Source organism: Cornus florida, unplaced genomic scaffold (assembly GCF_030987335.1).
Source record: "Cornus florida cultivar Cherokee Brave unplaced genomic scaffold, ASM3098733v1 CherokeeBrave_3.0.0_Hap2_Chr11, whole genome shotgun sequence".
In the NCBI taxonomy this organism is placed as follows: Eukaryota; Viridiplantae; Streptophyta; class Magnoliopsida; order Cornales; family Cornaceae; genus Cornus; species Cornus florida.
The window spans coordinates 139,617,992-139,762,170 of NW_026775581.1; the positions used below are offsets into that span (position 1 = coordinate 139,617,992).

The 144,179-nt window shown below is 33.6% G+C and overlaps 10 protein-coding genes and 1 pseudogene across 17 annotated transcripts; 5 read left to right on the forward strand and 6 right to left on the reverse strand.

The window, feature by feature from the left end:
- The first annotated feature begins 11,419 nt into the window (after positions 1 to 11,419).
- Positions 11,420 to 23,661, forward strand: LOC132286891 (uncharacterized). Of its 4 annotated transcripts, XM_059789315.1 has the most exons (7): positions 11,423 to 11,696; positions 12,487 to 13,891; positions 14,045 to 14,211; positions 14,368 to 14,619; positions 16,709 to 16,789; positions 21,203 to 21,709; positions 22,934 to 23,661. In XM_059789315.1, exons 2-7 carry the CDS (start codon positions 12,937 to 12,939, stop codon positions 22,988 to 22,990), a joined length of 2,019 nt encoding a protein of 672 aa, XP_059645298.1. In that variant the 5' UTR covers positions 11,423 to 11,696; positions 12,487 to 12,936; the 3' UTR covers positions 22,991 to 23,661. The 4 variants fall into 4 exon arrangements, 3 of the variants coding, with proteins under 3 accessions (XP_059645297.1, XP_059645298.1, XP_059645296.1); XR_009472885.1 differs by lacking the exon at positions 22,934 to 23,661 and adding an exon at positions 14,817 to 14,926 and having other exon boundaries at positions 11,420 to 11,696; positions 12,487 to 14,211; positions 21,203 to 21,221; XM_059789314.1 differs by having other exon boundaries at positions 11,420 to 11,526; positions 12,487 to 14,211.
- A 2,422-nt stretch (positions 23,662 to 26,083) lies between these two features.
- Positions 26,084 to 26,982, forward strand: LOC132286200 (zinc finger protein 4-like). The gene has a single exon (XM_059788478.1). It carries the CDS (start codon positions 26,182 to 26,184, stop codon positions 26,608 to 26,610), a length of 429 nt encoding a protein of 142 aa, XP_059644461.1. The 5' UTR covers positions 26,084 to 26,181; the 3' UTR covers positions 26,611 to 26,982.
- A 2,049-nt stretch (positions 26,983 to 29,031) lies between these two features.
- On the reverse strand, positions 29,032 to 43,005 carry LOC132285869 (phytyl ester synthase 2, chloroplastic-like). The gene is made up of 14 exons (XM_059788104.1): positions 42,555 to 43,005; positions 41,231 to 41,282; positions 41,017 to 41,072; positions 40,182 to 40,340; positions 39,981 to 40,085; positions 37,847 to 37,953; positions 37,403 to 37,524; positions 36,019 to 36,127; positions 35,679 to 35,809; positions 34,797 to 35,166; positions 33,864 to 33,977; positions 32,523 to 32,608; positions 30,684 to 30,793; positions 29,032 to 29,391 (listed from the first exon to the last, which is right to left on the reverse strand). Exons 1-14 carry the CDS (start codon positions 42,958 to 42,960, stop codon positions 29,201 to 29,203), a joined length of 2,118 nt encoding a protein of 705 aa, XP_059644087.1. The 5' UTR covers positions 42,961 to 43,005; the 3' UTR covers positions 29,032 to 29,200.
- Positions 43,006 to 50,079: 7,074 nt separating this feature from the next.
- LOC132282140 (uncharacterized) lies at positions 50,080 to 57,688 on the forward strand. 2 transcript variants are annotated; one of them, XM_059783761.1, is made up of 5 exons: positions 50,080 to 50,364; positions 56,111 to 56,209; positions 56,320 to 56,428; positions 56,572 to 56,658; positions 57,198 to 57,688. In XM_059783761.1, the coding sequence occupies exons 1-5, from the start codon at positions 50,165 to 50,167 to the stop codon at positions 57,306 to 57,308; spliced, it is 606 nt and encodes a 201-aa protein (XP_059639744.1). In that variant the 5' UTR covers positions 50,080 to 50,164; the 3' UTR covers positions 57,309 to 57,688. The 2 variants fall into 2 exon arrangements, 1 of the variants encoding a protein (XP_059639744.1); XR_009471741.1 differs by having other exon boundaries at positions 50,083 to 50,364; positions 56,572 to 56,774.
- Positions 57,689 to 58,365: 677 nt separating this feature from the next.
- Positions 58,366 to 60,555, reverse strand: LOC132282139 (GEM-like protein 5). Its single transcript, XM_059783760.1, has 3 exons — positions 59,233 to 60,555; positions 58,875 to 59,149; positions 58,366 to 58,784 (listed from the first exon to the last, which is right to left on the reverse strand). Exons 1-3 carry the CDS (start codon positions 59,663 to 59,665, stop codon positions 58,566 to 58,568), a joined length of 927 nt encoding a protein of 308 aa, XP_059639743.1. The 5' UTR covers positions 59,666 to 60,555; the 3' UTR covers positions 58,366 to 58,565.
- A 1,331-nt stretch (positions 60,556 to 61,886) lies between these two features.
- Positions 61,887 to 65,887, reverse strand: LOC132282138 (protein AUXIN SIGNALING F-BOX 2). The gene is made up of 3 exons (XM_059783759.1): positions 64,593 to 65,887; positions 63,012 to 63,507; positions 61,887 to 62,917 (listed from the first exon to the last, which is right to left on the reverse strand). Exons 1-3 carry the CDS (start codon positions 65,042 to 65,044, stop codon positions 62,147 to 62,149), a joined length of 1,719 nt encoding a protein of 572 aa, XP_059639742.1. The 5' UTR covers positions 65,045 to 65,887; the 3' UTR covers positions 61,887 to 62,146.
- A 21,331-nt stretch (positions 65,888 to 87,218) lies between these two features.
- LOC132285679 (pentatricopeptide repeat-containing protein At3g26782, mitochondrial-like) lies at positions 87,219 to 92,564 on the reverse strand. 3 transcript variants are annotated; one of them, XM_059787872.1, is made up of 4 exons: positions 91,408 to 92,564; positions 89,432 to 91,269; positions 89,044 to 89,280; positions 87,219 to 87,776 (listed from the first exon to the last, which is right to left on the reverse strand). In XM_059787872.1, exons 1-2 carry the CDS (start codon positions 92,374 to 92,376, stop codon positions 90,226 to 90,228), a joined length of 2,013 nt encoding a protein of 670 aa, XP_059643855.1. In that variant the 5' UTR covers positions 92,377 to 92,564; the 3' UTR covers positions 87,219 to 87,776; positions 89,044 to 89,280; positions 89,432 to 90,225. The 3 variants fall into 3 exon arrangements, with proteins under 3 accessions (XP_059643855.1, XP_059643856.1, XP_059643854.1); XM_059787873.1 differs by having other exon boundaries at positions 89,044 to 89,294; XM_059787871.1 differs by having other exon boundaries at positions 89,044 to 91,269.
- Positions 92,565 to 93,244: 680 nt separating this feature from the next.
- Positions 93,245 to 98,279, reverse strand: LOC132284075 (uncharacterized). The gene is made up of 2 exons (XM_059786139.1): positions 97,500 to 98,279; positions 93,245 to 94,330 (listed from the first exon to the last, which is right to left on the reverse strand). The coding sequence occupies exons 1-2, from the start codon at positions 98,100 to 98,102 to the stop codon at positions 93,623 to 93,625; spliced, it is 1,311 nt and encodes a 436-aa protein (XP_059642122.1). The 5' UTR covers positions 98,103 to 98,279; the 3' UTR covers positions 93,245 to 93,622.
- Positions 98,280 to 100,880: 2,601 nt separating this feature from the next.
- On the reverse strand, positions 100,881 to 102,966 carry LOC132282274 (ATP-dependent Clp protease ATP-binding subunit ClpA homolog CD4B, chloroplastic-like; annotated as a pseudogene).
- Positions 102,967 to 120,032: 17,066 nt separating this feature from the next.
- LOC132282301 (transcription factor ICE1-like) lies at positions 120,033 to 124,883 on the forward strand. Its single transcript, XM_059783919.1, has 4 exons — positions 120,033 to 121,409; positions 122,053 to 122,277; positions 123,694 to 123,864; positions 124,499 to 124,883. The coding sequence occupies exons 1-4, from the start codon at positions 120,273 to 120,275 to the stop codon at positions 124,580 to 124,582; spliced, it is 1,617 nt and encodes a 538-aa protein (XP_059639902.1). The 5' UTR covers positions 120,033 to 120,272; the 3' UTR covers positions 124,583 to 124,883.
- Positions 124,884 to 133,133: 8,250 nt separating this feature from the next.
- LOC132283078 (aspartokinase 2, chloroplastic-like) lies at positions 133,134 to 141,704 on the forward strand. Of its 2 annotated transcripts, none has more exons than XM_059784967.1 (14): positions 133,134 to 133,306; positions 133,886 to 134,338; positions 134,427 to 134,509; positions 134,611 to 134,651; positions 135,344 to 135,498; positions 136,453 to 136,602; positions 136,728 to 136,823; positions 138,088 to 138,204; positions 138,949 to 139,068; positions 139,157 to 139,249; positions 139,351 to 139,473; positions 139,752 to 139,868; positions 140,499 to 140,561; positions 141,125 to 141,704. In XM_059784967.1, the coding sequence occupies exons 2-14, from the start codon at positions 133,931 to 133,933 to the stop codon at positions 141,272 to 141,274; spliced, it is 1,716 nt and encodes a 571-aa protein (XP_059640950.1). In that variant the 5' UTR covers positions 133,134 to 133,306; positions 133,886 to 133,930; the 3' UTR covers positions 141,275 to 141,704. The 2 variants fall into 2 exon arrangements, with proteins under 2 accessions (XP_059640950.1, XP_059640951.1); XM_059784968.1 differs by having other exon boundaries at positions 139,351 to 139,467.
- The last annotated feature ends 2,475 nt before the right edge of the window (positions 141,705 to 144,179 follow it).

A 144,179-nucleotide genomic window follows, 5' to 3' on the forward strand; every position in this document is an offset into this window, starting at 1 on the left:
GAGAAAATAGCGTGAGAGGTAAAAACGAGTTCAAATTGGAGTCTCCTTCTGTAAATAAGAAACTTGTAAGCGGGAATAAAAGTTTGGTTAGAGCATCTTCAACCGTTGTGTATATTTTTTGGGGTAAATATATGTGTTATATTTACACAAAAAAATTTGAATTATTTATTTTTAGCAACGGTTGTTTTATACCTTTTGTATAAAAATATATCCCTCAATAACAATTAACCAATGTCATGTCTAGATCCCACATAATTTTTACAGTTCTACTTAATATAAATATAAGGTTGATTTGTTAATTGAATGAGAAAGATGGAGGAAAAAGGAAATATGTTGATGTGTGTGTAAAAAGGTTGTGTAAAATATACAATAATTTTACACATTGATGGCGTGACAATATATCTTAACAGACTGTTGGAGATAAAAAATAAATAAATTACACATCATACGTGTCATTGTATATTTTACACAAAATAATAGTAGGGTATCTCCAATCGTTGTGTATATATATATTTTTTATGTAAATCTGATGTGTCATAATAGATTTATACAAAAATTTCGAATTATTTATTTTTAGCTCAAACGGCTTTTTTATATAAAAAAATATCCCCAATAACAACCAATCAGTATCATACCTGGACCCCACATAATTTATACTACTTAATATAGAGTTAATTCATTAATGGAATGAGAAACACGGAGAATAAAGGAAATATACTGACGTGACTGTGCAAAAAGGTTGTGTAAAATACATAATAATTTTACAAATTGGTGACGTGGCCTTGTATCTTAACAGATTGCTGGAGAGCAAAAAAAATTACACATCATACATGACAGTGTATATTTTAAAAATAAAAAATAAAAAATATATATATATTTTAACTGGAGATGTTCTAACATACTGCTAGAAATGCTCTTAGAAACAAGAAGAAATAACTCTTTTTGAAATTTTTTTTACTTAGAAATTGGCCTTTAAAGAATATGTTCCTAAATTTAAAAAATAAAAATAACTCTACCAAACATATTTATATTACCTATTTCTGTTTTTTGAACTTTTAAAAACAAAAAATAAGAAGAGTTAAGTGCAAAAAAACCCCTCATCGATATAGTGTAAAACGGTCCATGTTGTTAGGAAACGTGCAAGTTTTAAAAACTTTTCGAGGGATTTTGATTCATAGATCTTGATTCATCACATATAGACAAGTTTTATGCAAAAATAAAACATGATGTATCATTCAATTAACAGATTGAATACTTACATTAAAGGTCTGAGTAAACCATTAAATCTTTCCTCTAAAGTGAATGTTCTCACTTATTGTAGATCCCTTAGCAAGATGCCTTCTCCTTGGATCTCCATTTTCTTGGTAATTATTTTGCCTTTAGGAATCACTCATAAGCCTCTATGAATGACTTTGGAAAACTAGATTTGTGGGAGCTTCCATTAGATGAGAACATAAATCCTAATTTTCTAGAGAGAGAAAATATATTCCTTTTTTCCTTCTACTAAAAATTACACTAAAAATATACATAGACCGTGTATATTTATAAGCAACATAAAGATAAAGAAAAGGAAACAACAAATCCTTCTCAATCTCTAATTCACATGTCTCAAATCTAATATGATACCAATATCAAGTTAGGCTATGAGTGAGAATCCATTGGACCTATTATTTTATTGGCCACAATGAATTAATAATTGGCCCGGTCCATGGACCCAATTCAATTAATTCATAAATTAATTTCTACTCCACTAAAAGAAATTAATTGAACTCCAATTAAATAATAAATAACCTCTAAGTCAATATTGCACTTTGACCCCTCTATGCATAATTAGTTATCGGATAAATAAAGATATCAATCCGACTACTTAATTAATATATTTATTTTGGTACCTTTGATTATTTCTGGCTCGATCACAATAAAACATTTGTTTGACAAAAATAATAATTTAAATAAATAAATATATAATAAATCATTTTGTCTAAAAACACACGAAGGCCTTCGAATTTACTTTGTGATCAATCATAATCAATACAAAATAAATGCAAGTAGCAATGATGCAAATATTGAAAATATAACCCTCTAACTATTAATTACATAACTACCCAAAGTGTCGGTCTAAGGATCCCGAAGAATTCGCCGAACAAATCAAAGTAATTATTAATTAATAAAAGAGTCTATACTTTTCTCATGCTTAAGAGTCAAATGCCATGACGGTGATAGGGAGCAATTGAATACGACGGCTCTCGCAATATATCTCAACCTAACGTAGATCCAGTTCAAGTCTTAATTAATTATGATTCCATCCATAATTACCGCTTATGAACAATTTATGATTACTATTTATATTCATGTATTAATCGCCATTACATACATATATAAATATCTCTTGTAATCAAGAGTATATTATCAATTCTATAATGAATCGAAACATAATACATTGAATTCACCAATTGTACAAAACATAAATATTTCAGAAACGTTAGAAACACATGTCACTTTAATCCAAACAGAAATTTGCTATGTCAGAGCATATAAATCCCAACAGCTCCCACTTGCCCTCATAGCCAATTCAAATTGCACCTAACTCCAATGTTATCCAGATAATGATCAAAATTATTGATCAATGACACCTTTGATAATGGATCAACAAAGTTGTGTTCCAATGCAATGTTCTAGCTACAAGTACATTTTCTTGCCGGACAATATCATGTAGAACATGATACTTCCTCTCAGTGTATCTTGTTCCTCTATAGAACCTTGGGTCATTGGTTTGGACTACTTCTGCATCATTGTCGCAACATAGCTCAATAGGCAAGCTAGTATAGTCCACAACCTCTAAATCAGTGAGATCAAACCAATAGGCTTCCTTTGCCGCCTTTAAGGCTGCAATGTATTCCACCTGCAGGTTTGAGTCAGCAGTTGAAATCTGCTTAACAATCTACCAACTGATTTCCCTTCCATTAAGTGAACATACACTAAGTCATGAACCTCATAGTATCTACTTCTGATTGAAAATTAGAACTAGCATACCTGACTGGAACCATATCATCACATCCATAAATGAGTATGATATCCTTGGTCCTCCTTAGGTACTTAATGATATTTTTCACAACAGACCAGTTATCAAGTCCAGGATTGGATTGATATCTTTTGACTATCCCTACTATGTAGCGGATATCCTATTTGGTATAGACTATGGCATATATGAGACTTCCATATGCCAAAGCATATAGTTCCAGTCTCATTTGCTCAATCTCCTCTGCTAGTCTTGGAAAACTACTTACTAAAGAGAGCAATCCATATTAATAAAATAAGAACTCATTCTTTGAGTTATGCATACCAAACCTGGTCAAAACTTTATCAATGTAGGATTATTAAGATAAGCATATTTTCCTTTTAACCTAATCTTGCAAAAGCTTGATCCTAGGAATATAGCTTACATCTTGAAAATCCTTCATTTAAAAATAATTGAACAACTACATCTTTATTGATGACAAAACTTCCACATCATTCTAAATGAGTAGGATGTCATCAATATATATATAATCAGAAAAATAATGGCATTCCCTTGTACACTCATGATTTATTCACTAAGAAATCTTCTGGTATCTTTTTGTAGATTAACTTGCCTTCCATAGGTATCACCCTACTAGAAAGTTCTACAAGATCCCAAAATTTATTAAAATACATAGATTCCAACTCTGATTTCATAGTAACTCGCCAAAACGATCTGTATCCATATCGATTCACGCTTCCGTGTAGCTTACTAGGTCCAACTCATGTTTAACAGGGATGTCCATAATGGTCTCACCTAAAAACATGATTCTGTCGGATTGGATGATAATCTTTCCACTACCTCAATGTACCGATGCAGGAATCTGTGTACCAGATGATGCTGACGCATCAATAGGGAATTCATATATTATTCTCAATCTCTATAATAAGTGTGTTCACATGTGGTACATCTGGTACTCATACCATATTCTCTAATATTATGCTACTAGGTATGTAATTCATAATATGATCCTCCTATAGATAAATAGTGAGTGTAAATAATCAACTTTTATCATTGAGATCATAAAATAATCTATCCTAGTGCCTTTAGAGTAGCTATCAAACCTATCATGCGTATAATCTGTTTCCAACTTACTTGTCCATATCAAGCGCACATGTGCAAGACTATCCTATAAGTGCATGTGTTTCAAACTAAGATTTAGTCAAAAACGCAGCTTAAAAGATATCCTTGAGACAGAAAAAGATGGAATGCAATTCATAATGTGCATTGATATCGTCAAAGCTAAATTCTAAAATGAAAGAGATAATGTAGCATAACTGATCATAAATCTAACCATGTTAAACGGAATTCTGTTATTCCTAATTGACACCTAAATCAATTTAACGTCAATTGCGGAAAACTGGTATACAATACCCTCATTGACTATATAGTCTTTGCACTATCCCAAGAAATACTCATACACACGATCAGATCGAAGTGTTTTGATAAGTTTACCTAATTTGTGCTCCACGTCGGTCTTGACATTTTCGGAATATACCAAAAATTTAAGATTTGTGTCGCATCAGATAAATTTATCCAAAACGTGAGTAATCTTGCTTGGATGTTCATAAGACCACACGTGTCTGTGTGTACCGACTCCAATTGTCCTTTATGTCTATTTCATCTTGCTGATTAAGCCCTTAGAGTTATTCATCCTTCAAAACAGGATTCACAAGTTGGTTTAGGCTCCTCTGCCTCACTAGGTAATAAACATTCTTTGACCAATCTTTGAATCTCATTTTGACTGATTATAACCCAAAAATAGACACTACAAATACAATGAGTCAAGAATAACAATTTTTCTTTAACATTCAATCTAGAAGATGCAACATTAGTTTCTACATCCTATAAATCTTAAGAGTTTATGATTAGTATATTAACCATCTTTCAATGCACCAGAAGCAATCGCATATCTATTCAATTTTATAAAACCAATTTTACAAAATAACAATCCAATTTTTATAAACCACAAGTGAAACAAGAATTAGATAACGTCTAACTTCTGTGCATAAAGATAGTTCTCTAATACTAATATCCTCATACTCTCTAATTTCAGATGTAATACTCCCACTGACTTAGCTACAACCTTGACATCAGGTCAAGTACAAATATATTTCATATCATCGAGGCTTCTGGATTCCTGAAATCCTTGCAACGAATTACAAACATGTTTAGTGGCTCCAGAATCTATCCATCAGGAATTAATAGATACAATCACATAACATGGCTCAATGATTAAATATATATTTTCCTATACCACGTCATTGCTTAGGCAGTTCGTCCTTGAGTGTCTTAGTTAGCGGCAAAAGAAACAGTTTTCTTCGCCCTTAACATACACTGCTTTATTCCCTTTAACCTTTTGGATACCTATGTTTTGTACTAGCCTAGTCCTATTATCATCATTCTTCTTTGCTTTGCCCTTCCATTTGGCCTAGAAGAAGATGGTATAGACTAGGTTAGATTGATAAGAATGCCTATACATTTGATTATCCCTTCATTTGTTACCAATTCTATAAGAATATCAGCGAGTGTGAACTCAAACTGATTCCTTATTTAGTTCACTCTAAAAGAGTCGAACGAGTTTGGTAACAAGGCAATAATCATGTCAATTTCAAACTTACCACCCAAGTCAGCCCTGTCGACCTCCAGTTCAATTTTTAAATAATAAACAATCATTTTCCAAAATTCGTTCTCATATTGGAGTTCCTTAAGCTATCTTGATGGTATTCAAGTCTGACATAGTACTTTCGCATACTCTCTATCTAATCTCACTAAAACATCTCATTAAGTATCTTAAAGTAAATGAATTAGGTATAGGAGTATTAACTACATTTTGTACCCTTACGTTGTGAATAAAATATCTAAGTTCCTTTTCCAGTCATTATAAATGAGGTCCACATACATTGAATATGTTAACAAGCAGATAAAATGGATTAGACATAATTAATCTGAATATAAATGCATTCATACAATATGCAAGATGAATTATTAATACTGTCATGCATATTTAAAATTAAAATAAGTTTGTTATCCACATAGTATAAGAAATCTCAAATAAAATAAGAAATCATTATCATTATTGGTGAACAATCCTTTTTAATTAATGCGGGTCCCTCAACGTCGTAGCATAATAAATCATACCATCAATATGTCAATAACTTATCCTGATAGAGGAGTTCGTTATTACTATTGTTGGAATTCATTTGCTATTAGGCGAGCACTTCCATTAAAATAATATGTGGGTCCCTTAACCACTGCATGAAAAATCGGATAACCAATATGCCAATAACTTATTCGGTTGGCGAAATTCATTATTGCTATTAGCGGGAAAATCCCATCATTTCCATATCTATTAAGACAATGCCTTGTCTATCTATATGAAATGATTCCCGATTATGTTTAGCTTTTCTAAAATTACCTAGCGTAGACCACTCCGTTGGGGAGCTAACACTATTGATTTTAGATTGAGTGTATAACGCTATTAAAGCTCTAATGAAAAATAAAATATTAAATATCTTGTCATTATAATCTAGACTCTTTAAATCATGCGTAGGGCCTTTTTTTAAAAGATCTAATTATAATGAATATTTAATATTTTTATTTTTATGAGACAACCATTCTTGTAATGATAAGACTCTTCAAATCATGCGTGGGGCCTTATTTTTGAAGATCTAATTACAATGGTTTTAATAACGAAGGTCATGGGGTAATGTATAAAAATTCCCGCTTCCACTCAATTTTTAATCATTCATAATTAGGGTTTTCAATTTAATCATTTATATGATATAATGCATGCAAAACGTCTTGATTTTAATCCAATTAAATTTAGAAAATATTTGGTCTTTAAATGATTCACCAATATTTAATTTGAAGCACACTTTAAAAATAATTTACAAAAAATGATTTTTCGTTTCCCAATAAGTGCCCTCAAATTAATTAATAATCAAATCCAATTAATTTTCATAATTTAATTAATATAAATTAAGTCATTTAATTAAATATCATGGATCCAATGCATGAATAACAATTAATAAATAATTATCTATTTCATGCATCACATACATCAATAAATGACAGATAAAGCAAATAAAAATGGCCAATGGAATCAGCTTTTAACATTTAATTGTTCTATGTATTGCATGAGTGTCTTTCATCGCCTTGGAAAGACCCGCAGGAGGTTAGTACGCGTCTGGAGAAGCAAAACATTGCTTGGAACGCGCCTGGAGGGCCCCATACGCGCCTGCACGCACCTGGGGCATGAGACAGTCCAAGACACGCTCCCCACGCGCTGGCACGCGCCTGGGGCGCGTGGGACGCGCTCCCAAGCGCGTAGGACGCGCAGGACGCGCCTCCATGCGCTGGCACGCGCGTGGAGTTCGATGCTTAGGCTGGCGCGTGTTCCTCACGCGCCAGCAAGGTGTTAATACCCGACGCGTGCTCCTTACGCGCCGAATTCCTTCTTGGGTGCGCCACATGCTTTGGCGCGTGTGGATCACGCGCTTCTTGATTGGCTGACCTCCATGCGCTCCATGGGCTGCGCTACACCGGATCTTCTCTCAGTGCTGATCCAATGATTGTAGATCCTGTTGCACAGAATGTTGGTGCAACTTGGTGCACTGGATCATCCACCCTTGCTCCGGCTTTCCCCTCGCCGGTGGTGACACTGTGGTCGCCGGAAAACCGCCGAAAAATCTAGAATAATTAATAAAAAAATTCTAGAAATTATAATTTGCCCTAAAAAATTTCAGAAAAATTCTAAAAAATTTCAAAAAATTCCTAAAGCCAAATTAAACCCTCTTGGACCTTCTTGAAGCTTCATAGCATCCTTTGATGAATATTACATGGCTTTAAAATAAATTTACAATTTGAAATACAATGGAAAAAATTAAATTACATCATTGAACTTTCAAACGGCTAAATCAAAGCCTTAATTACATTCATCCAAAGATAAAATTACATTCAATAAACCTATAAACTTCATTCATGGCCCAAACACACATCATCATCCATTCACAATTATACGTACATCATTATATATCAATATATTAATTCATACATCAATAAATAAATATATGCATATCAAAATTGGATCCATGAATGATGAATTTTGATAAAAACATGATCTCTAGTCATGAATCAAACCATGCTCTGATACCAATGTTAGAAAACGTGCAAGTTTTAAAAACTTTTCGAAAGATTTTGATTCATAGATCTTGATTCATCACATAGAGACAAGATTTATGCAAAAATAAAACATGATGTATCATTCAATTAACAGATTGAATACTTACATTAAAGATCTGAGTAAACCTTTAAATCTTTCCTCTAAAGTGAATGTTCTCACTTATTGTAGATCCCTTAGCAAGATGCCTTCTCCTTGGATCTCCATCTTCTTGGTAATTGTTTTGCCTTAAAGAATCACTCATAAGCCTCCATGAATGATTTTGGAAAACTAGGTTTGTGGGAGCTTCCATTAGATGAGAACATAAACCCTAATTTTCTAGAGAGAGAAAATATATTCATTTTTTCCTTCTACTAAAAATCACACCAAAAATATACATAGACCGTGTATATTTATAGGCAACATAAAGATAAAGAAAAGGAAACAACAAATCCTTCTCAATCTCTAATTCACATGTCTCAAATCTAATATGATTCCAATATCAAGTTGGGCTATGAGTGAGAATCCATTGGACCTATTATTTTATTGGCTACAATGAATTAATAATTGGCCCGGTCCATGGACCCAATTCAATTAATTCATAAATTAATTTATACTCTACTAAAAGAAATTAATTGAACTCCAATTAAATAATAAATAACCTCTAAGTCAATATTGCACTTTGACCCCTCTATGTATAATTAGTTATCGGATAAATAAAGACATCAATCCGACTACTTAATTAATATATTTATTTTGGTACCTTTGATTATTTCTGGCTCGATCACAATAAAACATTTGTTTGACAAAAATAATAATTTAAATAAATAAATATATAATAAATCATTTTGTCTAAAAACACACGAAGGCCTTCGAATTTACTTTGTGATCAACCATAATCAATACAAAATAAATGCAAGTAGCAATGATGCAAATATTGAAAATATAACCCTCTAACTATTAATTACATAACTACCCAAAGTGTCGGTCTAAGGATCCCGTAGAATCCGCCGAACAAATCAAAGTAATTATTAATTAATAAAAGAGTCTATACTTTTTTCATGCTTAAGAGTCAAATGTCATGATGATGATAGGGAGTAATTGCATACGACGGCTCTCGCAATATATCTCAACCTAACGTGGATCCAGTTTAAGTCTTAATTAATTATGATTCCATCCATAATTACCGACTATGAACAATTTATGATTACTATTTATATTCATGTATTGATCGCTATCACATACATATATAAATATCTCTTGTAATCAAGAGGATACTATTAATTCTATAATGAATCGAAACATAATACATTGAATTAACCAATTGTACAAAATATAAATATTTCAGAAACGTTAGGAACTTATGTCACTTTAATCCAAACAGGAATTTGCTATGTCAGGGCATATAAATCCCAACACATGTATGGTAAAAAAAATTCCTATACTATCAATTTGGTGTAAATAGATCCTTGTGTGGTATAAAATGATGATAATACCCCCACTTTAGTTGAATAAATTAATAACTATAAATACATGCATGTAAAATGACCAATTTTTTCACTTATCAAAAAAAGAAAAAAAAAAAAAAAAAAGTCATTGTAGTTGAATCGATGATGTTGGAATTCATCGCGTCAAAGAAATTCAACGTGGTGGAGTCGGCTAGGGTTTCGGGGATGGTCCATGGAGGAAGATTAGGGTTCATATTAATGCTCAATGTTTGTAGTACAGGAAAACTTGTTCGAGGGATGCGAGGTTGGAAAGAGAGGGTAAAGGGCCTGAGAAACTGGTTTCGTTGGAGAGATAAGGTTTTGATGTGAGACAGCTGGTTGAGATTGGAGGATAATTCACTGGAGAGATATTTGGAGGAGAGGTTGATGTTGGAGACTCGGCCGGAGGAGTTGCAAGAGATTCCTGTCCACTTGCAGTGGTTGGAGCCGGACCAGCTGAACGACGTTGGGGAGATGGATTTGTCAAGCTTGGGCATGACAAATACAGAGCACACCTTTTTTTTTTTTTTTTTTTTTTGTCTCTCTCTCTCTCTTCACTATATTTTCATTCATATCAACCTAAGATATAATCTATATAAAAGCTTCCATTTCGTGTTGAAAACGCGTAAAAGCTATCAAGTTGAATTCCACCGAGCGGTTGCTTCTCTCAGATCTCGTTTGAGGAGATAACGACCTTATCTCATTCCATCTATTGGCCCCCAAGAGAGAGGGTTAATTGAATCAGATTCTTGCCCTAATCTTAGAGCCATCATTGAGACATTACAGAGATGAGAGAGAAAGAGAGCCAGCAACGCAGAAATTAAACGTGATCAAAACCATATTTTGATTGCAGAATAAGGTCCACAAGACCAGGACGAACACGACGCTACAAATAAAAGCCACAGACGACGTTACACGCGCCACTTGAAATTCTGCGCGTAGATCTCATGCGTCCCATGCATCTTCTTCGGCGAAAATCCGATTCTGGCGAATTTTTCGGCAAGAATCCGGTCACATCTCTGGCCAGCCGAGCTATTCAGCCAGTACCAACCGAGCCAAGCCATATAAGGGGTTACATGCACATGTGGGTGAGGGGCAAAATGGGAATCAAAAGGGTAAAATAGGGTTTTCATATTTAATTTTTGTCAAAAAGTGATCAGATGGGCTTATTTGTAACTTTTTTTAATTTTATGAATTAACATGTACATTTAAAAAAAAATAGAAACTAATTTTACATAAATTCTATATATCAAATTTTTATTTTGCACTTACCCTAAATAAGAAATAGAAACATCACCAAAGGATACATCATTGACACTCAAACATCAAATCTTTCAAATCTCTTATTTGAGAAATGGACTACAACCATTTGAGTTATTTTGTTATTATAATGTATTTGGTAAGAATATTGTTCGGAAGGAAATTGTACAAAAAGATTTATAGTTGAAAAAAATTAGTGTCTTAAAGTTGATTTTTGAGATATAAATATCACGAAATGTGTGCCATGAGATATATATTTTTAATTTTCATTAATTAATAATTCATTATAGAAGGAAAATAAGGGAACGAAAAAATAACGTGCGGTGGCGACGTGGCATTATGTTTTTTTAGTACTTCTGGTTGTAAATGGTGATTGTAATTGTATTGCGATTAAAAAAATACTACTCCGTAAATAAAAAGAAATTATAAAAATTACAGTGTGGGGGATGGGGAGATAAAAAGGAGAGGAAGAAAAGAGACACAGAGAGCATGGGCTTCCGAAGAACCGCAAAGAAAACACAACCACCACCATTTCCCAAGAGACGCAAAAGAAGAAAATTGTATTAAAATTCTCTTTTTCTTTAATTGTTTTATTGTTGAAGATTATTCATTCTTAAAACTTTAATCGATCAGTATAACTATATATACGATCTAGAGATTGATAGATTATATGGAAGATCACCTTCGGATATGATTCATCTATCCAATTTCTCTCTCAGAACCATCGTTGGTGCGTCTCATTTCTTCCCTAATTTCAACGATCCAAGCATCATTTTTGTATTCGGGCTTCACTTATTTGTGTATTTTTTCGTTATTTTCATTTGGGGATGATATATATTTATAATACTTGTGTTTTGTAAGTGGATGATGGATGAATCAACAAAAGTTTAGAGTGGTGAATGTGTGCCGTACAAGTAACTCCTTTACTTTTTTCTTTTCTTTTTTTATTTAATTTTTTAATTTTACATTTTGAGTGTTATATGTGTTTCGGCCATTCATGGAAAAAGGAATTGCTTTGGATTGCTGCTGAAACTATTCCTCTACATTTTCAAAATTGTTGGTGGGACATTGATTGTACAGATCGGTGGTTGATTCGAGTTTGTTTTTTGTTTGATGAATGCTAATCTTGCTCTTTGTTTTTAATTTTTCTCTCCAAAAACCCATCACATTACTGCTTTCCATGGACGACCTAAGATGAGGAACATATCTGTCTTGTCTTGAACGATGAATGTGGATTTGTCATTCAATTTCTTGCTCTTTTCAGACTATATTCTCTTATTTTTTAGCTTACTTCAAATTATGAGGACCCACTATTCTCTTTGTTTTAATTTGTGTATCAATGAATTCTATATATTTGTGGCTCTCTGGTTTTACTAAGTGGGAACTGATGAGTCTAGAATGATCAGTCCTGCGTTCCATCAATTTGAACAAAAAATGTGAATACAGTATACATTTTCAAACATTCTGTTTGATTCTTAAAAACTCACAAAAAGCTTATTATTGTTTCAATTTTATTTCAGGCATTTGCATTGATTCTGCTGAAAACCATGAATTGTATTTGCATCATTGCTCGCTGGTGTGGAGATCAGAAGATTTGTCCTGTCAATTATTTTTGGCTTTCTAGTATGTGCCCGAATTTATCAAAGCATTCTTGGAAGGAAATCGTGGTAGCTGAAGTGACGAGGCCATTCTTAGATATATAGAACTGGCTTCTCCTTGAATCTGGAAATTGCTTTTTGATGAAATTTTAGCTGAAATTAGGCAGCATTTCGGTTTCTTCCCCCGTTTTTGTGGTATTTATAGGATTAAACAAGTTTGGTTTCATGTGTATATAACATGGATGTTAGTAGCACCTCTTTTATTTGGATATTTTGATTAGAGATATGCGAATGTGCAATATTAGGAAAGGGCATGGTCAACAGGAACTCGTTTTGGTCCTTTAGAAAACCAGATCCTCTGCAAATTTAGTGATGGGTTTGCCACAAGTTTCATCCAGTGGAACTGCTGAGGAGGTTGCAGGATCTTTGATTACATTTGTGCACAGTCCGCCTCGATTTTCTGGTGTGAGCACATGTGATTTGGACGGAATTCATGTGGAAAGTACGAGTCAAAAGTTTGGGGGTTCCTTATGCTCTTCTTTAGGAGTTTTTCAAAGGAAAACCTCCTTGGAGCTTGCAAGTATTCCAGACAATTCATACAAGGAGGCCGCTGATGCTACAGCCAATGTTCATGAGAAAATTGGTTGTAAGGGTAAAGGTGATATGTTAACTCCCAAAAGTGCCAAGCACATTGAGAGACCTGTTTCCAGGATTGTGGGTTTTGAATCTATTAGGAGAGGTTCTTTCTTTGATGGGCATGATGGAGTTTCAGCTGATCAGCTTTGTTCTTCATCTGTAGTTGGTATCACTGTTAATGAAACAGAATCCAGTGGGTCACTAGTCAGGAAACGGTTGTTGTCACCATTGAATGGTATACTTTCCCTGAACCAATTTAGTGGTGATCCTCTAGATATCAGCTGCAGCAATTTTCGGATTGCTTCTCCTGCTTCAACTGATAGTTATAGTGTTTCAATGGCACAGGAGTATAAGAAAGCAAATATTGGAAGCAATCATTTCACCACACCAGTCTGTTCTGTGGCTAATTGCTCAGAACAGAAGGATGTGTTATGTGATTACAGTAGAATGGCCAGCATTTTTTTTACTGACGGCCCTTTGCTAGAGGACAAGGAATTACTGTCTCATGCTTGTTTATCGTCACCTGGACTTGATCCTTTGAAAGAATCAAGTAAAGTAAGATCCCAAACCAGGGCGATATCCATATCAGCAGAAACTATGATCTCGTCTCCTCTTTCTTTATCACCTCTTGGTCCAAGATTTTCTGAAAGAATGAAAACTGTGGGAGTATGCAGGAACTCAAAGATAGAAGGTGATTATTTAACCTTAAAAAATGTGGAACATCCACTTGATGAAAACTTCTCGGACAATATCTTTGCATCTGAAGAAGAGGACTTTATTATGACAAGAAAATCATTGGAAGATATTGATTTTTTACACAAAGAGTTTCATTTGTCTTTCCCAGAAAGTAACACTGGAAGAGGTTGGCCTTGGTCTCAAGATTTGGTACCCCCACCCCATTGCATGAAGCTGGGTAGAAGGTTAAGGGGTTTTCCGGTTATGAAGTCATTGGTTGGTTCATTTGAGGAATCCCTATTGTCTGGTCGGTTGTCATCTGGAAAATCCGGTCAGGTTAATATTTATGTTATGTAACATAGGTAGCTTTTGTTGTATATTGTTCTTGTCTTTTTTTTTTTTTTTTTTAAACTTTTTGAAATATTGAGAAATTACTCTTTAGTTTGTTTTGAGGTTGTGTCTGATGGCCGTATTTGATTTTTAATTGTGCAGAAAATTGATGGTTTTCTAGCTGTACTAAGTGTTACTGGAGGGAACTTCTCACCAAAATCGCAGAAACTTCCTTTTGCCGTAACCAGTGTTGACGGAGGTAGTTACTTACTGTACTATGCATCCATAGACCTTGCAGGAAAGTTGTCATCAAACAAGTGGAGAGGCCAGGATTTGGAAAGAAGCCTTAGCAATGATGATTCACGAAGTTCCAGGAGCCGTCTGCGCATTCCTGTGAAAGGACGTATACAACTGGTATTGCATTTTTGCATTTTTAAGTTAATTTTCTTTTCCCATTTGGGCCCTTCTGCATGCAGTCCTTAGTGTATAAAATACGTCTGAGTTTTAATATAAAATACGTCTGAGTTTTAATATAATTGTATAGCATGATATGGTTACCATACCTCTAATATGACACCGGTATGGTATGTTGCTATTCGCATTATATGCAGTTGCTGTTTGGGCTTCTGTTACAAGGAAGTTGGTATTGTGGTGGTCCTTTGTTTGGCATCACTTTCTACTTGTTTATCCAGGTCCTTAAAACTTCGATGAGCACAAGTTGGTAAGATTGTCCAGGTCTCCTCCTTTTGCATCCTATTTTGACTACTCTAATTTTTGTACTGTTCCACTACCATTATGACTTCAACTACCATTAGTTTTTTAGTTCAAAAGTTACTGTACTCTTCTTATATTATCGTGATTAGATTACAGTATTGCACATACAACTAATTTAATTTCTAACAATTCTTGAGATTGTTTTTGAAAGAATCCCAACAAATATTTGGCCACTATTATGTGTTATAGAAACTCTATTATGGAATAAAATTTTCATCTACTATTGGTTGGTTTGACTTTCTAGTGGATTTTTGTGCTAGAATGTGTTTCCTCGATTTCTTTTCCCATTGATATTTATTTTTGTTCTGACCTTGTCTATATGGAACAAATCAGTAATCTGTCAATGTTAGAGTGTATTGTCCCCCCCCCCTCTCTACTGTGTGAAATATATATATATGTGTGTGTGTGTGTGTGTGTGGGTGGTTGATAGTCTGTCTAGGGTTTTGATTGAAGACTCTAAGCATCTAGAGAGACTCCCTTTTTAGAGAGAGAAAATCTTCGTTTCTCATTCCTAGGGTTTCCTATAGATCAATCCAGATATGTAATTGAGTGTTCCAAGAACAAGGTAATCAATGGACTGTCTTCAAAGAGCACATTAAGTGTTCAAGATTTGAACAAAAGGATGAACATTCATGGAGAGGCGGATTAGGGTTTGGAGACTCCAGTGGAGAGTTTGACTGCGGTTTGTGTCAAGAGCTAATTAGGGATTCTAGGGTGAGAGAACTATTAACCATTTGTAAAGTTTTTTCTCATAGTGGATTGTTCATGATTGGACGAGATCCCTTGGTTTTCTTCTGTTTCTAGGATTTTTATCACATAAAAAATATTGTCTCAGCTTTATTTTATTTATTGTTTTACTTGTTTATGTGATTGCAATTGTGACACGTAATCAACTAATTAATTGAATTTTATATAAGAATTGACGGTAATTCAAAAAGCTAGTTGTAAATTAATATCCATAAAACCTATTCACTTTAAGTCTAATATACTGCTTGCATTCAGATCCTTGAGCAATCCCTTAATGTAACTGTTTTGACACGGTTTTTCCCCCCCTGAAAGTTCAAGCAAGCGCGCACACCCCCACAATATTGCCCCTAATAGGGCTTGAACTCTCAACCTCCTCTTTGGGGAGGAGAGACTAGGAGAGATCATACCATCTGGGCTAGTGCCCATTGGTAGTTCCTACAGAGTTGATGTTAGAAAAAATTTCTTTTAATCTAAAAATTTCCTTATCTTCTGTATCTACTGTTTCAGGCATATATTTTTGTTTTCAAGTGTTGGGCATGTTTATCTGTGTACAGGTGTCTTTGCATGCAAAAAACCAGAGAGACCCGAAATGGGATAAAAAAAATAATCTGTTATAAGTTCCTCGACAAAAGAGGCAAAACATTTATATACTTCTGCATGTTTTTCCCAGTAAACTGTAGTAGACATTTATGAGTGTCAGACATTGTTGTCATGTTGATAGGTGTCATATATAATGACTGTCAGTCAGGGGAAACACCGTAAGGTTGTATAGTTTTACTTCATATTGTATGACATAACTTATTGAAGATATCAGATATGTTGAAAGAAATGGCTTACACTTGGTATCTGTTGAAGGATTTATATATTTAAGTTACACCCTCTCTAACAGCTTAAGCTTTTGGAGTAGATGGTTGTTAACAATCTCAAACTGGATTTATTTTTGCAGATTGTTAACAGTATCAAACTGGATTTATTTTTGCAGGTTCTGAGCAACCCGGAGAGGACACCACTTCACACATTCTTTTGTAACTATGACTTAAGTGACATGCCTGCTGGTACCAAGGTAAGGTGGAACTAAATCGCATTGTCTTTGATAATTATATTGATTTCAGATATTAGATTAATTCCATTCACTTTTGTCAATGTTTTTGGAAAGTTTTGCTGTTAGTGGATAGAAGATACAAGTTTGGGAAATATGACAAACCTCCCTGAGTTTTCTTATCATGTCATTAACCTTTTGTGTCCACTGTGTTAGAGAGATGAATTCATCAGTACAATTAAAAGGCCTGTCTACTTTTTAAGTATAGTAATCATGGGTAAGTTTATGAGAGCAACATTGTGATCTTTCACTATTAGCCTAATGGGAGAGAGAAGTGATTGTTCAGAATTTCAGAGACCTCAGAGGTTGCATGGTTCTTGTTGTAAAGCATAAATCGGAAGTGAAGAAATAAATAAAACAAGTAGAACACACATATATTATGTGGTTCAACCACTAGGGCCTACATCCACGACACAAAGGCCTAATGGGCTACATCACTTTTATAATACTCTCTCAATTCATATACAATACAATGGTGGAGGCTCCTTTATATAGGAGAAGAAATTATGACAATGGAAAGAATTAGAGAATAGGAAACAAGAAGGATTTTTCTCTACTGTTTCCTCTAGTAACACCAAATCTTCAATAATAAGAAACAACATCAATTACTAAAAGATTTTCCTCTACTGATTCCTCCATTAAATCTTCAATACTCCCCCTCAAGTTGGAGCATCAATGCCCAACTTGCCATTGAGATGACGAGTACAACAAGTGTGAATGATGAAGAGAGAAGAGGGAAGACGAAGAACAATGCTACCGAACACACTGATAGCCCAAACAAGTCAACAAAAAACTGCCAAAGACACGGCAAAGGCAAGGACAATGCTACTGAACACACCGGCAGCCCAAACAAGTTGATAAAAACTGCTGAAGATACGGCAAAGACGAAGACAATGCTACCGAACACACCGGTAGCCTAAACAAGTCAACAAAAAACTGTCGGAGATATAGCAAAGGCGAAGACAATGCTTCCGAACACACCGGCAGCCCAAACAAATCGATAAAAACTGTCGGAGACATGGCAAAGGCGAAGATAATGCTACTGAACACACCGGCAACCCAAATAAGTCAATAAAATTGTCGGAGACACGACAAAGGCGAAGAACATTAGTGCCGAACAAACCGGCAGCCCAAACAAGTCACAAATAGCACCGAAAAAATCCCTTAGCAACATTTCAGATGCTAAGGGAATACTCTAAAATAGGGGTCCGAACATAGGAAGAGAAATTAGGCTCTGATACCATGTTGTAAAGCATAAATCGGAAGTGAAGAGATAAATAAAACAAGTAGACCACACAGATATTATGTGGTTCAACTACTAGGGCCTACGACACAAAGAGCCCAAAGGGCTACATCACTTTTATAATACTCTCTCAATTTATATACAATACAATGGTGGAGGCTCCTTTATATAGGAGAAGAAATTATGAGAATAGAAAGAATCAGAAAATAGGAAATAAGGAGGATTTTTCTCCACTGATTCCTCTAGTAACACCTACCCTGTAAACGGATCGGATTCGGACAGGATCAGGACTGATCCGATCCGAACCCGATAAGCATTTTAGTCGATCTGATAATCCGACGAATATTTTGTAAGCCAATCCGAATCCAATTTGTTAATAAACGAATATCCGATCCGATAAAAATGTGGTTTTTTTTATAAAAAAAGAAAAAATATATAAATTAATGTCAAAAAAGAATTAAAAAAAAACAATGATTATAAGAAAAAGATATAAAACAAAAGATAAGTAAAATATGAAAGGAAAAGAAAAAAAAAAATTTACTCTTTGTTAATGAATAAAGAGTATGATATTATTGGTATGTATATTAGGAGATTTATTAGTATGTGAATGAGAACACCACACTATTATACATAAAAAATTATGATTTTTTTTTTTTTTTTTTTTGGTTTTTTAGGTTACCTCTAATACAAATTTGATAGGAGTATGTATATATGTGTGTGTGTGTGTGTAAAATTATTGAAAAATAATATAATTATTTATATATATATACATTTATTCGGATCGGATCAGCATAATTCATATCCGATTTGTTAGGCTAACGGATTATCAGATTCAGATCGTAATTGGGTTATCGGATTTTTGTTCGATCCATATCCGACTAATCGGATTGGATCAGGATCTGCTCCATTGACAGGTCTAGTAACACCAAATCTTCAATAATAGGAAACAACATCAATTACTAAAAGATGTCCTCCACTGATTCCTTCATTAAATCTTCAATACTCCCCCTCTAGTTGGAGCATGAATGCCCAACTTGCCATTGAGATGACGAGTAACAACAAGTGTGAATGATGAAAAGAGAAGATGAAGAACAATGCTACCGAACACACCGATAGCCCAAACAAGTCAACAAAAAACTGCCGGAGACACGGCAAAGGCAAGGACAATGCTACAGAACACACCGGCAGCCCAAACAAGTTGATAAAAACTGCCGGAGACACTGTAAAGACAAAGACAATGTTACCGAACACACCGGCAGCCCAAACTAGTCAACAAAAAATTGCCGGAGATACGACAAAGGCGAGGACAATGCTATCGAACACACCGGCGGCCCAAATAAGTCGATAAAAACTGCCAGAGACACGACAAAGGCGAAGACATTGCTACCGAACACACCGGCAACCCAAACTAGTTAATAAAAATTGCCGGAGACATGGCAAAGTCGAAGAACATTACTGCCAAACAAACCGGCAGTCCAAACAAGTCACAAATAGTACCGAGAAACCCTTAGCAACATTCCAAATGCTAAGGGAATACCCCAAAATAGGGGTCCGAACTTAGAAAGAGAAATTAGGCTCTGATACCATGTTATAAAGTATAAATCGGAAGCAAAGAGATAAATAAAACAAGTAAAACTCACAGATATTATGTGGTTCAACCACTATGACCTACATTCACGACACAAAGAGGCCAAAGGGTTCATCACTTTTATAATACTCTCTTAATTCATATACAATACAATGGTGGAGGCTCCTTTATATAGGAGAAGAAATTATGAGAATGGAAAGAATTAGAAAATAAGAAATAAGAAGGATTTTCTCCACTGATTCCTCTAGTAACACCAAATCTTCAATAATAGGAAACAATATCAATTACTCATCAATTACTGAAAGATTTTTCTCCACTGATTCCTCTATTAAATTTTCAATAGTTCTCAATAAGCATACGGATGTGCTTCCTAATACGCAATCTAACATGACTTTTGACAACAATATTAGTTACAAATTTACAATCTAACCTACGTCTCCATTGTTCTTTACACCCAACCGGATGTGCGCATGCAATTGTTTATTTTCTTTCTTTTGCAGAAGGTGGCACATGCAAGTGCTAAAATACATGAATGTATGGACTCAAATAAAATGAAAAAATAACTTATCAAAAAAAAATAAAATGAAAAAAAAAATAAATATTTTTTTTGCAAGCTTGCCTTAGATTGTGTGTTTATGAGAATGGACTCTGTTATTCCCGAGTCCCAAATTTGAAGATGAAAATGATTTGCATGGTATCTTTATCCTGCCGAAGTCTTTGCATAGTGAAAGTTCACTTGAAGCAATCTAATATTTGGATTTCTTTCAGCTTAACTAGAATATATTTGTATATAGGCAGTGGACCCTCATGTGGAAGTTACTTTCCAATTCTTAGCAATTTCTATAATGATAATGCTGATGAATAAAAAACTCTCAATTAGTATTTTTTCTTATCATCATTTATGCCTACTATAACTAGTTATACCACTTTTCTAGACATCTCTCATGTGGAAATTGATGGGAACGTAAGGACATAAATTGGGCGGGAAAATAATAAAAATCAATGATCATGAAGCTGCATAGTACTAAAAGCTTTTGACACATTCTCGTTTCTCAAATGTGCTTGTAGGGAGTTGAACCTTGACATTAACCTATTAAGTAAAGTTCAACTGAAATTTTGTACAATGAGAAAAACGAACTATTCTCTTGTTATATTTCATCAGGAACTTTTATTTTTTAACCTTTTAGGAATTTTAAGATTGAGGATTCTCTTCAGCGTGTGAGGTCCACATAACTTGCAAAAAGGAGAAAGAATATGACAGAGAACAAATTCGAGGAAAAGTAATTGGGCTCAATATTGACAAAATTACAAAACAAACAAATCAAGGTTCCATGTGTTTTAGGATTTGGTGTCTGCTTCACACGTGAAAGAGATTCTTAATCTTTATTTGGCTCATTATAAAGATTGCTTTTTTATTTTTATTTTTGGTTTGTTTCTATAATACACCTTTAAAAAAAAAAAAATTATATCGTACTCTTGCAATAAGATCGTGGACCTGGATTTAGCTAATGATTATTTTTATTTCTTTTTCCCCGAATTGAAGTAGACATTCTTGCGTCAAAAGGTCACCCTAGCTTCTTCTGGCCCAACTTCTACATGGGTGAGTGGAGAGCAGAGAAACTTTGACATAAAATATGAAGATAAGGTGACTTCAGTCTCAGAGATAAGTCATCCTGATCAAAATGTTAAAGGACGTGTTTCAACGGCTTTGATGGATAATATGGATGGGAGCAACAGGAATGCTTGTGCAAGGACTGATGACAAGCATTTCAGCTTGTTTGATATTGGCCATGGAAATGAGAGGAAATTGGAACAAGCTTTTTCGAAGGTCAATGAGAATGCTACTGGTGCTGGTGCTCTACGTTATGCTCTTCATCTCCGTTTTCTATGCCCACCCTGTAAGAAATGTTCGCGATCAGAAAGAAGTTGCAAATCCAATCATCAATCTGTACAAGGAACTAGCTTAGATGTTGAAGGAGAGCAGAGATTTTATTTATACAACGATTTGAGGGTTGTGTTTCCTCAACGCCATTCAGATGCTGACGAGGGGAAGGTATGTTATATTAATTCCACATATTATTATATGGGTTTAGGCTGTTTTGAACATGATTAATGCACACTATTTCAATGTAGGTTGCTTATTCTGTAGATTTTCATATCTTTGTTACAATATCTGATTTGACTTTCTAAGCTATCTTTTAGTATATAATTACTCCATTATCTGGACACAGGTCCTTTTGCTACTGATTATATGTATATAATTCGAAATTTTCTGATTACGTAAATTGGTAGATGAAGCTTTGCTCTCTTGGAACCATGTATCTTTTATGGTTTTTGGGTGTTCACATTTGGAGTAATTTAGAAAGTGTTTGCTGCATTTAGATTTTTGATTGTTGTCTTGATCACCATTTCCCTTTCTTCCTGGATTTTATGGAGTTTCGGACCAAACTCCATCGTATTGTAATCAATTCAGTGAATAACAGTCATATTTTCATGTTCTTACATTTTTTGTCTGAATTACTGCCATGCTTGGTAGGCTTGTAAATTTCTAATGGCTTCATTTGGCTCAAGGGATGGAAAATTGGAAGGAAAGGAAGAGGTAGCCGTAGGGAAAGGGAAGGGTATTTTCCTCATTTTGTTCATTTTAGTAGGAAGAAAAGGAGGGAAGAAGGGAAGGAGTTTTTTGTGGTTTTCATTTTTTCTTCCATATTAGGAAAAAGGTCTTTTTTGAAGGGCGAAAGTGTCAAAAAGGTAACCCTTTCATACTTTCCAGTTTCCTCCCACTTTTGAGTGGAGGGAATGCGGTAGACTTGGAGGAAAAAGGTCCTCCCTCCTTTCCCTTCCCTCCTTGCATCTCTCAAAATAAGGAGAGGTCCTACATCCCACCCCTTTATAAATTCCCCTCTTCCTTCCATTATTCATCTCAACCAAGTGGCTGTATTATATATACTGTACATGGAGTCAATCTTGTATCCCTACGAGAACTGTAGTTTGCAGGAACTAAAGCAGAGCTGCTGACTTATTAGTCTTTATTCATGTCTACCGAGTGGCTGTATATATTGTACCTGGAGTCAAATCTTGTATCACTACAAGAACAGTAGTTTGCAGGAACTAAAGCAGAGCTGCTGATGTATTAGCGTGTTATCTATTTTCTTTTTGTCTTTGTATTTTTATTTTTCTTATGGTGAGTTAAATTTATAGGGAAAGAAAATAATCTCTTATTGAATACCTTAGCTTGAATATATGGCTAATGGGATTTGTTGCTGTGTGGTGGCAGTTGAACATGGAGTACCACTCTCCGGCAGATCCAAAATATTTTGATATCAGCAGCTGAAATGCGTACATCATTTCCCTCCTAAGCGAATGGTTCCATTCTATATGTGTACATACTTGTAAACATTTCCAGGGTCATTTCATCTCGAAACGGCATAACATAGTGAAGACTGTAGATCACCAATAATGTTCTTAAAATGTCTCTTGCGTAATGGGAATTGTTTTAGGAGCAGGACTGATGAGTTGGACCAGAAGGACTGTAAATTGATTCGAGTGCGGTGGTGGTTGTGCACCGATAGGTTTGTTGCTGCTGCATTACTTGTTTGTTTGTTTAAAGGCAATGATGCCCCTGTTATAGTAGGAGATTGGGTAAATTAATTTGTCACTCAAAAGGTTATTCTAGGAAGCATGCGTTTTTACACACCCCTTCCTCATTGGGAGTAATTAATATCTAAACCTGATGATGGCGATAATTAACTCAAGTGAGCCATTTGTGTCTTGGACTGGCCTAATAATGACGAAGGGGCTGAACTTGCATGGTTGGCATTAAAACAATTGGCAACGAGAAATGGACTTGAGCTGGGCCGTGACCTGTATTGTGGGCCAATATCTAGTTCTGGTTGATCCAAGGATTCTAAACTCAATTCTGTAATGTCTTTGGAATACTCCTAACCATATATTATGTGTATATGTTAATATTCTACCGCAATAATTCTTCTCAAGGAAAACAAACTGTACGTGGTTTAATTATTTCCGGAAATCATTAATTTGTAACTAATGGATGGATTATATATTTTCTAATTTGCTAATTAAAATCTGGATGTTTTTATTTTAATTATTATTATCTTTGCCGCTATAGATGCTTAACACCTAATTGCTGAAATTCATGGGCCAAACAAGATGGCCAAGGGTGGTGTTTAAAATTTTGGTGTATAAATTGAATGTGGAAACTGAATACGGAGGATAAACCCAATCAGTGTTTTAAAGTTTCTGCAATATGTAGCTAGCTAGCTAGCTAGCTAGCTGTGTGGTGTTCACACGGTGATGTGATTTTGTTTGTAAGCCGGATATATATATATATATATATCGAGAGAGAGAGAGAGAGAGAGAGAGAGAGGATCCATGGTGCCATTTATTATTATTTTATATTATCATTTTAGGATGAGGTTAGCTGCATGGTGTGATTTGGTTGAGTTGTAACCAAAGAGTGTCCAATCTTTGTAAGTAACACAAGTGCATATCAAATAAATTAATTGAACTTGACTTTTTACACACCAAGATATCATCATCATCAAACATGCAGTGGTCCAATTTTTTTAATCCATGGTGGCATTTATTATTTTATATTATATGCTTAGAGAGAGAGAGAGAGAGAGAAATAGGTAGAGTGAGAATAATGTTTGTGATATATGGTTGGGAGAAGACTAGTGGTGGTGGAACAACACAGCCATCCTAGTACTAACCATTAGAGGAAAGAATTAAAACCCTAGTGAGTCGCAAGCCATGACCACACATGCCAAACTTATCATGCATTTAGTAACATATACCAATCCCATCCATATCAGGTGTGTCCACCCAGCCCCAAGGGAGGAACACCCAGCCAACTTAACCCCTCTCATTCGTTTTAGGGCTCTAGCCACCCACCCCTCCCAACTGATGAGTGTCTTAGGCTCATCAATTGCCAGCTTTCTCTCTCTCTATACGACGTACACACACACACACACATATATAAACCGTCTTGTCTACGTGGCTTTCTATGATTTTGTCATTTTTACAATACTAGTAGTGGGACTTGAGGGTTGATTGTGTGACCTCTGATGAGGAATATGTAGCAGTTTTAGTAACTCGTTGGATGATTGGCTCATTGAGTTTACGTGTCAGCTTTGTTGCTGTGCTGTGCTGGCTCCGCCTATATAGAGAGAGAAAGTAAGGTCAATAAGGTAGAGAGAGAGAGAGAGAGACAAATTGCCGGTTTGGGTCTGTACGACATAACAGCTGCTGCACCCAAGTGTTACCACTTCCTGTCCTTATCGCCTGATCACGTCCTCTGATTCCTAACCCCCTCAACTTTGTTCAATTACCATTCTATCCTTTCTTTTCTTCCTCCTTTTAAACCTTTCACTTTGCCTTTTCTTTTATTTTCTACAGTGAAATTACTGTATTATCCTGCACTGTGTTTTATTTCCCCGCTGGATTAATTCTTCAATTTCGTGATATATATATATATATATATTATGGACTGATTGCAACCTTCATCGCCATACATGAGCCATACCTGAAGTCGTACCATAACAGTGCCTCTCTAATAATTGAAAAAAATATTTAGTGGACAAGATATTTATATAATGGGTAAAGGTAGTACAAGAAACATTTCTTAAATTGTGCTATAAAAGTAGAGGCCTTTATTTGTTGATTGTAAGGGAGAGGTTCAGTAATATTGAATTTTAACTTAAAATATTAGTCTATGTACAATTATGTGTTTGAACTTTGAAGCCATGCCTCTACTCTACTGTCCAAGTTTTAATTATAAAATTACAATATGGCATTGAATTTATGAGAGAAGTTGGATGATTATTCATATGTTGTACCTCATAATCAGAAATATATTGTACCTGCTTTCTAACAAGTACCTTTTATATGACATATGCTGCCATGACTCTCCTTTGTATCCACTGTAACAATCACAAAATCAAAATTATATATATATATATATATGTCCAACCCATCATTAAATCAAATTCATTTTACTTTTTCTCTCTCTCTCTCTCTCTCTCTCATAATTGCTATATTTATAGTCTAGAGGATTGCTCCTGCAGCTCCAACAACCATGCTTTCCATTGTTAAAAAAGAACAATTTAATATTGGATCTAATAATTTTTTATTTCCTTTTTTTTTTTTTAAACAAGCGGTTTCAATCTTCCACGTTAAAGTGGCATTAGGAGTTAATGTGATATATATATATATATATATATATATATGTATGTACTCTTTTGGAATTTGCTTGTTTATTAATTAGTAAGACGAAAACGTGTCATGTGGTGGAATGTGAGGGCAATCCTGTCATTTTGATCGTAAGCCCATCTTGTATTGTAGTGCAGATACAGACAAAGAAACAAAGCCTAAAACCCCGTATAAACCCACAGCAGTCACTCTCCACTGCTCTCCACTCTCTAAAAGGTTAAGAAGAAGTTAGACTTGGCTTTATCAGCTCAGAGAGATAGAAGAAGAAGAAGAAGAAGAAGAAGATCATTAATGGCGGACCCAAGCCTCTACGATTTCCTGAAGCAGCCGACCGACCACTCCACCGGAAAACCAACAGCGACGTCCCGAATGTTCTCGTGCCTCTACTGTCCTCGCAAGTTCTACACTTCTCAAGCTCTGGGTGGCCACCAAAATGCTCACAAGAGAGAAAGAGCCGCTGCTCGGAGAAGCTTCGCCGAAGATCGCTTGGGTCGCCTCCAACTCCAGACCACCAACCCCTCTGCCGTCGACGACCCGGCAAACCTACCTGCTTCTGCTTACTGGCTCGAACCAGTACTCCAACCCTTGCATGCCGCCTCCAGCTCAGCCCCTCTCGCCGGCGTTCATGGCGGCGCTGTTTCATCGACTACTCCTGAACCTCTCTCTCCACCATCTCACTCTGCCGACCACGTAAACCTTGACCTCACCCTCCGTCTATAGATAATCTACATCTATCCATCTATCTATCTATCTTCTTCTTTAACTTTAACTTATACCACCATGGAGTAGTAGTAGTATTTATCAATGGGTCCATTTCTTACACAACTATGTGTGTGTGTGTTTTCATTTCCTGCCTTTGGGATTTAGTTTTGTGGGTACGGTTTTGAACAGTGCCCAATTTAATTATCAGCTACCCTTAATATATGCTATATATGAGAACTATTGAAAAGGATCGATATATATATATATATGGTTCTAACTAAGCAGTTTCTAGGATATGGATATGGATATGGATATGGATGTGGATGAGTTATAGCTTAATTTTTAGAGAGAGAAAGTTGCTTTTCATATATAGCTAGCTAGGGAGTTGATATATATGCTTTTAATTAAGTTGGAAGTTCATTGACATGTTTATAATGATGATTCTTTATGCCAGCTAGCTGTTACAGATGTGTGATGGTTATTCTCTCTCTATATATACATACAAAATGGGTTTGTGTGCTTTTTGATGTGTAAAGTTGCAGAGATGGGAAAGTAAGAGGTTTGGGTACATACATGATATTCATTCATTAGTTTGTGTGTGTGTGTGTGTGTGTGTAGTACCATTATTTTCACTGAACCCAAATTCCGTAGCAACTTTTGTTTATGACTTCATCATCGATTCTGACTAAACTCTATATAATTATAAGGCCCTACATCAAATCTCGTTAATTAGATCAATCAGTTTGGTAATTAAATACAATACAATGGGCGGGATATATCTTTATTTGTTTATTTACTTGAATTACCAGCCAATTAATGTGTGTGTGTGTATAAAAGAAATCTCATGTTTTTGGATAGGAATGGACTGTTAATGGATTGTACGTAGTTCCTGATCACCTTAATTGCCAGCTGCCACTTACTGTGTGTGTTTTATCTTTAGTTTTGGTGAAAAAAAAACCCTAAAACTGAAACTGAAAGTGCAATGGGGTTTGGTTCCACAAAGGGCCCAATTCCTTTCTAATTATAGATGGTTCAAACAAGTAGAATAATGAAGCATTTACTCTCCTATTGCCAGTGACTGCTCAGCCCATCACTTACTAACACTAATTTTTTATAGCCTACCTTGTCCTTTTCTCTTGGCTAATTAATTACTTGCATGTTTTTATTCAAGCGGCTTAATGCTCCAATTGATTTTATTTTATCAATAAGTGGAGTAACAATACAAATTAATTTCCTCGTCCAAATTCAGACAACATATTGATACAAGGGTACATAATTATGTATTGAAATTACAGGCCGGCACTTGCAATATTGGCTCCACTGCTGTGCTCTAGAAAGTAGAAAGTAACGTAGGTTTGGATTTAATATAGTTCATGGTATGCATTATTTATGATTGACAAGAAAAGGTGATAAGGAACAACACATCATTCTATCACATTTTGAAGGTTCACAACAAATGTACGTGTGTACATTTCTGTCAATTTCAATTGGTATCAAACATCAATTCTGAGTAGCCCACATTGGACGGCTATATCTGATTACCAGCTGCTCATCATCTATTATATATCGACCCATCATAGTAATACCCTTTCCCTTCCTTCCCTCCAATCACTTCCAACTAAAACAACATATATATCATCAATCAATATGTCTTGTAACTTGAAAAATAGCACTATCACGTCATTTTTTGTAACGTCCTTGTAGCATTTTTTTTTTTAATTCTTCTGCTATTTAATTACCATCATATAAATTATCATGCACGAGCTGTTCCTTAAAATCAATCACATTTTTTTAATTCTTCTGCTATTTAATCACATCATATAAATTATTCATTCTTTTTGAAATCCAACTAGACAACAAGAAGTCATGTACTTTGGAAAGGGGATATGTTGGTGTATATTATGTTCCAAGCCAAGCCACATCTACACCCTTGTCAACGCCCACATAACACACACACACAGCATAGCTAGCATAGGGGACCTGGCAATGGCAAGCAAGTCCCATCTAAGTGTAGATACAGGAATTAGAAGTGGGGCTTAATTTGGACATTGCATGCCTCCTTAATTGCAACCAGACAAGCGTTAAGTGACATTTTATGAGATAGCATTTCAAAGACAGACCTGTGAAGATCGAATACTCTCTCACAATTAATGGAAGGAATGAAGTTCTATCAATATCAAGTTCTGCTCACCTATTTGCCACTTCTCTGTATGTATCACAATTAATGTACATATCTACATTTGTTTTACTTGCAATTCTTCTTATAGTCTCAGAGATCAAATTGCCTCATCTATTTTCGATCACCACTTTTCATTCTTTCTGAATCAAGGCAAAGCTATACACGCTCAGTCAGATCGATGTTGCCAAGAGAAATTCACCTACTTGAGTTGCTTGCTATTTATTTCACGGATTCTGTGATAACAGGGTGCATCAAATTAATTCGACGGGCAAAACAACAATCCATTCAAAACCCTGCCAAATCATAACACGTACGTCACATATTACAGATTAGCCATATCAGCTTTTTAACTAACAATTTATAACAAAATTTTAGTACACCCAGTTCCTTGTGAATAAAGATGGCGATCCACCATAGGTGGCCAAATAATCAAAGTTCAAATGTTGGGACTTCAGAGTCAAAGCCATTTGCAGATTGGTAGATTAACCGAGGGATTATATTCCTATATGGATCACTTTCTCTCTTCTCCTTCAAATAAGCAAGGCATTTCTCAACCTCAGACTGCACTTCCAAATACAATTTATGTGCTCCCTCCCTATTCCTTAATTCCTGCTTCCTCCCTTCACAGCAAAATCAAAGCTTGGATAATAAGAATGCACACATGGAAAAGAGAGAGTTGAAGAAATATATGTATATGAATAATGATGCAAACGTCAAATTGAATGTATTATTCAAGCAGCCCAACAATTATCATTAAATCGTTCAAAGTCTAAACCCAAAAACTCTCAATCATACTAACAATGTGAAAGCAAAATCCAACCAAAGTGTCCCAACTGCAACCTATTGTCTTTATCCAATGCTGTTTACAAACCCTTATCAAAAGTCATATCAAACAGACTGAAACCAAATGTTAAAATCCTAGCAGCACATGAACTTCTTCACTTTCTGAAAAACAAAAGAGTACATGGCCATTATGTTGGACATGAGAAACACCTACTATAAGGTGGAGTGGCAGTTCTTAATGCTATGATGGAGAAACTACGTTTCACCTCACTGGATTTAATTGATTATGACCCGCAAACCAAATGTTGAAATCCTTGTATCCAATGTTGTTTCCTATTCTGTTGTGTTAATGGTTCCCCAACGGGCCTCATAAAACCATCAAGAATACTAAATTAAAGGGGATTCTCTATCACCTTCACTATTTTTATTGTGTGCCGGTCAATAACCATCACTAGTGCCTCACATTGGGACGGAGCCAGAAAATTGTGTGAGAGGGGGCGATAGTGTAATTTTTTAATAATTTTACTGGGGGCGGTAGTATAATTTTGTAGGTATATATATCAAAAAATGTAAATTAACAAGATGTATTACTATTAAAAAAAAAAAAAAAAATCAGTGGGGGCAATTGGCTCCGTCCCGGCACAAAGAAAACTTATTACAGATTTACATAGGTTAATGACTTAAAGTTTGCGGGATGGATCCAGAGATTAATCAGTTAATTTCTGATAATTCACTGCTACTCTGTTAAGATAATGTTACAGTGGCTGCAAGGTTAAGGGGCTGTTGAAGGACTATGAACTTGCTTCAGGACAGTAAGTGAATAATGATAAATCATCTGTATTCTTCAGCAGGAATGGAGTAATTGATATGGCTCACTGCACGCATCCACCAAACAAAGTTAGATTTTGGTGCTGGGTAATTCTGAAGGGGTCACAACATTAGGGTGGTTCACAATCTAAACCACTGATTATTTAATTTAACCTTAATGAAATACAAAAATCTTGAAAGTTTTAAGACCAGTTTAAGGATATGGTGCAACTATTATTTCAACTGAGAAATATATTTGAGGCAGCAAAGAATTTGTGATGCCAAATAAACATTCAGTCACGGGGTCATTCAGTAAACATACCTGCTGTTTCAATAGGCTTCCCGAATAAGTAATAGAAACGGCCTGGTAGTTTTGGTAGTAAATATGGAAGGTGTTGAGCTTGGTTTGCTACCTCTCCATCAATGTCAGTCCTATATCACAAGATTTACAAAAGCATGCATAAAATAAATAAAAACGCAGCAACAAAAGGTGGGGAAAAAAAAGACAGAAATGAAAAAACCCTCAAGGAACATAGAAAAACAACGATATTAAATCAATACTTGTGCAGTTTGCATATCTATAATTTTTAATCTTTTATTTTTTCGGAAAGTTTCATATCTCTAAATTTTAAGCAAAACAGAATATGATGTATTTGTCAGGGGTTGGCTGGAACTCACTCCTTTTGGGTAACTAGGAGGGGAAAGAAAAGAAAGGATAGCAGTTATGGAAGAAAAAGAAAATAAATGGAGATTAGTGTTAATTTCTCCTCATTTTTGGATAATTAACGAAGGTGTTTGGTCAATAGGACTTAAGTTGTCAAATTTCTTAGAACAAAACTAGACTCTATAACTTTGATTTTAGTTCTAGCTTACATTAGAAATATCAAAAGTTAGTTAGTGTTAGTTGTTACCTTTACAATTGGTTGAAGAAGGAAATTGAAGCTACATTCAAGTGTAACTGCATAATCTTATTCTACAAGGATAAAAGGTAATTTAACATATCGATGCACTCACCAAACTAGGGGTCATGCATTCATAATATGGATTCTCGTTTCTACATGTTGTGATCTTATTTGATTCCCTACATCTTTCAAAACATGCATTAAAGAGTTTTTGAAAACTTCTTTTCTAATAGTTAGAGTAGGTACAAAACGACTTCATTTGAATGTGGTTTTCTCATTACTCCATCTTTCTACTAGAAGGGGTAAAGAAGAAGAATATTTGGATTGAATGAACATGAATCCAACTTGGATATATGATTCAGAATTTTGCACTCTCCTCCATCTACTTTGCAATTAGAAATGAGGCTAGATATTTGGATAGAACAAACATGAAATCCAACATGGCCATATGATTCTGAATTTTGCACTCTCCATCTACTTTGCAATTAGAAATGAGGCCAGAATTCGAGACTTATAACATACACTTTCTCTTCCCACTTTAGTTTATACTTTTGTGCACATTTCTGGTATCAATGCGGCCATTTGACTTGAAGTAACTGCTGTATGTGCCACTTGTGAACTTGCAACTAAATTTATTTAAAAAACCAAGTAAATTGTGACAGCCTGCATTAATAAAGTTTGAGTGTGCTGAAGCAGATAGGGTGTTTTTAGTAAGATATGGAGTTATATCACTTGAGGGTGTTCTGCCCAAATATAAATTAAATTCAATTTCAGCACCTTAATTATCATTTCCATTTCAGTGCCATTTTACAATCACAGAATTTTCCCCAGTTATTAGTCAATTTCAAAAAAGCATTCAGTACAGATTTTCAGCACCTCATGCTGTACGGCTGACAATGTAAAGCTTGCTAAAATATTGGAAATCCATTTTCTAATATTACGTTTGTAATTGTTCTTTATGTTACAATCTTTTAACCACTTCTTTTTACAATCCAATCCAGTAATCTTACTAAGTACTACAGTATATTTTTATGACACTCATGGTTTAGTAAGAGATCATCACTCCTTCCCAGATGAGGTTTCAAGTGTATATGAACACAAAAATCTGTCAATTTTAAATCAAATATGTGAAAGACAAGTTGAAACTAAAAAATCCTGAACTAGAATATACTGAAGTTAAATAAAGGGAAGCAAAAGGATAAAGTGTTAAAGACAAAGACAATAATCTTACACAGGTCAAAGAAAACAATAATAAATACCTCAACCTCACAAACTGATTAGTCCGTTCTTCTATTTCAGCTCTAAGATGAGGAATCTTCATTTGATCATCATAATCAAAGACTACCTAAATACAACAAAACATATCGGTCACTTATTACAAAATCACTTCCAGTTACAGAGAGCAAATATAAAAACAGGTAAGCCACATAGAGAGCCAAGCTGCAGATGTTGTATTCTTCACGATCTTAAATAGCCACAATAAATTGAGAAAAATACAATGGAGTTAAAAAATGAAAAAAACTCCACCAAGGAATTCTTCAAGAATTGAACAAAAGCTCATGACCAGAGAACCACGGCAAAGATGTACCCAGCACTTCAAAAATCCCTTTTTCATTTAGTAGGAAATTAGAGTGAATCCAGTGAAAAAGAAACATATTCTATAGTGTTTCATAACAAGTATTTTGCTCAGTAACACAAATCTTGTCCTTTCGCTTAACTTGACCAGAGCCATTAATTAGTTTAAGCATAATTCTTCACATGTCGCCTTCCTATCCGTTTCTCATTACCTTCGAGGCTTCAATTCACACCAATTCACTCTTGTGAATGCTGCAACATTGTCTTTGATTCAGATTTCCAATTTACATGTTCTTGCTATTCCTATTCCGCACAGGATTCATGCCGGGAAGATCAACAATGGAAGCTATATACCTACTTAAGTATTTAGTTGAAAGATGAAATTCTGAGATTGACGAGGGAGGTGAAAAAGCAAGAGTCCTAGGGCGAGCCGGGGCAAGTGTAGAGCTACGGGGGTCGAGTCAAAGGAAAGACAGTCGAAGGACAGGGGTCGCTAGGTCAGAACTAGAAATCTTCGACAGGTTACAAATATCGAAATGAAAAAAGCTATCTGTCAAGAGCAATATTGGCATCTCATTTTTTTTGCTTAGTTTTCATAGTACGGACTGGTGGCCTAGATTTCGAGTGCACTGGGTGATGCCAAGAAACATTAACACATCATGACTAAAAGAATAAGAGAAGAGATACTCTAAAATTGCCCCTCTCCCAACAATTTGTTGTGTATTAAGAGCAGAGAGAAATAGAATTGGAGTGACAGAAAACTGGTATCATTAAATCAATTTTTTCTTTTTTTTTGCTTCTCGTCAATCTTCTCCGTAAAACAAATGGAAATAGTTGGCTTTTCTGTTCCTTTCACTTCTACTATGAGACAAACTATTCAGTTTAGAATAGTTTGATGTTACTGGTAAATTGGTAACAGCATCATGACAGATAAATAGCAAAAAGACATTTAACTGTTGTATGCTACAAATCTAATAATCGAAAACAAAAGCAGCAGTAAAGAAAATTGAAAATTTCAAGCCTACTTGACAAACATCATCTTCACCGACAGCACCAAAGGGTATAATTTTGGCTCCAAATCTAGCAGCCATCCTTACAAACTCGGATTGTTCTGGCCAGAATAACTTGTATTCTTCACCCTGGAAAGTTTTAGGAGTTGAGTATTAATGCAAAATCAGTACAAACTTTATGCTCAACATACATCTAGCTTATAGGGTCGTGCATACAAATTCATACGAGAAAATACACTAAGGCAAAGAATAAGACATACATATTACATTCCTGGCATCAGAAAAGGTAAAAGTTCTTTACATAACGTTAAAGTTGAAGAAATATAAAAGAATAATAATAGTAACAACAACAACAACAACAATAATAATAATAAAGTGATATAAGGGGTAACTTTTATCATAAATATATATTTTTTTTACCAATAGTTGGTCCAAAGATATTTCTGTTAATTTTTCAGAACGAAAATATGCTGTTGTGTTATCTACTTTATTATTTTTTTTCCGTTTTCAAATAATTTATCCTATGAAGCAAGAAGGAAAGACGCGGTGGCAGTAGGCACTAGCAGGATGGTATCCCATACAAAGGTAAATCTACAATTATTAATATAGAGTAATTTAAATTGTAAAGAAAATAAATATTTAACAGGTAGCCACAAGATGCAACCACTAAGGGACTGTTTTGGATGTTCCTTTGAGTTTGAATGGCTCCGTTAGGATTTACATATCATTTTAATGTAGAAGTTCTATTGAATGGGGCCATTAAATAAGATGGTAGCCATCTCAAAATTGATGTTTAAAGTCAATTATTTGTCATTTTATGTAAATAAAAAAATGACTACGTGGAAAGAAGAAATATGTTGAGTTTCTCTATTTTTTGAAAATAAAATTGAAAAAGTTAATCGTGCCACTCAATTTAAGGGGACATTCAAACAGGCCTTAGAAAGTTACCTTTCTATGAAGAGCCTCACGCATGCCTCCTGGATACAGTAGCACATGGGACTTTGAAGAAAGTAGCCTATAAAAGTTAGTTCCCGAAACAGGAACTGCACCCATAATTCTGAGTATATCAAATGTTGATATATCAAGTGGACTTCCATCTCCCATCTTCACAAACATCATTGGATGTGCTAGTCCTCGCAGAAGAATATTTCTTTCAGCCCAGAGTCGGGATACCAAAGGAATCAATTCTATCCCTAGTAACATGTGATAGCCAACAAACAAGATTGGTCCCTCAGAAGGAATACCCGCAAGGCCCTTCACAATCTTCCCATTCTCTAAAGTTGAGAGCATCACAGGATGAGTAGCTGCCTCCATCCATCTACAATTTATCATAATCATGAAGCAGTTTAACCGGAATTATTGTACCACTGCAATACAATGATTCGTAGAATTCCTTTTGGAAAAGAAAATGGTCTGCTGAACTGTGAAGTAGGCTACGAGCCTTTTCACTAATGACATGATGATAAATGTCGAGCACGCACCAGGAACAGAATCAAGCTACCAGTGGGATTCTCCTAGTTGATCTCTCAAGATAGAGTAAAAAATTTAACCTTAGAAATCAGCATAAGCATTCCTAGCATCATCTTACTTCATCTCCGGTACTTCTACCTTTTTCGTTTCATGAAGCATGTATATATATGTATATGCATATACTTGAAAGAGAGGATCACATAATGAGATTTCCTTGACCACCAAATACTATGTTGTACATCAATACCCATGCATATATAGTGATGTACCATTGATTACAAGCAACATAGACAGAATTCTGTCACTGTTATTATTACATAAGATTGTTTTATTTCTAATTTTTTTGCAAATATCAATTACCTGATTGATTCATATATCTTTTTGAATTCAGAAGGGCTTGGTGGTATGTAATCCGAGGCATAGTCAAGACATCTTGCACGGCGATAATAACTAGCACCTTTTATGATGGTCACCAAGTCAACACCATCTTCCTGTTACATTATTGGAGCATCAGTTGATAGTCAATGCTGGGGTCATTAGACAAGGTAAACACTATTTTGTTGTTCATTGACATGTGCTGCTTTGCAAGATCAAGATAAGTACATCATAACTGAGAATCCATTCATTCTTTTGTTAATTTTCAGAAACAGCCCCCGAAAGTGCGTCATCTTTACTAGGGTTGAGACAGAGAGAGATTTACCAAGAGAAGTGCATGGCCCTGGTCACTAAACTTACGAATCTGACATTTTGGCAGTATTCGACAAAGTCTTTCACCTTCCTCTTCACTTGGTAGCAGCTGATCCTTCCCACTATAATGACATTAACAAAGGCGCCAACAACAAATGGAACAAATGTTAGCTATAAAGTTGAAGTAAAATGCAACCAGTAAACAAGCTTGTGTTTTATTATTACTTGGGGCAGCTCAAATTCTTAAGAGAACAAGCAGAGGCCTCAATACCACTGCTACCCATGTAATGCTTCCTCAATTGAAAAAAATAAAATAAAATAAAATAATGGCACCATCATAGAAACATTTGTAGCACCATAAAGTATATATCAATAGCAACAAAGTCCATTTACAACAATTACTAACCTAGGTACTTATTGTGTGACAGCTTCAAAAGTACTAGTAGATGAAGCAATGGGTATGATAAAAGGTGAATCAATAAAGTTCTTTCAAAACTTCATTGTAAATTTAATGTTGGGGTGAAATGTTATAAATCAATGCTGAGTACATCTGGCTAATACAATTCTATATTTTTCGAATTTAAACAGTAGAATCAATGATTTGATAAAAGTTGAAGTGTTTTTTATGTCTTGACTATTCAATTGTAGTGTCAATTCTGAAGTCAAATGTACAGATCAATTCTGTAGTACTTATGGCAAAGGAAGGATTTTAATTTTCTTGTAAGATGTTTTATACTTTTGGCAGATTTATGTAGTTTGTTTATTATAGGAAAAATACGTATAAGCCTTAATTAGACAAGCAGTTAAGATTGTGTGTAGAAATGGAATGACTTGTTTTCATATTAGAATATACAAGTATTTTGCCAGGAAGATTTAGGAGGGTGAGGTCCTTTGGCTGACGATTCTTGCTGTTGCAAGGAAATCTCATCTCGAACTTAAAAGTAAAAACAGGGAGAACTTACATTATTTAAAATATAAAACTTGATCCAAAATGCATGTTAAAAATTTACTGGAGAGAAAAAAACGAAGTAATAACAGTTGACGAGAATGCATTCTGAAAATACCATCCCAAACACACCCAAGCGTTGCCTTTTTTTATTTGAAGTATGAATTTCTATATCAAAATTCGAAAGAAAAAAAAAGGTGCCCCATATGATAGTAATAATAACATTGACAATAATTATATCAACAGTTTAAGTTTTATGATAAGAAATATATAACGTAGAAATTTCTATTAATAAGTTCTAATAAGAGTACTTGTTGCCTTTATGTGTCTTGGACAGTTCCACCAAACCAGCTAGTTGTTTATTCACAACATTTCAAGAATAAGTTCTCATAATATTTATTTTCCCACTATAATTTGATTAGGATGGCAACAAATGCTGAACAGTAAGGACCTTGAAAGTATCAGTGTCTGTGCTTTAACAGCATGGAGACGTGAATTGGTGTATGCAGAAGCGGATTTGAGCATCTGCAGCTTCCAGAGAAGTGTTTCTCCAGCTAAAACATCAGCAAGGACCTGTGACCTTAATCATCAATTCTTTTTCACATAATTGACAGTGCATGATAAGAAATTTAGAATTTAAGCATCAAGGTGAAGGAACATTAACACAAAGTAGTAAAGACATAGGCAGTCATCTCTATGCAAAATCCTATATTAGTCAACACACCATATACAGAGAGACATAGAACTATAGAAGGGTGTGCCATATTGATGTTTAAAACAAGTACAATAAATTTTGACAAATGTGAGATGGGACACTTATGTTGCATATATAACACATCCTGCAGGATATATCACAGTTCACTTATCTATTCATGTTCATAATGTTGAATCTTACAGAAAGGAAAGATGACAATGCTATAACACCCTGCGATAGTTCTCCAACTGTTTGTTCCGGAGGAAGTCCTTTCTCCCAAGTAGCCATCGCCATTCTCAAAGGAAGACCTAAATATTACAATTGCTTTTGTCATTGGGTAAAATATGACATTTGAATCTAATATGCAACAAAACATACCCTTTCTGATTTCATTACATATGACTCGAACAATGAAGAAGTGCCTGTTAGAATTAGTTCCGAAAAGTCTATTCCCCTTGGAAGACAATGTCATGCTTGTTCATAACTAATCTTGATCAGAGGCCAATTTTGCAAAGTGCTTTTATATGCCTTTTAAGAGCGCTAGTTAAAATAAGGCCAAACTGTTTAAAATTATGTTCTGTTATGCTGCAAAATACAGGGCCATTAAACTATGAAGACCGGATATGGATGCAGTGACTTGGACATAACAGGGGCACAAGCAATAAAATAACAATATATATTATTATATTTATAAAATAATTTTACTCAAATTATCCATAATACCAAGAATGTAATCACCTATTTTTTCATAAATTAAGGTATTGGGTTTTTCTATTAAACATGCTCCCTCTGCCCCATAATACTTGTCCATTTTGGGAACTGTGACTCACAATGGACAAGTATTATGGGACAGAGGGAGTAATATTTTTTAAAATTGCAATGGAACCTCAATTTTGAAATAAAAATAAAAATTGTAAAACTGCCCCCATCGTCTCTTAAGATTGTCCCTGCTGTATCCCTAACGTGTCCCCTCCTTGTCCAACCAAAACTAAATAAAAATAACTAAGTGATGCGAACTCCACCAGACATGTGGCGGGCATTGCCATGACACCCCCTAGAGTAGTGTCCGTGCTTTCTAGCCATTAAACAAGTTAAGCAGCTCATGAGTGACTTGGGCTTGGCTTGTTGAAAAGTTCGTCTAGGCTTGTTCACCATTCAAGCCAACCAAGCTCAACCTTTGGTTTCTACTGAACTGTTTTAAAGTCCAAGTCAATGAAACAAAAGGTTATGCTAAATTAGGCTCGTGGATTTCGAGGTAGGCTTTGTGTCATTGTCCAAACATAACCTTTAAAGGAAAAAATTATATATATATATGACCAGTGAATGTGGTGAAAAATAGTACACTTTTAGGAGTATGTTATAGTCACTAACCAAGAAGCACGAACACTTCTACGAAGATGCCGGTGTCAGACACCATGTTGGATACAGCACTCCGTGGGCACTTCATGGACACATGTCCAATACTTCATGGTCGTGTTCAAAATTTAAAAGTAATTGTCATTAATTTGGACACTTGGCCGACACATTTTGGACACTTGACTGACACATCCCGGACAATTGACTAACACATGCTACACTCTCAAATACAAGTCTTATAAAATACAAATATATAATAATCTTGAATACAAAATAGTTCAAAATGTCCAATCTATTTTTCTTTTAAAAGAAAATTGGCACTATATACATGTCACAAGACTCACAACATGTAATGACACTTCTTAATATGACAAAATTTTAATTATAACAAGAAGGCGGAAGACGGGAAGAGTAAAAACATATATAATATTAGGATATTCACATAGCTCTCTCCTCCAAATTATGTAACACGTTCAGAATTGTTTAATAGACTTATAAATGATAATTTATATTTATATTAGCCATGCCACACTATATCCGTGTCCTACATTTCTGGATATGATGTGTCGCCATATCCGTGTCGTATCGTATCCGTGTCCGTGCTACATAGGTCACTAATTTACAATAGTAAGGGTAGAAATCTCAGCAGCTTGAAGGGTTAACACTTCTAGAAAATGCAAGCTAACAAAAAATAAATAAATAAATAAAGAGAACTAAAACGGTGAGAAGTGCAACCACCTTTACTAACATTAAATAATTAGCCACACTCTATCATCACCTTGACTATATCCAAATATCTACAGTATCTTTGACAAAATAAATACTCTAGATGTGATTCAACATATGTATTTGATGCAAATAGCAACTTGGCCAGTTTTGGACTACCTGAACCGATGTTGTCAGCTCTAATTGGTGATACCAATGCAATGAAGCAATTAGAAAAACTAGAATATAAATCATGAGAAAAAGAAATGGTAACCTGTCAGTAAACTCAGCATATAAGGCACCCCATGATGGAGCTGCACAGGCATGAATTCCAAGAAAGGTAAAAAAGGTTGAAGCTGTGACTTGCTGAAACATGTAGCTGCGAAGAAAACATTATGCAAAAGGAAAATGATAGTTAAGAACACACTGATTATTCAAGCTCCCATCCACATGTTGCAATAAACAAATTTCTCACCTGGGTTAGACAAAATCAGTACAAGATCAATTCCAGGGTTACGGGCAGCCACAGTCAGTGCAAGGCATCCTCCAACAGATTCTCCAACAAGATATATAGGCCTGTTTGGTGATAGGTAATATTCTGATCTAACTGTTTTTTCAACCAGATTCACCAGGTCTGAACCGTAACAAGTTGGAAAACACTAGATTAGCATTTTATTCACTTAAAATATTTTCATATTGAAAGTAAAAGCAGTGAGAATAGTTCTTATGTTTAAAGATATCAATATAATGTCTTTGGATATCCACATGAATTTGAATGGCCACCATTGCATTAACCAAAGCATTTGAAATGAAAAACTCATCATCCAGAATGAATGGGGCCGTTACAGAAAATGGGAGACTTTCACGATGTTCAATGACATGAGATCATTTTCAGAATTTCTGAAATGGTAATTGTTCAAATTTGTTCATATTCATTTAATGTGGTAAATTATTCCCTGATGAGAGAATGGATTCATAAATTAGAATGCTATGAATTAGGCCAAATTTCCATGGAAGGTCCAAATGCACCAGAAGTTCACGAGCTCTTGATCATGAGATACAAGTTAAAAGAAGTTATGGGCACTGTGAGCACAAATTCATAATGACAGCTTTATTGACATGCTTACTCTAGTGTGGTCAAGACAACACAAAGTATCACTTCAAGCTCAAAATGTAAATTATGAACCTAAGGCCAAAGAGTAGGGCAGCATTGAAGTGCAATCCTTCACAAAACCACCAATGCTCTAACACTCTGTGCAGTCCATTCTAGCGTATGTTAATTGAATTAAGTAGCTGAGAGAGAGAGACACCTGCAAATGGTGTTCGATCCATAATTGGAATATGCAAGCACCATATATCAAAAAGCCTTCAATTAAGAGAAAACCACAAAAATTAGTAACATAAACAATCATACTAAATAGATTATGACATAGACTAAACAAAGATAACGACCCATATTCATGACACATTTCGATATTGCAAAGAAACTAAAGACAATCTAAATGCATGAGTGCCAAAATTTACTTTCCAAGTCTTTGATGGTGCAAAACAAGTCCTAGTCCAAGACCATCAACCCCTGCAAAATTCAAGTTTAACAAAAATAAGTATTTGAAACGAGCAAAGAAATACAAAAACAAGAAGAGAGTAAATAAAATAAGATTTCCCACACCCCCAGGAATTTTTTTTTTTTTTTGTTTTTAATCCCACAAATCTGAGAAAACTACAATGCGTCTATTGTGTTGAAGATGGATATAAGATCAGTTACTTATATGGAACATATCTATATACAAATAAATTTTATCTGTTGGATTGTGTACATACTCAGATAGTTTCTCTTCATTTTATAGACATTCCTTGACAATTAAACTTCTCAGTGTATGGTGCCAAATCTCTCAAATTCAACTCCCAAAGAAGTGACTGAGTCAGGAATTCACTGGAAGGGAACAATGTTGAAGAATATTAAGATAAAAAAAAATTGAGCAATATAATAAATATAATAACTTTATATGTCAGAAGATGAATTTTTTATATTAAGCAAAAAAATTATACAAATTGAAGAGAAAACCTATTTATTTTTAAGTAACACAGGTATACAAAACAAATTCAAATTTGTGCGTGTGTTCTAATGTATCCCTCATCCAGTAAAAACTATTGAGAATTTTTAATTAGTCAAATTAGTTAGGACTATACAAAACTAGACTCAATAAAAATAAATAAATGAAAGTTCTCGTATTATTGGAAACTTTAACTATGCGCTTTGCAAAAAAATAAAAATAAAAATAAAAATAAAAATAAATAAAAAAAAATAGAGGCTTTCATGATTTGGAGTAAAGATCTTTTACTCCAAATCAATAAAAAGAAAAGTCAAGCACTAATGATTTGAAGAAAGAAAAAAAAAATGTAATTGGCACTAGTCAAATCATAATCGTTCAAAAAGTTTTGACTAATCCGATTAGACTGATCATTTGGATTTCAATTCTTTTACAAAAAAACCGTCTTAATTAGTATGGAGAAGGCATGTGATATATAGCATGACTGTATGTCCTTTTGGTAAAGTAGAAAAAATTTATGTCTTCATTTTAAACTTTAATAGGCTCACCGAGTCTCTTCTTCTCGTAATCATGGCATTACTGTACGTACCTTGCTAAAAGGTATGGTATTGCCGCTAATACTAATTTGATTAGTAAGAAACAAAATATACTACTGTAGTACTATAATTATATCATATACTCTATATATATATATATATATATATATTGTTCACTTCTCTCACAGTTAGTAGAAAGGAAAAAGAAAAAAATAAGAAATGCGGTAATGATTCAATGAATGAAATGAGTGGGTGAGTGACCTGGTAAAAAGAGCAGCAGAGGGGACTTGTCTAAACGAGAGCCGCACTCTAAGGGCGAAAACCAGCGAGGCGGCCCACCGTCCGATTTCATCAGATCCGTCGACTGCTCAAAATAATCCTTCAAGCTCAAACCATGTCCTACCTCCGCCTCAACCTCCTTCCACCTCGACTCCGACTCCGACTCCGACTCCGACTCCTCATCAAGTTTCCGTGCGGTCTCTGCTTCGGACCCCAACCTTCTTTCCCGCCGTTGTTGTTCGGATAACTCAACGGATCGCCTAGTCGTCGCCGACGACTTCACCACCAAATGTGTTTTCAGTTTCAATGTTCCGCTATCCCGAGATATTTCACGGCCAAATATCGCCGATGAACCGCCGCCCACGACAAATGCCGAGCTGGCCGCCATCAAGGTATATCTGCCGGACCACAAACTCCCTGTCCAAAATTTAAAGCCTTATTACACTTTGTGTTGAGAATGACTGAAAGAGATTCACCAATATAATTATCATTTTAATACTCTACTAAATCTGTAATTACTCTTCAAATCAATAATTACTTGTCGTATTTAATAACAATTATGGAGATTTGGACCCATTGAAACAAAATAATCTTATTGAAACAAAATAATCTTCAAATCAAGACAAGACCCAATCGATCATGCAAGTTTAAAAGAAGCTCAACTTTCTTGACTATTATAGGTCGTTGGTCTCTTGAGTCTTGTCTGCCGCCGAATCAAGATCCTCTTCGCTACAAATTCATCATTTATTTACATCCAAATACAATAGCATTTAATATACATCAACATCTTATATCAATGCAACATATTATATTAGTAAAGTCAATCACTTTCATATATATATATATATATATATATGTGTATGTATTTAAAACTTTCATAAATATATAGTAATTAATGATTTTTTATATATGAGTTTAAAATTTCATCCCTCTTTTAAATATAATAAAAGTGAAATTCATCTAATATTTTATAATAACATAACTAAAATATTATCAATTAAATTGCTAAAGAGTACACCGTTCTTTTGTCATCCGCATTACCTTGGTCCTAATCAAACTAGGTGCCTTACACCAATTTTCTTCTTTTCTTTTTTCTTTCTTCCCAAATTATCTTCTATTGAATTTTCGAAGGTTACTTAGAATAACCTTTTCTTTCTAGACAATTTTCTTTACAAATGACTTTCATGATATTTTAGTTTGAGATATTTTAATAGATAAAATAAGAGAGTAGATTTAGATAGAAGAAACATACATACCAAAAATTTGTATCTTAAAAAATGAATACCATTTGTCAAACAAGAAAGAGACACTAAAGACAATCCAAATTAGATGAGGCTGTTAAAAATGATTTTAAATTTTAATTATAATAGGTGAGACCCATTTAAAACAAATATAGAGAAAAAAAAAATTATAAAGCCAATCTTATTTGCATGAGATTAAGACAAATATGATGATGACAACAATCTTCTTGTATATATTAAAATTAGTTATTTAGTTTATTGCATTTTATAGCATAGGACTAACTTTCTAAACCGATTTGATCATAACCATTTGATGTGAAATCAAAAATATTAAAAGCATTTATTTGATGTACTAATTATTTTCATAAAGTTAAGCCTTTAAAGGGTTATTGTTTAAGGACAATGTTTAGCTACTCAAATTATTTCCATAGAGTTAAGTCTTTTAAAGGGTTATTGTTTAAGGATAATGTTTAGGTATTCACCGGTAAGTAGTTTTATCTTACTCACTCCTTTGAAGCATTTGATGTGAAATCAAAATTATTAAAATCATTTATTTGATGTACTAATTATTTTCATAGAGTTAAGCCCTTTAAGGGGTTATTGTGTCCATTGCTTAATGTACTCGTAAAAGTTTGATTATCAAATACGATAATGTAAAGTTCTATGGTAATAATTACTTTGCGAGAACAATGTCAAAAATTAACTGTCATGCTCAATCTATTTTCTTCTCGATGAGGATAATTTTTTTTTTTATTTACATGTTTTTTATTCTTTTATTTTAAAGAGGTCAATGTAACAGTTTTACCTGAAGAGATAAATTTTTTATTTAAAATTTGTGATTTACATATCACAAATGAGTACTTTCATCGTTAAAAAATATAATACCATGCAGCATAATAAAATAAAAAATGTTATATTATTTAATCGAAGATGCAACAATAATAAAAATAATTTAATAGTGTTGCAATCTACATATATATATTTTTTTACATCACTGCGGATGATTCATAGGTGCTGCATACTAAAAGTAAATGTGTTGTAACGATTTCTTGATATAGTGGCATTATCCATTTAAAAATTTAGTTCCGGTCCAACTAGCGAAGGGTGAGGTGGACAAGAAAATAAAAAACAGGAAGCGAGGCTTCACATAATTGTAGTAAAGCGAGGGCCCCGCAAAGTGTCCCTACATTTTCGCATGTGATTTGTTAGTGTATAACCAAATAAAAGATAAATGGGTAAATTATACTCGCCCCCTCTAGTTACTTAAAACTCAAACGGCTTCCCTCAATTAATTGAAATGTCATTTACCTCCCCTAAAACAAATTTTCGTCATTATTATACACAATTAAAGTTGTTAGACTATGTAATATGAAGTCACAAAGGGTTGATTTGGTTAGCACAAATTAAATAAAAAGGAATTTTTTTTTTTAATTTTTTAAGAATTTGGTTGGGATGAAATGAAATTATTTTGTGAAAGTTGAATCTTTTTAGTTTTCTTTTATGCTCTTGTCAAATTTTTTTTTTTTATTTTTCCTCTCCTTTTAAGATTCATAAAAGAAGTGAGTTTTCTTGATTCATAATTAGACTATGTTATTAAGTTACTAACTATTTTTACTCTTTAGATTAGGACTTTCTCCATACATATATTGGGATCAACAATGGAGCAATCACAATCACTTCAAGACTAACGTTTTTTAAATGGGTAGTCACTAGTCATTGTTGGTGTGCATTTTTACACACTACTTTGTACTACGTATAAATCAATATTCCCATGATCATGGATTTAAAGTTTTACTCATTGCAAGAATAAATAAAAATAAAAATAAAAATCACTCCAATTGTTTGATTTGTTTTTTAAGCCCATCAAAAAACCACTAGCAAACATACCATGAGATTCTCCATTTCATCATTTTGCCCTTTTTAAATAATTAAAATCATTATTTTAAACATCAAGGGTAAAACCATCCCATCAGGATTATTATTTTGTACCATTAAAATTTTGTACGAAATTCAAATATTCAATCATAAACCTATTTGTATATATTATTTTATTTTATTATTTTTTAATGCCTATTGCATATTATTATATATATATTTTATTTTTTATGCATATTGCATGATGTATATTACTTATTATTGAACTCATAAAGATAATTTTGGTATGTAATTTTTTTTTTTTTTTTTTTTCATTCTCATGCTATCCAAATTAATAAAGTAATATTTTTTTAATTACAAATTTTTTTAAAAATAAAAAATCATTCTAACCAAATGACAAATACACAATAAAAGATTAATTTAATTTTTCTTTATTTCACTAGTCCTCCTACCACCAGTAACACTTGCCATTTCACCATTGTACCTTCATGCCATCCCACCCAAATTAACAATTGAACCGTGCAACGCCCCTCATCGCCAACTCTAATACCGTGAATGCACATCATCATGTCATTTGTGTTTACCACATCATCTTTGTTTTTGTGAGTCCTGGGTCTTTTGTTATTAGGTATTTTGTAGTTTATGTTTTGTTGTTCTGTTTCATGTGCCAAAAAAAATAAAATAAAATGCACATCATCATCAAAAAAATAACTGCTGGGAAGCGGGACTCAAGGAAAAAAACCTAAAGGAAAGTACGTGGATAAAAAAAAAAAATTGTTGGGAAGCGGAAATTGTTGGGAAGCGGGACTCAAGTGAGGTCTTTTATGGTAAATTGGAATGATTAGAGCATCTCGAATACACTCTCTAAAATTAGGTTCTCCGATTTTGCCACATTAGTATTTTTCAATAGTCACATAAACATTTTTCATAACTACCTTAGCATTTTAGAGTTTCTAAATTTTGGGTATTGCATGTATTCCAATGGTGCACTTTCGGTCTCCAAAAATATTAATATTTTAATATTTTTAAAATTTAAAATAAAATTTATTTTTTAACTTTTTCCTAACAGCTATAATGTCAATAGAAATATTAAAAAATTTAAAAACACCAATTTTTTAAAACTTTTTTTTGCCTAAAAAAGCCTTTAAGACACTGTTTGTGTCAGCCAAACAGTGTCTTAACGGCTCTTTAGTTCAATTATTTTAAGGGAAAAAAAAGAGAGACCAAAGTAAGCAAAAAATCTGAATTTTAGCTTTTATTTCAGCCAAACATGCCCTTAGGAATAGTGTTCTGACCTGAACTTAAAAAATAAAAGAAAACAAAAATGAGTCCACAAAAAGTGAGCCCAATCCCCAACCCACTCTTGCTTTCTAGCTACTTTCATCAAGAGTCATTATTTGGGGCCCACTTTTTCCATAGTCCATTGGAACATCTAATCTTCAAAAATTGGCCCAGTTTAGTCAAAAAGAGTACTAATGGAGTTGTACTTATGAGTTTTTAACGGTCGTTTTTTTTTTTGGAGAGGATGAAAATTGAAGGGAAAGCTGTATAAGTAGTTTTATTTTTTATTTTTTTTTCCTAACTAAAAATATAAGGTAAGTGCACGAGGGTAATTTATGTCTTTTTTTTTTTCTCAATGGATAAAACAGACCCATTTTTGTGGGGGTGTAATATTAACAAATTCAATAACTATTTTAAGCAGACATTAGATGTGAAATAATGCCTAAAGTCATCTATGGGAACTCTCTCTGTCCTTACTAGATGGGCCCTAGGTAGCAGGCTCTTGTTGTCTCAAGTCCAAAGCTCTCTCCAGCAATAGTATGATGGATCTACTCACATGTAATAGTGGTGTTTTCTGTATTTTTAGTGGGAATAATTTTAAATTTTAAGAGTATATTAACAAAAAAACAGTAGGTATATAATACCAAATAAAATAAAAAAATAAATCAGTGGGACAATTGCCCCACTTATATGTGCTGAATTTTTTTTTTTTTTTATTCATTTAGGCTTCGTTTGGATACATAGGAGATAAAAAAAAAGGAATGATTATAAGAGAAAAGAAAAGAAAAGAAAGGAAAGGAAAGAAAATGATAGTTATAATTTATATTTATGTTTTGATGAATTGGAGAGAAAGGAAAGGAATTGTAACGTAAAGGAGAAAAAAGAAAGGAAAAAATAATAATAAAATTAACAACTTCCCCTTTTTGATACGCTAGTAGGGCAAAATCATTTCAGCCTCTCATCACCTCCATCTCTGATCCTCCCTCCCTCCCTCTCTCTCTCTCTCTCTCCAACTACATATCGGCATATCATTTCACATATGTATATATTATCGTAAAACTCATTGGACTCTCTCCTTTATGTGTTACTACGCTCTGAAACCCTAGATCTCCATCATCTGAAATCGGATGACAGCTCACAGAGATCGCTACGACCAAACAGAATCGAAAGCAAGTTGTTGAATTCAAAGTCTTTGACTTTTCTATATTTACCATATAGTGAATTCAAAGTCAACAGAACTGCGCAACTCTCTCTCTCTCTCTCTGCAACTACATATATATATATATATATATATATATTAGCCTCCCCAATAGCCTCCATCTTCTTCTCAGCCTCCCCCTCTCTCTCTCTGCAAATGTATGTCAAAACCCATATCCGCATATGATTTCAGATTGTTAAAAAAATCAAAACCCATATCAATCAGTTTCTATCACCTGCTATTGCAGTCCGGTAGCCGTTCACAAAGCTTCAGCCGGTTGTCTCTTAACTCTTTTGCCCCTACTGTAATTTGCTCAAGTTCTTTCCAAATCCATCCAAATCTTCTCAAAAGTGGGAGGATTTGATTTCACTGGTAGGAGGGATTTGGAGGGATAGGCTCCCTCCGAATCCTTGCCAATCATTTCTCTTCTTTTTAATTATCTCCATCCAAACACATTACATACTATCCTTTCCTTTATTTTCTCTCCAAATCCCTCTAAATCCTCAATCCAAACGAGGCCTTAATGAAATATTTTAATTTTTTTAACAAAAGTATAACACATTAATTAAGAAATAAATCAACTTGATTCTTTTAAAAAAAGAAAGAGAATTTAAGTTTTCTTATATGTGATGTGAGTGTAAATTTATTGTAAAAAGAAAAAGAAATCAACTTAATATTAACTACTATTCTAAAAATTATTAAATAATTCAGGAAAACAATTTCCAATAGGAACTTTCCAAATAAGAAGAAACACTCCACACTAATAAGATATGACGAAAGTAGCCTAGGTTTTATAAAAAAAAAAAAATTGTGCTCTAACCCATGAATATTTATAATGTTGTACATAAGAATTATCAAAACATGAGGATTAATATTTTTGTATAAAAATTGCACATGAATTACTCACCACATCCATTGGCCATCTAATATGTAACAAGTTTGTATAAGTAGTTAAGGAAATTATTTATAGATCTCATGTTAGAAATAACAGGATATTATAGAATTTAGTAGAACAAAGACAAGAAAAATATAAATGGTTAGAAGAAAAATTACTAAATTATAGAATACTCAGTTATTTCAAACATGAGATCTATAAAAATTAAGGACGAAGTGAGTAGTATTTCTCAAAGAAAAAAAAAAAAAAAAAAAAAAGCACAAGTACCAGACGAAACCGGAAAAAAAAAAATGAAAAAATGAAAAAGAAAAAGAAGAGAGATGGTAAACACAAAGATGGGCTCCTACATCTTGTGATATTGAGTGAAGTGTTGGGCTTGCTCGGCTCACTCGATTCCTCAATTTTGTCTGTTCCTTTGTTTAAGACAAGACATGCAAGCAAACTGTGCATGCTAAGATGGGGAAAAATACTTAGCATTTTTGTAGTCCAAAACTCCAATTTTAATCTTTGTATTAAAATGACTCTATTTTCTAAAGTTTTTTATAAGCTTTAATTTGTAGGAAAGTCCCACAACTAATTGATAACATTTCTGGATAATTCTTTTATTAGTTAAATAAATTACGCACTCATTATCAACTATACACTAAAAGAGGTTCAAACAACGTAAGGCATAAAAGGTGACTTTGAATTATTTGAAACTAGTGGACAAAATAATAATAATAATAATAAATCATAGAAAAATAATCTAATTTTCAAACCATCAAAACTTTCAATTTAAGTGACGGTGTTCACAAAAATATGCACAGAGAAATTATGTTATTTATTATTAACGATTAACTAAAATTCTTATAAAGGTGTCGTTCTAGCGTTATGCCCATACTCTCATTTTCATTTTCACCATGTAACTTAATTTTGTGACTTAAATTATACCCATAGAAAAAGAAAAAGAAAAAAAAAAAAAAAAATCCCTTGACCGAAAGAAACCGTCTAGTAACTATGTATGGGTCGACACTAGACGTAATTTACGGTACGAGCCCTACTTGCTATCTTTCGCCTTAGTAGTAAAATAATCATTTTGTTCCCTAGCTGAAGCTCAACTGCGATGAACCATTCAACAATGGCGATTCAGATCGAGAAATTCCTCATCTTTCTAGTGATATCTGTGTTCTTCGTCTCGTCGTCGACGCTTGCGAACTCCGACGTTCCGTTCATCGTCGCTCACAAGAAGGCCACTCTCACAAGGCTCAAGGCCGGTGTCGAACAGGTCTCCGTCTCCATCGACATCTACAACCAAGGATCTGCGTAAGTACCCTTCAATCCCACCCGTTTCTATCACTTTTACGAGATCTGTGGCTGATGTTCATAGTCCATACATCCAATTCGCTTGCTGCATGCGTTCTCTTACATATATTAAATACACATATACGCCTATATAATCGCGATTGATTGCCATTTTTTTGTTGCACAATCCTTATGAGTGCAGGTTATAAACCTCTACGCATCCTTTGTTTTTCAAGTGATGGATGTTTTATGTTCGTGGCTGTTGGATTAAACATATCATGTGGTTTGTTGGAAAAAATCATGTTTTCCCGACTATTGAGGATCTTATACTTCCATAGCTTTGCAACAAAATTTGACTTTTTGCTCAAGAATGCTAAGTACTTCTAAATTTAAATAAAAATGTACCTAATTTTTACAAATTTTATTTTTACTTGATCTATTACATGCAATATTGTTGTTTTGATTAATAATTTGAGTTCGTTGGGAGTGGTAATATTGTCTTGTTTAATTTGTGTAAAAGTTAGTGGGTCCTATCATTATGTGACTGTATTTAATTAGTTGGTGATACAATTTCATTAATACACCGTGACCAATAAAGTATTTCTGAGGAACAAATGTGCAACGGTTAACTAAGCTTGGGAATTAAATCTTAGTTGGATATCCTGAAATTTTATTTCACTGCTTGCTTCGAACAGCCATAGCTAGGGAACGTGCAGGAATTAGGGAATTTGCTTGGCAATCTTCTGTTTTTGACCTATAAATGTTCCTGTTTTCATATTGGATCCATATATCTTAATTCGACATTGTGATATCTGAGATTTGAGGGTTGGATCAAATAAAGAATTGAGTCTAGGCCGTTACGTTTTTATTTCAAATTGAAACTTCACCTTCTTAATGCTTAGATTGGTCTCAAAAAAGTGACTTATATTTTCTGTAGTTAGTTATTATCTTTTTAGTCAATGCTAGATTAATGCCGTAATTTCAGTGAACTGTAAATTGGATATTTAGATTTGCAACATTAACCATCTCATTCTAGGCCACCCAACTTGGTTTTTGTCTTCCCCGAAGCTAAAACCTTTTGTTGAGTTCTCCCCATAATTTTATGAAGCCCCACTGTATATGCACTTCATTTTTTTTTTGATAAGTAATAATAAATTAAAAAAAGGCGTTCAATAGGGGAACGCATGCCATAGACATAAAAGAAACCGGGAACTAAGGCCCCAAAGAATCCAAAAAAGAAATTAAATCAACAGAAGAGAACAGGAACTTCTGTTCACATAATTGAAGAGAGAACGAATAATAAAAAGTTTCAGTGTCGCTGTAGACGACTCCTTTCCTTCAAACATTCTACTATTTCTCTCTCTCCAAATGCAATATATGCACTTCATTATAAAGTGATGCTGGTGATCCATCAGGATAAAAATTGCTAGAATACCATCGGCATGGAATGGGATTGATTTTGTCGATGTCATCTCATCCTTGCCTTTGTCCCATATGAATGGGGACCATATGAATTCTTTTTTTCCATTTTTGTGATTTTGATGATGTAAATCCTTCTAATATGATGCTTAGAAAATACTCTAAATCCTTTGTTGTACCATCATCTGCTCTTCAAAGGGGTTCCTTTGCAATGCTTTACTTTTAGAATGCGATTAATATGTGACGATGAATAAAGTAGCTGGCCTTTTTTCTCCAGAAGCTTGGTGGTAAAAACTTGTGTGAAGTTGATTTGGTTGAAATTTGAAAGTGGTTGAAAAGGTATGTAGAAGTTGTTTATGGCAACGGGTAATTTTCAGGATTGATAGAATGCATTATTTTGACGGTCGATAGCGGGTTGATTAAATTTTCAGCCGTTCAGCTTTCATTGGGACACCTTTGACTTCACACTACTTGTTTGTAGCCTCTATTCAAGCATAAATCATTTAAAATTTAATAAATCATTAATTTGTAGCATGCAAGGGAAGTCATTGATTGTACCAACAGTCTGCTTGTATCTACATCCCGAGCAGTTGAGACATGTGATGCTTTTACGCCTGAGGTTTTGTCAGGGATAATAGTTAATATGGGTAATAACAAGCTGATTCGGGGTTGACTTAGGTGGCTGCTTCAAAGGCTATTTTGGGCCGTAGAGATGGTCTCTTCTTCCTTCCTACTTATAGCTTTCGTTGGGTTCAAATTTTAAATCGAATCTTAGTTGGGACTCAGGAGTGAAGTTTGAGTCAAAAGGAGGTAGGCTCGCCCTAAGTTATAGTATTATTTCTAGTCTCTTGACGTGATTTATATTTCTTTTTCCTATTACAACCTCATTTGAAACGGGGCTGGAAAAATTGTAGAAGGGTTTCCAATGGGATGACACTACAGATGAACAAGTAACACTTGATAGATCATGGAATAGTTTGCTCCATATCCAAAGAGGGGACTGAAACCTAGAAAGTTGAGGTTGGTAGTGTCAAATTAATTTTCCGTTGCCTATGTAATGACTAATTCTGGATGGACGGAGCTTGGTGATTGACCCCGCCCAGTTTTTTTCTCTCTAAATTATTTTTTCCAATGATCTTTTTCTTTGCTCTAAAAGACAAAATATATTATCAATCAATATTTATCTTATTAGCATCGAAAATTGACCACACTAGAATAAATTATGGGCTCCATCACAGATATGATAGGTTTTATTAGTCTTCTAGAATGCGTCAAGGAGGAGGCAGGCTCACCCTCACTAAGTGTACTATTCTTCAAGGTTGTTAAAATCGGGATTTTACGTTGAATCGTTTTGGGCTCCGTAGAATCGGAATCGTAGAATCGGATCGAGAATTGTAAGATTCTACCAACTAGTAAAAAAAGTAATTCAAACTAACTTCTTGAACACTATAATGTGTAAAATATAGCAAGAATAAGGCCAATAATAATAATAATAATAATTAAAAAAAAAAAAATGTATAAAGGTACCATTCCAAAGTTCAAATATAATATAAAAGAGAATGTAGCTCAAAAGGTAGAGCTCTCATGACAACTATGCAATTTGTAGGTTGTGAAGTTGTGTGTGTGAAGATGAATGTTTGAATTCCAAATCCACAACATAAGTTCACAAATCCCAAATCCTAATCCAAACATCCAACAGCTCCCTTAAAAGAACAGAACACAAATAAAATAGAAAAGGAACTAAACTTACAAAACATAATGTAAAGAAGTAAAGAACAGAACAGAATTTTTTTTTTTGATAAGTGGTAAAGAACAGAACAGAATTAAAGGGTCCATTCTTCATGTTAAAAAAAATAAAAAATTGATCAGAAACAGGAAAAAAATAAAAAATTTGAACAGCAACAGAAAGAAAGAAAGAAAGAAAGAAAGAAAGAAAGAAAGAAAAAAAAAAAAAAGAAGAAGAAGAAGAAGAAGAAGAAGAAAAAAAGGGGATTAGGACTAAATAAGTAAATAGTGTTTTTTTCTTATTTATATGGACTTTTTTTGGGCCCCAAAACTGTGGACCTTTCTTATTTAGAGAACCCAATGCTTTAGAAAGTGAACCAGGCCAAAAAAAAAAATGGCCCAAACAAAAAATATGTCAGAATCTTGTAGAATCTTACGAGTTTACTACGATTCTGCACAGGGAATGATTTCTATACGAATTGACTCATTTTGGGTTGGTAGGATCGTAGAATCGTGCGATTCTACGATCCTGGATCGCGATTTTGACAACCATGCTATTCTTGTCTCTTGATATGATTTATATTTTTTTCCTCCAATATCGACCTCAGTTGAGAAAAGGTGCAGAGGTGTGAGGCTCTGGAGGCTCTTTTGGTTTGTTATTTGCTTCCACTATGGAAGATGGATCAAGTGAATCCATGATGTTAATTGCTTCCTTAGTGGCGAATTCAAGTTATGGTCTCCATATATGGTTTTGAGGGGAAAGGATTCTTCTGGCCATTTGGTGAACCAATGCCCCTCTAGTGCATGTGTGTGTGTAGTCTTCTTTCATTATTATACAGTGGAGTGTTGTAGTCTTCTTTCATTCTCTGGCACTTTTGGCCAACATATTTTTGTCACGAAGAGTGGAATTAGCAGGGTTAGAAATACTTGGCAAGTCACGTTGTTGTGTTGATGCTGAACTATATAAAAGGAACACAATGGGTGGTGCTCTGAAGAGGTAGAAATGTATTTTTGTATGTGTGTCTATTTGTGTGATATGAGTTTAAACTTCTCTTTTGTTTTTGCTCTCTTTTCATACACTGTGATTTGTGCGTACATGGTTTGTGCCTCCCTGCAGCTCTTTAGTAATATGGTTTTTAGGGAAAAATAACATGCTTTTAATAGTATGGTGCATGGTTATCAAAATCGCGATTCTGGATCGTAGAATTGCACGATTCTACTATCCTACCAACCCAAAACGAGTCAAATCGTATAAAAATCGTTCCCTACGTAGAATCACAGTACACGATTCTACAAGATTCTGACATATTCTTTGTTTGGGCTTTTTTTTGGGGCCTGATTCACTTTCGTAATGTTGGGCTCTCTAAATAAGAAAGGCCCACAGTCTTGTGGCCCAAAAAAAAGGTCCATAGAAATAAGATAAAAAAACTATTGACTCAACTCAAAGATGCATTTTTTTTTTTTTGGTATTTGATTAATTTGTTGATTAGTTGAAACTTGATATTATGATTTATGTGAGATTGTTTTTTTTCACTTTCAAGATTCAGATTTTTTTCTTTTTGTATTTGATTAATTCATTAATTGATTTGATGATTTCTTAGATTAGTTGAAAGCTTGAAACTTGATATTATGTCATTATCAGATTGTGTTTTTTTTTTTTTTTTGCCCCCTTTCAAGAGAAAGTTCTGGCAGATTGTTTTGTAACTTTTGTTTTGGTTTTTTGGGTATTTGATTAATTGCTTTGTTATTTGAATTTTGGAAAACTACTGATTTCTCAAGAGAACACTGCATTCTGCAACTGTTTTTCAAAAATGTTTTCTTGAAACAGAAACAGTAGCTCCAAGCCTCCAACCGCTTGAATCTGTACTATGTTTGATTAAATGGCATCTTATTTGTGTTTCATTTTTATTATTATGTAAGTTTCTTTTAGAAATTTAGGTAATAATTAAGAAATGTGAGAGAATGCAAGGATTTGAACCTTGACCTCCTCTCGTCACACACAACTTCACAACTTGTAAATTGCATAGTTGGCATGAAAAAGAATGCAAGGATTCAAACCTTCATCTTCTCACACACAAATTACAAATTGCATAGTTGTCATGAGAGTTCTACCTTTTGAGATACGTTCTCTTTTATAATACATTTGGACTTTGGAGTGGTGCTTTTATACATTTTGTTTGTGTTTTGGACTTATTCTTACCATATTTTTCATGTATTATTGTTTAAGAAGTTAGTTTGAATTGTTTTTCTTACTAGTTGGTAGAATTTTACGATTCTTGATCTGATTCTACCATTCTGATTCTACATAGAATCCCGATTTTAACAACCTTGGTATGGTGATGCTTACTCCATTGATTATCTATCTGATGAAGGTTTTAGTGAATATATTTTTTCTCCATTTGACATTTGCTCGACAAACAATTATTTCTTAACCGTTTTAACTTGTGGATTATTGGAAAAACGTGTACATGTATTACAATTGATGGTTGTTGATATTTGCTCTTGTTATTGTTAGGTTCTCAGTTCTTTTTGGCTACAATGATGATTTTCTGGTATAATTTTTCATATTCTTTATTGAATTATGTGTTTGACCAAGTTTATATTTTCTATAACTTGTTTTCAGAACTGCGTATGATGTTAGTCTCACTGACAATAGCTGGTCTGAAGATATCTTTGATATAGTCACTGGTAACACTTCAATGTCATGGGAAAGGCTTGACGCGTGAGTTCCGCTTTCCATTGACGTCAATCAACAATGATTTCTTTAAATCGAAGTCTTCTTCCTCTTTATTGAACTAATATCTTTACCATGTAAACTTTTATAATCGGCAGTGATTCTCTTCTATCACACTCTTTTGTACTGGAGGCCAAAGTAAAAGAGGTGTTTTATGGTGCACCAGCAGTTATCACATTCCGTGTCCCTACAAAAGCTGCTCTACAGGTTTGGTGTTCTCGGCAGCTTCGTGTGTGGTTTTCACACACACGCACAAGTTTATGGACCCTGATTAGATATAAGTTTGTTTTTACATAAATGTATTTGTTTAGCATGAAAATAATACGATCCAAATCTCGTGCCATTTGTAGGAGGCATACTCGACTCCGATTCTACCTTTAGATATCCTTGCAGATAGGCCTCCGGAGAAGAAGTTTGACTGGGTAAGTCTTTCACAAGTAATAATGTAAATCAATTTCATGCAGGACTTGTTAGCCACTGCTGTTCACTAAGAAGCTTTCTTGTGTTTTTTCATGGAATCACTTTGGTGGCCTCCAAAATTTATCAGGCTAAGGTACAAGTTATTCTTTATGGCTTCACACGTTATTAAATTATTTGGTTTCGGGAATGCATGATTATTATTATTTTTAAATGGAAAGTGGCAAACATGACAATTATTAGTGGACTTGGATGTGAGTGACAGGTTCACTAAGAATGCCGTACCAATGATTCTCTGCCTTCAACTTCTGGCAGGGCTTTGGTCTTTTTTCTTCAAGGGCAATAAGATTGGTTGTGAAATTATAATAATTTGGAAATTTTATATTTGCTTATTGGTGTTGTAAGTGGCAACAGTTAAATGTTTCCTGATGAACTTCCTTCTCAGTTTGTTTGTCCTGCAAGTGATGGTAGTGCTTTAATTTTTTTAATGGATTAGATGACTTTTTTTTTTCTGGTAAATAATGGCCAAACCACTGACTCAATGTTTCTCTTTTGGCAGAGGTTGTTGGCCAAGTACGGGTCGTTGATTTCTGTGATCTCCATTGTGGTTTTGTTTGTGTATTTGGTTGCAACCCCATCAAAATCTAGTGGGAGCAAAAAGAAGCGCTAATCATCATAGAACGAAACAAATGCAGCACCTTCCGATATCTGGTTTGCAACTGAATTCCCTGAGGCAATGGTTCTCTCAGTCCCCTCCCTGTGATGCTAGTCAAAATGATCTTCTGCATCTCCATTCAATTTGGGAAGTCTCATAGTTGTTGTGAATTTCTAATTAGATGTTGGTTAGAGATGTAATTTGGGCAGACTCGTTAGTCTGCCTGATTCATCTTTGAACAGGAGTTTTGTCTTAATTGTTTTCCTTGTTTTGTGTAATAGAAATGAGGGCTTATGGACTCGGGAATTATGGGAGTGGTAACTCTGGTGCAAGATTATAGGAGTGATACTGGTTAACAATGAATAAGTTGGGTATAGGAGTACTACCTTCATGTTCTTGCTGTTTTTTATGGGTAATTCAATTCAACCCTCAAGAGTCCTGGTAGACTTTTGTGTTTTTTTTTGAAACATAGAAAAAAAGAAAAAGAAAAAGAAAAAAGGCACTTATATCTTCATAGTGTGTTCTTTGGATGTGCTATTCTTAGATGTACAGCCCTTGTTTTGAGGTCACGTGTTCAAAACAAGAAACAACATCTGTGCATGCCCCCAGACCCTTGGGAGTTGGGTTTGCCCTCTTTCTTGGAGTTTTGACATTTTAGATGTGAGATACTGAGACCTGATCACTGAAGTTGGGATTCCGTATGAGCATCGAGTTGAAACAGCCCAAGAATCCATGCTTCAAAATACATGCATTTATTTGTTAAGATGGAAGGTGTTGAGGTAGTAATGAAAGAAATCCTAGTTGGACAGAGATAGAGTGACCTATTTAGCCATATATGTATATAACTATATATTATAAGTAGCTTTCGTGTATCCTGTGGTGGTCATATATTATATTGTTGCCATTTTTGGTGGGAGGATGTTAAAAAACTAAAATTCACATCAATTTCCCCATTTTTAACAAGTCCTCTTGACTTTTGATCGTTGCTATTGGCATAAGATTATTGTTTCATTGAAATTTTTAACTATAGTGCTTCATTCTGAGAAATTTAATTAATAGGATGAAATAGAAATTATAGAACAAATTTAAATATTATTTTGTAAGGTAAGAAATATCGGCATAAATAAGGAAACATGAGAAACAGCCTTGTTCAAAACAAGTTACAGATACAGACCAATAAAGTAATAACAACTGCATAAATAAGGAAAAAATAAGAAACAAACAATCAACTAGTCTCAGGCCAAAGAAAGTTTGAAATGGGGAACAAAAAAATCAAGATGATTGATTGGGTGGTACTGGTACTGCTATTCCATAAGCCACAAAATTGGAGATACTGTCGGTGAGATGGCGAGAAGCTTTCTCGTAATTGACAAAACCCATGAACCAGAAATCGTGTCCGTCAATAGTGACAATCTGGATATATCTTTCCGACTGGTTATCTCTAATAACTATAGGATTGATGGTGCCAATCTTGGCCAAAGGTACCATAATCTGTTCCAGGTAACAAAATATATGTCAAGTGTTTGAATCTCTCTCTCTTTATATATATATATATTGATGAATATAGTTTAATGGTAGTACCTTGTAATAGCTCCAACTATGCTGGCCAGAGGGTGCGGTGAATGATAAAGGGCGGTCGCTGCAGAAAGCAACATGGGCATTTGACAAAAAGAGAGTTCCGGCAACTGGTCCGGTGGATGTGGATAGATAACAGGCAAACGTCTTCTTAAGCTTCTCGTCGGGAAAAGTTGCGAATGTTTGTTTGTATAACGACTCAAACCCACCACCTGTTATTGCTTTGGCAGTCAAGTTCACCTTAGCCCACGCAGCTCCCGATACAGATGACCCCGTTTTCACTGATATACATACATACATACATATATTTATTATAGGGGGCGGCGGCCAGGATGTTAATTAAAAATTAAAATTATATACTTACGGTTGTGCCAGATATTATTGGCTGTGGACTCGGCCTTGGTGCTCCATGAGTTGAACTTATGAAGAACAGATTCCATTGGGGTGGTGGCTGGCTTCTCAATGGGGGTATAGTGGAGGTACTGTTGGTGATAATCAGGTGCCCCCCATAACGCAGCCTTCTGGTTGTTTGGGTGACATGTGGGCACGGCAGGTGCACCCATTATGTGAGTCCCCCATTTTTCATCATCACCACCACCACTACCACCAGCTGGTTGAAATTGTTGAGGTGGAGGAGGAGGTTGGATGATTTCTACTTGGTTCACGTTATTGGGATACAACACCGACACGGACGACGACGATGATGATGGTTGATCTGCTGGGATTATTGTTTCTTTAGCAGTGGGAGTGGGTGAGGTGGGGTGATGAGGTTGTGATTCTTGGTGGTTGCCGTTCATGATGGTATGAATATTGGAGGGGGCTGGGATTCAAGATTGAAATCAAACTGTTGCTTTTGGTAATCGCGAGCTGTGGAGATCCAGTTGTTTGATACAATATAAATAGAGAGAGAGAGAGAGAGAGTAATATTGCAGCTCAGGTTTTACATGAGAGGTTATATATATATAAATATATTATATACTAAATAGATTGGAGTTGAATGGACCAAGCTTCGTGTGTAGTGGAGTCTTTCTAGATGATGGGATTTCAATATTGTTCATTATTGTGGGGGAAGACTATGGAAGCCATATGAGAACCATTTTTTTGACTTTTGAATCCGATGGGGCCACAAAAACGCTTGCTTAACCGTGTTTTTCAAAAGCCTCATTTTCTAAATTATGCTTTTATTAATTATTGGCTTGCCTTACCCTCTTCCTCCACACCCATGTAATGATGTAAACATGTGTTTTAACATTACTCGACGGTACGGACTGGTTATATTAGTTTTTCATAATTCTCTGGGCTCTTTTGATCCATTTAAATATTTAACTTATAAAAAGTTCGTTCACTGGAGGCACAAAAGCTAAGCCAAAGTAACAATACAGAGGCATAAATTAAGCCAGATAAAAGCATACAAATCTTAAAGCAAAACAAGAAAAATAAAGAACATGTTCCAAATTTGTTGAGAAAAAGTTATCGTTTTAGAACGAAAATCACCAAGGGAGAAGAGCAACAACTGGAGTGACTAAAAGTCAAGCCTTCATCAAGGCAACATTTCCAAAGCTGCATCCACAAGGCGCCTCCACACACCCAACCCCACACAAGATCAAATCAAGCCGGAGGAAACAAAAATCAATCTAGATCATAGATCTAGTCGAAGGGAAAACAACAGATCCACCCTGTCGAGCCGGAAACAAACCAAATAAGAGCAGATCAAGCCACACAAAAACAAAAAAACGACATGAAAATTACCCACATGACGAACTTATTGAGACACGCCAATGTTATTAACCTGTGAGAGGCAAGCAAGGACACCTCCCCACTCCCATGGAAGGGAGAAGGGAGCAGGGAGCAAAATGGAACGTGACGAGCGGCTGAGAGAGAGAGAGAAAGGGTAGAGAGAGAACAGAGGACAAGTAGAGGCGGGTGGCTAGGTATCTCGTCTGTATTGAACGAAGGAAGTTTATTCACATTTTTATTTATAAATTATTTTATTTTATGGAGGTGAAAATGAGGATATAATTGTAACTTCGCATCACTTTCTCAAGAGGCTTTCTTGTGTATTTTTGTAAAACAAATTTATAGGTTAATTATATTGTCATGAAAAGTTTAAACTTGCTTGGTTTGTAACTCTAAAAACAGTTCTTAAAAATCCAAATAACAGAAAATTGTTCTCAGAGAACAGTCTTTTATAGTTTTCTTAAAATAGACATTTTTATAACCAAGTTTTTATAAAATAATTTTCTAAAAACTGAACCAAACAAAAATTTTTATACAATTTTTTATATTACTTTCCCACCAATTTTTCCTTTTCTTGCTATTCAAACAGTTAAAACACCAATTTTTCCTTTTCCTGCTATTCAAACAGTTAAAAGTAAATCTATGTTTTTACTGTATTTCTTTTCCTTTCTTGTCATTTCCATCTCACCAAACTATTACTGAAAAGTATCGGACTGGATTCTCTTGTTTTTTTTTGTTTTTTTTTATCGTCTCTTGGGTTTGCTATGTCTTATCTTATTATTTGAGGGATATTCATAGGATTATAGAGTGGGCTAGTTGAGTTATGTTTAACTGGACCTGAGTGTCATATTGGGCCTCAAATTCTTTTTGCTGGTTTGTTCCCAGTCCATTTCTTATCTGACAAAGTCCAATCAATTATTTAGACCGTTACAAGTTCACTGGGTTCTGATAATTTTTGGTTTGTTGAGCTCCAACTGGTCTCTCTTGCTTTCCTCGAGCTCCATTGAATTTTCCCCTCGTTTTTAAAGTCAGACTAGTAGAGCTACTTCTACTCTACACTAATATTATTGATAATTACTAGCATCTTCCCCGGATGCTCTCTAGTCTTGTGATATCATGGTAATTTCTCTATGATTTTCTCTAGTCTCGTGATATCATGGTAATTTCTCTATGATTTTCTTAGCAACCAAACTCTGCCTTGGACTATTATTACTCGTGAGCCTTCAGACTTTAAAATGAAAATTTATCTATATAGTTCAATCTCTTATGGAGCCACCAGCAAACCAATCAACAAATTCCAAATCTACAACTTTATGCATAGGGTTTGCCAATGCTAATATTGTTAATACAAACCTCGATATTAATACTAGAAAGGATTACAGAGTAGAAAATACCTCATAGATAAATCAATAATAATATAACCCTGATTCCTCATCAAACTAAAAATATTAATCCATACATTGATTCATCTGGAACTACTTGATAACAAGAAATAGCTGGTAGAGTCACAACACACGTACCGTAGCGCAGCCAGGATGCTTCTACAACGTCCACACAAAATCCGGTGCATCTCTTCTGGGCCCAACCAACGTTCGATATAGGAACATCTTCTCTACCTTCTCTCTCTCATCAGCGCTAGCCACTGTCTGCTCAATTTCGTTTATTATCTCCACATTGAGCCTGGGCATCTTCTTTGCCAGCGTCTTGCAGCCTCCAAGGGTAACTTCACAGGACGACATCCAAAGGGATCGCATTGTCTCATACTTTCCCACGTCCGTTAGAAGTGCTACATTACCAAATGGGCTGTCCCTGATCTCTAGCTTTTTAAGCTTCTTGCACCCATTCAACACGTAAAGCATTCCCTTGTCGCTATTACCAGCAAATGCAATTGAAAGCATTTCAAGTTGTTCAGCATACATTCCGATGTAAAGGAAAACCTGGTCAGTTAAAAGACCAGAGAGTGACAACCGCCTCAGACCCTTGCATGACTGAACAATTGCCCCAAAACCTTCATCAAGTGGCTGCATTGTCACAGGGTCTGGTTTAATGGGGTCAAGGATGCATAATCTGAAGCGGGTAAAATTGGGACAATTCTTGGCTACAGCTATGAGGGCAGCATTAGTCATCTGCTGGCAGAAGTACAGCAACGAATGAAGCTTGGGGCAACCAGCAGATATAGCAACCAAGCCATCTTCGGTTACAGCAGCATGCCCAACCCCATGTAGATCAGACGGAAAAACCCTCAATTCCTGCAGTTCTTTACAAGCTGAAGCCACAACATGGAGACCTTTATCCCCGATACAATCCAATATCTGTAGAAATAATGTCATGCGGTCATTCACCTCTACATAATGAAAATAAAAAGTCAGACAGAATTTAGTAATAGAGTGGGTTAAAAAATCAAACCCATAAGCGCTGAAGTTTCCTGCAGTGACGAATTAGCTTTATAAGCTCGGTTCCATGAATCCCTGGAGCATAGCTCAAGTTCATTGAAGTCAGATTCAAGCAAATCGAATAAATAGCAGGCAAGCAGCGAGGAGCCACATCCAGAAATCCAGATAAGCTCCTAATTGAAGTACACTTCTGGATGGCATTCTTCAATTTTTGGTATGTCTCTGAATCTGGATCATGGACATAAGACCCTGTACCCAAGTCTACCAATTGAGGTGCTTGCACCAGAATCTTTTGAAGAGTGTCAAGTGGCACTGCATGGTTTAACCTTAGACTTTTAAGGTTACGACATCTTGTCACTAGCCTCTCAAGGGCTGTCAAATTGACTTCTCCTTTGAGGCATGCAAAATTCAAGGAGACGAGAGATGTACAATTATCAGGAAAGCAGCTGAGCCACTGGCCTCTATGGTCGTCAACTTCATTTTCTTGCAAATCTAGCTCCCTAAGAAACCTAGACAAGATGGGGAGAAAGAACAGTGCAAAGTTAAATCACATATGACTTCAGCTAAAGCAAATTGCATCCAACTAGCATGATACAAATAGTTTCTGCCCCTCTATCATCATTATTATCATTAACAGCTGTTATCATTAATTTTCATCTTCCTTTTTCTTTATTGGTTCCCAACCATAATCCATCTGCTTGCAGGAGAAAAATGTATTTAACGAGTAGTGAACCAGTCATCTTGACATTCCAAACCCCCAAAATCAAAACAACCATCCAGGTAGTTAACCATTGTTAATAGTGTGCTCAGCAAAAGTTCAAATCTAGAGAGACAAGAAGTCGATGCAGTTTATGCAGCAAACTGTGCAGGCAACGCCAAATGCTTTGGAGAAAAATTACAGTATCTACAGCATTCAATTAGCCGTTTAAATATGCAATGACAGTTTATAATACAAATAGATAGCTCAAAGAGAGAGGTATAGGAAAATAATTTGCCAGTCATGGGAAATATATAAAAACTAAGCAGCTTTAGTCCACAAGAGAAAATAGCAAATAGAAACTACAGAAAATAAAGCTAGAGAACATACACACACATATTTACTGTAAAATAATATTCCATCAGTTTGCAAGCAAAAAAAACAAAAAAAAACATACATAGTCAAAAGATCAGGCAAAACAGATAGTGAAATTAATTCAACTATCTGCTAGCAGGTGATATCAGCTATTATCTGTCAAAAAAGTTCCCAAAATCATTTAAAGATTTGCATCAATAATCACGTTTCTTAGTTGAGTTCAGCCAACCTTTCTAAGGAGAATTGGAAGGAAAATAATAAGCTAAACAAACCAAATTGAATTAATGAAACCATTAGATAAGTATAAGCTTGCCGAAAAAAGATGCTATTATCACTACCACGAACAAACAAAGAGTCCAACAACCCATCAGTAACTATCCGACCAACATGGAGCTCATAAGTACCACAATCACAGATGACGCAAAACTTACATGTCCAGATTTGTCAGTCAAATCCAAAATAAATAAAGAATTGTGTGTATATATATATAAACGTATCCCCATGAAAAGAAGCGATGTATACCTGCAGTTGGAGGCTATGGCAGCAAGGCCCTGGGTGGTGAAGCCTTCACAGCTAACCAAAACCAGAGACTTGAAATTTAGGAAGGATCGAGAAAGCAGCTCAAGGCTTTCATCGGAGACCACCATCCTCTTCAACCTAAGCTCCTCCAAATTGATACCCCTCTTTGCCATGGCCTCAATCCAAGGGCAAACAAACCCACCCCAATCATGAGGTACCAAATTGAAATCAGCAAAATGGGGCTTTCCTTTGAGCGTAAGGGACCTAACCCTAGGAAACCTGGCAATGAACCTCTCCGGACTGATTGCGTAACAATTCCCTATGAATACCTTTTCCCTGCTAAACCTCTCCACCATATACCAGGATCTGCATACTAAAGACACCGCATTCCGGTCTCGGTGAGACGTTAAGAAATCGAATACATGCTCTAAAACCTCCTCAGGAAAGTAATTCATCCTTCTTCAGAAACAAATAAGAATGAATAGTGCATACACATGCAATACCAGAGAGAGGACAATCGAACCTAAAAATCTCAGCTTTTAGAGATGAAAGAAGATGGAGTAACTACTACTAGTCTCTACTCAACAAGTCCACACCAAACAAATCCAAAAACTGCTTACATATATAACCCAACCCTCGAAACTCCCACAAGTCAACGATGATCAACTACGATTGACAAGCTATACTTGCTGGAGAAGACTTTAAATCTCGAGAGAGAGAGGGAAAAAAAATTAATGATACAAGTAGATCTCGTAACCGAACCTGATAGACAGACTTGAAGCTCCGTGAAAGAGATTGGATCTCAAGATCTGCAGAAAATGAGCTTAAAATACAGAGGAAAAAAAAAAATCTCACGTCTCTTGGTGTGTTTCAGATTAGATCTGAAAGAGGAAAGAGAGAAAAAAAAAAAAAAAATTAGAAATTTGAATTTATTTTAAATAAGAAAAAACGAAAGATGTTATTGTAAGAAAATGAGTTTGAATGGGTTATATAACATCTTGGAATCAAAAAGTGATGATTACAGAAAGGAAAAAAATAAACAGATTGAAATTCGTGGATCTGAGTATCCAAATTTCCATTTATAGAGTAAGTAGTAGTAGTAAATAGAAAAGGGAAACGAACTCTGGACTGAAGTGATGATGAAAATAGATAAGATAGATAGAGAAGAAGAAGCAATCCCTCCCGCCTCTCTCTCTCTCTTTCTTTTCTCTTCTGTATAGTAACCAAGGAAGGAAGGAGGAGGAGGGAGTATAGTATTTCTATTTTCACACTAGCAAATCTCTCTCTCAGATTAACCTAGGATGATAGGAACACAGGAGAAATATGGTTAACTATGGTTGAAATATCAATTTCGGGTTGCTTAACCGTGGTTAGTTCCAATCCGACGGTTATTATGGTGTTGATGGAAAAAGATAAGGGAATCTTGACCGTTGAGTAGTGCAACATGCATGTGTCTTTATCTCTGATTTCGATGAGTAAGAGCCTCCTGCCAAAGTCTTACACTCCTCTCTTTTGTATCTAGAGAGAGAAAGAGATTGACATTGGGTTTGGATTGAATTACGGAAAATGCCAATAATGTTGATAAGATCGTTATAATTTGTACTCGATGGTGCAGTGCGTACTCGCGGCCTGAGCTCAGACCATCCCATGTGGGGGCACCTTAGTGCCTCAGTCAAACAGATAAGCAATATAAAACGCGAGTACAAGCCTTTTTAGTCTTCTCAATTTATTTTTAACAAACTTTTCTTTTTTAATAAAAAAAAAGATAATTATTTTATGGTGTCAGCAAAATTTTCTCTTTTCTTTTAAGTAATAGTCCGTAGTATTTTTATCACTGCCCTTAATCATGATGGCATTTTTTTAATGATTAGGAAATTTCCGTCGTGAGAAAGAAAGAAGACGATTTTGACAAAATCTAAGACTGTTTAAATGGCGCCATGGAATGGAATCAAAAGTTTTTAATAAGTTGGAGAAGAAGTCGGAGCAGTAGTAATTGTTATTTCCTTATGCAAATGTTAGTTTAATTAGGGTTGCAAAACAGTCGAACTGAGCTGTTTGCAAATAGTTCGGGTTCGATTCGTTAATTATTCGATTTGTTAATAAGTAAATCGAGTTCGAGTCGAATTATGAAGCTCGATTTATAAACAAGTCGAGTCTAAACATCAGTATACTCGACTCGTTTGTTCACGAACTAGGTTCGATAATGCGTTCACGAACATACTCGATTACAATATATATATATATATATATATATATATATATATATATATACATACCCAATTATAATATATATACAAAAGTTGGGGTTAGATTGTAATTGTATGTAACACGTTTATATGTAGATATATATTTATGTTGGGGTCATTTTGTAATTGTATATAGAGTTTGTGGTTATTATGCAAATACACATTTTTTGTCTTCGTATATAAACCCTTTTTTGTTTAGGGTTAACAGAATTTTCGCCTGCAGCGCCTCCATCTCAATCTGTTCTATCTCTCTCGTCATTGACCACCTACTATCTATGTCTACAGCAGATCATCACACAAGGAGAAGGAGTCCATCTATTAGATCAAAGAACTTTGAAGGTGAAAAGCTAAACCTGACCTAATCCCCAAACATCAATGAAGAATGGTCGCCGGGATCTCACTCTCTCATCTACCCTCTCTTCTACCTCCGGCATCCCTTCCATCTACCACCGGTGGCTTCACCGCCTTCATCTATCACCACTCAACCCTCCTCTCTCATCTTCTCTCTTTCCTTATATATATATATATATATATATATATATATATATATAGCAACCTCCACCGGTGCTACCATCGGCCCTCTCTTTTCCAGCCGTTCTATCTCTCGCCGTCTGCTCCCTCTCTCGCAGTCTCTGTCTTTTTCTGTGACCAAGGCGATTTCTAGCCGGTCATCATCTTTGTGCCGATTTCTGGCACTGAGAGTTCTTGCCCACGAGTTATCGAGCTCCGGCTCAAAACTCATCAAACATACCTCGAGCCGAGCTCGAACAGCCTATTATCTGACCGAGCCGAGCTCGAGCACACCATTACTCGGCTCGACTAGGCTCGTTTACAGCCCTAAGTATAACTGATACCATGGTGGAAGTTACCTAACCTTCTCCTGTTGGAGTTATGTATTTTAAATTAATTAGTTATTAATTTACTAAAACTCCAACAAATGTCTTAATGAAGTTTTAGTAAATTATAAATAAAGTTTTCTTCATCTGTTGGTGGTTATCGTGGGTACCAACGTTTAAAGATGCACTAAGAGTGTGAGTGTGCAATGTGGCCAAGTTTTAAATTTATAAAAGCCACTACTACCTCTAACTAAAAATATAGCTAGGTTGAGTAAGGATCGTCCCAATGGATGGTGGGCGTGTTTGCAATGGAAACAATACATATGGTTAGTATGTCGAATGATCAAAAGGTGGGTTGTTTAGTTAATTAAACTATAATGCAATTGAAATTAAAGCCAGTAAAAGGTAACAATTTAGAATATAGGGAAAAAGATATAGAGGAGAGGACTTGGGGTACTAGAACTCACCACTTAGTTTGACTTCACTTGACACGAGCAATTGTATATCAATTGGGGAAATTGAATTGTAACTTTTGTGTGTATGTGTGTGTGTGACATTAATTGAAACTAGGCATGGATGGCAAATAAACATAGATTATCTAGCCAATTCAAATAGAAAGCACAACCTATCAAATGAGACCAAAATCCATTCAATGAAATCACAATTTATGCACACACAACTATCTAGAAACATACACCATTTGCATTCATAAGTATGGAACACCAAGGAACAAGAATAGATTATCCACCTATCTATGAATCTAAAATAACTATACTACAACTACACTAAAGACATGGAAATTAAACTAAGTGAGCTAAAGGTGTAGCACAATCCATCAAGAAACAAGTGTGAACCATCAAATAAATTACAAGAGTATTCAATTAAGCATTATGTTTTGACTATCTCTAGATTAACTTCATCCATGCACATAGACATGCATAAACTCCACTAAATCTAGAGAAAAACACATGAATCATCCATTCTAGCATACATAGACATATGGTTAGAAGTAGATAATCAATTGAAAGCATTAATCCATACACATCAAGTAAAAATTACAAGATATATATATAAATCCAAGATCAAAACATTTATTACAAGCAAATCCCCAAAAATATACAAAGCACTAAGTCGAGGAAGCAAACTTATGGGCTACTCTAGCCCCAACTAGATGTCTAGCCACTCATTGAAGTAGTCATCTAACCCTCAAGGGCTATCTCCATGGTATGAATAACCTCCTTTTTGATGAAAACCCTAAAAGAATGGAAGAACTCCCAAAGATGTGTAAAAGCTCTCTAGTCTCTAGCCTCTAGCCTCCTCTCCAAGATATGAGATATGATATGTGTATTGAAGTTATGAAGATCCTTTGATATGAATGGCTCAAAATCTTTATATAGGAGGCTCAAGTGTCACACCCAATGGTCTAGATTCATGCACTAGGGTCCTTGCAACGATTACACCATGAGCCAACTTTTAATGAGCTGGAATTTATTTTATTTCGGACTTGAAGAGGTTCGATCGATCGAACTGTGTTGAGATCGATCAAACTGAGGTGAGATCCTTGGCGGCGCCTTTTTGAATAAAGACAAATCTCTGAGATATTTTGGGATATTTTAGGAAAGAGACAAGAGTGGTAGGTGTGGATAAAATCAAATAATTTCGATCGATCTGAGAAATGTTGGATCGATCGAAGATGGTAAGATCTTTTGGATAAGGACAATTGCTTGGATCCATCTTGATATGTCTAGATCGATATTGCTCTGATCGATCGAAGGAATGTTGAGATTGACCGAACTTGCTGCTTTTCCACACTTTGCTTCCACTTTGCTCCTTCTTCCATTCAGCTTGAGACTGCTTCTTTTAAGCTCTTATTTGGCCGAATTAACTTATTTTTGGGATAAGCACCTGAAAAAGGCAATAATATGAAATTAGTCTAAAACGGAAAAGTAAGATAGATAAGGGTCCTATAATACTCGAGTTTAAGGGGTTTAAATGCGCACTTTTCAGCGCTCATCATCTGTATTAACTTATATGTTATTTATGAAAAATTAAATATTTTCATTAATATTAAGTTAATTACATCCCCACTTCTACTAGTATAAATAGTAGGTTTATGAATCCTATAATGTACACACTCTCAATACAAGTAAAAGAGAGAAAGAGATTTGAAAAAGTATTTTCAAATTATTGAGTTTGAGTGCGTGAGTTTTATATTTTCTGTTGATCGGGCGGAGATAAATAAACAGGTTTATGGAAAAAAAAAGTGCAACCTTCATGAACATACAGATTTGAATATCTGGGCTTAGTTGAATCCCGGAGATAATGCTGCCATTTGTCTTCCGTTGCACGTGGACAATGGGAGGGGCTTCAACTATCTTCAAGAAGTGATTACGCGCTTCTAAGCCTCGATACTCACTGTTTTTAAATATATCGGTTCCAACAATTTGAAGATATTTTTCTCTCCAATGGACTCATTTTCATTGTTGTCCAACATTTATTAATTATTCGGTATCTCAACCGAATATCGGGGCTTTCCAACGGTGGAAAGAAAAATTTTATTTTTCCTTTGACAATTGAAAATCATTTTTGTCATGACTAAGCCATGTCCAGCTGCTCTGAGTGACAAAACATCATCTGATCAAGTTTAATTTTATCAATAAGAAGATCATAAGGTGGATTGAATTGGCATCTCATCCTACTAAAGGTGACCAGAATTATTCCATGCCTAGTGGGGGAATCGTGTAACCCAATATCCTATGTTGGTGGGCACAAGGGCAATTGAATGAAATTGCACTTCTGATGTGGCTTCAAGGTTATATTTGAATCTGGTTTGTTCCTTGAAATAATCTTTTCATTAAAGGCATGTCTAAATTGCTGAATCTTTTTATCAAATGATTGATCGAAAGGATATGGTAAAACATATATAGATCAATGCATTATAAGTAGCATATGAAATTTAGTGGTCAGTACCTTAGAATGATCTCCATCAATCACATTATTGATGCTCATTTTGAATATACTTATGTTTATTACTTGAAAGCTGGAAGATCTAGTAGGTCACTTTCCGCCTGATTAGATCATATTCTATGATGAATGAGAAAATCACAAAAGAAGTTTATTATCTTTCGGGACGCGTGCCATCGGTTGATTGAAACTAGATCATCTCTCTACATTTCAGCCAGTCAAAATCATGTAAGATCATGACTAATGGAGGGATCAAATGACATTATAAAAGGAGAAATCTTCAAATTATAAAGTGGTATGCACAAGCATATTTTCTAGTAAGTGTTACATCTAAATGAGGTCTTTAGATTTGCAAATAATTAATGGCTTCAAGGTAAGTTCTAAATTCATCAAATTTTCATCCAAAATTGGTATGATTGTCGAAATGAGCCACTCTATTAACGATATGCTTTCCAGTTATAAAACTGATTTTTGGTTACTGATAAATTTCTTAATTTATGGCATGTCATATACTTGATTACATGAGTTTAAATTCATTAATCAACCAATGGTAAAGTTCATGTGGATCAAAGCATTATATGTAGTATGTAAACTTTTATTAATATGTTGAAAAGACACTAATACTGGAAATTTGATCCATATTGACATGTTTGAAATGAATTAATTATATTAATGAAGGAAAGTGATATGTTATCATTTTATTGATGCTACTTATTTTTATCATTGAAAGCTCATTTTTGAAAGTTCCTAAATAAATGAATTAATGTTTAAGAAAGCAATGATTGCAGCTAAATTTCAGATTGGTAAAAAGATATTCCAAGGAAATTTTAGCAATTATTATTTTGCGTATTAAGGTCTTAATTTGAACTTTTGACATGATGGATCTTAGCGAGGCCGGTATGATTGTGTAAATCAAAGTGTAGGGCCTTAACATGGATTTGCTTTCACGCAATCCAATTTTATCAATTAATCTTGAAAGGTTCAAAATCTTATCAGATGCTGCAGTCTTTGTTCTTATTAATCCCACATCGGAGCCAGTTTGCAATCAAGGCCGTGCAGATAATCAACTTGAATTCTCAAAGTATTGGTGGTCTTTATTACGCGATAAACTACACCAGGGCAAACACAACTTGTTATCAAGTACATTAATAATCTAGGAAAAGATCATTGAAATTTTCTTGTAAGAATATAAAGGTACTTGCAAAGTACTATGGATCATGGGTCGCATTGTTGCAAATACCTAGCTGTTCTTTGCTATGGATGCTCAATATTCGTAGCAGCTTAGATCTTCACCTTCGGTGGTGTTGTGATTTCTTAGAAATTAAAAGGGTGGACTTATATAACTCATTCCTCGATGGAATCTGAGTTGTATTGCACTTTCTCTGCTGGAGAAGAAATTGACTGGTTAAAGATCCTACTGGAGGGTATTTCAATACAAAGTAAGCATATAACGCCCTTGAAATATTTTCGTGACAATAAGGTTGCAATGCTTCAAGCTCACAACAAGTGTTACAATGAAAAATCCATACATGTGCAGTTGAAGCACAATCATCTAGAAGAGATCCTGAAAAATGGATTATGGTTTACTGTGTGAAGGCCAAATCTAATTTGGGAGATCCACTGTCGAAAGACATATGAAGGGACTTACTGTTTAAGGCCAAATCTCATTTGGTAGATCCACTGTCGAAAGACGTATGAAGGGACTTAGTGTCCGCTGAATCTAATTTGGCATATCCACTGTCGAAAGACATGTGAATAGACCTAATGTTTAAGGCCAAATCTCATTTGGCATATCCACTGTTGAACGACATGTGCAGGGACCTTGTGTTCAAGACATCTAAAGGGATTGAAAAGAGTCTGTAATCGACGTTGTGATGTTATGGAAACCCAACTCAGTGATATTTCTCCAGGGTTCAATGGGAAAAACAAGAAACATAACAACTTGTGTGAGCACATCAATGCTCCTTTTCCTATAATGTGATGTAGGTGCTCAATCATGTAACTGAGGAGGTTAAGATTTTAGATCTCTTAATGAATCTATAGATTGATTTTCGATTGGAGTATACATGATCACTCTTGATAGATTCACCGTATAATCAATAAGGAGGTTGAGACATGAGTCTCTTAATGAATTCTATAGATTGGATTTTCGATTGGGGTGTACATAATCACTCTTGATAGATTCACTGATTTATTGTGCAATAAGGAGGATGGGATTAAATTCTCTTAATGAGTCCATAACCGGTATTTGGTTGGAGTGTGCAAGGTCACTCTTGATGGACACACCGATCTGAGTGTGGAAATAGGGCCGCTTCTATAGGATTTTGACAGGCTTGATCCTTAACGACGCTCAGAAGTATGGATTCCAAACACATGGCCGAAACGTGTCAAGCTTTAGTACTTTATCTCCGAACAGAAGTGTGTGTGTAGTATTTCTTATCCATCAACGTGATTTTTGGTTCAAGACATCGTTCATTAGGTTCCTAGATGAAATCAATGGTACTTACACCAGGTAATGGTTCAAGTCTAAAAGACACCATTATTGATGCACATGACTGTACCGATCAACAAAAAGAATTTGAAACAAGTGGGGATTGTTGGAGTTATGTGTTTCAAATTAATTAGTTATTAATTTACTAAAACTCCAACAGATGTCTTAATGAAGTTTTAATAAATTATAAATAAAGTTTTCTTCATCTGATGTATTAACTTACTTTAACTTATATGTTATTTATGAAAATTGAATGATTTCATTAATATTAAGTTAATTACATCCCCACTTCTACTAGTATAAATAGTAGGTTTACAAATCCTACAATATACACACTCTCAATACAAGTAAGAGAGAAAAAGAGATTTGAAAAAGTATTTTCAAACTATTAAGTTTGAGTGTGTGAGTTTCATATTTTCTATTAATCAGACGGAGATAAATATACAAGTTCATGAAAAAGAAGTGCAACATTCATGAACATACGGATTTGATATATGTGTTTAGTTGAATCCCTGAGATAGTGTTGCCATTTGTTTTCCGTTGCACGTGGGAGAAGCTTCAACTATTTTCAATAAGCGATTACACGCCTCTAAGCCTCGATACTCACCGTTTTTAAATATATTGGTTCCAACATCTCCTTGTAAATATCCAATAGTCGAATGTAATGTGGGTCACTTATCAAATCACCTTATTTAATTTTTTTTTTATTTTTCAACACCATTATAAATATAATGAGAATGTACACCATGGGACTACAAAACAATGCAATGTACCCCAAAAAAAAAAAAAAAAAAAAAAAAAAAAAAAACTAATAATATATATATATATATATATATAAGTCCTTCTATTTTCACTTTAGAGGAAATATGCATAGCAAGTTGGGAGCAAAATTATGAAATTAGGAGTGCCAGACTATATAACTAGAAGAAAGAGGTTGAAGATTTAATTCCATAATTATTCAAATTTAACTAAAGAAATTAAATATTAATCATATCCAATAATAATCCTATCCAATATAATATAATAATATTATGCTTTACTAGACAAATATTATCTAATATTATAATATATAATACTTAGGTGTTATCAAAGGAATGAAATTATATTTTATTAAAGGACAAATTTCTCAAAACCCCCAAAACTATCAATAAGTGATCATAAAACCCCAACCCGTTTCTAAAAACCCCAACACTATTATAAAATTATCGCATTGCCTCAATATCCGAGTCCGACTCGTTAACCGGGCTGTGAAATGACAAATTTAACCTTATCATTTAATGTTAAATTAAAAATAGAAAATTATTATTTTTTAAATTACAAAAATACCCTCTCCTATTCTTTTTCTTTTTCTTTTTCTTTTTTCTTCTTTGTTTCTTCTCATCATCATCTCCGGCAGCAAGAATACTGCCGGCGATGAAGCAAATTGCCGCTGGCAGCGACCAAACTAGGTATCAATGAAGAAATCAAAGCAAAGACAGCTCCAGTATTGTGTATAATAAACCAAACTGCGTGTCATACATTTGCACCAACACAAAATATAGAGAGAGAAAAAGTAAAGAGAGAGAGAGAGATGGAGAAGAAGCCGTGGTTCAGCTTCAAGAGACTGGGGAAGAAGAGTTCGTGGACATGGAGGTTCAGGAGTTCTGGGTTTCGGTGGAAGAGGCTGACTTTTCAGATTGGGTTCATCAACGACTCTCTCTTCATGATCGTGTCTGTGTTTGAAGCCATTGTTCTGGTCTCAACACTCTGTTTCTTCTACCTATGTTGCAGTTGTACCTTCTGAGCCTTTAATTGGAAGAATTGGGTTCCCTGATATTCTAGAGAGAGAACGGGTACGTTGGAGTGAGAAACAGAGGAGGAAGATTGGGCTTGAGATGGAGGAATGGTCAAATCTTGCGTGTGATTGAATGTTTTGAAATTCAAGTCTAATGGGCCTTTTTTTTTTTTTTTTTTTTACGAAGAGCATAAAGTTTCTCTCTCATTTAAATTAGGTTCCCTGAGAAGAAAGATGAAGACGATGAGGTAGTGGAAGAAGAGAAAGGCGGGTGAGTCGTCGTGTAGCATTTTCACTCGCTCTTCTCCATATCTCTCGATGGTTCCTTAATATCTGTGACTTCGAGATTCGGCGCTTCAATGGCGTCATCGTCAAATCTTCATGACGTTGATGCATACACTTTTCATTGGTGACTCATTCTTCTCTCAATTTTAAAAAGCTTCTGGTCGTCATCCATGGTGCTCACCGGGTCGCGCTCTAGCAACCTAGTTAATCGGTAGAAGAAGGGCACAACCTTGGGCCGCCGATGAGGAATAAGCAATGGTAAGCAGCGACCAGTCCAGCGACCTCGCTAGAATGAGAGGAAGCCGGCAGCAACCTGGTTTGGTCGCTGCCGACGGCGATTAGCTTCATCGCCGGCAATATTCTTGCTGCCGGAGATGATGATGAGAAGAAACAAAAAAGAAAAAGAAAAAGAAAAAAGGAGAGGGTATTTTTGTAATTTAAAAAATAATAATTTTTTATTTTTAATTTAACATTAAATAATAAGGTTAAATTTATCATTTCACAGCCCGGTTAATGGGTCGGACTCAAATATTGAGGCAATGTGATAACTTTATAATAGTGTTGGGGTTTTTAAAAACAGGTTGGAGTTTTATGATCACTTATTGATAGTTTTGGGGGTTTTGAGAAATTTGTCCTTTATTAAATATAAAAAAGGATAAATTATCAAAGATAAAATAAGTTTTTACAAATTAGAAATTTTAACTTCATTCAAATTAAATTTTAACTCTATGCAAAAGTTGTACAGATTTAAAATTGATAAATATTATTAGTGTTTTTAATGATTAAAATTTTAAAATAACAATGTTTATAAGCAGTTAAAGAATTCAACTCAGAGAAGGAGATGTCCTTCCTCCCAAAATAAATATCATCTTAATCAATTTTGAAAATATTTACTTTCCTTAATAAAATTTTTAAATTATAGTTTTCTTAAATTTTTATTAAGTTTTGAAAACTTTAATCAAATTAATAAATTAAATCTTGTACGAGGTTGAATTAGTTTGTAAATTTGAAAAGGGGCAATGCATTAAATGCATGTTCTAAATAAGTTAAAGTCCAAAAATGTGTTATTTGATAAAAATGAAAATTAAGTATTTTGAATAACTGAATTTTAAATATTGAAAATTTTAAATGTCAAAAAAATAATATTATTAAATAGTAATAAATTTTAAAAATATCATTTTAAATTTTAAGTGTTCAACATTAGATAATAAGTGAAGTTTACCTCTTTTACTTTTTCAAGTGACATTCAACCCTTAAACATTTACTTTGGGACGGAAGCAAGGGTGATAAGAGAAAAGTTATACCTCATTATAGCACTCATAATTCTCGTATTGTTTTCTTTTACCATTTCTCTCAAACTTTTACGTAAAATAAATAATAATAAAAAAAAATTCAATTGTAATTAGTGTAATTTTGTTTTATGGTATGTTTCAAAATATTGAATTGGTGACTTGAATTTGAGATCGGAAAGAATTTAATTTAAAGTTTGTACTTTCAGTTCAAAATTCAAGGGTCATGCTGGCAAACAAAACATTAGGGTATTCTGGTTTTAGTCTAACTTTAATCCGTTAGGACTGTAAAGATGGATCCCTATTTGGTTCAGTTATTATTGATGAATCGATGCGCACAAATGAAATGAAATGAAATGCACCATGTACTCTGATGGTTGTTAATATGGATCTGTCAAACCAATGAAATACACGGGCACAAGATGGTGCATGCATTTATTTATTATTATTTCTAATATAAAACAATGATCATTGATCTCATGAAAACTCAAAATTTGATGAAGGGCACTGTGGGTGTGGGCCTGGAGCTGATCCTGATCCTATATAATTATCACACTATTTGATGAAATTGTACGTTTTAAAAGCAAGCGCGCACATATATATAATATATATATATATATATTTACCACATTATATGATTGGACGTTGATTCAGAAAATACATCCAACTAATGGATTCATCTCCATTGATGCATGTCTTCTTTTCTCTGTGCATCCATCAAACATGTTACCAATTTCCATACATTATAACCTTTCGGGAAAAGAAAAATACATTTGATTTTCAAAATTTTGAGTTTTCATGAGTTCAGTACAATGATCATTGTTTTATATTGGCTTATACTTAATTTTGATGTAATTCAGTATTTTCTATATTATTATTATTATTTATAATCAATGGGGTGCGTTACCGCTGTGGCACTCCTAAAACTCCACCTAATTTAATGTCCTTTCTGGAATGTAGAAAAAGTAAAAATGACTACTTTCCCTAGTTTTTTGTATAGGTGGAAGAGGATGAAAATAGTATGTTAATATATTAATGCAGAAATAATAGGAGTAGTGTAAGTTCCAAGGAAGGGTTATATGTCACTTCACATTTCATACCATCATTATTTTACATTTTCTTTCTCATCCGCTTTCATAGAAAAATGTATGTGGGTGTGGGTCCAGAGGAACGTCTCGCTTACTCCACCTTTCCTTCCCCCTCTCAATATATCCTGTGCCCAAACAGTAAACACTTGTTTCCATCACTCCGCTCTTTCCTTTCACCTCTCTTCCTTCTCTCCTCTCCAACAAACAAAACCTAAATTCTACACCTTTTAAGAAATACTCCCCGTACTAATGATAGCTTAACCAAGCCACAAATTTATTGCAACTATTCATTCATGTTTTTTTAGTAAGTAATTATTCATTAATGTTATCATGTAAGTTTATAGAAAATTGACCAAGTGTCATAGTGTATTTGTTTTTTTATTTTTTAAATTTAGACGGATCAAGTACACGAATAAAATGAGTGAGTGTCTTATTTGTCATAATATATATATATATAGTGGCTAGACATGAATGGATGATTGTGATTGACTACAAGTAAAATATATCCATTTTATCCCTCGTCACAAAGTAGCCAAATCTCTATCACTTACTTTGTTAAGTAAGCTTCTGAACCCTAAGGAATTAAGCAGTATCGTGATAGCTATTTCTATCACTTACTTTGTTAAGTAAGCTTCTGAACCCAAAGGAATTAAGCAGTATCGTGAGAGCTATTTCAAGTGATTTTATAGATCCACGTACAATATTGCAGACATGTCAATATCTTCACCCGGAATAATATATATATATATATATATATATATATATATATATGGGTTAAGTGTAAAAAACACTCATCTATTATTAATATAGTGCATATAAGTTCCTGTATGGTAAAAAAAACCCCATATACAATCAATTCGGTGCGAATAGGTCCCCGAGTGGTGTAAAACGACGATAATACTCTCACTAGTTGAATAAATTAATGATTATAAATACAGGCCATGTAAAATGACCTTTTTGTTCAAATTTGTATAAAATGAAGTTTGTCTGACAGAAGGATAAAATAAACCTCAAATTGTATAAAATAAGGATAACCTAAACCTGAATATAACTAAATCTAAAACCAAATATGTCCTTTCATATTTTAAAATATAAATAAATTTGTCATATATATATATATATATGATGCCGGACGACTCGCACTCACCTCAACGAAACCCAATTCAATCATCCGGTTCATGTAAGCTTCATTGCTCTACCTTCTCGGTGACCCATCATCGAAGATTCAACAGTTTTGACAAGCTGAATTTAGAGACCCATCTCGTTTGGAGTTGCATTAAAGGCCGGTGAGCTTTAAGCAACAAGAACAATACTGGTGACAGAACTGTGACCTCCACAAATTGCATTTTCCACCATTGAGCTTCAACTACCAAACCAAGAAGCACACAGCGAACAACAACCCGAATTCTAGCGAACCCAGTTCAGTCCGACAAGCTTCACATTCACCCAGTTCAGTCCGGCAAGCTTCACATTCACTCAGTTCAGCGTACTCCAACTTAGTTTCATCTACATTAACAACAGAGAGAATGAAATCAATAACGTCCACGCAAGCTCTACCATCTACATGCACTATCACTGGTAACCAAACTAGTGAGCCTCAAAGATGAACCAACAGTGTTATTCATTGAAGAATCATTCTGGCCGGAGTTACATATGAGACCCATTTCTGACGTACTCCACTTCAGATCAGCGAGCTACACTCAAAGACTCAACAATTTCGATGATCTTCAGTTAGAACCAAAAGCTGCTTCAACACCATTAGCTCCGGCGAGCTTCGTTCAACAATTCGGCGAACTTCAGTCGTGAATTGTAGTGACCCAAAAGCTTCAATCTGGTGACAATCAGTTCGGTGAGCTTCAATCTTAACATTCAATCATTTCTTCTTCACGAAATCTCGACAATAATCGAAGCCTTTATCAGCAATGAAATTTTTATTAGCCTTGTACTCTTGATTAGGCCAGTAGTTTCCCCAGACTCACGGTTGTCTTCATCATTTATCGATGATAAAATTTGATCGTCAAGTTTTACTCCTTGATTTGAATAAGGAAATTGGACATTTTAAGCTATAATTTCATTTTTTTTATGCCAAATGGGTCAAAGACAAGGCTTCCCATTATATAATAATGCAGTCTGGGACTATTGTTTTGTTTGACTGGGTCAGCCCAGCTTTGTCTAAAGGAGAAGACGAAACACTGTAGGAAGAAGCTTAAGTACTGGGGTAAATCCAAGTTAACTAATTCCACTAAGAAGATTAAAGAAATTCAAGAGAAATTGGCTACTATGGATCCTCATATGTCTTTTGATAGAGTTTTCTTCAATCTTAACCATCACCACCTTGTTAGATTCTTTCACAGACAAAGCTCAAAGTCGATATAGAGAGAGAAAATGGGTTGTAGAGAGAAAATGGGTCACCGACAAATTTTCTGATAATCAAAGATGGGTATATGTAATTTCATGATTTTATTGCTTATCTATATATATATATATATAGAAGTGCCATTTGTGATGTATTAATTCAATGTGTGGTGTTTGGGTGTACAAGCTCTGCATTGCATAAAAGATTGTTTCGTCTACATGGTCACTTACACATCTTTTTGCATTACGAGGGAGGTCAGCATGGAGAGAGAGAGAGAGAGGGAGAGAGAGCAGACATGCATGGAGAGAGAGAGAGAGAGATGAATTGGGATTAGGGGTGGGGGGCCTTTTATTCACAAATGCCGAGGGTCTTTTATGAACAAATGGTAAGGGACAAAATGGAAAACAAAAGGGTAAAATAGGGTTTTCAGTTTTACTTTTTGTAAAAAGTTGTCAGAGGGACCGGTTATGCACATCTTTTGAATTTTGTGGACTTACATGCATATTTTCAAAAAGTATGGACCAGTTTTGCACAAAGTCTATATATTCGGAATTTTTTTTTTGCACTTAACCATATATATATATATATACTCCTATAAAAGTAAGCATTGGATTTACTAATAATGAAGGCAATGATGTTGAGATGTGTTTTTATTTTTTATATATTCCTTTATTTGGATGAAACTAGCATATATATATCAGGATAATTTGGGTATCATATACATAATCAACAAACAAGTAGTATGAACTTTGCTTTAGCTGAAGCTACTTATAGACAAAGGATAATTTGGTACCATCAGTCCAGTACTCCTGATCCAACCCATTGTAATACTCCTAATTCTCAAAAGGATATAACTGAAATTTATTTATTTATTTTATATGCATTTTAATTGATTAATTGATTATTTGATTTGTGTGCATTTAAATATGTTTATCTGGCTATGTGTTTAATAATTTTATTTACTTAATTGGTAATGGTGTTGTTTAAATTAATTGTAATTGTTTTTTTTTTTTATTATTTGATTATTCGTGACTTAAATTGATGTGTAACTTTTGGCAGAGTATATAATTTATGTGCGTTGTATGTAAATTTAGGGTTTAATTTATGTATAATAGGGTAGCCGACGTATTAATGGGTTGGGATTAGGATTAGGGTTTAGAAGGAACCTATATATATATAAGACAGTATGGTCTGCTAGGTTACAAATCCTATTCACGACATAGTATCTTGAGAAGAAAAATAGAGGAAAACTAGGGAAGAGAGAAATAGAGAGGTTTGAGGGGAAAAACTGAGAGCTTTCAGCTATAGACTGAAGGTATGTCACAGAGGAAGGAAGAGGTTGATGGTGGAATAGAATTGGAGCAGTAAGAAGGTTACCGGTAGTCGTCCATTCGTCGGATACTCCATAGACGGCGGTGAAGATTTCAAACCGGAATCTTAAGGTAAGTTTCATTCTATCTCCTTCCTGTAAACTTGTGTTCTGTGCATCCTTTATAGTCTTCAGGAATTAAATTCAACTTTTAAAACTGACGGTTGATGCATGTTTTTAACGGACTGTAATTTGTTTTACAATTAATAACTGGAATTGGTTTCTTGCATGCACTGTGTTAAGTATGTTTTTAAAATTTTTGTACGTTAATTCATATTGGGATGGGAAGAGTTTGTAGGATTAATTGGATGTCAATTGGACCCTAAGAAGTTTAAAAACAATTGGGACAGAAATATGGAACTTCGCCGGAAGCGAAGAAGACAAACGGAGAAAACATAAACTGTTGCGATCATGGTTTAAGCTTTTGATAAGTAATTCATACTAGAATTGGAGACGTTTCTAGGCTTGTTAGTTTTTAAATTGAACCTTAAAAATCTTTAACAAAGGTGGGACAGAGGATTGAGACTTTGCCGGACGTAAAGAAGGCAACACGGAGGAAGCAGAGAAGGAAAAACGGAGGCTGGCGAAGTGGAGGCGGCTTCACCCTTCAATGGAGGCGGCTCCACAAAGTGTTGAGGCGGCTCCAATGTGGGTGGAGCCGCCTCAACCTAAAATTGGAGCCGGCTCCTCTTTTGCAATTACACTGTAAGCGTATTTCTTTGGCCTTTTTGAGATTTCAGGGCTCCAGTGTTTGTTTAAACTTGGTTGGATGGATTTAAATGTTGTAATTAAGTAGGATTATACCCAAGAATGATTAATTATACCCAAGAATGATTAATTCATGTTAGGAACTTGATCAACATGGGATTTAAAATTAAATTCACATGCAGTTTACGGCTTGGAAAAAATTAAATTGCTTGTCGTGATGTTTAAGCAAATTTAATGGAGAGATTTTAAAATGACGTATTTAATTTATTAAAGACCTAGAATTGTTGATTTAGGCTATGGGAGTGGGTGTCATGACTTTTAAATATTAATTAAGCATGCAGTCAAGGAGGGTGGAAGGGTTAATTTCTAGTATTGTACTAGTAAATTAAACGGACTAAAATAAAAGTTGTTTTTGTGATGTTATATAAATGAAATATATAACATATGGAAATCCCAGGGATGTTGTCTTCTGCTATAGTCATAGATATCATGAAACATGGATACTAAAGTGAATGCCGTCAAGGAGTATGGAAGTGGTAACTGCTAATTATTATGTTAGCAAACTAAATGCTTTTGGGATTTCATTTATTATGCGTAGCTTATACTTCTGAGTATTCATTATACAAAGCTCTGGATTTATAATGGAGGATTAGAGGGACATCATGAAATTTACATAATAGATTGCATGTTGTCAAGGATGGTGAAAGCTTAAATTGCTAAATATGTTTGAGCAGATTAAATGGAAGAGGATGAAAGAAGTTTGGGGATTTGGTATGATGTGTTCAAGTTATATATTCTGATTTTCATTATATTATTGGATGGATTTTAATTGATAAACGATTATAATTTCTGATTTGTCAATTATATGGATACGGATGGTTTAAATTGTTCATTATTACTTTAACAATTTAAAAGAAGGACTTATGATTATACTGGATGTGTAATATAACCTTACATATATCAGATTTCTATTATATTTATTTCTGGATGGATTTGATATCCAAATGTGTATTCATCATTTATTGGAGCATTTGCATTATATGTACCGGTATGGGACGGTGACATATCAGGGATGGATTAGATCAAAAAGTTAAATCATACCCCTTCATACATACGGAATGGATTAACTAAAACAGTTAACTCCTACATGGATGCATGTCCTGTCAACTAAAACAGTTGAACGATATAACGGATGGTTGCTTTACTTTTCTGTATTAAGAAGGATTTAAATATATACTTCTGATGCCGTAATACGAGCTTGAGTTTCCTAATCACGGTTAGGGTGCGTATATCGCCTAGGATGGATAACTAGGCCTAATGATGTTTCCCTGGTTGTTCTACTCGGGTTGAGACAGATTATGTGGGCTGGTGAACGTTATATAGTGTGTACTTATATCTATATGGACTACTTTAGCTATTGTTGAGCTATCTAGGATGTATCTGCGTATCGGGTTTATGTACGGATTATAGTAGATTGGAACTTACATGTGGGCCTGACCCACTCTTATTTTTCAAGTATTCGTCAATACCAGGCTTAGAGCTTGATCGTGTTGATACATATATAGACTCTCACTCTTCCGACTACATAGAATTTTCTTTCTTACTTTAGTTTTGGATTTTAATTTTGTAAACGTTTTATCAGTTGGAATTATTAGGGGTCCACTAGATGGATTCCCGAGTTGTACGGATTTGAAGGATTTAAATGATATTAATTTATTATTTAAAGTTTGAGGATTTTTATTTTAGATTTTTTTCAGCGTATTATTAATTTATTCTTAATTCAGTTTTTATTCCTACTTGTTTACATATTAATTGTTTGGTATCCCTCGGATCTGTACTCGGACTTGATCACCCGTGGCTCTAGAATCGAGGGGTATCACACTCATGATCATTAATCATTCCTTATTATTCATTTCTCATTTTATGTTATTACACAAACTATTATATATATTAAAGCAAATTTGCTTCCAATATTTCCATTTTGGTAATTTTAATTAAGATAGTATATTAAGTTAGAATTAAGTTACAAGTGTATGGTTTTAGGTCCTTTTGTTGCCCACATACATGAGGTCCAAATAATTAGTATTGTTGATGATGAATTTTGAGAGTCATAAGTAGTCCATTATGATCAAGATTTAATTAGTATAGTACGTATTTGATAACTACATCTTGTATTTCAAGGTAATATGAATTAGTTGGAATATATAACATTTTGCACTTGATTATACATTCATGTACGTAGCATTAATAAAATTTCCTTTTGAAGGTGTATCAATATTATAGGTAGGGAATAATTTGATTATGGTGTTGTGATGGATTGATGAGAAATGATTAGGGTTTTGTGGTATTCCCAAGGCCTATTAAGTTTGGGGATAGAGAGGGAAGGGTTGTTAATCGATATCAAGTCTCTCTCTCTCTCTCTCATCAATAAAAGACTTGTATACTTATTCAAGTAGTCTGCTTGTTGAGCTAGCTAGCAGTTGCCTACACATATATTAGTGGCTAAGTCACCGGCCTGCCTTGATTATTAGTGGTCACTACTGAACAATGTTTGTTGGTTTTTATATTCTCATGGCCCATGGCGTGAGTGACATGGTAGTAACTTATGTGTGTGTGTGTGTGTTATGCATGCAGTAGTTCAATGAAATAATAGTGTACGTACATTAATTCTCTGGGCTGCTTAATTAACCTGTATATATGCGGACAAGTTCTGAGCTAGCTAGCTGTAGTACTCCTCTTGGTTTTGCCACGTATATAAAAGATGGATATGAGCCGTGGACCTCCATTATCAAAATTTGGTTGGGCTGGGTTAATTAGGTGACTGAAGACTAATATATAATAGGGCTGCAAGTTAGGCTGGCCCAACTCAGCTCAGTCCTAATCTAGCTTCAACCTGTATCGGGTTAGGTTGGGCCAACCCGAATTGTACCTAACATGGGTTATGGTCATAATTCAGTCTGAATATTTTCGGGCGGGTTGGGTTAGTTTGGTGGGTTGATTTTTTTTTTTGAATATATATATATATATATAATTTGTTTTTTAATAATAATATATATATATTATATATAATATATATATATATATATATATATATATATTATATATTTTATTTTTGGGGCAAATCATTTTAGCCTCCCCAATCGCCTCCATGTCTATTCTCTCTAAACTTGCCCACTCTCTCTCTCTCTCTTTCTCTCTCTACGCAATTGCAAACTACAAAATCTACAAGAATCAGAACTTCAGAACCCATATATTTTAGTTTTATCTATCTGTCAGCGAGAATCAAAAGTTTAAAACCCATATCGGCATATCATTTTAGACTGTTCAAAAAATCAAAACCCAGATCTTTCGGTTTCCATCGCCCATCGCCCGCTGTTCCAGTTCAGGTTCATAAGCTTCAACCGCTGTCTCTCAACTCTCAAGCTTGCCCCCCTCTCTCTGCAACTGCTAACTTGAATGTATAGGGACGGCGAAAGAGAGAGAAAGAGAAAGAGAAAGGAGAGAAAAAAAATGAATTTTTATTTTTTTATTTTGGGTTCGGATTGAGTCCGAGCCCAACCCGAATATGTCTCAGTTTTGACAAAACACAACCTGAACATGAGCCTGATTTGTAAACTTAAAGTCCAAATTTTAAAATTTCAGGTTGGGCTTGGGCTGGGCTGATTTAGCTTGCCCAAGTTGTAGCCCTATTATATAATTATATATACAGCCAAATTGTATAATACTACATGTATGTACCTAGCTACCATTCTAACCCTACCAGCTGGTTCAATTGTTTAATGTCATCTTTCATGGAAAGTAGTATCATCCATAATAATTAAGGAACGAAGTATATATATCAGTGGGGATGTGGTGGTGGGGTAGTTACTTCTTCCCTTCAATATTTGCCCACGCTTTTGACACAATTTGATAATTTTTAGTTTAAACTTTTCTTTTAAAAGTTCATTTTTAGGCAAATATGGGGTTTGATAGGTCATATTTTGTATCAGGCATATTTGGAGGTCACGAACCATTCTTGCGCACTTAAAATCACTAATTACGTTTGCGTGCACAATTGTTTTGGCACAAAACACCTCCTTGCATGAAATGAATACTTGAAGCAACTTACATTTTAGGTTTTATGTAAAATCTTGTGCAAGGGTATTTTGGAGATTTTTCTGTGAAAAATAAATTCCGACCTTGACGTGGTCACATAGAAAACGTGATTTTAAGGGAGGATTTCTTCTTTGTGTGTTTCCAAAAAATGTCGTTGCAGTTTCAAAAACCCCGCGTCAAAATTGATCTTCTAGTGTATGCATTTTCAGAAATAAAAGTCTGATCTAAGGACATTCTGGGCATTTTACATTGTCAATTAAAATTTTCTTTTGACATGGTTATCTAGAAAACTTAATTTTAAGGGGGGTTTCTTCTTTGTGTTTTTTCAAAAAAAATCATTTAAGGGTCTAAAAAACCTTCTGTTTCAGCAAATTTAGCAAAAAAGGGTTGCTGTCAGCAGCCAATGTCATGGCCGTGTACATGGGCGCGTGTGCGCAATGGGCTTGGTTTTTTTGCCGCGTCGACGTCCGATTTTGTTTTTGATCGTTTGCCTTCGTCTGGACTTCAAATTAGGCGATTTTTAAGTTTAAATTTATTATTTTTTTGTTCTCCATCCAATGGTGTGCTCAGTAGAAGCCGAATCAATTTGCAAAATTACCAGTTTGCCCCTAGGGTTAAACTTGTCCGTTTTTATTAAAACTTTGCTTCCGCTTTGTATTCTTTTGTATACCGTGGCTTCATGGGAAGTCAAACTTGTGTCTTAGAGATATTGTAGATCTCCATAGACTTTGTTTTAGTATGAAATGACCATTTTACCCTTGGGGCCATATTTAGTCTATTTTTACTTTTTTTCTTCCGCATTCATTCTCGTTGAGTTCCGTAACCTTACGGAAGGTCACTTAGGTATCTTAAGGACCATATACAATTGTACATCCCTAGAAACCTGGATTATGCTTTCATTTTCGCATTTCGGATCCGTTATCGGGTCAAACTTCGGGTCTTCACAGGATGCACTGATTTGAAAAACAGGGTCATCACACAATATCCTTCACCATTCATTGATCCAAGTTAAACTAAATGTGATACCCTTCGGATCCGAGACATGGTTTACCTAGACCTAGACCTAGTTGGATACCTATACTAATTTGCTCTGCCATATCCATCCATCATTGTATTTAAAAGGGAGTTGTTAGGGCAGGCCAGCCCAAAACCCTCATTAATTTATTCCATTCTACTTCCACTTGTATATAATTATAACTAGTCCTACCTACATCAACTCAACAACAACCAGACACATGCACATACATTCTTCCCTCATCATTATTCCCATCTTAATATACTATATTTACAGGCACATGTACTAGACATATTATATTTTGGATTTGGAATGAAATTGGCAGCCCTGAAGCTTTGCACGTAAGCATGTGATTGATGAATGTCGAAAAGTATTTGTACCAAAACTCCCAAGTGTCTTCCCAGCAATTTGAAAGACATATTTGTCATATAGAGTTGAAAAACCAATTAGTGAAACTGATGACATAAGACAACTGTAATGATCGAAAACACATGAGAGGTAAAGTGTATTAAACTCTAACTACAGGGAGGTAAGTGTAATTTACCGTAATATTTATCCTGTAAGTTACCCTTAAGCAGATCTTTGTCTCTGCTTTCAAATACTTGTGGCAATTGAAAACTGGATACTCCAAAGTTTACCCATCCCTCCATGCCTCATACCTGGACGTGTACCTGAGAATCCATGAAACGAATCAGAAGCCACATCTCAACCTTTTTTTATTTGAAAGGTAAAGCACATCTCATCTTCAATCAAGCTATATATTCTATTAGTTAAACAAATAAATAACATGTGCAGCCGTGATGGTCAAATTATTGATAACATTAATTCAGTTAGAATAGATATATCGGTGAATCCATTCATAATAAACAAAGCACACATCTTCACACATACAAACATATATATTTGATGATAGCTATAAACTTGATAATTCAGTTATTTCTAATCTATACCTTCCTGCACCCTTTGATTAATTGGAGACCGCCTCGAATAATTTCTTTAATAAAACAATTGTGAGATCGCTCAGATTTAAAAAATGTACAGGAAACCATTCTTGTTTACCATTGGACTCTGAAATTATGGCATGTGGAATACATCCACACAAAATAAATACCGTTTTCTTTTTCTTTTATTTTTTTTGAAAAAACCTGCTGGTAGAATCAATTCTGATTCTTTCTATTCAACCAAGATGGATCCATGAATCCTAGTTTTTCTATTTATGTTTAGTGTAATAGTAAGACATTCCATTACTTAGTAAAATGAATCAATGGTAAATAACAGGTCCAAGTAAAGCAGTAATGGTATCGATTTCCATTTAAGGGAATTCCACCAAATCAGAAAATGATTTGACATACAAAAGTCAAAACCCAAAACCTCCACATTAAAACAGTTGCAATTTCTTCAAGGGCATAGTACTGTTACTCCATTAGCCATCAACAGAGATGTTGCTTGCATTCAAAATGGAGAGTAAGTCCAACTTCAGGTACTTCTGTAATTGTTTCGCCAGAGAGTATCACTTACACTACACATTCACATTTAATCGAGAATCCCAGTCGACTACAGTGTATTGCTCAACAGTTGACATGTTCAGTTGACATGTTCCGGAAAGGGATCCAGATTCCCTTATGGATACCAATACTTGCCAGAGCATTCTGGTACAACTGGGATCAATCCAACCGTCTATCCAAATCCATTGGAAAGATAAATATATTTATATATATAGACACATATATGGTTCTCTAGCTTTATATGAACACTCTACTTAGTGCATTCCATAAAAATTCACTAAACCAGATTGTATATGAATACTCTAATTCATTAAATAGTGAATTAACTTTATATGAACACTCTAATTCATTTTAATGATAAATTATCAGCGCGGGCGCGCACACAAAAGAAAGGGCCATACTGGAACTCACAGAAGAAGAAGGTGATTCTTACCTGAATTTGGCAGGTCTTGCTGTTCCTAAGCTAAAAGTATGACTGGCGAAATTTTGAATCAACTCATGTTCCAGCTTCAGGCTCCACATCTTCTACTTCGAGCTTTAGAGAAATCCAACTCAAGCAAAGAATTCCAGAACGTTGAAGTTTCAATTTCCCATCCTCATTTCATTACTGCAGATCTTGTTGAAGAATGAGTTGATGCTAGATTTGAATCTCTAAAATAATGTTACTGAACTGTACAAAATGGGCTTCATTATGAAAACAGAAATTAGAAACACTAGAAAAGGATGGAAAGGCCACAGATTTTCCTGAAAAAAAATGATATATTACTAGAATGGAAAATGGTTGGAGATCTGGCAGTAGGAGGTTTTGAGTGGAAGAATACCTGGTCTGAACTGAACTTTCAAATTACAAAGCTCGTGCAGGAGAATTTATGGCAGCAGGAAGAATTAATTATCTGATGATTTAGAAAGAGAAATTATTAGAGCTCCGGCTATGGCTGCACAGAGTAATGAGTGAGAACAGGGTGCTCCAGAGTTATCTCATATGTTCAAAAATTTATAGCCTCAATAACATCATCACAAGAAGCCTTTCAACGAGATTTTCGATGCTTGTGACACATCGTTGGCAATGAGTATGGTACTGCATGTTCTGTCTCCTCTTCCAAGTAAACATCTAGTTTGAATCGACTGTGGTGGCTTCAGCCTTCACGAGTGGTATAAAATACCAAGCAATCTGTTATTTATAAAATTCTCAAATCCAAAGAATTATCTGAGCACTTGCAAGACAGTGGGTGTGCAAACAAAAATCCTTTATTTTATTATTGCTTGCATCAGCTTCACCCAAGCAAATAGCCAATGTAATCAACTTAAAGAGCTTCTATTGGAAAACAGTTCAAGATATGGCAATCTTTATCTTATTGCCCTATCAAATTGAGAAGCTGAAGTATTGCTTCTTTTCTTGTCTACTTACTTTTTCCTTTTTCCTCTTTTCCATTCTTCCTTAATTTACAACAAAAAATAAATATTGGTGTTGCTTTCTCGAACAGTGAATATACTTCACCATCCCAACAAGATAACAGGGCCATTAGCAACATTCTCCCGCTCAAGAACTTTGATTATGAAAGTCGACAATGATCATCAGCATACAACATTTGCTTAAATTTTTCTTTTTCTTCTATCACCAATAATCCCCACATGAGCAAAACCCATCCTTAAAATGATGAAACCGTTTTGAATCTCTGACCACAATTTCTCGATCAACAATCTTAGCAATCAACTTAATTGAAGTATGACAGTCAGCGCAAACCCTAAGATTCTTAATCACATGGATTGTTGTACCAGGAACTGCATTCATAACTCCAAAGACAACAGCCAACTTCTCACTATGGACTCTTATTATCATTTCCTTCTCTTCCTCATTGACATCATGAAGAACTGACATCATATTGGGTACATATCCAACTTCCTGCAGCTTCACATATAATTCTTCCAAATACCTGTATATCTTCTCATGTTCAGGATGCTCCCTATCTCCAACCAAAAATACATGAACCCTACCTTTTACTTCAACTAAACTGAATCCAGGTGTTTTAACCAGTCCATGATTCTTCATAAGTACTCTCATTTTTTCAACATCTTTCCACCTTCCAGCATCGGCATATATGTTAGACAGCAAGACATAGTACCCACAATTATTCGGGTCTAACTCGAATAATTTCCTTGCAGAAATCTCCCCAAGCTCCACATTCTTGTGGATCCTACAGGCAGCAAGAAGAGAACCCCAAACCACAAAATCAGGCCTCACCTTCATTTCCTTAATCAAGTCGTAAGCCTTATTCAGAAAACCAGCACGGGCAAGAAGATCGACCATACACCCATAATGCTCCACCCCAGGTTGTATATGAAATTTGTGTTCCATGGCTTTGAACCAATGCCATCCTTCATCCAACAGACCAGCATGGCTACAAGCTGCTAGCACTGACACGAAAGAAATGTAATTTGGTCTCACATTAGCCCGATTCATGTGGTAGAAGACCTCCAGAGCTTCTTTGGCACGGCCATGCATTCCATAACCTGCAATCATGGCAGTCCACGACTTGACATTCTTTTCCTTCATGCGATCAAATGCCCTCCTTGCCATGTCTACTCTCCCACATTTGCAATACATGTCGATAATTGAAGTACCCACAAAAACATTATTCTCCAAACCCATCCTTACAACCTGTAAGAAAGAAAAAGGCAAAAAAAAAAAAAAAGTATTATATTCAACAGTATAATTAAAACATACATATAGTTGAAAGGACACAATATGATTATTAATTTGGGGGTAGAATCAAGGGGATTAGACAGTTGGAAGTACCTGATCATGTATACACTTGCCAGGTCGCAGAGCCCCTGAATGCGCACATGCTAATAATACGGCAGACAGAGTGACAGCATTATACTCCACATCTGTATATCTCACCATGGAATAGAACACTTGCAATGCCTCCTCAGACAATCCACTTTGCGCATACACTGCAATCAAGGAATTCCAAGAAACTACATCCTTGTCAGTCATTTCATCGAACACTCTCCTAGATACACCCAGTTCACCGCACTTGGCATAAGCATCCATCAAAGTATTTCCAACACCCAAATCCCCCTCAAATCCCCTTTTAATTGCAAACCCGTGAACCCCTTCCGTAATGGTCTTCTCAGAAAGACGAGAACAAGCGGACAGAACTGAAACCATAGCAATGGAATCTATACACACTTGCTCTTCACCATCACCATCACCATCGCTCTGGCTCTCACTCTCTTCAATCTGGAAGTCTTTGAACAGTAATAAGGCTTGGTGGGGATTGCCGTTTTGAACATAGCCAGTGATCATTGAGGTCCAAGAAACAACGTTTCTGTGAGGAACTTGGTCGAACAGTTTCCTTGCGTCCTTCAATTGTCCACACTTAGAGTACATGTCAATTAATGCAGAGGAGACGAAAATGTCAGATTCGAAGCCGAAGACGAATGCTTGTTGGTGCGCTTGCTTGCCGGAATGAAGATCGAAGATGGCGGAGCAGGATTTAATGGTGCAAGGGAAGGTGGAACGGTTTGGGTTGAGAGAGAGCTTTCGCATGGAGGAGAAGGCTCTGAGGGATTCGAGGGAGTCGCCAGAACGAGACAACTCGGCGATGATTGAGTTCCAGGAGTAGACACTCGTCTTGTCAACATATTTGTTGAACAAGGCGGTGGTTGTGATGTTGGGGATAGTTGTTGTTGTTGAATAGTAGTGGTACAGTTTAGAACAAACTTTGGGTAAATAAATTGAATTGGAGTTTGAAATCTTCATTCATTCATTCAATCTCTCTCTTTCTTTCTTTATTTCTTTCTTTATAACTTAATTCCTCAGATCTGAGCATATATAATGTTATATATACCACGCCATGCCATGTTCAGATCTCAAGCGCCAGAGCGTTGGTTAAAAAAGCTTTGTACACTTTTTATATATATGTCATCCCGTTGCACGCAATTTAGTGTTAAAACGGACTCGTATAACTCATTCGCTGAGGTTTAATTTCAATTACGTATGAAAAATTCAATTCGTCTTCAAGAAACAAAGAAATGGAAAGAAAAATCATAAATTATCAAATCATCTTCATGCTTTTATAATTTTCATGTGATGATATGGTTTTGCTCTGCCCACACACACAAAAATAAATCTAATCATCTAAAGTTTTTTTCTCTCTTTCTATTTTTTTTTTAAAATTTATTTATTTATAAGAAAAATGTTAAAGGGTAGTGGTCGGAAGATAGTGCAAAGTTTAAACACAAACCCCATAACATGGAATACAACATTACACTTGCTAATCGCCTGTGATTTAATTTAATTCCAAGATGCTTGTCTCTTTTTGAAATAGAGGAAGTAAATAGTAATAACAATAACAAATGGTAAAAAAATTTAAAACAAAAATTAAAAGGCTTGTCTGCCAAATTATTACTAGTATAATCCACAAAAAAGAGTAATAGGGAACTCGTAGTCTAGTTTCACCCTAATGTTTCCAAGGACATGGTTGGTTCCCTCCCGATTGCATTACACAAAAACTAAGTTATACACTGAAAACAACTTTTTCTCCTCTTAAACAGGAATATGCATCTTACTCTACAATAACAACACTAGTTAATGCTACAAATCAAAAGAATCAGCCCACACCAACATCACAACTAAAAAAAAATTGCATAACTCAGTTCTTGTCTCAGAATGGCAGGATCCTGGAGAGTGATTACTTGAGATAATCCTAACCTTACTGAGGCTCGAACTCGCTAGTGGTACCTATGCTCAAGCGTTTTACACTGAACCAGACACCAAACCTCAGACCAATATCACATCTCCATTATCAAATTCTTACTTTTTCGGAGTTCATTAGCTGGAAATAAATATTGCAAGGTTACAAGAAGCAAACGTATCAACAAATCGTGTGACCTAAGTTACAGAGGATAATTTCAATCTGTATGTTGTATAACTGCCAGTTTTCAGCCAACAGTCAACCACTCATTTTTCCCATGGATGATTCCAAATTATAATTCTCATATCGTGACTAGAGAAGTCTTAAATGAGCAGTATCATTCATTTTCTTTATCTGCCACCCCATTTTCAATGAATGTTGTAAAACTGTCACTGAAGAATCGTCTATGCAGATCTTATGTGACATGATGGGGCTGCATCCGAGGAGGCCTGTGAGAAGACACTTAATTGGCACCGAGTGAGTGAAAACACCAACAGCGGATACAAAGGAGGGGGAGTTCCTGACATTTATTTCAGGAAGGGAGTTATGATTTTTGGAGTCTCGAGAGGAAATCTCATCATCAGCCTCATGATCTTCAGTTGTAGTCACAAATTGTAGTCTGCTCTTACCAGATTTCTTCCTTGTAAACCCTTGCCGATGTCTCTGAAGAAAATCCCAATGGTGAGGTGGAGGAGAAGGCCCATCTCGGTCATGAATTGAGTTCGAAAGAGCGTCAGAATTGTGGTGAGTAAATCCTTGGCTCTCATTTGGAGACAAGAAATCTGATCTCAACCTCTCAGGCAGTCCCAGAACTGTTCCATTGAGGAACTGGACCATTCGGAATTCCACCTGCCTAAGTGATTCTCCAGATGGTGCAGAGAAATCAGGCTGTATTCTTTCCATTAAGCTCAACATTTCAGGTGTGTATATTTCTGACCGATGACAGCCCTCCCAATGTCCCATACTCATCTCTGAAAGTGCATCTGAGGATTGTATCTGATCTTCCGCAAAACTTATCTCCTGCATGGTTTGATGCATGCACATTTTGCTTAATTGAAGTTAAGAAGCAAATTTAAAGACTAAATCAATAATAATCTATTCCATGCAGAATATGAAACACCAGATTATTACTCAGTTACTATTATTTAAACCGCCCCTTCAAGAAGTAAAATAGATGCAGTGAATCAAAATCATGAACAAATCTGCAGGATTAATAATAATGGCCTTCTGACAAGTACAAACATGGTATCACCCAACTGTTATGTAACCTTTAGTACTCTGATCCTGCATAATACCAATAACCGTAAGACTGTGAATTCTAAGAAGAGTGACTGTGACTTCTAAGAAGAGTGGACACCATGTACGTGATGGATATTAACACTTTTCGCAACATTCTGTATTCTGGTCATGTGCCAGGCATACTTTAAATATACCATTCATTAAACATAACATCTTAAAATTCAGCTATTGCCAGCACTCCTGGATATACTTTGGCACAAATTCAATACAGCTTGGATGTTGAGATACTTCTTTTTATTATAGGAAAGGGTAATTGTATAGAATAGACATTACAACGGCTTCAGTAATATTTTAAGAACATCTTATGACGAGAAAGATAGGATATTTAGTTAGTTTTTTCACTCATTATTGATGAAATTTTATTGTTTTCTGAGCAACTAGAACTCTAACTCCACTATTGATCTGTAGTTATCAATTAGTCTTGTTTTCCATTTTTTATTTAATAAAAAATAAAAAATGACAATAATGAACGTCAGCTTGCCAATGTCCCATCTATTTTTATTTTTTACCATGTTCCAAAAGTTTGGTTCTAGATCAAAAAGTTTAATGTGCATCAAATAACAGCTAATAAAGAGAGAGATAAAAAAAAAAAAAGAATACATTAATTTTAGAAAAACAATCTTAGAGACTATCTGCAGCTACAAATGTATTCTCTCTGTAAAAAATTCAAAGTTGTTTTGCTCAAGTACTGAAAGTAGAAACAATTTTGTAAAATTATTTGAGCTTATTATTCAAAAAGAGACTGAAAATACTTTGTTACTTTTTATGTTGTTCCAATGCAAGCTGTTTAAAGTAAACATCAAGAAACAGAAATTCAATTCACCTGATACTGAGAAGGAAAAATTAAACTATGGCCTCAAAGAAGCTGCCGTATAACGACGGGCTGATAAGGTGGAATAGTCTTAAATTCTACAATCCAAATTTGCATTTGCGACAGCATTCATAGAAAGGTAGGGCAGAGGAAACCTTGAAGATGGTCTCAGTAAACATTTTCTAGATGGTTCAGGGCTTTTCCAAGCGGATTCCATCATTTCGACTGATCTATATAGGCCAAATTAGATGAATGCCAAAGGTAGTGATACTGATTCAAGCCACTTACAAATCTTGTAGAACACAATTTGAATAATATGACCGCCACAACCTATTTCTTAGCTGATATGCAAGGGATTTGTAGTCGCAAAATTGAGGAAATGCGGTCCAGTGAGTTATAGTGAGGTTGACGCTAAGGGGAAAATCCTTCCTAGACATGGTTGGAAGATGCCTGTTATGACCTATCTGCAGTATTTAAACAGAATAAAATCGGAAGATAATTGAGAATGATTACTGTGAAAGATATCTTTGATGCAAACAATAGAGAGGGTGTGCTGGGCAGATTATGTGGGTATAGATATGTTAAAGGGTTAGTGAAAAAAGCAGCCCTCGATTTTTCATGTAGTGCATATAACAACCCTGTATAACAGAATGAGTCCATAACTACCTTCTACTTTGGAAAAATGTTGCACTTAACTACCCTCTGTCCAACGACTGTTAGAATTTAGCCATTAAAGTGAACATGTGCAGCTCACGTGACCGAGAGTTGGCCTTTAATTTCCAAAACACCCTTCAATGTACACATACAGGGTATGGTGCAAAAAAGAAACTTTGATGTTTCATGTAGCACATATTACCCCCCTCGATTTTTATGACTTCATTCAAAGGCTAAACCGTGTTCGATGTCTAACTTTGAATAGTAAATATAACTAAACTAGTAAGCATCCAAAAAGTATCCATTATAAAATATATAAATAAATAAATGGTATTCCATTACATAAAAGTGTCCATTACAAAAAATAAAAAACAAGTATAAGCAAAGTCAGAGGGTTATGTGCACTATTCTATGTGTACCATATGTACAATCGAGGGATATTTTTTCCTTGTATTACATAAAGGCATTTGTGTCAATTTACTCCTCTGTTAATGGCAAAGTAACTACATGCTCTCATTTACTCCTCCGTTAATGTACCACATTGAATATCAACGGGTGTTTTTTTGCACTTTACCATATGATAAAGATACCCCTGCAAACTTGTGAATGATGCCAGAATTTGAAATTTTCAGTATTTACTAGAAGCTGGCTGCTCATGGAATAGATGGTGACAGGTTAGTTGCTTCTTTAGTATGATAAAGCTTTGATTCTTATTTGGATGTATTTGATGTAATAGATGTTTCTTTGAGGCGATTTGTAGATGCCAAGGTGTATAGTGAATTTCATTTCTTTCTTGTGAAGACTGATTGGAGGCGTGCCCCGAGGTCGCTTATGATAAGGTGTGTCGCTCCTATTGTATATCACTATTAACTCTGATAAAAGAAAATTCTGACACAGAAGAAAAAAGAAAAAGAAAGACATTAAACTGTGGTAACACAAAAAAGTTGTGAGCTTATTATGATCTTACAAGACCTCCTGAATTCCGTGTACTCCTTTAATCATGGAGACATTGTAGTGGGTCTTTGTGCTTAACAAAGACTTGTAATGCGAATTATTTTGGGTGTGTTAAGATTTGCTAGCATAAATTTGTAAAATATGGGCCAAAATAGAGTTGAACAGCATGATTGAACTACAATTTCTTTTTTCAATTTCTATTGATAAGTAAATGGTTCTAGAGGAAGATATATATTATTTGAGGTACATCCGCTAGACGTAAAAGGGCAAATCCAGTGCACTGAGGCTCCGGCGGTCTAAATGTAAGCAGCCTTACCTCCAAGGCATGTGGAAAGAGCAATATGTCTATTTCCTTTTGTGATAAACATGTGTTTAGTAAAACTCAAAATGATAATCATAATAATACTTGCAAATATTCAACAAGGAATGCAATTAATTAAAGAGGAGGAAAATGAAGAAAATGGAAAATACCTGACAGACTGAAACAGCGGTTGATTTGGCCCGATCCAATGGCGAAGTATAAACGGCATTAAAGCGAATCCCCTGAGATTTGAGGAAGACCGCCAAAGCTCTGGCTTGGCGCTTCCCATTCAGGGTGAGGGCAGCCTCAGGGCAGCGTCCAGAAACCAAATCTGGCCTTAAATTGATGTGAGAATCACCGTGACTGATGAAGAACACCTCCGCAGTAACTCTCCGGTACCGGTCGTCATCATCATCATCGCCAATGGCAATCACATCGGAAGAGAAGCTCCGAAGCTGCGTTAGCGGTGGCGGTGGCGGTGGCGGAGGCGGAGCCAGAACATTATAAGGGTCCCAGACCTTGATGGACGGCCCCAGCCCCAATCTGGGAGTGCCAATAGTGGAGGGCTGAGGAGATAGTGGGGATGCTGAGGCGTGGTATGGTAGCATTTCCGGCTCTTGTTCCAGAATCTTCTTCACCAAATGGTTGTCACCCACTTCTCTCGTCTCATTTTCCTCGTTATCATCTTCTTCCTCCTCCTCCTTATCTTCTTCTTCCTCGTCCACGTCCTCGTCGTCTTCCAGTACTTGTACGGAGGATTGAGAAGCACCCATTACAGTTAATTCTATGTAGATCTCTTCGATCTAATCAAACTCCAACCCCCATTGTTCAGATTACAACAATGATTTGTGATGTGTGCGCGCGCGTGAGAGAGATTGCAAAAACAATAAGGAATGACTTTTGCGCTCCACTCTCTCCAGTTCTCAATGTGAAATGTCCAGAAAGCCCCGTTTAAATTACACTAATATATATAATCTATATTTTTTTATTATTAGTATTATTATTATTTTTTTCTTCATGGATTTTTTTTTCTATCCAAACTATTGAAATTATTTTTGCAAATTTAACAGGAGCTGGTGATGGTTGTTCGAGAATTGGTAAATTGTAAAAAGGTGAATATCAATGTTTAGTTTAGAATAATTTATTTTTGGTCACGATTATTCACGATATTAAGGTTATTTTTTATGGTAGCTCTTGAAATATGTATATGGTCTCTTCTTTCCGATTTTTTGAGCCTCCTGTTTCTGTTGGAGAAGCTTTGCTAGAGGAAATCTCTTCATGTTCCTCTTTTTGCCCTGATAATATATATATATATATTATTTTTGGTCATTTAACCTATTTTGTGTTCTGAAATTCTCTTTAGCCTCAAGTGTAGTTATGAATGAAATAATTAAGGAAAATATTATACTTTATGAATTTAAATTTGTGATTTTATCTTAAATTAAGTGGCTGCTTATTTGGCTGTTTTGTGTATTTTAAAAGTATTTTTTTTTAAATAGGAAAAGATCTTAATATAAGAAAGAGAGAAAAATAGCAAAACTTATGATTATGGAATCCAAATCCTCAATCAATAAATTCATGGTAAAATCCCTCATGTAACTTAATAAACTTCAATTCGTTTGGGAGTTCAATTTTCAAATAATTAAAACTAGAAGTTATAATTTTTTACCATGAATGATTGACATTTTTCTCATGCATAAGAACTCTCTTCTATTAAAGTATCAAATAATTAAAACTAAAAGTTATAATTTTTTTTATCATGAATGAATGACTTTTTTCTCATGAATAAGAACCTTAATTTACATAATTCACTTAGAACTTTTATAATTGTATTTTGATTTGCTATTTTCTGATTAAGGTTAAATTTAAAGACATTTCAACAATAATTGAAATATATAAAGAGCTCAAAAGAGGATATATATATATATATATATATATATATATATATATATATATGATAAAAAAAAAATATTAGTAGAAAAAAATAAATTAGAAATAGAGAGAGAAACCTAGTAATTGTTCTTTCTTTCCTTTTGCTAAAATAGAAAATATAAATGCATAAAAAGAATAAAGTGATTAAAATAGAGGATTCTAATGTCTTTTTAATTATTGCCACATCATATTCAAGATCGAATCTGGGATTCTAATTGGAGATTTGTAGTATTGCTCATTAATTAATTGTTAAAGTTAAAATAAGTATGTCTAGCAAAAAATCGGTGCAAGAATTATTTTTCAATAGAAAATGATATCATTGAGTACTTTAATACCTTAACTTAAAATCGATATACATAAAAATATGACGTGATTATCTAAAATTTTAACTTAAATAAGCATCATTACTACTTATATTTATTTTCATAAAATACGTCCATTTCCCTTTCCATTTCCTTATCTTTCAGTTTTTCATATCCACTTTCCTTATCTTTTTAGTTCTTCATAGCTGTATCATCTTCTTCTTTTTCGTTTTCACGGCAAGTTTCATGGTGCTCAAATTTAATAATTTGATTTGAACAAAATATGCAATGTTTTTATAATTTTTCCACGCTTTGCAATTTTTTTTAAAAAAATTCTCTTCTTGTTTTTGTTTCGGACAGTTAGATAGATCACTAGCTTTGATCATTATAACAATTAACAAAGGTTTATCAAAGTAATAAATGGATATTAATGATCAAAGACACAACGTGAAGTATCTCAATAGTCCTTACAGAGATGTACTTTAAAATATAAAATAAATATACATATATATAGTGGTTGAAACTTTAATTGCCAACAAAGATACTATATCAAAATAAACTTAGAAAAATGATTACAGCTTTTCAAAGAGTCAATTACCTTATATTTTAAAATAAATCTCAGTATATTTGACATATAAGTAGCTACATAGACTTGATAAAATGGTAGGTCTTTATTTATCGGACCAAATGGTAGGACTCTTTTTCAATTGTTCAAAGATATAAAGTTTGATTAGAATGATTTGGTCTTCGTCTATCACTCATATTTTTGTGTATTCCCACTCTTTATATAAAAGGGAAAAAATTAATTTAATCCCCCAAACTTCCTAACTATTGTTACTGGTGAGCATAAAACACAGAAGCCACGTGCACCAATCATCAATTTATCCTTTTCAATTAATAGAACGGATTCGTAATACATTGGGCAAGCGTTATTTCAATCGGTATACTTTCTCCTATAAATATGATTATTTTCATGAGATATATCCATTGATTAATGAACGTACACTTTAAGATTAAGATCAATTTCTACACCAGGTTAGATGGCTTCTAAAATCTCACTGAGATTCCATGAAACAAGTAGTAAATTTAATAGAGCTAGCCACGTACAAGCAAAACTCATCATGTATAGATTATCTCAAAATTAATTAATTAAGAGCAAATTAACCACCAAGCTAGCTAGACAAAAGCTTATGATAACATGATTTAAATAAATTTGGTAATCTCATCATCAATATGATCAGTAAATTATTACTTGAGTAGCCATATGATCAACATCCATTGTAACTGAACGAGAGTCTTTGACATCTCCATTGATGATCAGTAACTTATGACTTGAGTACCCATATGATCAACATCCATTGAAACCGAACGAGCGTCTTTGACATCTCCATTGATGATCCCCTCAGCCAACCTGTCCTCCAAGAGCCTTGTGATGGCCCTACTCAATGGCCTTACTCCATAGGCTGGGCTATATCCCTCTTCAACCAACTTGTCCTTTAGTTTTTCAGTGACTACCAGCTTCAAATTCTTTTCAGCCTTCACCCTTTTGTACAAACCTTCCAGTATTCTATTCAAGATCTCCTTCGCTTGTGAGTATTCAATTCGCTTAAATATAATCACTTCATCCAACCTGTTCAAGAATTCTGTCTTGAAATTCTTCTGCTACTTCTTTTCTCATCACCTTGTCGTTAATCTCATTAGTCTCCCCTTCTACTACTGCACTAGTACTACTCATCAAGTTACCGCCAATATTTGATGTCATTATGATTATAGTGTTGGTAAAATCCACGGTACGTCCTTTGCTCTGTTAACCTACCATCATCCAGGACCTGAAGCATTACATTATATATATCGTTATGAGCCTTCTCAATCTCGTCAAACAGAATCACACAGTGTGATCTGCGACGAACAGCCTCCCTTAGGTGGCCACCACTGTCATGTCCAATATAGCCAGGTGGAGATCCCAAAAGCTTTGACACACTATGCTTCTCCATGTACTCACTCATGTCAAGTCTAATGATGGAGTCGTTTTTCCCACACCCGTAGGCCCCGTGAACATAAAGCTAGCAATGGGGCGGTCGGGGTCCCTTATGCCAACTGCGGCTCTGCGAATGGCACGACTCACTGCTTTAACAGCTGCTTCCTGACCTACAATTCTTTGACGGAGTGTTTCTTCCATTTTAAGAAAGCGCTTTGATTCTTCTTCACTGTACACAACTTTGGTTCCAATCCACTCGGAGACTATCTGTTGTATGTCCAATTCTGTCACCAGAGCAGTTTGATTATGATGAAGCTTTATAAAGGAACCAGCTTCATCGATCAAGTCTATTGCCTTGTCTGGCAGGAATCCATCACTGAAACAAAGTAGTATTTAAATACTATATAATAATTATAATTAATGAGCTTATCCAAGTATTGTCCATTAAAATGGAAGAAATTATAACCTTATGCATGTATTGTTTTGACAAACGAGCAGCTGCAGTTAAAGCCTTATCTGTGTATTGTCTCATCAACCGATGGTTCGGGCACTTGTACAAGCTGAAAACGCCTTTTCAATGCACCATCTTTCTCAATGTGCTTCTTGTATTCATCTATTGTTGTGGCACCAATGCACTGAGTGCATCAAATTAATTATTAATATTTAATTTGAGAAGATTAGGGAAAAACTAATAGAAGTCATAATTATTAATTAATTATGAAGCAAATACATACATTTTTATATATATATATATATATATATATGTAAGTGTACCCTGAGTTCCCCTCTTGCAAGGGCTGGTTTCAAGATGTTAGCGGCATCCAATGCTTGACCTCCTCCTGCCCCGGCTCCAATAAGAGTATGAAGTTCGTCAATGAAGAGAATTATGACTCCATTACTCTGTTTCACTTCATCAACTACCTTAATTAACCTTTCTTCAAATTCCCCACGATTTGATGCACCACCAATAAGACGCCCCATGTCTATGGAAAATATCTGATCATGGATTTTTACCCCATATATATATATATATGGGATTTAATTCAAAGTCAAATTTGTGATTTCCATTGCTGTGTGTGTGTATATATATATATGTCGTGTGTAAGTAAGTAGTGGAACAGAGGCATTTGCAATGGATTGGGCAAGGGCTTCTGCAATGACAGTTTTGCCAACACCAGGATCACCAACCAGACATGCATTATTCTTTGTGTGACGCTCTATCTGTTTCTGTCTCCCTATTACAGGGTCCAATTTATCCTGAACAATGCTAAAACTAGCGGTTGTTAGAACATGCAGTAACAGTTCACATACTGGGCGGGATTGATTAATTAATTAAATTACCTGGAGACCCATTTGGGTTAGGTCTGTACCATACTTGTATAGCACCTCCAGCTTCAAACACGTGTGTTCATCAAGCTTCTCCATATATTTAATAGACCTAAGGACAATAATAAGTAGTAGTACTGTATATTTTTATTGATATATATATATGCCCTCTCTGCTTGTTCTATTTATAGTAGAATCAGTACGTGGATTATATATCACAACCTACAATAAATAACGTACGTATTGAGTGTAGTAGTAGTACTCCTATATGTTATCAAATCCAATGCGGCATTAATTATTCCACCCCACATTCCAACACCAATGTTTCAGATTCTCTAATCAAATCACCACTCAACCTACAACTTCCAAAGAGTCACTCAACATATATGTGCATGAGTTTCACACACACACACACACACACATATATATATATATTCGAAGAGTTTTTTTTGTTACAAGACAAAAACAAATTACAGTATGATCGATCACTTCAACTTCTACTTGCATCTAGTGTATTTTTTGTTTGTTTTCTTAATTTTCTTTTCTAGGTATGATACACTCACCCCCTCGCCCCAACCCAGCAACACAAATGACTCACTCCCTCGCCCTACCCCAGCAACACAAACACCCAATTGGAAATCCAAACCCTAACTTTCCAACACATGCGTCAACTCCCGTACTTGCATAGAGAGTTTTGATAAGACAAAATTAGAAAAACATACAAGAAAAAAATTATAAAAAAGAAAAAGGAAAATTTGCATTTCTTCAAACATCTTCAAATATGGAGTAATAATTTATGTAACTAATTTCATTATTTTAGAACAAAGACAAGAATAATAATTATTTTTTTATATATATATATTTCGAGTCACCACAAAAGCACTTCAAGTAAAAATTAAGAAGTGAGAGCATGAGTATCCATTATTGTTTAAACTGTGATACTTGGATTTGTGATGGTATGCCCTGGCATAGCAAATTCCTATCTGGATTGTAGTGACATATGTTCCTGACATATCTGAAATATTTATAATTTATATAATTGGTGAATTCAATGTATATTTCGATTCACTATGAAATTGATAGTGTCCATTTAATTACAAGAAATATTTATATATATGTATGTGATGACAATCAATGCATGATATATAAATAGTAATTATAAATTGTTCATAGTCGGTAATTATGGATGGACTCATAATTAATTAAGACTTGAACTGGATCCGCGTTAGGTTGAGATATATTGCGAGAGCCGTCGTATGCAATTACTCCCTATCACCGTCATGACATTTGACTCTTAAGCATGAGAAAAGTATAGACTCTTTTATTAATTAATAATTACTTTGATTTGTTCGGCGGATTCTTCGGGATCCTTAGACTGACATTTCGGGTAGTTATGTAATTAATAGTTAGAGGGTTATATTTTCAATATTTGCATCATTGCTACTTGTATTTATTTTGTATTGATTATGGTTGATCACAAAATAAATTCGAAGGCCTTCGTGTGTTTTTAGACAAAATGATTTATTATATATTTATTTATTTAAATTATTATTTTTGTTAAACAAATGTTTTATTGTGATCGAGCCAGAAATAATCAAAGGTACCAAAATAAATATATTAATTAAGTAGTCGGATTGATGGCTATATTTATCCGATAACTAATTATACATAGAGGGGTCAAAGTGTAATATTGACTTAGAGGTTATTTATTATTTAATTGGAGTTCAATTAATTTCTTTTAGTGGAGTAAAAATTAATTTATGAATTAATTGAATTGGGTCCATGGACCGGGCCAATTATTAATTCATTGTAGCCAATAAAATAATAGGCCCAATGGATTCTCACTCATAGCCCAACTTGATATTGGAATCATATTAGATTTGAGACATGTAAATTAGAGATTGAGAAGGATTCGTTGTTTCCTTTTCTTTACCTTTATGTTGCCTATAAATATACATGGTTTATGTATATTTTGGGGGTGAATTTTATGAGAAGGAAAAAGGAATATATTTTCTCTCTCTAGAAAATTAGGGTTTATGTTCTCATCTAATGGAGGTTCCCACAAGCCTAATTTTCCAAGGTCATTCATGGAGGCTTTCCTAAAGGCAAAACAATTAACAAGAAGATGGAGATCCATGGAAAAGGTGTCTAGCAAAAGGGATCTACAATAAGTGAGAACATTCACTTTAGAGGAGAGATCTAAGGTTTACTCAAACCTTGATGTAAGTATTCTATCTTTTAATTGAATGATACATCATGTTTTATTTTTGCATAAAACTTGTCTCTATGTGATGAATCAAGATTTATGAATTTAAATTCTTCGAAAAGTTTTTAAAATTAGCACGTTTCCCACAAATAGGTGGCTAGGAAACAAGATGGGCTCTAAGACCTGCCAATTTTTCCAACTATGTATGTTGAACCCGAGTGGGGTTATTGCAGGAGCAGACATTTGTATCCAGTTAGTTAGTTTTGTTGCCAAAAACATGGGCCCAATTTGTCCATAGTAAGCAGAGTGTGCGATCCCATATTCTTTAGTATATATATATATATATATATATATATATATATGTGCAGATGGGTCTAAGAACCGCCGGATAAAGCACGCAGTCTGATTCATAATAGTGATTGGCCTTTAAGAATGGCTGAAGTCAGGGTCCAGGATAAATTATTATATGGTGTCCACACCCAAATACTAATTAACATGCCATACTGTATTAAAGAATATGGATGTTGACCAAGCCCACTAATAAGTCCCAGCCCACTTAATTATATATGGCAGTAATGCTATGGAACAAAAACTCTGTTCATAAAATGAATCACATTTTGTTAGACTATTTTTTATCAAATTTTGTTTTATAATCTGATTTGATCTTGTAGTCCAAATAATCTCATACCATGACGTATCTAGAATGGTAGTAATCAGTGCCCCATTTTTAGTATTTTAATTTTATTAACGTTAAAAGTATTGTATCTATATGCTCAAAATATTTGACAAAACTATAATATATGTGTGTGTATATATATATATATAGAAAAATGATTCTTGCACCTTGTAGTGAATTGTCGGATCTATTTAATTTAATTAGTTCATATTTATATAACAAATAAGGGAGTGGAACCCTCTACTCACTTGTGTTGTGAATAAATAATCAATCATATTAGAAAATGATATTATTGACAACTTTAATATTCTGATTTAAAATCGACAGAGATGAAAATAGGATGTGGTTATTGGTTATTCTAAAATTTCAACTGAAATAGACATCATTGCTACTCTTGTTTGTTTTTATAAAATAAGTCCATTTATTTATTTTTATTTTTTTTATTATTTTTTTTTTTTTTACTTTCATAGCAAGTTTCATGATACTCAAATATAATAATTTGATTTGTACAAAATTTAGAACAAAAACTACAATATTTTTATAATTTTGCAGTGTTTTGCAATTTTTTATTATTTTTTAAACTCCTATCATTGTTTTTGTTTCTAGAAGTTATATAAATTATTAATTTTAATCATTATAGCAATTAACAAGTGCATATCAAAGTAATGGATGTGTTAATGATCAAAGACACAATCTTTTATATATAATGAGGGACACATGCACAATCTAATTATATATAGGACATGCAATCTGAAATATCTCAAGAGTCACATCGATGTAACGTGATGTATAATTTGATATACATGGTGATTGAAACTTTAATCTTTAACAAAGATACTAGATTGAGATGAAATCTAAAAAAGGACTACAACTTTCCAAATAGTTAATTGCCTTGCATTTTAAAATGGGTCCATTATTTATGACACATAAGTAGGCACATAGACTCGGTGAAGTATTAAGTTTTGATTTGTCGGGGTAAATAGACTCATAATCAATCATAAACTTTCGATTAGATAATTTACTGCAACAATTCGGTGCAAGTATCACTATTTCATATGTGTGTGTGTGTGTGACATTATACATATGCAAGTCATGTCATGCGTTATTTTTTTTTTTCATAGTTGGCACTCACACACATGTGCCTTTATTGAGACTCGAACCATTCACCTCTCTTTGGAAAGTAAAGGTCTAATATCGCTAGCTCGTTGGTAATGTATAATTATTTACCCTTAACATTTTTTTACATGTTCTAGTAGGGTGGCAATTGGTATTCGCATATCATAATCGTGTTGTATCGACATATGAGTATTTTACTAAATAACCCAATCTAAACACGACCCCGTCTAATAATCGTGTCAAAAACTCTCAACACTTGCCCAACATATTTATTAAACGAGTTACACGTGTAACCTATTTAATGACCTATTACCTAAAACAAAACATTATATTATTTAAATTATTAATAATACTCAATCAAACAATAAATACTATAAAAAAATAAATTTTAATTCAACCAAATTACTTAAATAATCTCTAGTATAAAAAATAAAAAATAAAAAATAAAAAAAATCTAAAACATAAGTTTAGATGGTTATTTTGGAATTTAAATAGAAATTTATTTATGATGTGTATAGTTAATCGGGTATAAACGGATTACACTGGTTGAGTCACACAATCTCAATCCAAATGCGGGACGATTAATTAAACGGATTAATTGTGTCGACCCGTTTACAACCCGAACTTATTTAAAATCGACTCAAATTCGCTTACCTCGTATTGTATATAATGATAAGTCGTGTCTTGTTAATGGATCATAACAAACTTTGCCACTCTTATGTTCTAGTCAATCCTATTGAAATTGGATTCGCTCTATTTTAATCGAAATTGGGATGAGGTTGGCAAAAAAATAATAATATTCAATACCGTTTCACTAATTACAAAAAAATATATATTAATAATTGCATGATCACATTTTGTTATTTTTCATCATTTTTGTGTGTTTATGAATAACTAGCCAAATTACTTGACTATATCTTGAAGTACCCGGTACTAATTGCAGTCAATACATACACATAGGGTTAAAAAATCCACTTTGAAATAATGCTTGACACGGCTCAACTTTACAATTTTTTTACCTTTAATTATCAGATTATGTTTATTTCTATGTTCACTTTACTTGTTCAAATTATTGTTTTTTAATTGTATTTTTGAAGACGTTCAAGTTTATGATAGAAGTGGGGCTACAAGTTGGGCTAGCCCAATCCAATTCAGCCCTAACCCGAATCGGGTTGGATTGAGCCAATCCGAATTATACTCAATATGAGTTGTGGTCATAATTTGAACCGAATATTTTTTAACGGGTTGACGGGTTGAGGTTTATATATATATTATATATGTATATTATATATATTTGGTTATATTATTATTAAAAATATATATATATTTTTAGGGCAAATCGTTTCAGCCTCCCCAATCGCCCCCATCTCTATTCTCGTTCTCAACTCTGAAATTGCCTCTCTCTCTCTCTCTCTGCAACTGCAAACTACAAAATCAATAAAGAATCAGAAGTTCAAAACCCATATATTTCAGTTTATCTATCTGCAAGAATCAAAAGTTCAAAACCTATTTACCTATATCAAAACCCATATCGGCATATCATTTCAGATTGTTCAAAAAATCAAAACCCATTTCTTTATTGTGATGAAATTGATTCGAAGAATTGCTCTGAAATAACACGACTCTGTTTTACTCTGAGAACAGGATGGGGAGAGAGTGACTTTGATTTTTACTCTGAGAATACTCTGAGCCCGAGAAAAGCCAGCCTTCTGACCGATCGATTCAGCGCAAAAAGCATCAAACAAACTGAAAATCGACATCAACATGGTTGGAACGGTTAAATCTCATCAACAATAAAAAACAATTAAGGGTTGTGATGAAATTGATTCGAAGAATTGCTCTGAAATAACACGACTCTGTTTTACTCTCAAGCATGTCCCCCTCTCAACTCTCAAGCTTCGCTGTTCGTTTTAGGATTGCAGAAAGAAAAGTGCATGGACGGCGGCATAGAAAGAAAGAAGAGAGGGGAGTAAAAAAAAATTTTGGGTTTCGGGTTGAGCCCAACCCAACCCAAGTCCAACTTATAAATTTTGAAATTGAGACTTATATTCACAAATCGAGTTTATGTTCGGGTTGAATTTTGTCAAAGCCCAGACATATTCGAGTTAGGCCCGATTTCTAAGTTGGACTTGGGTTGGGCTGGGTTAACCCGTCCAAGTTGCAGTCCTAGATAAAAATAATGTATGTACTAATATTAATCCATTTAATAATTGTATAAAAATATTATATTCTTGTTATATATGTGTATTTTTTAGATTCAAGTTCATTTTGTAAACCTAGTGAAAAAAAACGATGAAAAAATAGCAAAATTAATTAAGTAATAATTTTTATATATCTATATTGTGTGAAATCATAAAAATATATGCAAATTTCTCAACATGCCTAAGCACCTAAACTTTGAGAAACAAGAGTTTTATTTATACTTTGACAAGTAACACGAAAACCAAATTCCTATTTGAGGAGATTATTCTCGCGTGGAGGTTAGAGATTTCCTTTTAATTATAGATATTGAAGATATGTACTTTATACGTATGGAATACACACAAAATTTGAACTTAATAATACCCGAATTTTTGAATCGTATAATATACATAGGTATTCTATAGTGAAAACATCTCTCTCTATGCTTGATGTATATAATATACAGTAGCTAGCTAGATGGAGACATATCACATATGCTTGAATATTACGAATTGATTCTTCATTTAATGTGAGAAGACAGAAGTTAACATAAAGTTCTCTTTCTATTTATTTATATACTGTAGTATTTATGTTTTCCCAGAGAGAGAGAGAGAGAGAGAGAGAGGGTGAGTGTGTGTATATATAATCACGAGAGGTAGCGCCCAAATATTAATGTGAGGCTTACCCCACCTCCTACACCTCGCGACACACGTACTTGAGTATCGTATCGGGAATCCCAAGTTACACAACTTGCATGAAAAAAGAGTTGGTAGCTGGCTAGATTGCCAACCTGTCATCCAAGGGTTTATGCCATATCAATATGGGTATGTAATTTGTAACACACAAACACACCGAGCCAAAACTGACTTTCACTTTTCCTTTTATATTTTTAACTCCCTCTTTTCATTCTAGCTTTTTCAAAATTGAAGAAATTAATATATATATATATATATATATATATATATATATATATGTACATAGGAGTTAAGTGCAGAAAATATTCCTATATATATATATATTACATTTCTCACGTGTAAAAAAAATATTTATAAAATTTTAATTTAGTACAACTAATTCTCTCTAATAAATTTAAATTTTAAGTTGACTAAATTATCTTTACTTAACCATTTTATAAAATACATACAAATAAATAATTTTATAAAATGACCGAAAAAAATACTATTGGAAGATTCCCGCAATAAACAAGTAAAAATAAAAATAGAAAATAAAAAAACGAAAATAAAGTGCAAACTAAAAAAAGCAAATCTGTTCCAAACTCTAAAAACCAGGGCACACTGATATTGGAATTTTTTTCTTTTTTTTTTTTTGTTTAACAATGTTGGTATGAATTATTTTTGTAGAAAACAGTAAACTGAAATCTCAAAAAAATTCAAATTCTTATTTTACAAATTCTCAAAGTTTTTTTAAAAAAAAAGTTTAGAGATATATATAAAGAAAAAAGTTTCAAAAAAAAAAATAATGTGTACATAACACCCCTATTCTATGAGATTAGCTATACTTATACTCTGTGGGGGTATTTTCGGAAGAATAAAAAGACAAAACGGGTATTACAATACTAATTTATGTCAATTTTCTGATTGAGTAATATTTTTGGACAATATGAAAAATTTAGGAGTGTTTTTTACACATTTTTTCAAATAAGGAATAAAAATCATACGCCAAATTATATGTAGACGTGTTTTCTGCACTTGTCCCATAAATATATACACACACATGTTGTATGTTTCAGATTATTAGTTTAAGTTGATAATGAACATCCCATCCACTCACCTTAATTAAGGAAAATTAGGTACTTCTTTAAATTCTTTTTAACTACTTCATTAATTCATTGTTCTACCCTGATAATGTTAATTGAATTTCAAAGCGTGTAATTATATATATATAAGTCAATATGACGTTCCATTTTTAATACGTCCAAATTCCAATGTTTACAATAATTATAAATTATAGTATATGGCATTATATATATATATGTACATATACACACACTAATTTTAATTCGTACTAGTTAAAATGGCTCTAAACAATGCCATATTTGTGTTGTGGCACGACATCTCTTTTATTTTTAGCCACTACATCTATATTAGATATCTTGCTAGTTAGCTATTTGCAGGGGCGGAGACAGGAATTTGTTTCCGAGAGAGGGGGAATAATTATTAAAAAAAATGAAAACATAAAATACGGACCTTGAGAGTTCTTTTAGCAACAAATTTAATTACCAAATTTTGAAGAGAAAAAAAAAATACCATGAATAAAGGAATGCAACTTTTTTTTTAAGAGGAGAAGAAGAAGAAGAGGAGTAGTAAGAATGAAAAGAAAGAAAAAATTAAAGATATTTTTAAAAAATAATTATTTTAGTGGTCATTTTTATAAAATTTTATAAATTATAAACCTATTTGCAAAAAAAATTAATTGGCCCAAGGGTAAATAATTATTTCAGGAGCATTTTTTTACTTTTATTATAAATTATCGGCCTATGTGTAATAAAAATTAATGGCCATTTTAAAAAAAAAAAATTATTTTAAGAGGAGAATTTTGAAAACTTAATTTTATAAATTATAAATCAAATTGTAATTAAAACTAATGAGCGGGGCTTGTGCTGGCTCCGCCCCTTGCTATTTGTATGCATCATCGTAATATTGTGTACCACTACTTCTACAACAATTAATTAGTTTGTGCCTTTGATCCAGAAAGCATTTCCTGAATTCATTTAGATATTGATTTTATGTATTAATTAGTTCAAAATACATCCATCCAGCTGGGGTAAAATATTTTTTGAATTGACGAGAGTTTTTTAGTGGTCCATATATATATATATATGCGTGTGTGTGTGTGTGTGTGGTCCCAACCATAATTATTTATGGTGTCATGGCTTGTCAAACAGCTTGCTTGAGGGTTGAGGTGCCCACTCTCTCTATCTCTTCATGTATATATATACTATATAAATACTTATTTACTATATGAATATTGGAATTTGGATGTATGGCTAGTTAGCTACCTTATGATGTATGATGTATCTGTTTACTTGCTTTGTTATGTATTTGTTGGTGGACAAAGGATTTGAGGGTGCATGCATGGATGGCCACGAATACAATACATACATAATGATAACACGGACACATAGCCATCCATCTCACTCCAAATGTCGGATGTCTCGCCAATTTTTATTATATCAACAAGCAGCAGGAGTCGACGGCGGGTACAACCATGATTCTGCAATTTTCCATGGAAGGGTAGGCCCCACTTTTAGCTGGTACGTGGCCTGAGAATGACTTGCATGCATGCCACGTGTGTTATCTCATTTATCATTTTATATATATATATATATATATCTATCAACATACTACACCATATTATATATATATATATACATGTAAATTTAATGTAATGGTAATCGAAGTATCACGTGAAGTGAGAGGTCTTAATTGCTTGCTGTAAACAAATTCAAACTGTGCACATACATAAAGGTTGAATGTAGAGAGAGAGAGACATTGGATTGGACCTGAAATTGAGATTGGACACCGACACGTAACCGATGGATGGAGGCGCAGTCAGTTTTGAAGTCTTAACGATGTAGTAGAATCATTATCTTCGGTTTATAAAGGAGTCTTCTCTCCCAATTTTCCTTATACTAATTAGTACATCCCAAAAAGAAGTTTGGGAAGAAAGAATCTGTTTGAATATATATATATATATAGAGAGAGAGAGAGAGAGAAAGAAGGAGATCGTAACCGTTGAACGACGTATTGTATTTGTTGAAGATGAGAGAGAGGGTGGTCAGTCAGTCGCAAGAGTTTGATTGGGTAGTAGGTGCGGTGATTGGGAAAGGAGTCACGAGAAACCTGGGTTTCTACTTATCATTTTTATTCCAATTAAAGCCCCCCATCTCTCTCCTCCTGCATGCTGCAAATGCCAATTACTCGCTACTATTTTGAGTACCCCCACACACTTCCACGCTCAACAACCCAATTACCATGTTGCCACTCTAGGTATGGCAATTTTCCCTGCATCGTATTGTTTATAGTGATTTTAAAAGGTCGTTTAGTTTACTTGGGTAAAAATAATTTTTATTAATAAAAATCCATACAGGTTCGAGGCTGGGATGAAGAGATCACCTCACTCGAACCACTCGTTTAGACAAGTAAATTACTTCTATTTTATTAATATATAGTTAGTATCTCTCTTATTTGAACCACTCGTTTAGGTAGGTAAATTATTTAATTACTTTTATTTTATTAATATATAGTTAGTATTAAAAACCTTAAATGACATTCATTCACTTCCTCAACCGTTTTAGAGAGCGGCAGAGCCCTACGAACTAAGAATACTTCTACTCTTGAATTTTTTTATAATTTTTTTTAATAGTTATATAATTATATTTAAGAAAAAAAAAATCTGCAACTAAACAGGCGCCCGCGGGTATATATACATAATCAATCCAGCCCCATACTTAACTACTCGGTATTATGAACAAATTAATTACTAGTAATAAATATCATAATGATGGTGTCTAATGTTATTGTGTTCCAAACCAATTTTGTAGATAGAAATTTGAAGACACATGATGTGATACCCCCGAATTTCTGAATGCGGATTGGCCAGGCCCACGCCCGAATACCCGAGGATATCAAAACAAATTGATAATAAACGAACACAGAGTACAAAAGAATAAAGAAGAATAAATAAAATGCTAACAAGAAACTAAAATGATAATCTAATAATAAACCTCATAATATATTTCCATTAATTAATAAACTCTTCTGATACAACTGATCCTCCAAAATACAACTCGGGAATCCATACTGTGTGGACCCCTAGAAAATCCAAACTAAACAAATGACAGTAATCTAAAACAGGAAACTGAATCATAAAGGAACTCCTATGTAGCATCGGAAGAATGAAGTAGACTGATCCCCGCTCAGCACGAACAACCTCTACTCATGACGAACACCTGAAAAATAATGGTGGGTCAGGCCCACAAACAAGTTCTACTCTACTACAGTCCAAGCAGAGATCCGATACACATATACATCCTAGTCAATCCAACAGTAACTAGTAGTCCGTATATATATATACACACACTAAAAGAACCTCACTAGACTATAGGGTTGTCTCAATCTGAATAGTAGGCAACATGCAAAACGCACATATAGTGGGCATGAGTACCTAGACCTACCAGGGTACACAACTACTCTATATCTAGCTACACATCCCTGGCGATATACGCGCCCTAACCATTGATCCTGAGACTCAAGCTCATATCATGGCACCATACTTATATATATAAAATCTAGCAACCATCCTATCCAGTATAAATTAATCCTCCATAAGTCATTCAACTTGTTCAGTTGACCTGACTTGAATATAAGTAGGACTTAACATTTTAGTTAATCCATTCCCTTATATAATAAATTAATCCTCCATAAGTCATTCAACTTGTTCAGCTGACCTGACTTAAATATGAGTAGGACTTAACATTTTAGTTAATCCATTCCCTTATATAAAATAAGTAGGACTTAACTAATAAGTTAATCCATCCCTAGAATGCCACCGTCCCATACCGGTGCATTAAACCACACAATCCAACAATTGATGTAACAATTAAGGAAATACATCAAACATTCCATAAATAACTATGATAAATATGATATCAAGTTATCACATAATAGGAATGACTTATTATTTCTTTAAACTTCTTATATCATATGTCCTACACAAACTGAATCTTATACATGATGATATTTTATTATACCGTTAAATAAGGATTCTCCATATCCAATTCATCCTACACATTTAATCTAAATTGCTAAAATATTTTAAAAGATTAAATCCATTCGTTTGTTTAAAACATTCAAATAGTAAGTATCATTATGATTGAGTCTATTTAAATTTACTAAAACCCAAACCTAGTCCCTATTTAATGTTCAGGAATCTTAGGCATGTTTCTACGTTCCATCATTCCACAGATATGAAAAATACATAATTTAAACATGTAAAAATTCATATAAGAAATCAAATCAAAATAATGCATTTTATCAATTCATAACACAAGAACAGTGAACCAATTTCATAAAACCTATGTTCTAACCCAATTAAACATGCATAATTATTTAATTTTATGTGTTTAATAAATCCTGGAATTTCCTAGGCATGTACAGAAATACGAATCAAAGGGAAAGAGATAGAAGAAGAACTTGCTTTAAACTTTCGGATTGAAAGTTAAATTTCTTCTTCCTTGATCTTCCCTCTATAGGGTTTTCTCCTCCTTCCTTCCTCTTTCTCCTTCTCTCTCTAACTCTTTCTCTCATTAAATAAATAAAATATATACATCAGATTATTTATTTATACTAAAGTTACCATAATATTAAAAAGTAACTTAAAACATGTTACGTATATAATCTATCTGTATCCTTATTAAATAAATAAAATATATACATCAGATTATTTATTTATACTAAAGTTACCATAATATTAAAAAGGTAACTTAAAACATGTTACGTATAAAATATATGTATATCCTTATTATATAAATATATAAAATATATACATCAGATTATTTATTAATACTAAAGTTACTATAATATTAATAAATTACTTTCCTTTTTATATATATGTATATACATATATATCTATATATATACATATACAACTATCAATGGGTAATTATCCATACCCATCCAACCTCCTATTCAAGTAGTCCGTGGGACCCAATTAGTTAGTCCATTACCACTAATCATAACCATAAAATAAAATAAAATAAAATAAAACATTTAATCATTTAATTTATAATTAATTACAATTAATCAAATACATCATTTAAGTGCACAATCTAATTAAACAAATAATACAAATAACACCTAGACAAAATACAAATAACACATAGATAAGTAGCCAATTAATCAAGTAACACTTAATTCAATTAAACACATAAACAATTAGTCAAATAATCAATTAAACAATTAAAAAAATACAATAAAAATAAATAAATAAATACCGAGACTATCCTTTTAAAATTAGGGGTATTACACATGACTCACAGGTGATTAATTCGCCACTAAAATAAATACAAACAAGTTTACTATATATTCAAGGACTAAAATCATAAAACTCCTACCACTTTTAATTTTTATAATAAAATCATAACTTATTTTTAAAAACTTTTAACACTATTATAAAGTTATCGAATTTCCCCCAATTCTGTTAATAAATTGTTAAAGATTTGTTAAATGATTAAATTACCCTTATAATATACCACTTTATTTTTAAAAAATAAAAATCGATATCCACAAAATTGTCCTCACGTACAAACCTGAATATTATAATTTCGTTCAAGTCAATTTATGAATATTACATTATGTATTAAATTATAATTTAGTTCATTTAATTTAAATAAAATCTTTTGTAGAATTGACAATTTGGTAAACAAAAAACTAAATAAGTCATTAAAATATCAATTTTTATTTTATATTTTTAAAAAATTGAATCATTTTCATACTTCAAAAAATTGACTAATTACTACACAATTTAAATATAAAAATTGACAACAATTGGGATAGCTAATAATTTTGTTCAAACATGTTTAAATGCAAACTAATAGATTTTGGATAACCACTAAATGTTGAATAAAATTCTAATTACAAAAGTTTAATTCTTATTATGAAAAATGGTATAAATAAAAAAACGATTGATTCAAAACTCAATTGGTAGAAGATTTCCAAAGTTAGATTTATTGTATTTCTAAAAATTAAATAAAATTAAAGGTCTAGCTTATTGTGTTTAAAAACGAAATGCATAATTTGATGGTAATTTTTTTCAAAACATTCTTTTAATGTCTCCAGTCATAAATTATTTAAAATTTTAATTCAAACATTAAAATTCAATCATTTTCAGTTGATGAATAAATGACTTATATTATTTAACATGCTTAGGGGCATTTTTGGAATAATAAAAATGTACAACACATGGTTAACACATGTTTTTGCAAGAATAATTTTGTCCCTATAAATATTTTGCCAATGCAAGTGAGCAGTAGCACTACTTTAATGTCCCAAACAAACAGAAGTGGAGGCAATGTGATTAACTTTGTAACAATGTTAAGGTTTTTTAGAAACATGTTAACGTTTAATAATAATAAATTGAAAGTAATGGGAATTTGATGATTTTAGCCCTATATATATTCCAAAAGCGTATTTGATTCAAGAAATTAAAAAAAATACAGAATAATTTTTTCGGTAATTAAAAAAAAAATTTATACTGTATAATTCAAGATAAAAGAAATATAGTATCATTGTCCAATGTAATCCTTATTAATAAGGTACTAAAGCATAAATAAATTTAATTCCTATTTCTAAATGAAACAAAAATTATTGTCCAGAATTACCGAGAATATGTGTCTATACACACACACACGCGCACACACACATATATATATATATATTGTCCAATGTTGACCTTATTAAATAATAAAAACAAATTTATAAATATATATGTAACAGGAGCAATATGAGTAAACCTAATACATTTGAATTAATTTACTATTTGTTTGTACAACCGATCGAATATACAATTTGTTTAAACTTCCGAAAAAAAGGGGGAAAAAAAACTAATACATTTGAAGCACAATACCAAAAAATTAAACAAAAATATAAATTTTCTAGCTAGTTTGGAATGCATTTCGATTCTGAAACAATTCAGTTATAAAGATACTACAATTTAATTGCAGTAGCAAAGAATAATATTTATGTTTTTCTAAATAAAAAATATATACTTTAAAATATAATAGACACTTATTAAAAAATAATTCAGAAAATTCTTATAAAGAGCCCGAAAAGAAAAAAAAAGAGTTGGACAAAGAACTGTACTATATACAGTAATTTATTTCAAGTTGACTTCATACACTACAATTTGTCCCCTCAATTATTAAAAACGTTACAACTTGACCCCTCCAGAAGGTATTTTGTAACATTTTAATACTGTAATGTAGGTGCATAACTTGCAAAATTTTGTATGGTACTATTTTTTATTTTTTATTTTTTTGGCACAAATAACCCTTTATTATATAATAAGAAAGTGTGTAATGATAATTGTACTACACCATATTTTTCCTTTAGGCTCAGTTTGTTTCAACGTAAAATATTTTTTTTGAAAAATAAATTTTTTCACGTAAAATATATTATTTTTTTTAAAATTTTTTTTTTTTTATGTTTGACAAACATTTAGGTTGAGTCCATCAAGTGAGATGTGTAAAATAACTTGTCAAAAATTGATAAATAAGTTATTTTTATTATATTACAATATAATTTTTTATTCATAAATATTTTATCACAACTAAATACCAAAAAATATAAAAAATATTTTACGTTCAAACAAAAAGAATCTTAAAGGGAGAAAGATGATATTCATATTCCATTTTCATCACTTGCACCCATTTCAAAATTTTAATACGAAGTAGCTAAAACAATAAAATTATTTCTCAAAAGTCTGGAATAACAATTGTACTTATTCTAATAATTCTAGAATGTTTATTTTTAAAGAATAATTCTAAAAAACCACCCTCCAACGAGAAGATGCCAGTGGAGCTATTTCTTACTTTGTGTTGTTGTCTTGAGAACATTAATGCAAAAAGAAAACAAAATAATAGTTCTTCTATATATGACAAAATAATAGTTCTTCTATATATGTACATATATTTTTTTAATGTTAAAGCAAGCACTTCCCAAGTTGAGGAAGAGATCGAGGTTATACATTACCATTAGACTAGAAATCCTTATGCATCAGGAATGCTTTTGTAGTAGCAAATTAATAACACTCAAGGAGTGTAATAATGGTTTTAGTGGATAATTATGTTATTTTTAAAATTTTAGAATAAATAAATAATTATATGTTCTTTTGTTTTTGTTTTTTTGTTTTCTCACTTTTATTGGTCAAAAGTTTTTGATCTAGAGTTTAGAAGTTAAGACTCACTAGGAAAAGGAAGATCAGTTATTTTTTATTTTTTATTTAATTTTTCTCTTATTTATTTGTAATTTTAAAATAAATAAATAATTATATGTTCTTTTATTTTGTTTTGATTTTTTTTTTTTCTCACTTTTATTCCTCGAAAGTTTTTGATCGTTTTTGATCTAGAGTTTAGAAGTTAAAACTCACTAGGAAAAGATAGATCAGTTAGTATTATTTTAATTTCTCAAAGTAAATGACAAAATGTTTCTAACATTTGATTCTCTTATATATTATGAAGCCGGTGCTACCGAATGTAATTTTTTTTTTTATATCAAATAATGGACTATTTCTTAAAACTAGATTGCTTTTTTTTTTTTTTTTTTTAAGGTAAATCATACCAACATAGCTATTTGTTCATTGAAGATGTGAACTCTCAATCTTTTATTTAAAAGGAGAACAAAATATTATTTTAGCCTAATTTACACATTGTGTTTGATAAAACTGAAATCTAACTACAAATTTTTGAAAAATAAATTTTAGGTGCTATTTATAAATTGAGATTATTATTTTTATATATATTTGTTTGAATTTTACTTTTGATGGTAAGTGGATTTTTTTTATTTTATTTTTGGGTAAGTAGGTAAGTGAATTCTTGTTCACTTAATTTTTTTAGTAGTTTTTATTCTTTTAAGTGGTATTCAAATTGTAAATTATAAAGTATATTTAATTTAGTAAATACTTAATTTAATTTGTACATATTAAAGTGTTGAATTGAATTATGAAATTTACTACTAGGAGTTCAATATTTTTAGAGGTATGAATATGAATATATATATATATATATATATATATATATAGTTTTAGCACTATTAGTTTTGATTGAGAATAAAAAAAAAAAAAAGAAAAAGAAAAAAGGGCAGTAATTTGTACACATAGGATGGAGTTGTCAACAATCAAAGTTGAGTAATAATGGCAACTTTCACAGGACTAGTTTGTACATTTTAGGGCAAAGTTGTTAAAACCACCAAAGCAGTACCAGCAGACAGAGATAACTACGATGTGGTCTCCATTCACTCCACAGTATTGATACTCTTAACGTTCAAACTTCGAATCTCTCTCTCTCTCTTCAATTTCCCATCAAATTTGTACTCTGAAAAGCTAATACCCTTTTTTCTCTACCTCTGCGCCTTCCCCCTCTTTCTCACTCTCTCTCTCTCTAAAGAAGGAACAACCCAGAAAAGTAAAGCAGAGGAGAGAGAGCCTGAAATGCTACCAAGGGCTAACGGCGTCGGTTGGATGGGAGGAGAAGAAGATGACGCAGTTTCGTGGACAAGAAACAACGATGGAGATACAAAGGACGACGACATGAACGCTTCTCTCTCTACCTTCAAATCCATGCTCGAAAGTGACTGGTATATAAACAATGCTCTCAACCCATCTCACCAAGACATCCACACCATCCCAAACCACCATGAATTCAAGGACATGAACATGACCTTCTGTTCAAACCCAACTGACCACAATCTGTTGTTACAACCAATGGACTCGTCCTCCTCCTGTTCTCCGTCACAGGCGGCATTTACCCTCGACCCATCACAGATTCAGTCGTTTTTGCCACCTAAATCTTGTTTCTCTTCACTCTTTAATGTTGTTTGCAACAACCCTTTTGACAATGGCTTCGATTTGGGCTGTGACGCTAATTTTCTTGCACATCAGAGCTCGAATTCCCCTGTTTTGATGGGTTTCAATAGTTTGAGTTCCCAAACTCACATGGCCACTCCGGAGTTGAATTCCAACTCTGAGTTTCCGACCAACCGTTTGCTGCCGATGATTGACAACAACAACAACGCCATTGGCGGCACGTTTGCTCCTCCGACTGGTTTCGAGGGGTCCGGGGATGCTCTGATTATGAACAGGTCTAAGGTTTTGAGGCCTCTTGAAGTTTTACCACCGGTTGGAGCACAGCCCACACTCTTTCAGAAAAGAGCGGCGTCGAGGCAGAATTCTGGTGGAGCCAACAAATTTGGGAATTTGGGGCTTTTGGGGGGTTCGACTTCAATGGGGATTGATGGGAATTGGGGAAAGAGAGAGGATGATGGAGAATCGGAGAAGAAGAGGAAGAGAAACAGTGAGGCCGATGAAGTTGAGGAAGCGAGTATTGATGTTTCAGGTCTGAATTATGATTCTGATGAGCCTCCTGAGAATAATAAGATGGATGAGATTGGGAGTATTAGTATTAACGGTGGAAATAACTCAATTGCAAACAGCACAGTTACGGTTGGAGATCAAAAGGGGAAGAAGAAGGGACTTCCAGCAAAAAATTTGATGGCAGAGAGGCGTCGGAGGAAGAAGCTCAACGACAGGCTTTACATGCTTCGCTCTGTTGTCCCTAAGATCAGCAAGGTTAATTTTTTGAATTCTTCTATTACAAAACTTCTTTTGCTGTTCTTTCTTTTCATATAATGTGTTCGCGTGTGTTTTTTTTTTTTTCTTCTTCATCTTCTTTAGAAATTAACCTTCTATATTTTAGGATGCATATATATGCACGCACTTATAAAAAAAAATGAGTTCTCATTTATTTTAATACTCTAATTATTCCTGTCATTTCCCCTCGCAAGTATCATTAGTCATCATTCCTATGCTCCTTAACTTCCTTGATGCTGATTTGTAAAATTGGTTACAATTTGGATGAAATCATTGCTTATGAGAAATTAATACAAAATGAAGGAAATAGGAAGAAAGGGAAAACACACCCAGTGAGATTCCCAAATTCCTTAAGGTAAGACTATAATATCATCTTCTTCTTCTTCTTTTTTCCTTTCTTTCTTTTCTTTAAAATGGCAAGAAATTATTATTCGTGAGCAAGAAATTAGTGTTTTCATGGCAAATCTGTTGTAGCTTTACTAAGAATTTAAACCATCTTGAACTAAAAACTGCATCGAGTTCTGTAGTCAAAATTTTGGAGCTTTTAGACCTTTGTCAAACCATCTTCACTTGAATAGATATTCATAATGCACAAATATGACTGTTCTTTTTATGTATGTAGATGGATAGAGCTTCAATACTTGGGGATGCCATTGAGTACTTGAAGGAGCTTCTGCAAAGAATTAACGATCTTCATAATGAACTGGAGGCGACCCCACCAGGCTCTTTGCTGACGCCTACGACAAACTTCCATCCATTGACACCCACCCCACCCACACTTCCTTATCGCGTCAAGGAAGAACTATGTCCAAGCTCGTTACCGAGTCCTAAAAGCCAACCTACAAGGGTACATTTCATTCATCTTGCTGCTAGGAAAATAATATAAAATTTCTGGATTTGTTAAGTTCATGCTTATTTCCTTTTGCTTTAGCCTAAAAGGGAAAAAGAAAACTTTTTTTTTCCATTGTTTCTGTTATATGAGTTCCTGTCTTCTAGTTTTGCCTTAGGTTTTAATTTGGTATATTTAAGTTTGTGTGTTAATTGATGCTTATGCACCTTGGACATTTTTAGTTATAACTAATGTATGTCTTTTCAATCTGTCACAACTTAGTAGCATCATTGAGTCAGAGTTTGGTGTCAGCATCATGATTCATGACCTTAAAAACAAAGGAACCAATATAGGTGTAGGTGCTCAATATTAAAATTATAACATTTTTTTAATGCAGATTTGGATTCTTAAGTTTTTGGTGGTAAACTGATAGGAATACATTTTTATGTTTCGCTATTTTCTACATGAAGTTGATTTACCAACACTCCAGCATTAAATTGTCTAACCCAATACTGATGAATGACTTGTAGTTTAATGCTTTGATGAATAATGTGGTCCACGGGCTCATCTTTTTCATGCATATATAGGAAGGCTCATCATGCATATATAGGAAGGCTCATCAATTGGATCCCCCAATGAATGTTCCCTACATTGAGTATTTTAGATATGAAATTGGTTTTACTGTGTATATGATCATCATCGTCGTTGTTTTTATCCCATAGAGATCGGTCGGCCACGTGAACTCTTTTTTTTCATTCTTTCCTATTATGCACCATGTCTTCTCTTAAATTTAGAGTTTTCAAGTCGTTTTTAATTACTTCATCCCACTTGGCCTCTATGTCGCTTATCTTCTAGACAAACAACTCTTAACTCTTTTTATAGTTGCATCATCACCACCTAAGTCTACTTTCCGTAATTTTATCATTTGTAGGCGCTATATGTAACATTCCCCTCACACGTTCGTAATATATCTTATCTCTTTTAGTGACTCCTGTCATCCAACGTAGCATCCTCATTTCTACTACATGGATGCGTTGTGTTTGTGTCTCAAAGCCCCCAACACTCTACTCCATACGATGTTGCCACTCAATATATGATGGATCTCATATATTGATCATAGAATGAGCATGTTTGTTCTATGGTTGGATACTTCATCTCTTTTAGTGACTCCTATCATAAAACGTGACATCCTCATTTCCACTACATGGATGTGTTGTGTTTGTGTCTCAATGCCTCCAACACTCTGCTCCAAACGATGTTGCCACTCAATATATGATGGATCTCATATATTGATCATAGAATGAGCATGTTTGTTCTATGGTTGGATACTTCATCTCTTTTTTGTCTTCTTTCATGTCTCAAAGTTGGCTTTTGTGACGATCCAAAGGACTCCTTGCTTGTTCTCTTAAATTTTTAGTTTTCTGAGTTTTGTAGGTGGAGGTAAGGGTGAGAGAAGGCAGGGCTGTCAACATCCACATGTTTTGTGCTCGTAGACCAGGTCTGTTGCTCTCCACTATGAGGGCTCTAGACAATCTTGGGCTGGATATTCAGCAAGCTGTCATCAGCTGTTTCAATGGGTTTGCTTTGGATGTATTCCGAGCTGAGGTAAGGTTCCTACTTTTTATCATTATTTTTCATGCTATTAATCTATTTGCTTCTGTGAAAATTGTATCACGCCCTTAAAAAATTAACATATATGAAGATCAGTTGTATGAATCTACTGATATAAATTTAAACTTCTCTTGATGCGGAGCATCTGGATCTTTTTCACACAACCGTATTTGTGGGGCTCATACATACAACTAGAGAACAATTTTAAGAAATTGTGTTGGATGATTTCCCATGCATGGGTCATTGTTCTTTTCTTTTTCACTATATCTGTGACCATATGGAGACTGAGATTACCTCTCGGTCACGGCTGCCCAACCCCTTCCTTAGTATCGGAAAGTTGCCATTGACTGAAATATCATAATGAGTAAATCTAAAACTATAAAGAGGAATATATACCATCAGGTTTGTAATGACAAACGAACTAGAATTGAGTTGCAAATGGAGTAAAAAGACGAAGCAAAGGGAGAACTTTGTATTATTGATTCTGCAGGCATGTTTTACCGTGTGGTTATCACGAATTGTGACAAAGGAAAGGCATGTTTTATTTTCTAATTTTCCTTTGTTATGGTTTGATAGTTTTAGGTTTAATAGAGTGAGATTTATAGATGGAGTCTTTGTTGCTATGCAGCAATGCGGTGAAGGCCCTGACGTGCTGCCTGAACAGATCAAAGCAGTACTTCTGGATTCCGCTGGGTTCCATGGTGTGATGTAGCTAGCTAGCTAGCTCGAAGATTTGGAGAGAGGTTCGAAAGTAATTTTTGTTTTTTCCAGCGATGTGATATGGAACCACCAGCTTTGCCTAAATGTGAATTGATCCTGCAAGACCAAATTGATCAAGTAGGGCAGCAAATTTTCATCAAGATGTGTAGGTTATTAATTTAGTTTCTTTAATATATGATGCAGAAAAGAACGGGAAGCATTGTGTGCTTATTTTCTGAATTTTCTTTTTGTGTGTATTGTGTACCTGAGTAATGGCAGGAACTTTGGGAACCGACCTACTTATTCTTCTTCTTCTTCTGTTTTTCACTCCCTCCATCCTTTGGGCCGGGGTAATGAATTATGACTCGCTAGCTAGGTTCCGCCCTCCTATAATTAAGAAAGCTATATATGAACATTGGATGGCAGCAAAGAAAGAAAGCTGTTACCGTCCGTGCTATAGACACACACACACACACAAGGATTAGATGTTAATTACTCTAATATGGTTTGATCTTCAACGGTACAATTAATTACATATGATATGATATGATATACCTACACTTGTTACATCAACTTAATTGGCAAATTACATTTCTGTCAACCCCCCTCACGGCCTCACCTTGTTTTACTCAAGTTACAACCACTTAATTCATTCAGAAAATGGATTTTGTATTGACATATATGCCCTTTTTCATTAGCTAATAGCTAGACCTCTCCCACTCCAAAATTATTGTTGCCTTTTCTAACCCACCCATTATGTATTCTTTTCTTTGATGATGATACAAACCACCATTCATATAACGTATCCATCACCCTACTACTTTGTTGTGTTATAAAATACATAAAGCGTATGAAATATTTGATAAATCAAATAACATATAAACCCCCTTGATTAACACTTCAATTTAATCGAAAAATCTTTTTCTCTGAAAAACTATTTTCAGCTTCTTAGACTTGTTTAATATCTAATACCCTAATACGTTTACTTGCTGAAAAAAAAAAAAAAAAAAAAAAAAAAAAAAAAAACTATTGCCGGCTTCTTAACTGATTGTCCGTTGTTGGAAGAGAATTAGCTTTCACGATAATATAAAAAGGCAGGATGACTCGAAACTAAGTACAAGAGGATGTTGGACTCTTGTAAACAACAAGATTACTAGCGAAAAAATACCCAAAAAGAGAGAAACAAAGGAGAAACAAAAAGCTGTACAGTACACAATGGGCATACCCAGGCCCAAAACAAGAACACAACCCATTGGGCAGGGCAACAACAGTAATCAAAGGCTAAAGAGGTAATGAGCCCAATCAAAGAACATGAAACCAAGCCTAGCCAAAAAGACCCCTAACATGACAAGACCAAAACAAAACGAGTCCAGTCCATATGCATCAACTACTTCAAGAACAGAACTTCAAATAGGCATAGCAACAATACTGAGATTCTGTTGTTCCTCTCCATCCAAATGTGATGTACATAATTTGCCAAGGTATCAAAATTCTACCAACTTTCATTTTTTGCTTCCAATTTGAAGATGCCCATATGAGAAAATCTTGCCATGAGTTTGGGTTAGTATAAAACCTACATTTTTCTTGAAGTTTTTCCCAAATGATCTTCGAGCACGAGCACCGGTGAAACAAGTGTTCATGGCTTCTTGCTGCTTTAACACGCAGGATACAAACATTTGGTTGCATCCTATAGTCCATTGCTAGTTTGTCAAGTGTGAAAAGTTTTTCTTAGATTGCTGTCCATAGACAGAAAAGAATGTTTAGGGATTGAGGGTGAGAACCAAACCAACCAAATTATGCCAATGTACAAGGCTTTGAGTGTATGCTTTAGAGGAAAGAGTATCCATTGGATAAGGTCGGGTTATTCTTATAGAGTTATGGGAATAAAAAATTATGGAGTCAAAGTAAATAAGTTCTTCCAAGACCTCTTGACGAGTTTGATTGGGTAAAGAAAAATTATAATTATAAGAGATAGACGGGAGAATTAAATTTGGTTAATGGTGAAATAACAAAATTACAATACGTAGAAGGAGATCTATTAATAAACAAATTTATTCTTATAATCAAGAGATGCTAAGGAAATAAAACTAGAAATAATCTAAACCTAGTTACGTGTGGAATATCATCGACTAACACAAGATTTGACTACATTGTGATTGAAGTACCAAGTAGTTGAAGTTTGAATTGGAGGAGGAACAAACCTAATTAACAACTTAACAAGAGTCTGTGAGACCTATGATGGTTTGCAAAAAAAAAAAAAAAATGGTGTCTAACTGAACAAGAGTGATCACTCTGACCATAAGAGTGATATTTATATGTATAAAAGTGGTATCTGGATAAGTAATAGTAGTTTCATCAAATGAATAATATTTTTTATCTCTATGTTAATATTTTGGTCAATTTAATTTTTTCAAAATATTATGACTTTAGCTCCATAAGATGATAAATAAGGATCCAAAACCTTTATATATATATATAATAGTTGATGGGTATTGCTGTATATCTGCCATTTATACTCATTTCACTTTCCATTCGGATCACAAATACCACTTGTAACATTATCTCTCGCCTAAACTCGCAATGTCTTCGTTGTGGTTGGGCCAACTTGCCTATTCGGGTGGGCTCACCCGGACGCCTCGTTGTGACGGGTGGATTCTTACCCATTTATCCAAAAACTTAAATTATTAGGGTAGTGCTACATACCCACCCATTTATACTCATTTCACTTCTTATCCGGATTTGATGTGGGACAAGTATCCTTGTAACAATCAACCAATAAGAGATATTCCACACTTTACATAACCAGTTATTGTCCCACATCGGATCCGGATACAAAGTAAAAAGAGTATAAATGGGTGGGTATATAACACTACCCAATAACTTAAACTTTTGGGTAAATGGGCAAATGCCCACCCGTTATCGTTAGTACAAGAGACAGACCCAATTTTTGATCCGGTGTCGCGCCAAGCGCCCAACCACAATGAGAGCGTTGCCAGCACTATTTAATAACTTAAGTTTTTAGATAAATGAGTAAAAGCCTACCCGTTACAACTAGACTGAGGGAGTTAGAAATTTAGACATGGAGAAAGTTCTATATATAATACTACGTAGTCGTAAAAGCCAGTTGCTTCTTTTTCTTTTCTTTTTTTATATTTTTTTTATTTTTATTTTTATTTTTTATGTATAAATGGGTGGGTATGCAGCATTACCCAATATATTAAGCATTTATGTAACTGGGTAAACATGTTATAGTTGGTATTACAGCTGGACTCGGTCCTTAATTTGGTGTCACGCCAAACAACCAATTCGGAGGACGTTTAGGTCTGGACCCCGGATAAATAGAGTGGCCGACTATAACTAGAGCGTTACACAAGTTCAAATGGAAGAAAACATTACAAGTGATTTGTCTTTCAACGTCTAAACAACCCAATAGCAAGCCTACAGTTTCTTGTACTACAAAATGTTGTCATCTCAAACGTTAAAATTACATATAATTAGTTAATATAACATCTTTTTTAAATAAAATAAATAAATAAATAAATAAATAAACGTTCTAGAGATGCTTCAGCTTTCAAAAACTTATATATATATATATATATATACTGGGAAAAGATACATGCGATGTACGTGGTGAATGTTTTGTAACTTATAGAATTTTTGTTTTCATATATATATATATTTTTAATTGTTGATTTGAAGCTTGTAAAAATAAACCTTACAAAAAATTGTAATTTTTTGCAACTCTTTTTATATTAATTAAAAAATATTTTTTATATTAATAAATAAATACTGAAACATTTTGAAATTGGTGATAGAGTTTGAGTTTTGCAAAGTAATAAATTCTTTTAGGTTTTAATATTAATACTGAAATATTTGTATTTTATTTTTTTATTAATTAATATTTTTTTATTTAATACTGAAATATTTGAGTTTTACAAAGTAATAAATTCTTTTAGGTAATTTGTAATTTGAATTTTATTAGGTAATATATAAAAAATTATGTGTGTGTATATATATATATATATATATATATATATATATATATATATATATATAATAGTATAGATTTGAATTTTATTAGGAAATTTGAAATTTAGTATAATTTTAAATTTACAATAGAAATTCAATTCTGTTAATTTTTAATTAAATTTTAAAATAAAAATTCAATTATACTAATCATACATTAGATTGAAATTGATATAAAAATTTATTATATGGAGTTTGTGATTTTTTAGAAGACCCTAGGTTATATTTTATTTTCTTTAAATATATCCTTGTCAAATGTGATAGAGTTTATATAAAATAAAATAGGTAATTTGTGATAGAATTTTATAGAAATTATTTTATTTTTTTTAAATATATCCTTGTCTAATTAGATTTCCTTTTAATAATAAACTCATAATAAAACTCGAATCAAGAAAAGCTAGAGATTTTCTTTTATTAAAAAATTCATAATAATAAATAGATAAATAGGTTAATTTAAATTTTATTAGTTTGATTTTGGAGTTTTATAGAATTTTTTTTTTTAAAACACTTTTCATATCAATTAATAAATATTTATATATATATAAATAAATAAATACTTAAATACTAAAACTCTTGTAACATTTAATAATTGTATTGATAAAAAATCTTTTTATATAAATAAATAAATACTGAAACTCTTTGATAGAACTTCTGTATTTTACTCCGGAACTCTGGATTTCTATAATTGGATTTCTAAAAAATAACTATTCTTTTTATATCAATTAATAAATATTTTATTGTGATTAATTTTATTAGGTAATTTTTAATTATGCATATACATTCATATTTAGTGCCGAATTTTTAACAAAAAGAACATACCATATCCTAATGTATCTAGATTTGTAATTTTTCTTTGAGAAAATTACATATAAATGGAGTCAAAGTTCCATATTTACTTAGAGACTGAGTCAAAGTTTCATATTTCTCTAAAATGGATTGCTGAGGTGGCACATGGTTTTTTATTGTTTAAAAAATTGTGGTGCCTAAAATGCCTTTCCCTAACAAAAAAGTAGTACCTTCGGAGAAAAAGTAGTACCTTCGCGGGTGTTTAAAAAACATAGTACCTGAACGCCAAAAAGTAGTACCTTCAGTTCAAAAAAGTAGTACCTTCGAAGAAAAAGTAGTACCTTCGCGGAAGGGTATTTTAGGTACCACAATTTCTAAACAGTAAAAAACCATGTGCCACCTCAGCAATCCATTTTAGAGAAATATGGATCTTTGACTCAGCCTCTAAGTAAATATGGAACTTTAACTCCATTTATATGTAATTTTCCCTTTTTCTTTTTTCGTTTTTTTTTTTTCTTCAAAATTTTCAACAATTTATTAAATAAAACATCGAATTATATCGGTATCAATTAATGAATATTTTTTATTAAAAAACTCAAAATAAATAGATAAATATATTTTCTTTTATTAAAAAAGTCATAACAAATAGATAAATAGGTAATTTGTGTTAGAATTTTATAGAAACTCTTTTAAAACCTCTGTTTATAAAAATTCATAAATCATTTTTTATATTAATAAAACTTTTCTAATTATATTTCCTTTTATTAAAAAACTTATAATAAATAAATAAATAATTAATTTGTGTTAGAGTTTTATAAAAACTCTTTAAATATATCTTTGTCCAGTGTGATAAAGTTTTATTGAAAATAAAATAGGTAATTTGTGATAGAGTTTTATAGAAATTATTTTATTTTCTTTAAATATATCCTTATCTAATTAGTTTTAATTTTATTAATAAACTCATAATAAAAGCTAATTTGTGATAGAGTTTTAAAAAATTTATTTTATTATATATATCAATTAATAAATATTTTTATATTAATAATTCTTGTCTAATTAGATTTTCTTTTATTAAAAAATTCATAATAATAAATAGGTAAATAGGTTAATTTAAATTTTATTAGTTAGATTTTAGAGTTTTATAGATGATTTTTTTTTTTTAAAAAAAAAAAAAAAAAAAAAAAACTCTTTTCATATCATCAATTAATAAATATTTTTATATATAAATAGATAAATAATTAGTAAAACTCTTTGTACATTTAATAATTATATAGATAAAAAATCTTTTTATATCAATGAATAAATATTTTTTCTGAAACTCTTTGACAGAGTTATGTATTTTACTCTAGAATTATGAATTTCTATAAATCATAGCTGGGCCGGGCCGGTTATATTGCAATAATTACCAATAAAAATAACTATTCTTTTTATATCAATTAATAAATACTTTATTGTGATTGATTTTATTAGCTAATTTTTAGAGTTTTATATAAACTATTTTTATAAAAACTATTAATATGATAAAATTTATTTCATCATCTTCCTAATCCCTTTTCAATGATAAAATGAGAAATGATACATATACATTCATATTTAGTGTTGAATTTTTAACAAAAATAACAAATTGTATCCTAATTTATCTATACTTGTAATTTTTCTTTTTCATTTTTTAAATTATTTTTTCAACAATTTATTAAATAAAACATCGAATTATATCCGTATCAATTAATAAATATTTTTTATTAAAAAAACTCACAATAAATAGATTTCATTTTATTAAAAAACTCATAACAAATAGATAAATAGATAATTTGTGTTAGAGTTTTATAGAAACTCTTTAAAACCTCTTTTTTATATCAATTCATAAATAATTTTTTATATTAATAATACTTGTCTAATCAGATTTTCATTTATTAAAAAACTCATAATAAATAGATAAATAGTTAATTTGTGTTAGAGTTTTATAGAAACTCTTTAAATATATTTTTGTCTATTGATAGAGTTTTACTAAAAAATAAAATAGGTAATTTGTGATACAGTTTTATAAAAATTATTTTATTTTCTTTAAATATATCATTGTCTACTTAGATTTAATTTTATTAAGAAATTCATAATAAAAGCTAATTTGCGGTAGAGTTTTAGAAAAATTATTTTATTTTTAAAACTATTAATATGACAAAATTTATTTCATCATCTTCCTAATCCCTTTTCATTGATAAAATGAGAAATAATAAAAGCTAATTTATGAAAGAGTTTTAGAAAAATTATTTTATTTTATATATCAATTAATAAATATTTTTTATTTTAATATTTTTTTTGATTAAAAAACTCATAATAAATAAATAAATTGGTAATTTGTGTTAGGATTTTAAAGAAACTCTTTTAAAACCTCTTTTTATATCAATTAATAAATAAGTTTTTATATTAATAATACTTGTCTAATTAGATTTCTTTTTATTAAAAAACTCATAATAAATAGATAAATATGTAATTTGTGTTAGATTTTTATAGAAACTCTTTGAATATATCTTTGTCTAGCGTGATAAAGTTTTATTGAAAATAAAATAGGTAATTTGTGATAGAATTTTATCGAAACTATTTTATTTTCTCTAAATATATCCTTGTCGAATTAGATTTAATTTTATTAAGAAACTCATAATAAAAGCTAATTTGTGGAAGAGTTTTAGAAAAATTATTTTATTTTTTATAACAATTAATAAATATTTTTTATTTTAATAATTGTTGTATAATTAGATTTTCTTTTATTAAAAAATTCATAATAATAAATAGATAAATAGGTTAATTTAAATTTTATTAGTTAAATTATAGTTTTATAAAGTTTTTTTTTTTTTTTAAAAAAAAAAAAAACTCTGTTCATATCATCAATTAATAAATATTTTTTTTATATAAATAAATAAATACATACATACTTAAACTTTTTGCACATTTAATAATTGTATAAATAAAATATTTTTTTTATATCAATTAATAAATTTTATTTATATAAATAAATAAATACTAAAATTCTTTGGCAGAGTTTTCGTATTTTACTCTGGAATTCTAGATTTCTAGAATTCTCAATTTCTGTACCATTTACTCCTTTTTCCATGCCTCTATTTATAGATTTATTGGATTAATATGATGATGATATGTGGCTTCTCCTTATAATGACATAATCATAACTAAGCCGGACCAGTTATATTGTGATAATTATTTATAAAAAATAATTATTCTTTTTATATTAATTAATAAATAATAAATAAATACTGAATTACTGAAACTCTTTGCACATTTAATAATAGTATAGATATATTTTAATTTTCACTTATAAATATTAACTTTTTGTGATTTAAATATTATGTATATTATATTATCATTTATAAATGCTAATATATTAACTTTTTTGGTATTTTTTCATTTACTTCAATTTTTAGATTTATCCTTTATTTTTATTTTTTAATTCTCACATATTATATATGGTATGATTTTTTATTTATATTATACTTAATTATTATTTATTTAATAAAAAATATTATTACTAAACCTTTTTAGTAACCATAGAGACTTAGAATTTATAGTTACTAGTTGTGCTAATTAGACTTACAAAAAATTATTTTATTGAAATATGTTATTAAAGGTAACATATTGGTGATTATTTTTCTTAAACTGAGAATATGAATATTCAGTACAAGTATATTTGTAAGTCTATTTTAATTTGATTCATGAGATGTTTAAATAGCATCGGCACCCAATAATGGAATTTGTTGCAACATAAGTAGGTAAAATACGTGTGGGGGCGCCGCCGGGACTCTTCTTAACTCAGTCGCGTTTGGCGTTCCCTCAAGCTCCCACTGGGTGACCAAAACCCTAGATCTCTTTTTCAAAATCTACCCTGCATTTCTTCGTTCAACCTCTGTGTGTCCAGGTACTTTTGAACTGCTTCGTAATTTCGTTTTTCATTTAGTTTCCTTCTCAAATATAGAGAGAGAGGCCATTTGGTTTGTTTTTCATTTAGTTTCCTTCTCAAATATATATATATATATACAGAGAGAGAGGCCATTTGGCTGTAAAACACCGCATTAGTTTTCTACTTTCGACCAGGACTGAGCCTACTACTAGAACAACCATTTGCTTTACTATTAGTATTACAATTAGTATTAGTTTATAAATGTAAATCAATTGTTTACGCACATTTTCTTCTTCTTCTTCTTCTTCTTCTTCTTCTTCTTTATTTTTTATTTATTTTTATTTATTTTTATTTTTAAAAGAAGCTTTCTTGGGAAGCAATTATGTAAGTTAATACTTTCATGCTGTATGTCATTTACCTGATATTTGTTTTGAATTATTTCAATTTTAAAGTCATGGTACCTCCTGTAGGTCTCGATGCTAAAAAGATGTTTTTATATAGAGAACATGTTATCCTATTCAATCTTTTAATTGGTTATTGGTTTTGGAAAATCAAATTAAGGTTTTGGAAAATCCTAACTTGTTTAATTGGGTTTAGGTCTCAATCCGTTTGTAGAAGCCGAAATCCTTTATTCGATTTGACATGGCTACTACAATGCATTTCTACGGAATTAAATCTCCCTATCACCCTTCTTCAAGGACAACTTTGCATTCACAACCTTTGCGCTTGCAACAGTGGCTCCATTTTGCAACCTCTGTGGCTTCAGTTTCCGGATCATCTAGAATTAGCAAGAATTCATTTATTAGGAGAAGAGTCCTCCGAGTCAGTTGTGGTGGGAGAAATGTAGATGTGGTTGAACAAAGTGAAACCAAGAATCAAGTTTATGATGGAGTTGGTAAGGATTTTACATGTGTGATGAAGTTTGGTGGATCATCACTTGCCTCGGCTGAGAGGATGAGAGAGGTAGCTGACCTTATTATCAGCTTTCCAGAAGAGAGGCCTGTGATTGTTCTCTCTGCTATGGGAAAGACAACCAACAAGCTTTTACTGGTATTAGCCTATATTTATTTTTGACTTTTCAGTTTATCTGTTACATGATTATATCCTTTTCAAGAATATTTGACTGCTTGTATATTAGGCTGGAGAAAAGGCTGTCAGTTGTGGTGTTTCTAATATATCTGATATCGAAGAGTTAACCTTAATAAAAGAACTTCATCTTAGGTAATATCTTTTCTTTCCTCTCCTTATTTGGATCTCTGAAACCATAATTGCAACATATAGATTGAATCCCTTCTCATTTGGCATTGCTATACTTTATTCAGGACCGTGGATGAGCTTGGAGTGGACAGCTCCACTATTTCCCGTGAGTTCTTATTTTCAATAAGATTCAGTTGTTATTTGTTGATATGAACACTTTTGATTTGATATGATGTATCAACAGTTATATATATTCTCTGTGACTCAAATCTCCTTATATAATATCTTCTTGTTTTGAACCCTGTATTACTTCCTGATTGTTGGATACATGAGTAGATCTGCATGAAATTTTGTAACATCTCCTTCGGGAACATATAGGTCATTTGGTGTTTGATAAAATTAAATTCTGGAAACAGTATTCTAAAAGTTCCATTGTTGATGTTTGCGGCTCAAAAATGCTGGTGGTATCTCGCCGGTAACAATTTGAAACATTTCATAATGATGTTAAGTGGTTCATATTTATTTTAGGAGGGACTCTCTATGAAACGAACTGAACATGGAAGCCTGGCTCATCTTATCTTGGCAAAGTTCTTCAATAACGCACCTTACAGTAGTACAAGTACAACGAAACCTTTTATGAAACATAGATGGTATCCACATTGACAAGCTAATACTATGAATTATAGAAATTTCCAGCCTTTGTGATTCTCAATAAAAGTATAACTTTGATATTCCCAGTATTTATTTATGGCCTATAAGTTCTATTTGTTTCTGCATGCCTATGGAGCTGATATTCATTCATTCTTACTAATGTCTCTGTTGGCTGTCATCATTTTGTTTGCGAAAAACAATATGCAGCACACCTGGAAGAATTGGAGCAACTTCTGAAGGGAATTGCTATGATGAAAGAGTTGACACTACGCACAAAAGACTACCTAGTCTCATTCGGAGAGTGCATGTCAACGAGACTTTTTGCAGCATATTTGAATAAAATAGGTGTTAAAGCTCGGCAAGTATGTTGCTTTATGATAATTTATATAATATCTGTATGCCTAGCAAGGTCATATACTCCAATAAATAATGAAATTACTCAGTAACAGTTGCATAAAGAAAGTAGCCAGACATACATTTTTGGGATTATATGTTAATTTTTATCAAACATCACGGCAGGCTGGTGATTCTAGAATTGGAGGTTCCATTAATTGCCTCTCTCTCTCAATCATTTTTGGTGAGGCCAACATATTTTGCTTATATGCTTATAACGACCTTCTGATAAAGAAGCTATAATTGCATGCAAAACTTCCAAATGTACAAATCTTGTATGCTAAAGGTGAGAAGAAAACAAAAACTTTCTACGTTGAAGATATACACTATAACATAGGAAGAGTCTTTGGCGCCTCATATAATAATTTTTAAAGATAAAAATTTCAAGTAGCTGTTGCTTGACACTGTTTTCTCAAAATTATAGCAGACAGGTGTTGTAAAACCAAGTAAAAAGATTAAACTACAATTTGAGATGTAAATTTGAATTGAATTTTTTTTACACAACTCTAAATTGTGCTCTATGCTAAAAAATCTCTGTAGAGTGGATTCTGCATTATAATATATAATTTCCCATCCTCTTGATCTGAATAATTATGAATTTCTTTAGTAATATGTTTTGAACCTAATTCTATGGGCTTATTATGTTCTGCATGTGCATGTATTTTGTATCTGAAAACTGTTTCTTTCAACCAATGCCCATAGTTCGCTTAATAAGTTATTGGTTGGATGTGTAGATTGCTGAGAAACAAAGGTATAAAACTGAGAGATCCCTGCTTAGCTAAATCTGCTGAGAGTAAATGTTTATTTTTTATACTTCCTGCTGCATTTTTCGTTTAGGCTTTGTTGATACCGGTTCTGCTGGTGGTTTTTCGGTTATTAGTTTCTGCTGATGGTTGAGTGAAACAATGACTGTATTTTTGCAGTATGATGCGTTCGAAATTGGTTTTATAACAACAGATGACTTTACTAATGCGGATATTTTGGAAGCAACTTATCCAGCTGTTGCAAAGAGATTACACAGTGATTGGATTAGTTATCCTGCAATTCCTATCGTTACTGGCTTCCTTGGAAAGGTTTTCCAGTTTGTTGTTCCCCCGTTTCTTTGTTATAGTCGTAATTTCTGCTCCAATTTGGTTGGGCTGTTGGTTCTGTGGTTTATAATGCTGTTATGCATTTGGACTATGATTGCAATTTGCAGGGCTGGAGATCCCGTGCAGTGACTACATTGGGTAGGGGTGGTAGTGATCTGACAGCCACAACTATTGGTAAAGCATTGGGGTTGCGTGAAATTCAGGTTAGTAAACTGAATGCATAATTATGAAATGTCAGAATATGTGCATATGTATACCGCTAATCATTATTAATATGCATGTGAGCATGCAAACAGAAATAAAGTCTAAAGAAATGCAAGTTAGCTATTGCACGAATGTGTTAAACATTATTATTCTAAAAATTACAAATTCTTCTAGAATATTATCAAGCTTCTAGAACATGTACCTAACATGACCCTTAATGGTGGTTCTAGGCCAAATCTTTAAATCATGGACATGACACGACATGTAAGTGATAACACAGTAAATTTTAAAAATGTAGGACGTAGACATGGTAAGGAGTAAGAACTTAGCAACATAGAAATATTTTTGTATATATAAAATTATAATATAAAGGAGAAAAAAAAATTACCCAATACTGCTCTTGTATATGTGGTGTATTAAGAGGGAAACAGTGGGGACGAGCTTAACTTTTGGCAATGTTCTGCAAAAAGTGGCTGCTCTTATTCTTGAACATATGTCCATTGCAGAGAGTAATGGTCCCTAGAATTATCGTAGAATTATACTATATAGAATGCATACGATTTTACAGCAAGTTATTTTAGTATTTTATGGCTATAAACGACTCAGTTATTAATAATCGCTATGTGTCATGGACAAAGAATAAGGGGACAACATATAATTGCACTATTGTGTGTATGTAATTTCAAGCCTTACGAATATCTTCAGCAGTGGGTAACAGGCCCATAACCCAGCCCTTTGACCACAAGGTCCTGGATTGGTACAATGGGCTCTGGTTGTGTGATCACTGGCACTTCAACTGGCTCGCCCGTTGTGATCTTTAGGGCGTATGCCAATATATACATATACATATAGATATAATTACGATGACTACTGTCTTCCTACAATGTCCTTTTCTTTGATAAGATCTTCCTATATCTTACTTTCTTTTATTATAATTGATCTTTTACGCATATTATGTAGCCTTTAATTAGATTTTACTTTACAATTATACTTTTTGTCATGCTAAAAGAAATGTGTGTGTTGATGTCCAAAGTTTTGCTGGTCACATGGTTGTGAGTGCTCATGAGTGTTGACTACATGTTTAAAATTGAGAATTGTTCTTTTAAACCATGGACATGTCCAAGATTTGTCAAACATGTTTTCCAAAGTGTTCACGAAATGTTAGTGTCCAGTATGGGATCTGCATATATACGGCTCTTCGTTAGAATTGTCCATGTTTCTTAGCTCAAAAATAATTAAGAACCTATTTCTCATATATTACAGGTATGGAAGGACGTTGATGGTGTTTTGACATGTGATCCTAACATATATCGACGTGCAGAACCTGTGCCATATCTAACATTTGACGAGGCAGCTGAACTTGCATATTTTGGTGCTCAGGTATCATAAAAGTATTGATTTTTATCATTGACAGATTATCAGAAAATGGCACTGCCTTGTGTTCAATTTGGTTGCATGGGTAATATGGGCTAGGATCAGTATGGGTCTTCAGTAAATGATATTCATTTGCAAGTTTCTTCTGAAGTCATACTTGTTCAAGTGGCTGAATTCCAGCAATTGACATTTTTTTGAATCAAATTTAACTAGCAATCTAATCTAGATATCCACATTTTCAACTGAAGTAGAAAATGAAAAGACACTAATAATTTTCTGAATCATCCAACACTTTTTAGTTGATTATATTTTCAAGTTGATTCATCCATCCTATATTAATCCAAACCTGGCCAATTTTATGTGACTAATTCAAATTTATGTAATTGTGGTTATCTAATCTCCCCATACATTTCCAAGTTTGGTTTGAGATGTGTGATACTTGATTGTCCTCAAACTCATTGGATTTGCAAAGTTTTCACTTTTAAGTTAATTATTTTTTCTTGTGAAGCATTTGAATATCCCTCTAAATGCTCAAATTTTAACTTTTTTGATTTGAAGGGTTTCTTTTGTATCTATAATCTCTGATTTATTTGTTGATCTCTTCAAACCTTGACAAATCCAGAAACTAAATGATAAATCATAGCATGAAAAAAATAGCAAGTGTAGCAACAGATAAAATAATGAATATTCCTTTTTCCCCCAAAAATCAGGCAAGTGAATAAATTTTTTTTTTTTTGGGTGCTTTTACAGGTCCTGCATCCACAGTCCATGAGGCCAGCTAGAGAGGGTGATATTCCTGTTAGGGTTAAGAATTCTTACAACCCTAATGCCCCAGGTACCCTGATCACTAGGACAAGAGACATGAGTAAGGTTTGTCACAGCAAACTGTTCAGAAAGCGGAAGTCAATTTTGTACAGAAAACTTCAAACAGCCTAAATTGTCCATTTTCCAATTCCAGGCAGTACTAACTAGCATTGTTTTGAAACGCAATGTAACCATGTTGGACATTGTTAGCACTCGCATGCTTGGTCAATTTGGCTTTCTCGCTAAGGTAAAAATGCTAAGTACTGAATGTGGTGATTCTTTATCCTCATGCAGGCTCAATTGCTTTTCCAAGTCTAACACACCATGCCTAACATTGTCACCATTCAGGTGTTTTCAATCTTTGAAGACTTGGGTATATCAGTGGATGTTGTAGCTACTAGTGAAGTCAGTATTTCCTTGACATTGGATCCGTCAAAGCTCTGGAGCAGAGAACTGATTCAGCAGGCAAGCGTATGAAATCATGATCCATGTTATTGTTGGATTTATTACTTTATAGGCTTCAGTTTCAATTACTCATAATCCATCTTGTATATTTTCACCATATAGATAATCCATGTTGGTTACTACTGTATATAAGGATTCATGCAATATGAAAACTGTAGAGATCTTTATTACCTTCATGCACGCCATATCATTTGTTTCTTCTATTATATATAATAGTTGAGGTTTGTCTTGTACAGTTCTTCAACCGTTAACTTCTGACCTTGGTTTCCTGCTTATTTGAGCAGGAACTCGACCATGTTGTGGAAGAACTCGAAAAAATTGCGGTTGTAAATCTCCTGCAGCACCGATCAATCGTCTCTCTCATTGGGAATGTCCAAAGGTCTTCACTAATACTAGAAAAGGTGCTGTTAGCATTCATAAATCATTCAGTCTGGCTGTTTGCTTAGTTTTTGTTGTATTGTTTTAATTCGGTTTTGTTGTTTTATTGGCATGCCAAGTTCATTCTTTTATACAGCACTAATAACCTTTATTTTCATATTATTGTGAGCATCCATTTCTGCCAATCTCGCAGCCAGAGAGTATATTTTGTTGCTTGGACTTGTAACTAAAGAATTCCTTTTGGGTATCCATCTCTGCCAACATGTGTGAATGAAACTTCACTAAAGAATTACCTTTTGAACTCTGAACAAACTTCTACATTTGTTTTCTGTCAAAGATTTTAGATCTAACCCGTATCAAAGGGTTTACCTAGAAAGTTCCTCTGATCCACATGAATGCAAGGTGAAATGCTATACAAAAAAGAATGTTTATTCACTTCAACAGACAGTCTTTGCTTCCCACTTAATTTTCTAGAAATCACTCCAAATGCATTCTGAATCATTCTTGTGTGTTGCTTTAGAATGCAGACTAAACCGCTGTTTTCTTTAGTTGTGTTCCCTGGCAATTGCTTGCTTAGTGATAATAATAATACAAAATAGCCACATTAACCCCTTTAATATTGATTCTCATTTTTTTGGTACATTTTCTGGCAGGCATTTCATGTACTTCATACCAATGGAGTTAATGTTCAGATGATCTCTCAAGGTGCATCTAAGGTAGCTGCAAACAATGAAATGTTGCTCTCTCTTGCACGCGCACACACGTGTCATTGTCTAAGTTGTATATTAAAGGTCATTGCTCAGTGCACTGGTAAATGCTCATGCTGTCAAGCATTAAAATACGAGATAGAATCAAGAGAAGCCATTTTATTCAAATAAAGCAGTGTTGGGCTTAATCCAGTCTACCCCTCCCAGAAGCTCCTATTAAGGGGGACTACACTGATAATGACCTCCTTTTTGGTATAATTTTGCTTTAGAGCCAAGCACAGGTCTTAAGCACCACAAGACACTTGGCAAATGGTCAGTGGTCCAGATAATTCATCGCTAATGCACACACAATCAGCCCAACACATGCAGGGCAATTCCTTTTAACATGGCATATAATTTAGAACTCTGAGGCTGGACCCTTTTATTTTGTCTCCCAATATTTTATAGCAAAATAATGCGAGCAAACAGTGAATATTATTGTAAAGGTCTGAATTCTCAGAAGTTTATGTTTGGCATTCCCTCATCATCATTGCATCTTCTTCTGACATTTTTTTTTTTTGCTGCGAAAACAGGTTAACATCTCATTAATAGTAAATGACAGCGAAGCAGAAAAATGTGTTAGGTCTCTCCACTCTGCCTTCTTTGAGAGTGATTTCTCAGAACTAGTTTGGGAACATGGATCTGAGAACGGGTCCATTTCAAGATCATCAAATGAATGTTGATCCATGCACAAACATATTCATTCTGGCATGGCAGCATATGTGACTCCATCTAAATTTGAGAACCATTTGTTTCCCTAGTAATGTCGTTGTCGCCTCAATGATGGGCTATGCGGGGTTGGGGAGACCGAAGTCGCTTGTAGTGATGAGCCAAGTCTATATGGTTAAAAGATCATTTTTTGTAATAGCATACCTCAGGCAGGATATTTGTGGCTGCGATTCAGGTCTTTATTTTCTACTCTCACACCAAATCTTTAATCGCTTTCCTATTTTGTTATTCTCTATTAAGTTTATTGAATGATCATGCGGAAACAATTTTATTCCATTGATCTTGTCCGCAAGGCATAATCGAATGATCAGTTACAATTTTTATATTGTATTTTTACACTTACCATTAATATTCCATAAAATTTAGGATTTTATTTGTGTCAAATTGTTCATTTTAAGGTTACTTGTCTTGTCACGTATGCTTAATATAAAGTTAGTAAGTTTACAATATTAGTGTGATAGTAAGATTACTCTATTGTGACATGAAAGTTTTAAGTTTGAAATTATGAAAGTTTTAAGTTTGAAATTAGAGACGGTAAGGATTTTAGATTGTAAAAAAGTTACTAGTTGACCGCTATTTTGGCAATAACTTATTCCAACATCATATATAAATGAATGGGGATGGTAACGGGAATAAGTTTGGTTAAATTTTACTCCATTCTGTTACCTTGCGTATTTTATTTAATTGTGGGATAGGGAAGGCTATGTCACTTTTATTATTTAGTTTAAAAAAATTAGTCTAATGTGCTCAAATTGGATTAATAAATAAGATGTCACAACTTTTAAATTATTAAGTAGTAAATTTTAATTTATTAATATAAAATAACAAGAGTCTTAAAAATATTATATATACATATTAAAGTTACAGAGTTTTGAATTTTTAATTATTTTACCGTATATATACCAAACTCATTTAGGGGCTTACATAATTTGCCCCATTAAAGCAGGACGGATGGTTGGAGGAAATTATCATCCAAATAAATGGATCTTTCTCCTCCATTTATACAAAAACACAGTGGGTTTATTTTAACTTCAAAATAATAATAATAAATACAACCGTAGTCATCCTTTTATTTTTTATTTTTTCTCCCTAAATGGCCCATCCCTCAACTGAGGCTTAGGTCACTAAATTGCGAAGTTAAATCAACAAACCCATCCCATTTCTTTATTCTTACAGTTAGTACTTAAAAATAAAAAAATAAACAAAGACTTCTTGCACTAAATTGCGAAGTTAAATCAACAAACCCATCCCATTTCTTTATTCTTACCGTCCTAACATTGCATTGGTACTACTTAAAAATAAATAAATAAATAAAGAAAAAACTATTGCATTGTTAGTTAAATTTGTCCCAAACATTTGCTTCTAGGCTGTAAATCAGCCGAGCAGATTTGAAGTGTTGGGGCTCGGCTCGACTCAGTCAAAGGGAACTCGGCTCGAACCTTGACTGCCCATGATTGAGCTCGGCTGCTCGCTTCGTAATCCAAACAAAAAATTAAATCCCGTTTATATATATATATATATATGAATCTGTGTATACACGCAGGACCGATATTTACATTCGTACCAATTTTCGTTTCATCCTCAAACTTTGACACTCCCGATTTCAATCATTCACACCAATATTAAGAAAACAGAAGAGTGAGACCAGCTGAGAGAGAAATACGACTATAATAGAGACCAGTTGAGAGAGAGAAACACCAATAGATGAGAGAGACGAAGCTTTGGCTTGGCCTATTGCTGTTACTGTGATCGTCGGCTATTTGGGACTTTTGCCGTTACTGCAATCATTGGCTGCTTTGGCTGTTGTTGTTGTTGCCGCAATCGTCGGCTGAGTGTGGTTGGGGGAGTTTTAGGGTTCAGACTTCGAAGTGATGCGATGAGGATATAGGTTGAGATGATATGTATTTATGGATGGGCTTCATAAATGGGCTTGTGGATAGACATGTTAATTTGTTCGGCGGCCTGTATCTATTTTATTTTTAAAATGGTTGGTTGCATGTATATGGATTGGGTTTGGATGGGCTAAACGTTTTAAGTTAAAAAGAAAAGGTGTAAACTTATAGTTAAAAAGGCCAAAAAGGGTAACAGGATGTTGCTTGGGTGAAAGTTAATTTTAATTAAAGTGGGTCTGAGAATATATTTTTGAGCTAAAAAAAAAGGTGGGCGGACTTCTTTAAGGTGGACATATATATATATATATATATATATAGATAGTCACGTTCACGAGCTTATTAACAAGCTTTGTTCACAACATGTTCACGAACTAACGAGTTGAGCTTGGGATTGTTTGAGATTGGCTCGAGCTTAAAAATCTTGTTTGAGCTTGGTTCTTTATTATCAAATAAACGAATGCAAGTCGAGCTCTTATCGAGTCGAGCCCGAGCTGTTTGTCAAACATTTGGTTCATTTATGACCCTAGCTTTTTTAATAGTTTCAATTGCGTACTTCTTTCAACCTACTTGGTTGCAGAATAATTTTTTGTCAGGTGAGCGTACGTGCCAGATTCTTGCCAAATCCAAGAAAGACCAAATAATATTCCAGATATTGTTTTGGCAGAGTTGATAGCTATGTAATGTAGCACGGACACGGGACATAGACAAGATACGACACGTCAAATTTAAAAAAAGTAGGACACGAGTACGGCATGAACACGAGTGCATATAAATATAAATATTTATTTTTATACATCTATTCAGTAATAGTATTATAAAATTTTAATTCATTTATAATTTCTATACTAAGAGTTGTTCTGAGATAAATTAGAAAATGATATTATGTCATTATTGTAATGATTTTTATATCATATATACTAGTATTTCACTACTTTGTCATGATAGTATTCATATTATTTTCAAAATT

Coding starts and splice junctions, on each gene's coding strand:
- LOC132285869 (XM_059788104.1), bottom strand. CDS start 42,960: ATGGCGGCCAGCTCGGCATTTGTCGTGGGCGGCGGTTCATCGGCGATA. Junction 40,341..41,016: donor GGATCGAACACCATTTGCAG/GTGTCTCTCTCT, acceptor GTTACGGTTCAG/ACCTGGTGAATCTGGTTGAA. Junction 29,392..30,683: donor GAAGCCTATTGAAACAGCAG/GTATGTTTACTG, acceptor TTTGCTGTGAAG/GGAGGAAGCAGGAATTAAGG.
- LOC132282138 (XM_059783759.1), bottom strand. CDS start 65,044: ATGAATTACTTTCCTGAGGAGGTTTTAGAGCATGTATTCGATTTCTTA. Junction 63,508..64,592: donor GCCATAGCCTCCAACTGCAG/GTATACATCGCT, acceptor CATCTTGTCTAG/GTTTCTTAGGGAGCTAGATT. Junction 62,918..63,011: donor GGAAACTTCAGCGCTTATGG/GTTTGATTTTTT, acceptor TTATTTCTACAG/ATATTGGATTGTATCGGGGA.
- LOC132282139 (XM_059783760.1), bottom strand. CDS start 59,665: ATGAACGGCAACCACCAAGAATCACAACCTCATCACCCCACCTCACCC. Junction 59,150..59,232: donor CAATAATATCTGGCACAACC/GTAAGTATATAA, acceptor TATGTATATCAG/TGAAAACGGGGTCATCTGTA. Junction 58,785..58,874: donor ATAGTTGGAGCTATTACAAG/GTACTACCATTA, acceptor TACCTGGAACAG/ATTATGGTACCTTTGGCCAA.
- LOC132286200 (XM_059788478.1), top strand. CDS start 26,182: ATGGCGGACCCAAGCCTCTACGATTTCCTGAAGCAGCCGACCGACCAC.
- LOC132285679 (XM_059787872.1), bottom strand. CDS start 92,376: ATGAAGATTTCAAACTCCAATTCAATTTATTTACCCAAAGTTTGTTCT. Junction 91,270..91,407: donor GCAAGTGTATACATGATCAG/GTACTTCCAACT, acceptor TCTTTCTTACAG/GTTGTAAGGATGGGTTTGGA.
- LOC132286891 (XM_059789314.1), top strand. CDS start 12,937: ATGGGTTTGCCACAAGTTTCATCCAGTGGAACTGCTGAGGAGGTTGCA. Junction 16,790..21,202: donor ACATGCCTGCTGGTACCAAG/GTAAGGTGGAAC, acceptor GAATTGAAGTAG/ACATTCTTGCGTCAAAAGGT. Junction 21,710..22,933: donor CAGATGCTGACGAGGGGAAG/GTATGTTATATT, acceptor GTGTGGTGGCAG/TTGAACATGGAGTACCACTC.
- LOC132284075 (XM_059786139.1), bottom strand. CDS start 98,102: ATGGGTGCTTCTCAATCCTCCGTACAAGTACTGGAAGACGACGAGGAC. Junction 94,331..97,499: donor CCGCTGTTTCAGTCTGTCAG/GTATTTTCCATT, acceptor CAAACCATGCAG/GAGATAAGTTTTGCGGAAGA.
- LOC132283078 (XM_059784967.1), top strand. CDS start 133,931: ATGGCTACTACAATGCATTTCTACGGAATTAAATCTCCCTATCACCCT. Junction 135,499..136,452: donor TAGGTGTTAAAGCTCGGCAA/GTATGTTGCTTT, acceptor GTATTTTTGCAG/TATGATGCGTTCGAAATTGG. Junction 139,250..139,350: donor AATTTGGCTTTCTCGCTAAG/GTAAAAATGCTA, acceptor GTCACCATTCAG/GTGTTTTCAATCTTTGAAGA.
- LOC132282140 (XM_059783761.1), top strand. CDS start 50,165: ATGAACCATTCAACAATGGCGATTCAGATCGAGAAATTCCTCATCTTT. Junction 50,365..56,110: donor ATCTACAACCAAGGATCTGC/GTAAGTACCCTT, acceptor ACTTGTTTTCAG/AACTGCGTATGATGTTAGTC. Junction 56,659..57,197: donor ACTGGGTAAGTCTTTCACAA/GTAATAATGTAA, acceptor CTCTTTTGGCAG/AGGTTGTTGGCCAAGTACGG.
- LOC132282301 (XM_059783919.1), top strand. CDS start 120,273: ATGCTACCAAGGGCTAACGGCGTCGGTTGGATGGGAGGAGAAGAAGAT. Junction 122,278..123,693: donor CTAAAAGCCAACCTACAAGG/GTACATTTCATT, acceptor TGAGTTTTGTAG/GTGGAGGTAAGGGTGAGAGA. Junction 123,865..124,498: donor TGGATGTATTCCGAGCTGAG/GTAAGGTTCCTA, acceptor GTTGCTATGCAG/CAATGCGGTGAAGGCCCTGA.